Below are 114,311 nucleotides of genomic sequence, written 5' to 3' on the forward strand. Positions count from 1 at the left end.
CCGTCCGCTTGAGGCCTCCGGCTCTGTTGTCCTTCAGTTCCCCAGCCACTTGCCCCTGCCTTAACTTTGGACTCCTGTCTGTTTTGCCTGCTCCCAGCCTGGTTAAGTCTGCTTTCCTATGTTTGCCTGTTTGGTTGGTAAGTAAAAGACCATCTGTAATCTCTACCTCTTGGTCTTCGAGTTCTTCTTTTGTGTCCAAACCTGTGTTCACTAAATCGTTACACACTCTGCTGCTTGTTTTGTGCCACTGTGTGCATTACATGGAATATGGAAAACAGAAGGAAAAGTAGAGTGATCCGAAGAGATTATAAAAAAAAAGTAATAGCCAAGCAACGTAAAGGTTACAAGACCATCTCCAAAGAGAATAATGTTCATGTGACCACTGTTGCCAATATTATTAAGAAAATGCTCCAATGGTCAAGAAAGAACCAAGAATACTTCAAAACAGACCAAAGCTGATCTTCAAGTTCAAGGTACAATAGTTTCAAATGACACCATCCGACACTGTCTGGATGAAAATGGGCTCCATGGTAGAAGACAAAATGAGAGTCTTTTGGCACTTGAATCTTGAATCTGTGGAGACTATCAGAAGACTATCAAGGCATTTTGGAGTGAAACATAGAGCCCAGTGTCAGAGAGTTGTGTCATGGTGTCTTCCAGGAGGATAATAACCCAAAACATCCATCACGACGCACCCAAGAATGGATGAGAAAAAAAGGATTGGACCGTTCTGAAGTGGCCTGCTATGAGTCCTGATCTGAATCCCATTGAACATCTGTGGAAAGAGCTGAATCTTGCAATTTGGAGACGGCACCGATCAAATCTGAGAAATGGAGCAGTTGGGGGAACAGAGCCGTGGAGAAGTGGAGAAACCATAGAAATAGAATAGGAGTAGAGTAAATAAGTATGAATTGCCTTAACAGACATTCATTCGGCTCTGTGACTATACCTCCGCTGCCGGTTTAGCAATGGAGAAACACACTTTACAGCCCCACTGACGTGCGTTATCACCATAACAACAATCGCCATTTTCTTTTTCCCTCATCAAATGACCGCTGCAAACAGTTCAATGTCCGTTCTACTACCGTTGTATTTCGACCGTACATTCATGGCTTGATTGCAGTTATTGCCTCCAAAGGTTGCGCTACAAAATTTAAGTTATGGGTAACAATATTTTCGGCCATACTATTTTGATGTGTTTTATTATTTTAAACAATATATTAAGATGTAAATCAAAAGCAAAGTTTCAGTTATATTCAATGTAAAATAAAGAATGATGGCTACCATTATACACACAGAGATTATTGAGTTTTTTTATAAAAAGGTGGAAAAATATCTAGAAAATCGCTTAACTTAGATAATGATTTGTATTATTATGTCATGCATATTGTACACTCAACATATGCCCAAACTGCATGGCCTTACAAAGCAACACAAATTTACACGTTCAACATTTTTTCACCAGTATCCCAAAAAACTTAAAATGAAACAATGTCTACTTTTGACTCCAAATCACAGGTTGTGGCTTTTATGTGCACACGAGTTGTGAGCAGTTCAAACAAAGAGCAAGTTTACTTTCTTGGACTGTCTCATTTGAAAACATTTTAGATACCAGAGGAAATGAAAATATCCACTATTTCACAAGGAAACGACAATAACAAAATCAGAAAATGGTACCAGAAGATGTTAATATGCATTCGTCTCTATCTTTATTATATAGTTCAGCTTGATGAGGGCTTGGGTCTGACTTGGGCTTGACATTTCTACGGCTCACACTGAATGGGTTTTGATGTGTTTTAGACGTAACAGAAGTAATCTTGACCCGATCTCCAAAGTTAGGGTCCCCTTTTCTTTCTTTGCAGTATTTTCTCATAACATGCACTAAATGATTTCATCTCCAAGCTGGTTAAAGTAACAGATTACCACATAACGTTTAGCCTCTCAGTCTTTATAGTGCGGGAAAACATGGAAAGAAAACAGACACACACTTTCCACCAGGTCACACTCACACACAGACAACCATATGTACATGCAGAGGGCTTTCCCAGAAGGACAACCCCAAAGGAAAGAGATACTGACATACAGTACATAGCGGGACACTAAACCACACACGCATATCTTACTCATATGCACATCCACCAGCATACACACACACACACACACACAATACACTCGCAAACATCTCATTATTCCTGAAGTTCTGACGTCCCAAGTGCGTGTGACTCAGCCTGTGGCAGACATCAGAGTCTGCTGCTCAGTGAGTCAGTGTGATTACTCTGCTCGGCCCTGACTGGGTTTTATGTCTTCAGATCCTCACAGTGGAGTTTGCTGTGCTTGTGGTAAGAGTTGATACCACATATTAAGTGTGTTGAAGGAGTGTAGCCTACTGTATGTGCAGGTGAGGGAGGTTTTAAGTGGTGGTTTGTGCTGTAATGACAATGACCTCTTGTTCTGTAGCGGTCTGGCTGTGTTTGCTGTCTTCTTGTTACTTGCATGGAAGATTGCATCAATATTTTACTGTTCAGTTCATCTCAGCTTTGTGCAGTATTTTTCATATTCTATATAATATTTGTTTGTGTTGTGTGCTTCAGTTCTGTTGAGACAAATTTAAATTGTAGGCTATTCAAAATGACCCATGTTCATCAAACTATAAAGCAAGAAATCTCTGACTGTGTGTCTTTTGCATATCCAGAGAACAGCTCATCTGAGCTACTTCACACTTGGAGGGTGTATTGCTGAGTACCCAAGGATGTGCAGTGTCGAATATGGTGCATTTTGGACATGTTCAATATTAATAAACCTTAAATATACAATTGAACCGCGCTCTGAGCAGTAGCAGGGGCGGGGCTCAGGGCTCTGCGGACTGGGTCGAGCATGTTGTCTGCAGCAGCGGGCCTCTACAAGCCGCGGTTCATTGACTGCTGGATGTACTAGCGTTACGACCAAACACTTTTTAACTTCCCAGGAGTCAACAAGCAATGAGCGGTTCTTGACAATGCTAGAAGCTTAGCAATCGGCCTGTTCCGAACGCTTCAAACGGCAAATCTCAGAACAGGCACTGCACTAGTATCTATAAATGCTCATGGTGAAATCAGTAAATTAGTATTCCTGTGGAAGCCCAGGTGGCCTACTAATGATGTATTAGACCAATAGTGGGAATTCATCATAAATTTAGCCCCCTGATGAGTGACACCATTCTCTAACCCTGACCTAACATACCGGTAAATTATCCTATATTGTATCTGCTTAGGCCAGTGGTTCTCAAACTTTTTCTGTCATTCCCCCCCTTTGGAGGAAGAAATATTGTCACATATAAAGGAAATTTATGGTGCTGCTGTCTTGCTGCTAGACTGCTCCATTACAGGTGCGAGTGGGAGAGAAAATAGTTTTTCACCACAGTGAAACTGTAGTCTTTGAAAGGCTAAGAGACGAAAAATATGGACTGAAGCAGAATATTTCATTAGATAAAAACATGTAGTGAATTTTGGAAATAATTACGATCTCTCTTTTTTTCAATAACTCAGCGGGTTCTGTGAGCGTGCCTGGCCGGGTGTTTCCCTGGTTTTGAACCGCTTTCTCTAAAACTCTCACTTTGTCATTTCTTTGCCCTTTTACATCCCACTTTGCACATTAAAACAGGTTCGATCTCCACTATATGCCACGATTTAAGCACCAGTCTACTTTTATTTCAGCTGTCTCACCTTTGCACCTTTTGTGTCCACTCTGTCAGAGATATCACGCTTTTTTTAACCCTCTGAGACCTGCGGGATTACCGGCAATCCCAGCCCTACATTAATTCAGTCAGGGAGGAGGCTAAATAACGCTCAAAAGTTAGGTTAAATTTTGGCGAGGGAAAACTCGGATGGCCATTTTGAAAGGGGTCCCTTGACCTCTGACCTCAAGATATGTGAATGAAAATGGGTTCTCTGGGCACAAACGAGTCTCCCCTTTACTGACAATCCTGCGCGCCAGTTTGTGGAGCTTCTCAACTCTGCTGCCAACTGCCAATATTCTAAATAAACACAGTTGATTTCAGAAGTTCTCAGAACTGAATTTAATGATGAAACAACCTACCGTTGTTCGGACCGGGTAGCCTACGTTCAGACTGCTGTGGTTGATTCGCTCTCCTCAGTCAGAGGTAGAGTAGGGGCAGGTGATCCTGCAAGGCATTCTGGGTAGGCGCACCCGCACATGCACAGAATGGATCGAGTAGCCGGGACGGATCGGGCACTGACAGGCCTTCTGTGTGAGTGGTGAGCTCACTGCTGCGGTACGGCAGCCGTAATGACTACGGTTAGCAGACGGCTAAGCTAAACTATTAGCAACATTTTCTCTTTCTTCTCTCTGAAACACTTTGCCAATATTGAAGCTCGCTAGAGCCTCAAATCACAGTTTGTCATCTCAAGGTATGCGATAAGGTGGCGATTCATTGCAGGGGCAAAAACACAGCAAGATTACATTTTAAATGCGTAACTTTAGCCTGCCACTCTGAAGTGACTCGTGTTTGCCTCCAGTGACTCATGATGTCGACAGTAAAAGGGTCTATTATGTATTCATAACGCATTAGGATCTGAAAAGCATGTATAACCCTTGTATAAAGGGTGTCTTATTAGAAAGTGGTACCAATCTTTGAGAATTAAGAGTTACTGTTACATCATCATGCGTTGGCTCACAGTCACCTCTTCATTTTGGTCGTGTATACTTTGTGGCCTCTTTTCTTTAAGTGCTTTCTGTGTAACTGATTTGTCTGTCTCAGCTGGTCATAAAAGCCACTCCATATTTGACATGTCTAAATATGGACTCAATTCCATTTAATGAGTAACGTTTTTACTCTACTTTGTCATATGGGAGCCACTTTTATGTGCATGTGTGAGCGCCTTTGAATTTGAGTCAGATGGGTGGGGGAATCAGCATGTATGTTTAAACTTAGCTTAATCATAAGTGTGTGTGTGAAGGAGAACAAAAGACAGACAGTGAGTGCACAGGGACATTTTAGACTTAGTTAAACAATTTACCACTTTAGTGCGTTAACTGGTAACCAGAGAGAAGCTTTTTTAGGAGGCTGTCAGTTGTGTTCTGTTACAGTTGCCCACTCTGCAGGAGTCTCGGCTCCCTGTCTACCCTGTCCTGTCCTGTCCTGTATGGACTTTGGAGGACAGTTATTTGTGATTTACTTTCATTTAGCTGTATAAAGTTTTGGGAAATCCAACACTTAATTTCTGATAGACAAGATAGTAGGTGGTGTAAGTTGTCGTCTTCACTGATTTGTATCGGGATATAGATCTGAGTGTCATCTGCATAACGATGGTTGTGAATGTACACAGTGGTGTGCTAGTATAATGTTGTAATATAACTTTTACTTGTTCTGCTTTGTCTGTCTTCCGCTCAATTACGTAAAAAGTGTGTGTGTGTGTGTGTGTGTGTGTGTGTGTATTTACCCCACAAATAAGCCTCTGGTGATGTAACTTCAAAAAGCTGCATACAGATGATGTCACTGACCGACTGGACGAGCTCACAACCACAGCGGCAAACATCTGGCTCTTATTAACACACACTGATTCACACGAGCACATAGATAGAAATTTCTTCATCCCCTCTCTCTATCTCCTGGCCTCCTCCTCCTCTTCCTCCACTCCTCTGTCTATTTTTCTCCTTCTGTCATCTGTCTTTGCTCCACGCCGCAGCCTCCTCTCTCACACAGAGAACTAATATGGGTACCTGTATGCTACATTTTTAAGGAGACTAAAGAGACTGCAGAAAAATCTAACTTTTTTCCCCAAGTAACCTTGTAGGAACGTTGCATGATACCAAACCACAGGACACCATACTAAAGGAATAGCTCGACAATTTAGGCAATGTTCTTACTGAGAAGATCAATGCGCTCTTATGACTCTGCAGTGAATATAAAGAAGCATAAAGACTGGAAACAGGTGGAAAAAGCTAGCCCGGTTCTGTGTGAGTGTATGAACACAATGATTGGTGGTGGAAACTGGCTGTGATGCAAGGGGCACCATCTTAAATCTTGCTAATAGGGCACCAAATTGGTCAGAGGCGGCTCTGCCTGAAAGTAAAAAAACAAATGGTCAAACTGTAAGGACTTTCGGAAACAGTAATTCCGTTGCTTGGCAACGTTGTGTAACTTTGATTAATATTAGCACCCAGTCGCTAACTTGCCTCGTACCTTAAAGCTGTAGTGGTCAGCTCAGGAGGTAGAGCGGGTCGTCCACTGATTGCAGGGTTGGCGGTTTGATGCTTGGCTCTTCCTGTCTTTCGGCAAGACACTGGACCGCAAATTGCTTGTGTGTGACTGGGTGAATAAGAGGCCAACTAGAATTACTTTATAAATACTATCACAACACTTTTAACATTCTACATCAACACTGGGAGTTATATCCTTGTAGAAAGACAAATATTGAAATGTCAGTAACGCTCATCGGATCACCTAGAAATGAAATTCACAATAAAAAACTAGCCTACACAATTGCAATGGGTCACTTCAATGGTCACTTTATGGCATTTCGGTTTGGACTTGATAAAACATGACAGTGTAATGTAACATGTTTTACAGATCATCTGAGTGACCTTGCGCTCTGTCCACTGAAGCTCCTGTTTGATGACGTGTTCCTGGACCCACCAGATTCTCCTAACAGTATGAGAAACCATCAGAGGAAATTATTGTTATTGTAAGTTTTTCAACTACATAGGACACTTACTTTGTAAGATCATCGATCCCACCTTCAGTTATGTTGACATGGTTCAGGATAAAGTCTATTCCAGCAAGTTACTGCCTCATTACGGTAAGTGCCACTGGTCTGATGTAACTAATGTGTCGACAGGCGCTAACGCTGCTTCAGACAGAGGGTGAATAGAGGTGTTGAAGTAATGTACAGTATGAGAAAACTGATGTTTTATGAAAATTAACGCATGTATTCATTTTATAGTAGACCCCTGAAATAAAAGTATGATCTGGAAAATGAGCAAAATATGTCACCCTTTAAATTCAGATACCAAAATTAAAGATGAAATCATCATCATACAAATCTAGGCTATCCAGGATCTGAATTTTTCTTTCTTGGATCATGTGCCAAACAGACCTGATAGGACAGAGGTTACTCTACTTTGGTTTCTGAATTTAACCAATCCAATGTCATCTACTTGATCGTTTTACCTTGAATTGAATTTTTAGATCTAAAGGTGACAATGGATAAAGTCTAAACAACTAAATATCTTGTTTTTTTGTTTTTTTTTAATACCTACGGCGGGGCTCCCATTAACCCGTTTCGTCAAGCATAAATAAAGCTATGAAGCTCACTAACTCACAGGTTCACCAAATCCTCTAATTAAACAACAAAATGCGTTGTTTGTCCATGCCCTCTAAAATGATACATAGAGGTGTTTTTTAATCTGACGTCTTCCAAATTGTTCCAAATTGTTGTTAAAAAATCTGTTTCATGGCGTGACACTGATGTGGTTAAGGTTTGGTTTAGGCACAAAAGGACTATCGGGAAAGATAAGGGGTTATGGAAACATTGTGGTTTGGGTTCCAATTACTATTTCCCTAAGAGAGGTTGAGGTGAGGGAATGATCGTATCTTATATCTTGTTTGTTTAATCTGTACAAAACTGTGGTTTTATGAGGTGTTATTGCGAGATCATGCAGTGACTCCTCCGAGTCTCCGCTGGTTGCCTGGCTGACATGTTTATTTGAATTAGTTTGAGTTTGATTCAAAATTTTAACAGCCTGAAAGAGACAGCTTTATAAACTTATTTGTCAAGAGTTAGATGAGATACTAGGCTACTCACAATTTTGCCTAAATACGAAACTAAAACTAATAATCTCAGCTAAGCGGGTAACAGGGGAAAGCCTGACTCTGTCCAATGTTAAAACATCTAGCACCTCTAAATTTTACTTTGGAGTCAACAACTGTCATCGAACTCTCGGCAACAAAGTGTGCGCTGTTCTCCAAAATGTCAAATTATTCCTTTGAGGTCATTAGGTTTCTAAAAACCCACAAGCGTGCATGATGTCACATCTGTTGGATTTTTCTCACATCAAAAGCAGTCTACAGGCTGATAGAGGAAACCCAGAAAGGTCTCATTTGTTTTAGGTTAGGTTACAACCTGTTCACACACGGACAATAAAAAAAAGATTTTTATGTGTAAAAACGTACATACAGTCCCTTTAATTGAGAACTATTCTAATGCTTTCAAAAGATCTGAATGTCTTCTTCAATCTGTAATCTCTCTTTAATCTCCTCCACTCTCACTTTAATCTCCACACCCACTCCACCTCCTCCCTCCTCCCTCCATCCTCCCACCAGACTGCTGAACTGTAAGTACAGGGCACAGCAGAGGCCGAACATTCTTGTTTCCTGAGCCAATGCTCAGCTGGAGAGCACTCAAACACACACACACACACACACACACCATCCATCTCTCTCTCTCTGTCTCTCTCTCTCTCACACACACACACACACACACATACACCCTTCACAACCACCGTGTTGAGTGAGAGCAGGGTTTGACAGAGAGAAACTCAGCTCCCCATATTCACTACATTACATTACATTTCATCACTATAGTCTGTCTGAACAGGAACATCTAGATAACAAGAAAGAGAGGACAGAGGGTGCAGCAATATGTGGGGACCTATACCTCTCTGTCTCTCTCTCTCTCTCTCTTTCTCTCTCTCTCACACACACACACACACACACACAGGATAAAATAACAAGAAGATGGGAGAGATATAGGTGCACTGCATGGGCCAGTCACATCAGACCTTTAAAATCTCGAAGGCGCGGTCATGACGTCACCCATGTAAAAAAAAAAAAAAAAAGGAGGAAAAAAGAGGCACAGAGCAGAGAGAGAGAGAGAGAGAGAGAGAGAGAGAGAGAGAGAGAGAGAGAGAGTCACACCCCCCAGCACGTCTTTTGTTTTACCCGTTTACCAATTAAGGCTGTCCCGGTGGAGGACAGAGAGAGAGAGAGACCGAGGAGACGCACAGAGGTAGAAAAGAGCGAAAGAGCGGAGGGACTATCTCTTTTTTCTTTACGCCACCAGCACACAACCAATAATACATCCATTTCCCCCCACTGGACTGGACTGGACTGGGGAGGTTCGGGTCCTCGGTGCAGCAGCACACACACACACACACTAACACACACTAACACACCCTCTCTGTGACCAGCGGGACCAGCAGGAGGCTGCTGCTGAGAGCACTGACTGACTGACTGACTGACTGAACGGACCGGACCGGAGAGACACCACCGGACACACACACACAGTAACATCACTGGAAGAAGATCACCATATACATGTAAGTTTTTTGTCCCGCTGTGGACTCGTTGTTGGTGAGAGTGATGCTGTCACTGTGGTAGATTGTGTCTCTCAGAGGACTAAAAGCTTGTGAATGGGTGAATGGGTGTCTTCAAGTTGTCTGTCTCATGTATGATGATATTGGACACACTGCTAACTTCTCTAACGAAGCTTTTACGCATGGTTTACCGTGTCGGTTTATGGCTCTGATACTGTCACACACACACAAATATATATATATATATATATATATACTATATAATATATATGTATGTATGTATATATAATGAGAGTTTTGACCCAGGGGTGGTCAGTGAGCATGATGTAAACCTGGATGTAAAGCGCTTTGGAGCTCATCCATCCATCTCACTTCATTCCTACACATGAAGTTTGTTTATGGGATATTACGCACGAGCCTCTGCGCGCTCCTCTGCGCGCACTGCAGCAGCAGCAGCAGCAGCAGCAGCAGAGGACTGGAGCATCTCTGCTGCGGTGTTATTACAATTAGGGGCTCCGCACCAAATAAGGTAAAACACTGGAGCTGTTTGACGGGGGGGGGGGGGATAAGTAGTGGCCGCTTGCGCCCCCCGCTGGCCGGCCATGTGGTCCATGTTCAACAGGTTGGAACATATACAGTGATGTCACTGCTAAGGAGGAGAAGAAGAAGAAGAGAGGTCAGATGCAGGGGTCAGCAACCTTTACTATCAAAAGAGACATTTTTGACAACAAAAAGAAAAATAAATTTAAAAAAAATATCTGTCTGGAGCCCCAAAACATATTTGAGCCTTATAATGAGGTAACACAGCCTATTGGGTGTATTAATGCAGTGAGGACCCCGTTGCAAATGAGAGGCAGGACATTGAAGAAACTTCTCGATTTGCTTGGAAGCTCCTGCTGGTTTTTCAGCAAATGCAGTGTGCTTGTTTTGGAAATATCTTTCAATTACTTTTTTTGTTGTTGTTAAATCTGTCCACGCACTATTACATTCTCTATTTTCCTCCGAGACTTTTATTTTTTGGGGGATTTGGAAAATATTAGCTACCCTATTGAGCTGTTGAAGTTTGGCAAAACTAGAGGAAAGGCGCCAGACCGTATAGACTTTAAACTATAAACTTTAGAGTATAAATATATTTTTTTTTACTCTGTGTGTAGGCTACATATTTTTTTTACAATTGTACAATGTAAGAATCACTTGATGAGGCAATGATAAATGAAAATTCAAATTAAAAAAAATAACCGTTATCATTTTTTTGACAAAGCCACAGGGAGCCACTAGAGAGGGGCTAAAGAGCCACATACCAGCTCCAGGGGTCGCGGGTTGCTGACCCCTGGTTTAGACCCTCCCATCCTCCCATTTATAATATCTTTTCTTTTCACTCGTTGTAGGCCTACTCTAGGACATATTTCTGATGAATCAAACGAGAGGCTAAATGTGTAAATGTTTGTTTTTCCTTTCAGCGAGCAGAGCATATGTGGCGCAGTGCTATACATTGTTTAACACATTTATATTGAGATAGCTTGTCGGAATGTCGAAAGAAGCAATGACGTAAATATATAGATATGTGTATCTCTGTCTCTTTAAATATACACATATAGCCTATATACACATACACAGGTAGCCTACAGTTTATGGTCTAAAGGGGCAAAGGGAACCTGATGGAGTGGTCCAGGTCTTATAGTGAACACTGAGTGTGAGGGCATTCTTGGTCCATGCTAAACATTTTTGATTGATAGGTTATCAGAGGTCTTCAATCTTTCAAAAATGTAGTGAAACTTCAAGTGGAAATATAGTGATGAAATCTGCCTCCGCATTCCTCATAATCTGGCCTCTAATGTTTCTCCTCTCTTTTCATCTTCTTTGGTGACGACTGGAACGTGCATCTTTTATATTCTCAAAGTTCTTTCCAACCTTCTCTGGCATGGTCTCATACTGTTTGGTCGTAACATTCTTGTTCACCCTTCGTCTAAAACACAGATGAGAAAAATGTGGGGTTTTCAGATTGTAGGCTTTGGATGTTACTGACTCTGTAGGCTCGGCCAAAAGATTTTGATGACTCATTGCGGCTTCTTGGCTTCACAACACCTTTTTAATAGAGAGGCGATGAGAAAAGGAAGAAGGTGCTGGCATAGAAAGTGTGAGATGTAAAAGTGTGAGATGTAAACACGTAGACCAAGCCTGTCCTTATTTGACACTTCTTGGCCTACTTTCACCTTACAAGTGCCACCAAAAGACACACACACACACACACACACACACACACACAGGGCATTAAGGGGAATGGCATAACTTTACTGTAATCTGTGCATCTGACTCGCTCTATCTCTCTCTCCACGCCACACTGTGTGTGTGTCATGTGGTTAGTGGTGTGTCGTGCAGCGTGCAGCGTTCATCTAACTTCCTTTGCTAAGTTCTGCTCTGCTCAGTTTGCGGCTGATCGGGTGTGGTGAGTGATGATGAGAAGCTGTCGGCATTGCAGGCTGGTACTGTACTAATAGAGGAGCGGCTGTTAAGCCCACATTCATCTCAACAATGTCTATTTTAATATTTGTTCACCACATGCTCTCAGCATCCTTAATTATTCATTCATCTTTAAAATAAGCTCTTTATCTTTCAGACTGTCATTATTTTCTCATTACTTCATTCTGACCTGACGGAAATATTGAAGGAACACTAGTGTCCTTAACTACTCCACCCTTTTAGTTCTGTCGATCCAGGAAATTAAGTTTATACTGCTTTTGCACTCATAGTAAGCCTCGGCTAAAGGCCTAACATGTAAGCTTAATGTGAAATAACAGTGCAGGATTTCGGTCTGTTATTCAGCTCACCTGTGGATTTTGCTGCCTAAAGCATTAACACTAATACTAATACTGGCATGGCTTATGATTTAAAAACGTTCTTATTTTGCAGGACTGCAGCAAAGCAGGGGCCCTATAAACTCAAAGTCTGTCCCCCTGACTTACTGAGTGAGTAAAGCCGAAGTTATACTTTCCGCGTCCTGCGAGGGTCTGCGTGACGTAAAGAGTGTGTGCGCGTAGGCTGTGTGCGGACATCTTGTATACTGGCAATTTGTTGAGACTGCGCAGACTTATCTGGAATTGTCCATGCAGCCACTACGCTACAAATGGTACTGTAGCAATCTACTGTGCATGCGTGGAACGCATCCACCGATAAGGACACCACAGACGAGTAGTCGGTCCGTTTATACCGTCCACTTGGAGGACGTTTTCCACACATGCGCAGCAGATTGCTACGCTACTTCTTGCTGCGGAATGGATGCGAGGACAGGTAGAGGTACGCATAAACCCTCTAATGACGAAAATTACATCACTGGGCATCCCTCGCATACTCGCGGACGCACAAAGTATAACTTTGGCTTTTAAAATGAACAGGCGCGACAGTATTTCCGATGGTAACGTTTTGCCATTTTACGTTACTTACCTCAATTGAGGGTACCAGGCCTTTATTCGAAGCAGGCTTCTATTAGAGACATCACTCTGCATTTTTAGTTGGAAGCTTCCTTCTTTTCTGATCGGCTCCCATTTGCCCTGTCAACATTTTGTTACAGCGTTTTGCTGGTATACTGTAATACAAACTCCATACTTCCTGTATCCATTTCAAATTAAAAGATATGTTTTATCACCGAAATGTACTTAAAGTTTCAAAAGTAAAAGTATTTTATTATCTATAATGACTCCTTTCAGAGAGCTATATTATGTGGTATTATTGGATATTATTACTGGATGTTGTAATTTGTCTATGTGCAGACAGTTCTAGGAACTTTATTCGATACTGTGTAGTTTAATTGCACCATAAAATATAAGCATCATATTTCATAAGCTACTAATATGTTTTGCATCTAATCACAACTAATCAATCGGGAAATTTAATGTCATGCAAAAGTAAAAGTGTAAAGAAGAGTAAACGAAACGGTTATACTCAAGTAAAGTACTACAAATTTGTACTTAAATATAGTACTTAGTACATATGTATATATAGATATATATATATATATATATTATTGGCAGTATGACATGCAACAAACAAAGGTCCCCAGCTGTAATCGAACTGGGGACGTTTGATATTATATGGTATGTGCCTTAACCACCAGCCCACTCGGACACCCCACTATGAAATGAAATGACCTTCTCGGTCAGTGTGAAGCTCCTCTAAACTGAACCAAATATGAGCATCTACACATCAGCTGTTATTTGACAAAGACACATGAAAACATGCCAGTGATGATTCGCAAATAAAACGCCAAATAATGATTTAATTAGTCCAGGGAAAGCTGCAAAGTTGTCCAGAATGAGCCCAGATTACAGAGAAATGTGAGAAGACTGAGGGAGAGACAAATAACAAAAAGTGAATGCATTTAGAAAAACAAAAGGTGCCAAAAAGACATGAGAAGAGTGAGGAGAGAAGAGGCAGCAGAGGAGTCAATTCAAAGATCAAAACTGGAAAATGTAGTACCATAATTATTCACTAGAGGGAGCCAGATGACAAGAGAGAGCGAGATCGGTTTGCTCCTCACCTCCTGAGACATTTTAATGTGTCTTGGTCAGCTCTTTCTGTCCCCGCCCCGTGTTTTGTCTCTTGTTTATTTGGCAAATTCCATTGAAACAATAGGCCACTCCGCAGTGAATATCTCACCAGTTTTCTCAGCTCTCACTTACTTCCAGGCAGCACTTTCTTGTGCTTTAACCCATGGATGATCTCTCAAAACATTTCTGTTTCAATGTACCCATTGACATGCAGCTTTTTGCTGTCTGTGTTTTGGTGCCTCGCTTCTCCTTTTCAATAAACTGTGCTGTGCTCTTAATCTGCCCTGCTTCTCTGCCATACACTGTTGTCATAACTTTTCTATTTTAATTAAGCATGTAAACTGTTGTGTGTGTATATGTAATGAATAGAAATTACGCACCTACAGGGACCAGAGCTGAATTGCTTGAAACTATTTAAATCTATTGTTCTATTGTCTTAAATGTAGAAGCATGCTGGTGCCGGATTGTGTGTGTGTGTGTGTGTGTGTGTGTGTATGATAGTTTTTTTTTATTTGGGGTGTTATTAAGGCTGGAGGCTCCAGGGTTGTTATGGGGGTGAGGGGAATTCTTAAGATTCTCCCTTGACCAGACACATGCAAACACTCGCACACACAAAGGCAAAGCATTCCTGATGGCTCCTGGCCACACTGTGGCTCCTGGCGCTGAGCTCCTTGTTTAGTCAAAAACGCTGCAGTCACGTCTCTCCCTCTGTCAGAACAGCCACTGTTGTTGTGTAACTCCCAGAAGAGTTGAGATTTGCACATTTAATAAAAAACAATAAATAAATTTAATGAGTAAGTCATGTTAAAGGGGCGCTCCAACGATTTGCACTTTCACAAAGTTGGGGGACATGATCAAAATGAAAGCAGCGAAGTCAAGATATCCTGACTTTTAGCCCCTAGAATGAGCCAAGCTTCAAAAATGCTGGATCCTACAATACTCCCATAATGCAGCTCCATGCCACCCAGTTTATAACACAGGTTTTCTTTCAAATTTTTTAAATCTCAAGACTGCGATTGGTTCCATGTCGTTGTCTGAAGGCCAAAATGAATGCAAAGCAGATTTTAGAGGCAATGAAAATGTTTCAACTTGAGCGAAAAAAGTTTGTGTTTATCCCGGGTCTTTATGAATCTGCTGTATTAAACATATACAGAGACGGGAAGAAAAGGGAGACAGACTGAAGGGAAAGAACAGAAAGAACTGGAGCTCCTGATGAGTTCTGAGATCAGACGGTGTAAAATTGGCCCCTTTAATTATTTTACTACCATATGTTTCCCAGTGGCTTTCTGTTGTATGAAAGCAGAACAGAAATGACAGTGGGACAATGTGCGAGACATCTGGGTTCTAATATTTGCCATCTCATCCCCTCTTTATCGCCTCTCTAAACAATCAAAATATCTGTAATGCCCTGAGGAAAACCTTTTAACACAAATGATAAAACTAGCCTCAAAGAGCTTTTAATGAAAATGAAAGAAAATGAACCTGTCCACCATTACCCTTGTTACATTCTGAGAAATGCCTGCTGCTATAAAACACTCAACCTGTCATTAGTACGTCATGTAGTGCATAGCTTGGTGTGTGATCTCATCTGGCTGTTTGGTCATGTAAAGCGAAGACAAACAGAGGAGGTGGGTTAAAGCCGGTGTCTAGACACTCCCCGTCTGGCTGATCCGCACCACTGTAACCTCTTCAAAGATAAGGCTGCGCACACTGTTACGTCACACAAACGCACAGATGAAGGCAGGTATTTAGGCTGCATATACTGAAAATATATGCACAAAGAAGCACGCTGTCCATTCTCGCAGACACGAACAACAGCACAGAAAAGGAACGTTGAACAAAGCTGCTTGCAGACACAAACAAACATAATTCTTTGACCATATTGGGGAGTCTGGATATTTCAAATATACTATATTTCTCTGCCCCCTGGGACGCATTAGATGAGCTCATATTCTCACAGGGACCCTGAACATGGCTCCTTCATGTCTGTCACCAGCATTACTGTGATAAATGATGGGATGAAAGAGGAAGAGGGATAGGACTGTCCCCAAACAATCAGGGATACATCAGAGCTGAGAATGAGGGAGAGTCTCGTGTTTTTCGAAAGTAATGTTGATCAAGTCTTTTCAATGCAGCTTTCTATGGAAGAGGATTAGTGCCACATGTGAAAAATGTATTCGAGTTCTGACATTAATGTCAGAATACAGACTTTAAACAGAGACGGCTCAGAAAGGAGACGGCGCACTGAAAGTCACTTTTCTGTATCTGTGTCACATGGGTTTCGCCACTGCCTCACCTCTTTAGGAGACTAGCGGCACAACGCTACTGCGCATGTTCCATGTGCCCAAGATCCGGGTACTTTTCCAGACGGAAGTCGAGCCATTTAGGCTTCATGCGCCACTGAGCAACTTTCATAGGGACGAACGGCGCCCTGCCTCCAACGCTGTATCAAGTTCTCTTTATACATCCATGCCCAGACCGGACAATGCCGTGTTAGTCACCTGTCAATCACAAGGTAGCCACGCCCTAAAGCATCCCCTGCTTTATGGTCTATTTGACTCTAAATGGGACCATAATTTACTAATTGAACATCATGCTGTATTGAATGAGACTTGAAACTAGCGATTGAGACCATAAACTCATGTTTACAATGTTTACTGAGGTAATAAATCAAGTGAGGAGTAGGCTCATTTTCAATACAATCAGACTTCTTTTTGCAACAAGAGGAGTCGCCGCCCCCTGATGGCTGTTATAAAGAATGCAGGTTTAAGGCACTTCTGCATTGGCTTCACTTTTCAGACCTCGGAGTTGCCCTGTGCCCTCCGTCATCTTTTATTTCATTCTTTTACAGAACATCTTTGCTTAAAGTATAAACTCAAAATGTTTTCATGTGGCCTCAATCCTCTTCCTATAGCTTCCTTATCTAGTAGACAAATACAGAAAATCTTAAAACACACTTTAACTAGCCTATTGTCAGTCATGAGCAAGTAGGCTAAAATCCATTTATATCTCTATACCTGGGCATATTTCTATTCCAAATGGCTGCAAAGTTGGACTTCACGAGACCAAAATACAGTTTTACTGTTATGTTTTTATTGGAAAATGTGTTTGTATTTTTCCCCTCTGTCGTCTTACATTAATGACTGCCACTTTTTTTAAGATTTAGGTCGAATGTTGAGTCTGTTTTTTTCCTAAATTGGGAATGCTCGACATGAAAAAAGTGTCATCATTTCCTTGGAGGAACGGCCTCCTTGTGCGCGCACGTCACGTGTGCCCTCGGTTTCATACAAAATGACTCCCTTTTCTGCTTTCCGCCTACTTTTCTTTGCAAAAATATCTATCTCCAGGCTATAAGTCACTCTCCCCTGTTCTTTCTTTCTTTTTCTTTTCTCTCAGACGCAGACGAGCGAGAGAAAGTGAGAGAGAGAGAGAGAGAGAGAGAGAGAGAGAGAGAGAGAGAGAGAGAGAGAAAGAGGGAGCGGCCAGGCAAAAGTTGAGCAGACTCCACCCAGAGGAAAAACAGCCAGCGAACCAAGAGACAGCCGAGGCCATAAAAATGAGTGGTTCACACCCCCGGCTCCACCAGAGCGCCGCGCCCGCTCCCAACGCTCTCTCCCCGGACAAGGACGCAGAAATGCCCGCCACGGAGAAGGACCTGGCCGAGGATGCGCCGTGGAAGAAGATCCAGCAGAACACCTTCACGCGATGGTGCAACGAGCACCTGAAATGCGTCAACAAGAGGCTCGGCAACTTGCAGACGGACCTCGGCGACGGGCTGCGGCTCATCGGGCTCCTGGAGGTCCTGTCCCAGAAGAAGATGTTCAGAAAGTACAACCAGAGGCCCACCTTCCGCCAGATGCAGCTGGAGAACGTGTCGGTGGCTCTGGAGTTCCTGGACAAGGAGAACATCAAGCTGGTGTCCATAGGTGAGTCACAGAATGAGTGGAATGAATGAGTGCCAGTAGAAGTAGATGTGCGTTTGGGTTTGGTTGGGTCCTCAGACGCATCTCCACATTCATCCAGGTGGCCTCTGCTCTGTTAGTGCAGATGCTGTGTGTTTGGTTTTCTTGATGAATTCGAATATCGAATGGTGCTAAGCTGCAGCGAACTTCGAATGCAAAGTCAAATATAGATGATGATGATAATGGAAAGAACAGTGTGCATGTATGTATGTATGTATGTATGCATGCCAGCAGGGTCGAATAAAGTTGTTGCTGCCCAGTAAAAAAAAAAAAAAAAGTGTCAGCTTGTAAAAAAGAGTGGTGAAAACACACTTTTTAAAGTGTTAAATAAGTTCTGGAGGAGAGTTGCCGGTGTTGCTTAACATTACAGAGTGTGTTTTCAGGCGTTTCCCTGCAGTGTCCAGGGGAGCACTAGTGCTTTTGTCTCTGGGGCTGTCCAGATTTGAGGTGGCTTGTTTTGAGGAGGAGGAGGGAGGTCTGACTGTGCAGAGAGAGGGGGCCCCAGCCAGGCTTTCTGGGTTCCCCTGCCGCCTGAGCTGAGCTGAGCTGAGCTGAGCTGGGCTGGGCCGGTCCGAGCCAAACCTTGTGGGCCTAGGATGTTATTCGGGCCTAGTAGGATAGGAGAGCTGATCCTGCACACACACACACACACACACAGAGAGAGAGAGAGAGACACACACACACAGGGCTATTGTCTGTGCCCATGTCGTGCAGTGGGCTGTGGCTGGGTCTCCACAGCATTAGACCAGGACTTGGCTCACGCTTGGTGCGGTTTCATGGGCTTTGCCTAACATGCAGCTCCTTATACCTGCTCACAACACTGGTGATTTTGCAGTTACTTTAAGTGAATTAAAGTATTTTTTTTACATACAAAACTAGGAGAATACAGCCTTCATCTCTCCCCATACAGAATACCTCACTGTCAGTTCAATTCCTAGTTGAGATTGCATAGGAGAGACTATCAGATGTTTCACCCTCTCCACACCTGAAGTAAAGACAGACAACAAGTCTTCTCTCTCTGAGAAAACACCTTTATCAACAGATCGTCTGTGGTTGGAAGGAAAGAAAGGAAGAGCTTTGTGGTGTGAATCAGACATGAGTAAATGTCTGGCTCACGACACGGTTTCCACCACACGCATGTTGGTACTTTCTGCTGCAGCCAACAGGTGTTGTGATGGCACTGTTTGAACCAACCTCATGTCAAATACAATAGTGGCCCTAAAACTTTATCTGAGCAGACAGGGAAGAGGTGGAGCTGCTGTCGACAGATCACATGAGTGGAGATTGTGTTTATTAAAGTAAATACTATTCAGGGCGCAGTACCAGGCACCGATGAGCCATCCTACTCAGCTGCTCTGTCTGTCCGTCTGTTCCTCCAGCTGACTCACCCTCAGCCTAGCTGCTCCTCCTGAGTCATTGAATCGGACGAGGAGCCCGCTCTCCTGTTTTACTTCCTCCTTTTCATTGCAGAAAATGGGCACACCCAGCCAGCAACCCTTACCACAAATTGCCAAATGCCATCGCTGCTCAGCATTGATGCACATTCAGGGTCCCTCCCTCTGTCTTCGGCCTTTCTGCTTTCTTTCACCAGTTCTCTTTTAGACTTTCCTGCCCTTTTTTTGATCTCGATGTCCACACCTCTTTCATTTCTCTTTTCACTTATCTTTTGCTTGCTTGCTAAAAATGGACTCGTACTGATACGCAACAGTACCCGCTAGTGTAACACTGTCATCAAGAGTTACTTAAGACAAGTCAGTCCAAGGCCACAGTGGTGGAGCGTGGAACTGGACTAGGGGTGCAATCATAAATGAATAATGGATTAGTCATTTATACTCTAAAATGTCTGGAAAGAGTAAAAAAGTAGCCAGTCAAAAATTCCCAGAGCCTGAGGTGACATCTTCAACGGTCCAAGACCCCAAAGTTATTCAGTTTGCATGATAAAGAACGGATTTGAGAAGCTGGAACCAGCAAATCTTTGGCGTTTGTGCTCGATAAATAACTTATAAAGCAAAAGTTAAACATTTTGGGAAACACACTTATTCCCTTTCTTGCTGAGAGTTTGATGAGAGAATCAATAGTCTACCGCTCTCATGTATGTAGGGTTACTATGAAGCTGGAGCCAGCAGCTGATTAGCTTAACATAAAGACAAGAAGAAGGGGGAATCATCCAGCCTGGATCTGTCCCAAAGGTTAAAAAGAAATCACTAATTACCATGTTCCATGTTACCATTTGTTTAATCCATATAAAACCCCCAAGTGTAAAAAACAACAAGTTGTGGTTTCTCGAGCAGTAATATGCCAGGCTCAGTGACTTCCTGGAAAGGTACTGCCCCCCCGCCCAAGAAATAGACCCCTTACCGTTGGCTAACTCTTTTTTTTAACTGATTAATTGAACATCAAAATAGTAGGCAATTAATTTTCTCTTGATTAACCAGTCAATTAACAAACTAATTGTTTCAGCCCAACTGGACTACAAAGTTACTGTAACAGGATTGCCACATAACCTTACACTTGCCCAACTCATGTTTATCAGTATCTGTGGTCTGCTCATAGATTGTATATAAGAAATGGTCGAAGTCACCGTGACGTCACCCATTGGTTTGTGTAGTATGGTTTTGAAGCCTTGGGTTCCGTATTTTGGCCGTCGACATCTTGTTTTTTTGGAACCACGAGAGGGTGGAGCTAAGTACAACTGAACGCTGGATAAGACAAGGGAGAGAGAGAGAGATAGAGAGCAGCGGTGGTAGAGCCAGCTATAGAGTGACTGAAGAGAGATATTTTCTGATTGTTTGTAGTATCATTTTCTCATAGACCTCTATACAATCTTCTTTTTGCAACCAGAGGAGTTGCCCCCTGCTGGCTATTAGTAAGATTGCAACTATAAGGCACTTCAGCACTGGCTTCACTTTTCAGACCCAGAGGTTGCTGCTCAACGAGCTTTAAAGTTGAAGTAGGCGAGATTGGAGCAAATATGATTAAAACGGTCGCTATATCCTGACAGTAGTGCAGGAAACAGGTAACCTGAAAAAAAAAATCATGTGTCTCTTTGTCCTCCGGTGCTTTTAACGGCATCTGCAAGATTTCACAGACCGGAGGAAAACAAGCAGTCAGAGCTGATCTGGGATCTGCCGTCCAGCTGCCATCTATGAGAGCCGGCTGTCAATTACTCGCAAACTCCGATCAAACGGTCAAACTAAGCCTCGCTGATCAAATATGAATCAATATTCTGTTACATTAATGCTATTAGCATCAGTGAGATGAGGGTTAATACTTGAAATGGATCCACAGATCTTTTAGCAGGCTGTGAGACGTTATAGAGTCTCAACAGTTAACAAATTCAGCTCTACCCTGCAGTATACACTCCCAGCATTCACTGTTATGAGGTCTCAACTCAATCAGTAATCTCTCTCTGCAGTTTTAACAAAACCCCACATGATCTGGCACCGGCAGCAGACTCATGATTGCTGATAAATCCAGGGGAGAACTTGCATGTTGTCGGCCAGGAAGAGTGACAGGGCCGCCATCATGTACTGTAGTTGGCAGTGGAGTGAATGAGGGGAGAGACACCGATGGTAGCACTGGTCAAGCTGAGGCTCTCCATTATGTTCATAACGTCACTCTCCGTGTGATTTGCATGTAGTTTGTTGTAATTATAGTCGTGCATGTATAGAGACAGCTAAATGTGCATATTCTACTGTGCTCATTACACTGACGTTTGGACAAGATAATGATTAATGATTAATAATGATAATGATATGTTCATTCTTTGACAGCTTCTTGTCAGCAGCAGCCCGTCCTCGCTTTAAAAAAAAAAACAAAAAACACTTTATCTGTACTTGACTGAGCCTGTGTGGTGTTTTGTCGAAACAGTAGGACGGCAGCGATTGTGCCAAACTCTTCCCGTCATACTGTACATCCACACACAGGCAGGATGTGAAATACACAGAGCTGTGGTGTAACTGTGCACCCTGTCTTTTGCCTGGGAGCAGAGACATGCAGGTTGAGACAGACCCCTGTGTGGCAACAACCAGGCTGTCTTCTCCTCCTGTTACGTCGTTTAAATCATAATCAAGTGTGTTCTAAGATTACTGATGAAAGAATGAGATATACATGCTTATAGCAGAAGAGAGGAGATAATATAATCTTCGTCTTACAATTGAAAAATTGAATTCCTAAGCAAGCAAACACATCCTTGAAGTACCAATTTCAGTAAACTGTGAGTAGGCTTTTGGGCGGTATCTGTTTTTTCATACCTTCATTCCTTCCTGACATTTCACCAAGGTGTGATATATGACAATATTTGACTCCGAGGAGCAGCTTGTCACTAAAATGAGAATAAGCTGATCCACCTAAGAGCCTGAGCCGATGTTGTGACTAACTTCGAGGCTAACCCCCTTCAATTTAATCAAGCAAGGCACGGTAAATGTGTAGCATTAATTCACCAACAAATAACCTAGACTGTACACACACTGGACCGCTGCGTTCACAGCTATAACATCGTACTCCCTCTGTCTCATCTCTGACGTTATCGACACATCAGTGGGCTGAACGGAGAGGATGTGCCGGTGGTGGAGGTGGCAGACTGGCAGTTGAATTCAATCTTGTGCATAAACTGCTTATGTAGTTTGAAGAAAACGAAACCCAAAACACCAGTCGCCATAGAAAGCGGAGCGGGTTTGTATTTATGACGGCATTGAAAAAATCCAATCCTCAAGCCAAATGGGCCTTTCACAAGGAACGCGGTTTGCGCTGCGCTCACCGCTGGGTTGCGCGCTCCGCTCTGCTCGCGGCTACGACTCTATTTAGTTCTATTTAGCTTTATAGCAGCAGCGGAGGTAGCCGGTAGCCTGCTGCCACCGGTTTAAAATACGGAACGCCAAAACTGCTGGGTGGCGGCCACGAAAGCAACTACTCTCTGTCTGAAAGTGCCTTAAACATCAGCGTCTAAGGCAAATCCCAACTCCATACACACTTCACTGCTTTGCTTGTTCAGCACAATCTATGTCATGATGAAGGAATGAAATACCAGACATCACTTCATCACATTGACACAGAAACCTTGTAAATTAAAGATAGGGTCGACGATGTTGGAAAGCTAGCATAATTTGAAAGTAGCATCGCCTCAGGAGCTCCGTCTAAACATACCGCAGCAGTGCTACTTTTGGCTGAGTTTTCTCTTCCATTCTCCTGTAAACGTGCGGCGGCGACCTGCTTTGAGTTCAGGCTGGTGCACGCCAAGGGTAGAGTACAAGCAGGGAGGCATCTGATTGGTTCTTTCCAAGCGGACCACGAGGCAGTGATTGGTAGACGTTTTTACAGGATTACAGCAGCTACAGATGACGGCTCTTTTCTGGTCCTTTTTCAGAGCTCGTCAGTAATGGATCGCTGTCGGGGTGTAAAGAACATTTCAACCAATATAACAAATAGTGTATACTGGATAACATCGTCACCCCTTCCTTTAAATATTGCTGTACAGAAATCCAGGTTATTATAATATTTTATATATACAGTATATAAAATATCAGCGGAGGCTGAGGCAGAGGAGGTTGCTCCTCCTCTATATTTTTGAGAGGTAAGAAGGAGATCAAAATTAAAAAAGAGCAATTGGTTGAAATTTCTTTAACGCATTAACACAACTTTTTACATTTTTAATTAACCTCTAAAAAAATCCGTCGGGGCCCTGCCGCTATTTGATCTTCCGAATGTTGTAGCGGGCTCAGCGTAGTGTTTTAAAGCTAGAGTGAAGATACTGGCATCATATGAAACTATCCAGTCCGTTGGTACCAACCATGTCATACTTGCTTGACGTGAAGGAGGCTAAATAACGCTCCAAACTTGCGCAAAATTTTGGTGAGGAAAACTGTCATGGCCATTTTCAAAAGGGTCCCTTGACCTCTGACCTCAAGATATGTGAATGAAAATGGGTTCTTTGGGTACCCACGAGTCTCCCCTTTACAGACATGCCCACTTTATGATAATCACATGCAGTTTGGGGCAAGTCATAGTCAAGTCAGCACACTGACACACTGACAGCTGTTGGGCTTGGTTTTGCCATGTTATGATTTGAGTATATTACTAAGACATACATTTGCATAAATCAGCATATTTTCCCACTCACACCATGTTAACAAGAGTATTAAATAATTTACGAATCTCCCTTAAAGGTAAATTTTGAACAGATAAAAAATTTCCGATTAATTTGCCATTAATCGTGATTAACTATGAACAATCATGACTGTAACTGTAACTGACCCATTGGGGAATCGAAATAATCCGTACACAGAGAGCCTGCTTGTGTTCGGGATGTCGTACAAGATCAAATGTAATCTTACGTTTTTCAGAAACGAGATAAAAGCGAGAGAGTGACCACGGGGGCGACGGGCAGAGAGGAATGTTTGCACCCGGGAGTGAGATAACGGAGAGTTTGTAGCCACTCCGTTAGGTCAAAATGGATCACTTCCTGCCAGCTCATTATCATTAGCATAACTTCCTGTCTGCACAGGCGATAGGGGGACTGGTCAAGTGGATACTGAGGATTAGCAGAGTGCGCATTCCCATTCAGTACAGTGGTATTCAGGCTATTGCATTACATCAGAGTTGGAAACATGCCCCAACACCCCATGCCTCATGTTCAGACTGAACAAGCAGAAATAAAGCAACATATTCTGTAACTTTTTCTCACAAAGATCTGCAGTTGTTAAGTGATATATTTCAATAAATTGGCCCCTTGCATATAAACAGCAATGACACCATATCCTGTAATGTGATAACGTTCTGATGATGACAGTGGTTTGTGCTTCACTGTCATTATATTACAAGATTTTACCTACAAACAGACCCAGGCCGGGAGCCTGTGCCAGAAACACGTCTGTTGGGGATCTACTTTTCCAGACCTGAATCATTTTTTGCCGTGCCACGAACTATCAATTACTCAGAAACCCAAACTCTGCTCTTGTGGTTGATCGTAACTCTCTCAGATGTTTCCAGGAAACAAACAGTTGATCAAAGCCGCCTGGTATTTACTAACCCCCCACCCTCATTCATCATTTTATGGGATGCTCATGTCCTCCTCTCACCTCTTAGCCTGTCCTATATACTTGCCGCTCCTGTTTTTTCCTAATTTTTCTTTCTTTGACTATCCCTTCAACATTTTTTGCCGATCTCCCGACTCAAAATGAACATATCTCAGCCCATCCTCAGCGGGTGCTGTTGTCAGTGCGGCCTTTAAAAATGTCCCACACAGCACTTTTCCCTGCCTTTTTTTTCTTCTCCTCTTTTCTTCCTCGGCACTCCACCCCCTTTCCCTTCCCCTCCCCTGTGCTGTCCTCCCTCCGTCTGTAACCAGAGCCCAGGGAATGGGAGGGCTGCCAGGATCCAGTTTGCTTCTGCCCTTTTAAGGCTAAAAAACCAGGAGGAACTTTTTCCAGCGGAGGGAGTTGAAGAGATGGAGCGGGGAGGGAGGGAGAGAGGGAGGTTGACTGGAAGGAGTAGAAAGGAAGAGGAGGAAGTGTAGTAGTTCCAGTGTGGCTTGTTGCATGGAGTTAGAAGGGAGGGAGGAGGGAAAGAACAGAGAGAGAGCTCCAGGTCAATGATTCTGCAGCTTTTTGGATGTTCGAGGCTGAATTCATGTCACAGTAGAACATCAAATGTTTCTGCTTCTTCTTCTTGGGTTATACTTAGGTTTCATGTCTTATAGTACTTATAGTAACATAATAATGTACCATACTCTGTGTGATAAGTGTGGAATGTGTGACATTTCCTCAGAGTGTTCTGTCTGACCGGGGTTTGGTCACTCCAGCCACTCCCTCTTTTCCAGCTATGACTTGTTTTGTGTGTCCGTGTGTGTGTGCATGAGTATAATATATATTATATTGACATATAGAATGGTTATGGTTGGTTGGGTCGGCTCCATCAAAATAAATTCCATCACAATTGCTAGTTAGATCTCCACAGTTTAATCCAACACTTAATGGAATGTAATTTATCTCAGTTACTGAAATGAAAATGTACCAACTTCAAGAAATGTGTAATTATTATGCTTGCTTTTTTTAAATATCAATCATCAATATGTATTTTACTTTAGGTAACATTTCAGGATACAGTTTGCACATTTTTATTAGAATAAATAATATAGCCTGACTGAGTTTTAAAAATCCAATAATGATGTACCAGCCAATAGTATTTTGAATGCAGTAGAATTCATAACATGAACATTTAACACTAAATCTACTCTGATGGACAAACTAATGTTTCTAAATGACATACAGTATTAGCATTTCTGCACCGCAATTTCTTGTTACTTACTGGTAGACATCTACATGGACACAGTGTCTGCGATAATCAAATCTATCTGTCTAGTTCCTGAATACATAGATAGAGTAAAGGCCCAGTGAAGCGTGGGCATGTGTTGGTGGATAGATCTGTCTCCTGACAGTCCTGCGATTATTGTTTTTCTATTGTTATACATCATACATGAATTTAAAAAAAAGGATACTATGAGCACTGGACAGGGAAGGGAGAGACCTCAGGTCTATCTAGACCAGAGGCCTGTACTACGAAGCAAGATTTGGCGTTAGCGAGGTTAACTTCAGGGTTAACTCTGGGTTTTCCATCCTACGAAGGTGGTTCACTTCTTCCCGGGTAGATCTACATGGTAACTTATGCTCCAGAGCAGGTTATGTTCCGGATTAGAGATCAACTCGTATAAAAGCACCGCCTACTGACCAATCAGAGCTGAGTGCGCGGATCATAAGGTAATATTATACACATATGAAGAAATTTAAGTCATAATCCAGGCTAAATGCAACACAGTTTAAACTAACAAATGCACTGTGGGTGTTTACCACTTTAAATTATATTTTTACATTTAATTTTTTTTACTTGGTCTTGAGTCCGTTTCACACCGCCGGAGAAGGGGGCGCAGCTGAAAGAAGGTTGAAATAGTCATACACGCCGCGCCCTTATTAATGGGCATAATGACGTGTAATCCATAACACATCTAAAAGCTATTTATATCTAAACGACTATATCTGACTTTTGAGTGTTCCGTTTAATGAGTAATTCTGTTAATTTACGCATTCACACATCAGGAGTTTTACTAGCTGTTCTTCCTGCATTTGGCAGCTTCAGCTGTGTTACTTTTAGCCTGGATTAAGTGTTTAACTTCTTCGTATTTGTCTAATATAGTTTGCTCTTCCTTTGTAAAATGTGCCGCTCTGCCTGTCTGTCTGCAAGTCAGTAGACTTGTCCATGTCTGTGATTGGTCAGATGCTCCAAACATGTGAACGCGCTCATAACCAGACTGAGAAACCCTGGGTTGATTCACCGAGTTGATAACCAGCGTCGTAGGACCGTTTAGCGAGATCTTGTTTGGTAGGGTTAGTGAAGCCAGATAACGAGAAGATACCCCGGGTATGTTGAACTCGCTCCGTAGTCCAGGCCTCTGCTGTTCTGTTTTGTCCTTCACCTTTACAACATCTCAGGATTAATTTGAACCAGATGTTGCGGTGCAACCTGAATATTGTGTAGAACTTTTTCCTCCTGCTGTCGCTCTTCTTCTCTGCTCTCTTCCCCCCCCTTCCCTCTCCCTCCTCGAGATGCTGGGATCGGGTCAGGCTGCGGGTCAGGGGTTGCGATGATGTCATAGTGATGCCACCGTGGGGGGGGGGACTGCAGCAACGAGCCAAATAGATGAGTCATGGGAGTTTTTGGGGCATGATGGAGCATCAACCACAAACACGCACACTCTTCCATACGGTAGCCTCTGTTGACTCTGCCTCTATCTCTCTCACACACACACTCACTCAACACAAGGGGGGAGCGGGGGTATGGTATGAGTCAGCAGAGGGGGGAGTCTGATCTGCGGCAGTCTGTGTCCGTATATGGGCTCCATCAGGCTTGGTGCGCTGTGGTCTGCCGGGGAATGCTGGCAGATTCCTTGCATGTTTAGTGGCTTTGTGTGTGTGTGAGAGGCATGGATAAAAAAGCAACACACATACACACGCACACGCATTATGAGAAAGTGTGAGTGAATTTATGTCCTAACGATACCCGTGAGGACGACAGGCTTGCCCTGTAACTGACGCCTCCTGCGTAACAATGCTCATCACTTGCTTTAGTTACAGAATGTTGCAGGCTATATGGGCGGAGGCAGGGCATTGCTTCGGCCATGAAAATTTAAGTTTTTTCCACTATTTTTGACTTTTTGTAGACAAATTATTATTCAATTACCTGAGAAAAATCAACATTTAAAATGATCATTAGTTGAACACGCTCTGTGGCCTTTTCTGCTTTCGTTCTGGTGATGTTCCTGCTTTAGTGTGTCTGTGCTGTGGTGTCTGACAGGCCGCTATGTGACACACCCCTCCTTCAGCTGATCTACATACCTGCTGCAAGTGCCAACCTGTGGTACACACCTTCCAATTCTATAAAGCCCCTTGAGGCAAATTAGTGATATGGGGCTCTATAAATAAAACTGACTTGACTTGACTTTTTATCTGTCTTTAGGCAACACTTCTATCTCTTGTTCTCTCTCTTTCTGTCTCTCCTTTACAATCACTCTTTCCTGTCGCCTCTTCTTCTTCTTCTTCTTATTTCCTATCATTCCTGAGCGGACTGAGTTGGCACTCGGTTGCTATAACGATCCGGCTCTCTCAAAGTTCCCATGGTGAGCGGTGTATTTTTTTTTCCACCGGGGTAGCAGCTGACATGTCATGTATCGCAGGGCTGGCAGCTCACGAGCAACATCTCTCTGTCGGAACACGAAATTCAAAATTCAGGCGAACAGGTTGTCTGAGCTGCAGTTCTGCATGTAGGCAACAAAATCATCTAATTTAAAGTCATCCGATGTAAAGCATGCATGTGTCTCTCTCTCTCTGTGTCTCTTTATATTCATGTCTCAACAGCCTTCGTTTTCCTGACCGGCTTGCTGCTCTCATCTTCATCATGCATGAAATTCCAACCCCCCACCCTCCTTTTTGGTTTAGACCCCCATTCATCTCGACCCTGTCCTCAAACTCTTTCAGGCCCTCCTCCTGCAGGCCTGAAGTACTCAGCCTTTTCAGTAGCCCCAGCCCCCAACCGCAGCCCCAGCACTCTTACTTCTGCAAAATCAAATCATTCAGGACCTTATTGTTGTTGAAATTGAGCTGCCATCAATAATTATTCCAGTCTAGACAACAACAAACAAAAACAAAAATGAAGTTGACAGTGGTGTGAGCAGCTCCTGTCCACAGATGTTTGTTGTCCTCTCTGGTTTCATGCTCTCTGGAGCCCCTATCAGAGTGCTGAAATCACAGAGAACCTGCCTGGACACAGCTGCTCTCAGTAGTACACATGTCCTTATTAACAGACCTAAAACTTTAACCTCTCAGAAAGCCCAAGGCAGGCCCCAGCCTACACCCCCGATAGCCATCAGCACCACACATTGCATTTGCTCCACCCTTTCCTCAAGGATGGACCTGAGCAATCAAGCCTCCCTATCTACTGCTTCTTGTGCAACATGTGTGTGCACGATGTATTAGAGTTTATGTTGTGTGTGTGGGTGTTTCTCTTCCTCATGTCCGGGCTAGCTTCTGGTTGCATCACTTTCTCCTTCGCTTGCAGCGGAGCGGAGTGTGTGCTCTGTCTGAACACAGACAAATACCTCAAATGTTCGAAGAACGACCAAACCTGTTATAAGATGTGCTGGTTGTGTCATTCTGTCACAATCATGGAGGAGTTTAAATCTGTAATGAATCATCCAAAAACCTTTTCACGCACAACACAGTATCAAAGGCTGCTCCTGAACTGATGTTTTAGCTGAATCAGTATTCAGATGAATGTCATTTAAAGCTTTATTATCAGGGCTGTGATGCGGCCTGAAGCCTCATTAAAATCTGTACAAAAGGACATACAGTGCCATGTGGGAAGTGAACCTAAACTCACTCTCTCTTTCTCTCTCCAGACATGGTCCATGATTTCTAGGCATGCATTCCACCCCTCCTCGAAGCCGTGGACATACATTAGATAGCAGATAACAGAGGCGTTCCTGAGGGAAATTTGGAATTTGAAGCACAGATCGTTACAGATCCTCACTTCTGAAACACTGAGGTTTTAAGGATCGATAAGAATCGTCAAGTTGTCGTTGCCTTAGAATGAGCCCTTTTATATCTCCATAGGGAGTGGGTCCTCTCTTCACGGAGCTGACCGCCATGTTTCTACAGTAGCCCAGAACGGACAAACCAACCACTGTGTTAACTTTTCCTGCTTGGGCCGGAGTCAATGATGTTACTCGCTCCGGAGTTGACACCCGTCACTCCACTCAGCCGCCGGGAAACAAGACACAGGAAACCACAATTATTTCTGCACAAACTGCAACTTCCACTGAACATTCACTGATATTCTCAGAGCTAATCTAACTCTGTCTTCTGCTCCGCTAGCTCATTACACTTGGCACACGGGAGAGGTTTCCATCTGCAACCTCACTGCTAGATGTCGCTAAATCCTAGAGCAAAGATCAAACTCTATAGTCAACTGTTTCTCGTGCAAGTTCCTTCTATTTTGAAGAAGGGCTGCATCTTAAAATCAGATTTTGGAAATGTTCAAATAACCTTCAGCCGTCGATGAGTCAGCCTCCTTTCTTTTAATTGTACTGAAACACTTCTAAATAACTGCTGTGATTTGGATGCCAGCTTTTCAAGTTTGTATCACTGTTTTAAGCATGATGGTAACATGACATCAAATCTGTCCCCTCCTCCCCCCCTCTCTTCTTCTGGACTCCAGACTCTAAAGCCATCGTGGATGGGAACCTGAAGCTGATCCTGGGTCTGATATGGACCTTGATTCTGCACTACTCCATCTCCATGCCCATGTGGGATGAGGACGAGGAGGGAGATGACGGCAAGCAGCAGAAGACGCCCAAGCAGAGGCTGCTGGGATGGATCCAGAACAAGCTGCCCGAGCTTCCCATCACCAACTTCCACAGAGACTGGCAGACCGGCCGGGCCCTGGGTGCCCTGGTCGACAGCTGTGCTCCAGGTGAGGGAAAGTGTGTGTGTGTGTTTGTGATTGTGAGGTGAAGGACTAGAGCGTGTGTCTGAAAAGAACACCAGCCGAGTACGAAGTGCTAGAAACCTTTATGGCCCTGTTCAGACCTGGTATTAACATGCGTCCTCAGTGATCGGATCGCAAGTGGACAGCTCTAAGTACAGGTGTGTGAGATCGGATCTGTCAGACCACATTCAGAGGTGGTCTGGGCCGCATATGGCCACATTCTTTCAGCAGCGTGTACGCGAATGTGTCCTGGGCTACAGTAAGTACCGCCTACTCTACTGACATCACGCTGGGATCCACAGGATCTCACTGCGCTCCTCAGGTGAATGGACAGTTGCTCGTGTGCCTCGCTGCATGGAAACGGCTTCTGTGCTCTACTGTATCCTGTCGGTACAACTGTTTTTTATTAAAATATATTGTATCTATAAGCTACATATCTACAGACTATCAGACTAGGCACGCAAAGTGCATTTTTATCATATTGTCAGAGATGTGTCTGTGTTTTTGTTCCGCTGCTCTGCACGGAGCTGACGCCCGCCCGCCTCTCTTAATAAGATGTACCCGCATTCGCAAATATGTGATATTACTGCTGACATTCATTTAATATTACATCTAGGGATGTCACGAGAACCGATGCGGTACCAAGTCGATGCCAAAATCCTAAAAACGTGACGGTACGCTTTTTCTGCAGTACCGAAGGTACCATACGATGCCTGTAATGGTTAATAAACTTGTGACAACACCGGTGTTACCGATTACACCGGACGTTTTACAAGAAAGATGACGGTCAATATGTGCAGAGTGCTGACTCTGATCTTTACTGTCGGGTGACGGTGTGTCTGGCCTCTTTGGTAGCGCTTTTGCTGCGGGGCATCGCTGCTGGGATCTACCTGGCGCCGCTGCTCCGTGCACACCGACTGTGACGGCTCCATCCACCTCGCGGCGATTACCTCATTAACGTTATGGTTCCCTTAAAGCATTGGGATTAAACGTGAAATATTGCCAAATAGGTGCGTTTGCTTTTTTCTTCGACAACAAATCCTCCGCCTCCTGCTCCTACTACACTGAGCTGACGGACCAGATGCATTCACGGTCAGTATGTAGCGTCCGTTGTCTGACTATCGATTGATAACATGCCGATGATAAGACAAACTGAATTAAATGGGTCAATTCTTTTTATTTATTACTTAAAGGCTACATGCCACTGTTTTTTTTCATGTTCAAACGTTTTTAATAAAAGAGTGCGTGTTGAATTACATGGGATTTATTGTTGTTTTGTTTTCACCGTGGTATCGAATTAGGTATCGAGAATCGTAGAAATTCACCGGTATTGGTATCGACTTTTAGATTTCTGGTATCGTGACATCCCTAATTACGTCGTAGCGTCTGCTGTATTAGCCACGTGTTTACTGCGTGTTTATTTGCATATAGAGCGGGGAAGTGAGATCGGATCACAAGTGGCCACTCAAGACGCATGTGGAGACGCATTCTAATGCCAGGTGTGAACAAACGCACTTAAAGCTGTCCGCTTGTGTTCGGATCACTCAGGACGCGTGTTAATGCCAGGTCTGAACAGGGCCTATATGTGTGGAGGATCAGAGCTCAGTCAGGGTCACCTGAAACACTGGCCCGCAGCTTTTTGAAGTGATAATATTTGAATACCTCAGTTTTACTTTGCCTCTTAGCATCATAACTGTCTGCACACAACAGTGATTAACAGCTGCAGATCTGAGGTCAGGTCAGGGGAAGCATTAGTGCGCAATCCTCATCTGTGCGAGAGTAAAAAAACTGAGGGCAGGGGTGATGAGTGGAGAGAAGGGGCAGCGCTGAACCTTCCCATTATGGTCCTGTTAAATTAGGAAAGTGGGGGGGCATAGGTGAAGGAGGTGAAAGTGAGGCATAAAGGAGGTTTCTGCTTACATGCTCAGGATGTTTAGCATACCTGTGGATCACCAACAGCCCTGAACCGCAGATAAGGGTTCAACAAAAGCTTTTATTTCCCTGCAGCTAAAGATTTCCAACTTGTGTCCAAAAATAACGAGTCCGTTATGGACAAGTAGAATAAAAAAACAACTGCTGACACACTTTGCCAGGATATGCGTTTGAGATAACTGAAGGAACGTCATAACATCCAGTGGATGAATTCAAGGGCAGACATCTTGAAGAGCCACAGAGACCGTACGATGACCCTTAACATAAATACTGCTGCCTTCAAATGAAGATCAGGCGTGTTTTACATTCTCGCCGTTATCTGCTGGATGGCGTCAAGGCTGCAACTCTGGAGTCAACGTGTTGGCTGTAACACAAGAAGCTCTCAGTATCTCTGTTACTCCAACAGAAATACTACTTAACTATTTTATACTAAGGGAACTTCACTTCCTGACCTCCCTCTCAACTATGAAACATATGAACAGTAATAATCAAAATGTATATTGTGTTTAATTGCGTGGTAATGTTACAAAAACAGCTTTAAATACAATGTTTGGATAGAAAAGCCTGTCCGATTTCCATTATATTGCCATGATATGTTTTCTGTGAATCCAACTCATCTCCTTTATTTCCTGCAGGTCTGTGTCCTGACTGGGATCAGTGGGATCAAACCAAACCAGTGGACAACGCCCGTGAGGCCATGCAGCAAGCCGACGACTGGCTGGGCATCCCACAGGTAAAATGAATACCATTACAATGGACCAATAGGAAATAACATATTCTTTCTCTTACTAACCGTAGGAGCAATTTTGCAGTTTGACATTCTTTATTAGTCCTTATTGTGTAGCTATTTGGTCTATTTGCGTCTTACTTAATGACATTACGTTGTATTTGTATCTACCTATAATGCGCCTCCATCAGGACTGACTGCTGACTCTTTAGGACTCTGTTAGTAGCTGCAGGTGCAGATTGGAGCCACAGCTTTCAGACCAAGTTGTGGACTGTGTGAGTGTGGATAATTTTATGGACTTGGGATCCAACGAGGGATCCCAGAAACTACAATAAAGTCAGTTTTGCTACAGAAAAAGAATCTAAATAAGCTTAAAGCTTCAGTAGGCAACCATTATTTGGCATCATTGGGCAAAAAGTCCATAATAATCATTCACCATATTATAATTCAAGTGTTCTGAGAGAAAACTAGACTTCTGCACCTCCTCATGGCTCTGTTTTCAGGCTTAAAAAAATCCAGCCTGTGATGGGAGACTTTGACCAATCACAGGTCATTGCAGAGAGAGAGAGCGTTCCTATTGGCTGTGCTCCAGCTGGTGGACGGTGCTTGGTATTTCTATTATTATTACACTACAAGATGTTTCTGAAAACATTTGAGGAGAGAAATAGGCATTACAGTAAGAGAATATTGATTCATATTTAGTCAGCACTGCCTAGTTTGACCCTTTCATCGGACTTCCTGAGCGATTGACAGCCGGCTCTCATAGACGGCAGCTGGACGGCAGACTCCAGATGGTTGTTTTCCTCCGGTCTGTGAAATCTTGCCAATGCTATTAGGAGCACCGGAGGACACAGAGGCACAAAATTAATTAAAGGATAAGGCTGGTGATATTCTTTATTGTTAACAAATCTCATGAAAAGACCAAAACCAACAATGTGTTAGTCCCTCTCCCGATACTTTCTGGGCGCTGTAGCTTTTAGTAGATATGTCCCGAGCTGATCCTGAGGATTCAGGCACATTTTAATGGATTGGTCTGGCCTAAAATAATTACAGCGCCCCGCCACATTACCACAACATCCTGGGTTCGATTTCAGCCCCTTCTCTCTACCCCTTTTCTACACTGTCCTCTGTCAAATAAAGGTAAAAAAATGCCCCAAAAATAATCTTTGAAAAAGGCCAGCTCATTCTTTAACAAAATCTGATTAACATACTGAATCAATGTCTCACTTGGACATCATGTAGAGAATCAACACAACCTCAACTCAAACATTTTATCCCTTTTTTGGTTTGTCCAGAATGAAAAGTTCCACATTTAACAGGGAGATTGAAAATGAAAAGTAGTTTTTACTGTGCTGCTGCTCGGGTTGGGTCGCTCTGGTGTTGTGTTGGCATGATTGGCACAGTGCTGGCAGCCAGCACAGCATAGCGTGCTGACAGACGGCTCTGTGGTCGCTGCCGTTTCCGTTTTCGGCTCTGTTTCTACTAAGAAACTGGCTTTGTCCCGTCCCCTGCTGTCTCTGTGGGTTGTAAAATCAGACAATGCAAACTGTCTGTATGAGTGTGTGCCTACTGGTTAGCGTGTGAGTCTGTCTCAGGTACTTTCTGAGCCCAGGAAGAGGTTGGTATGTGGTTTTGATCACTAAATCACAACACTGCTCAGTTGAGTATTGTTGGTAACATAGTCTCCATGGCAACTAATCAAGCACTGCGCCAGGCTGTACAGCTTATCTTCCATCAGCGAATAATATGCTAACAAGGAAAAAACATTTTCCTGCTTGTCCTCTTAGGTGATCACCCCTGAAGAGATCGTTGACCCCAATGTGGACGAACATTCAGTCATGACCTACCTGTCCCAGTTCCCCAAGGCTAAACTGAAGCCTGGTGCACCTCTGCGACCCAAACTCAACCCCAAGAAGGCTCGCGCCTATGGGCCAGGTACACACACACACACACACACACACACACACACACACAGTTGCATTGAGCTGAGCAGCTGGATCTGTTTAGAGCAGGGAGGATTTACATGTTTATTATAGCCATGGACCCAAAAACTGAGAGCGAGTCCAAGACGTTGGACTCAGGCAGTTGGAAGGAATGTAGGGCGTTTTCACATTAGGTAAGATTGATCTGTACCGTGCCCGAGTACGATTAACCCCCACCCCTCTCGGGTCAGCTTTCACATCAGTAAAGTTGTTCCGTACCCGAGTACACTTGCGTCATCATCCACGTGTATTTGTTTATGTTGAGATCAGCTGTTCTAGTGGCGGAGCGTCGTAAAACGCTTCATTCAAACTGGACAGAAACAAAATAAAACTTGCCAATACTGTCGTCGTTAGTCTTTCCAACAATCACCAACTCTGGTTTGGTCGTAATAAACTCTGATTTCACCGAGTTTGATGTGAAAAAAGGCCGTCTCTCGTTCTTCGCAGACGGACCATTGAATTAGCTAAATAAAATAACAAACATCACTCAACCCCATCGGCTATTGTTTATATTTTAAGGAACTTCTCGTCGGCCTTCCTGCTGTATCATCCACGGCCGTGCAGCTCAGAGGATGAGATCGGCGCATGATGCGCGAAGATACAGACATAGATATGAAACAGTTTTATGTGTATACAGATTTTGGAAGGAGACCGGTGGCGTTGAAAAAAGCCTGACCTTTCACAACTACTTGCAAACTGCTAACGTTACTCGCGTTAAATAGCGGTCCACTTCCGTGTTTTGGTATGATTGGCTTTCACACCTGATGTGAACCTTACCCGAGTCCACATGAACCGTACTCCAGACCACCTTTTCAAGTGGACTCGGGGCACGGATCGACGAACCGTGCCCCGAGTACGGTTCTGAGCGTTCACACTAATCAAACGAACTGGACTTTGGGGGACAAGTGTACTCGGATCCGGGCCTGGGTCCCTGATGTGAAAGCACCCTTAATCTCATCCATTTGCTGTAGATTGTTCTGGATAGTGCATTACATGTAACATAGATGTTAGCTAGCATGCATTGAGTATGTATCTACAGCCCTTTCTGTGTCAGTCCAGGATCACACATCTTAATGTACTATACTGTCCCAACTGTCCTCTCTGAAGGTGTCGAACCGGTCGGTAACGTTGTGATGAAGAAGGCTCTGTTCACCGTCGAGACCATCAGTGCAGGAATGGGAGAGGTGCTGGTTTACGTGGAGGACCCTGCGGGACACAGAGAGGAGGTGAGACACTAGTGATTTAGGGGTGTTTGGTATGAAGGCATATTAAGGCCATTGTAGGTTATGAAGGGGAGGGGGGGTAATATTTCAGAATTTCTAAGATTAAAGTCAAGTAAGTTTGTTTTTTTGTCAATGTTTGGATCAACCTCATCACACCACAGACGCCGCCGGTAAACAGGGAATGCTGCACGCACAGTGTGGAGGTGATATCCTCTTTATCCATCTGTCCATTGCGTTGTAGTTCCTGATGCACAAAAGCTCTCACCTCATCCGAATCAGTATCCCCTGAAAGCATATTCCATGACAAGCGGCAGCGTCTGTGGTGAGATGAGGTTGATCTAACCCTGTTTAAGTGAAGCGATGTGGTCCCACTCTTTTCTGAGTTTTTGTCTTGTAAATGTGTGACTTTAATTTCGGAAATTCAGAGCTTCGGCAGCTTCGTAATGATTTTTTTTTTTGACCTACAATGGCCCGGATGTGCCGTTATAGTTTGGTTCTTGTGAGTTCATCATGGCATACTGTTTGTTAACGTTTTTTAACAATTTCCTTCAGGGTAAAGTGACAGCCAACAATGATAAGAACCGCACCTACTCTGTCTACTACATCCCTAAAGTCACAGGCATGCACAAGGTAAGCTAAGAGCTCTTTTTAATGCATAAGATTGATCTTACATGACTGTCATATGACTCTTTCAGGGGCCTTGTGGACTGTTAACAGTGTAGGCCATGGGTGCTAGAAGTTAGTGGTACATAGGTACATAAGTACTTTACTAAGTGCAGTGTTGAGATACTTTTACTTGAGGCCTTAAGGTTGCAACACTTATAAACACACATTCAGATTGTCTTCTCCACACTTTCTCCTCTCTGCTTCGTAGGTGACTGTCCTGTTTGCAGGGCAGCACATCTCTAAGAGCCCCTTCGAGGTGGAGATCGGCAAGTCTCAGGGAGACTCCAGCAAGGCCACGGCCCAGGGACCGGGACTCGAGCCCTCGGGAAACATCGCCAACAAGGCCACCTACTTTGACGTCTACACAGCAGGTAGTAGCATGGACGATGTCAGCCAGGTTTGGTGTCCGATATACACCGATCAGCCATAACATTATGACCACCTGCCTAATATTGAGCAGGTTCCCCCTTTTGCTGCCAAAACAGCCCTGACCCGTCGAGGCATGGACTCCACTAGACCTCTGAAGGTCTGCTGTGGTATCTGGCACCAAGCCGTCAGTAGCAGATCCTTTAAGTCCTGTAAGTTGTGATGTGGGGCCTCCATGGATCGGACTTGTTTGTCCAGCACATCCCACAGATGCTCGATTGAATTGAGATCTGGAGAATTTGGAGGCCAAGCCAACACCTCCAACTCGTTGCCATCCACATGATGAAAAAGAAAACGTGATTCATCAGATCGGGCCACCTTCTTCCATTGCTCTGTGGTCTAGTTCTGATGCTCACGTGCCCATTGTAGGCGCTTTTGGCGGTGGCCACTGGTCGGCACGGGCACCCTGACCGGTCTGCAGCTACGCAGCCCCATACGCAACAAACTGCGATGCACTGTGTGTTCTGACACCTTTCTATCGGAACCAGCATTAACTTTTTCAGCAATTTGAGCTCCAGTAGCTCTTCTATTGGATCGGAGAACACGGGCCAGCCTTCGCTCCCCACGTGCATCAATGAGCCTTGGGTCTGACCCTGTCGCCGGTTCACCGGTTTTCCTTCCTTGGACCACTTTTGGTAGGTCTTGACCACTGCAGACCAGGAACATCCCACAAGAGCTGCAGTTTCGGAGATGCTCTGACCCAGTCGTCTCGTCATCACTATTTGGCCCTTGTCAAAGACGTCACCTCCTTACGCTGGCCCATTTTTTTGTTTCCAAAACAAAGTTCACTTGCTATCTAATATATCCCACCCACTGCCAGGTGCCATTGTAACGAGATAATCAATGTTATTCACTTCCCCTTTCAGTGGTCATAATGTTATGGCTGATCAGTGTATATTGGACATACTGTATAACCGATAAATTACTGAGAATTATTACATTTTGACAGAGCGTTTCTATTTTACCCGGTGCAGCTATTCTAGCCTTTACAGCACTGGTTTAGTGGCCCAAGAAACTCACAGACCAATTGCATGTATTGTAAATCTTGTCACGTGACGTTACTCAACCAATCAAATCTTTGCATTCCGATAAAGCATTGCGACTTGCGTCAGTGAGTGAGATACACAAACATATGTTTTATAGTGTGCTCTAATTTGTTCCTATTCTTGTATCCCTTCTTCCCTCTCCTGTTTCTCTCAGGTGCTGGTGTTGGCGAGGTCGAGGTGATGATCATCGACCCGGCCGGCAAGAAGAGCACGGTGGTCTGCACCATAGAGGACAAGGGCAACAGTAGCTACCGCTGCACCTACAAACCCATCGCGGAGGGCCAGCACACCATCTACGTCACCTTCGCTGGTGGTCAGATCAGCAAGAGCCCCTTCACGGTCGTCGTGGGAGAGGGTACGAGTTTTGCTATGGTTCTATTGCAGTATCACTGTGAAACCTTGTCTAGAAGTAATTCTGCACATGATGTTAGCGAGACATTGTGTGCTTTAATGTTAAGATGTTTTTCCCTGTAAATCACCACATTACATTAATGGAAGTCACAGATCTCAGCCTCTGATGTAAACCTCTGTACTGTAAACTGTTTTTTTCTTCAGTTGTGTCTAATGCTTTCTTGTCTTTTCCTGCCACTCTACTGGATGTCGCGTCCTCTCTTCCCTTTCTTCTCCTCGATAGAGGCCTGGTGGTATCTGTCCTCTCTCTGGAGCGGCCTCTTCCTTCTGCTGTCATTTCCTGTTTCCTGGGATCTCTCTTGGGTACCCACTGTGTGTGTTTGCGTGTGCGATTGCATGCATGAGTGCGTGAAGCCGTGTGTCCGTGTGGATATTTGCCTGCTTTTATGTGTGATGTGTGTCAGTGTCATCTGCCTCTAAAGCTATTATAACTTATATCCATGACGAAATACCGGCTGAGAAATCCACAAACATGCTCTCTTTTGATGGAAGAATCCCACCATGAAGCTGCAGCAAACGAATGCCTCATTTCTTCCAGCTCACTATCAATCAATCAATCTTTATTTATAGAGCACCGTTCAAACAAGTCAAATGCAATTCAAAGTGCTGTACAGACGATTGACAAAATGTAGAATGTTAAAAATGGATTTAGAGACTATAATGCACACCGAAACAACCAATATAAAAGTTCATTGAATAAGAACGCTATAAAAGATGGGTATGTAAAATTATAAAAGATAAATAAAATACAAGGAAATAAAAATAACAATAAAAATAAATAGATAAAAATGATGAAACTACACAAAATAGGCAGATTGTATTAACATAATGAAATATAAATAGAATAAAAGAGATAATAATGATCAGCAATCAAATGTTGATTGAACAAAATAGAGTAAAATAAACATTATAATGATGATGATAAATTAAATAAGTATATACAGTAAAACCATAAAATTATAAAACACTACATAAAAGCCAGACTAGTGGTGTTATGTTCACACAATGACACAATTGACCAGCATTGTTTAAAATTAAGCACAGAATTAAGACATAGGCTTATATTAGGCACCCTCTATAAAGGCCTTATAAGTTGTAACTAATAACTCAGTGAATGGTTAATAAATCATTTACATAGACCATAAATAAGAACACATTTTGGGTTGCCAGCTCATAAACAATTCTCCTTTCTATTTGGTAATGCGTTCTAAATGTTGGTAATCAGGATACAGGATACAGATGTTTCTCTAATTTTAGTGAATTATCATTTGTTCTAGTGGCTCTGCCAGTTATACAAGAGCTGCACAGTCACCTGCTGACATCAAAATAGGTTTTAATATAATGAAATCTAAATGTATTCTTCCTCTTAGAGTGCCAACAAGTAGTCCACTTCCTGGAACATATCTTAATCCCCTTTCGGTAGCCTCCGTTCCTGTGGGGTTTCCTTTGCTTCCTGCAGAGCATCAAACTGTGACTCAGCCGCTCATATTTTATGCACTTTTAATCAGGAGATATGAAGGATACTCCACTTCCTGTGTGAGGATAATGGCTCATTTCCTTTACTGTTGTCTATGAATACACTCTGTGTGATAAGAAAGATGGATTAGGAGGGCTGTGTAGGGTAGGAGGAAGGTGGCAAAAGACAATTGGAAAGCACCGAAAGCTTTCCAGCATCCCTTCCTCCTTCTTGAACATGATGGATGCACCATTCGGATTGGAAATTGTTTTCGTCTTCTCAACCACCGAAACCCATCACTGAATTCACACGTAGTCTTACTGTTGGAGTCAGAAGAGCTAGAGTCTCTGTGTCTGTTTCTCTCTCTCACTCTTTCATTTTTGTGCGTCTCTCCACAGCTTGCAACCCCAGCCTGTGCAGAGCTAAGGGTCGTGGCCTGCAGCCAAAGGGCCTGAGGGTGAAGGAGACTGCCGACTTTCAGGTTTACACCAAAGGAGCCGGCACCGGAGAGCTCAAAGTCACCATCAAGGGGCCCAGTGAGTTGAACTGAAAACACCAGTCTTGTTTTTACTGTTGCAAAATTGATTTATCAACTTCCATCTATGAAAACACATCACTTTAGTAGAGTACTGATATGCTGCAAGTAGATCGTAAAACCCATGGCTCCTAAAGAGAAAGAATGCTATAAAAAGTGATACTAACGTGCATCACTGTGTTCACAGAGAGTCTTGAGGAGCCGTGTAAAAGGAAAGATCTTGGCGATGGTGCGTACGGTTTTGAGTATTACCCCACCACACCTGGAACATATACCATCACCATCACCTGGGGAGGACAGCACATCCCCCGCAGGTACACACACACTCGCACAGAAACCAATAGTACAATGGGACTACGTTGACCCGCCATTGTGACTGATCGCTCTCTCTGCTCCGTTTTAGTCCCATTGAGGTCAAGATTGGCGCCGAGGCCGGCCCGCAGAAGGTGAGGGCTTGGGGTCCAGGGCTGGAGAATGGCATCGTTGGCAAATCTGCTGACTTTGTGGTGGAGGCTGTCGGAGACAACGTCGGTACACTGGGTAAGTAAGCTAAAGGGACAGCAGAGATAATAGTAAAAGGAAAGTATCCAAAGTTTTACCTCACACCTTGACAGCTCTTCTAAGCTTGCTGTGTTTGTTTGTTTTTCCCTGTTCAGGTTTCTCTGTGGAAGGTCCATCTCAGGCCAAGATTGAATGTGACGACAAGGGCGATGGATCCTGTGACGTGCGCTACTGGCCCACAGAGTCTGGGGAGTATGCTGTGCATGTGCTCTGCAACAACGAAGACATCCAACACTCTCCGTTCATGGCGGAGATTGTCAACCCACCAGCCAAAGACTTCTACCCAGACAAGGTACAGTATATACACACCCGGGGATACGTCGTGTATGGAGGACTAAAGCTGCCATAATAAGAAATATAGAAATGTATAAATGAGTTGATAAATAAATAAAATAATAAAGAAAGAAATGTAGAAATAAAAGCCTCAATTATCAAATAAATGTGAAGGTTAATTGGAAAATAAATAAATATGCGCATATATATATATATATATATATATATATATATATATATATATATATATATATATATATATATATATGTATATGTATATGTATATGTATATATATATATATATATATATATATATATGTATATGTATATATATATATATATATATATATATATATATATATATATGTATATGTATATGTATATATATATATATATATATATATATATATATGTATATGTATATATATATATATATATATATATATATATATATATATATATATATGTATATGTATATATATATATATATATATATATATATATATATATATATATATGTATATGTATATATATATATATATATATATATATATATATGTATATATATATATATATATATATATATGTATATATATATATATATATATATATATATATGTATATATATATATATATATATATATATATGTATATATATATATATATATATATGATTTTTTATTGTTGATTTATTGAGTCATTTATATATTTATCTATTATAATGGCAGCTTTAGTCTTCCATACACGCACACTACCATGTTATGCGGCTGCATAGTGGAGCGACCGATCAGTTATTTCTTTTTAATGTTGAAATTATTTTTGTTCCAACCCTTCAAATGTAGAACTATATTCCTAAATCTCCATGAATGTGTTTATTCCAGGTTAAGGCGCATGGTCCAGGCCTTCAAAGCAGTGGTTTGGCTGTTGGAAAGCCCACTGAGTTCACAGTCGATGCCAAGCAAGGAGGAAAAGCTCCTCTGAAGATTGTGGCTCAGGTAAGGCTATGTGTGTTTCAGCACATGCATGTGTAGGATCACCTGATCCTGTCTCAGTCCCTCAAACACCTCTGTCTTCATGTTACAAACACCTTTGATAGATCTATTCCACTTGTCTTATTTAACTCTTTTGGTTTCTACGCAGGATGGTGAAGGAACTCCTGTGGACGTACAGGTCAAGGATAATGGCAACGGCACATACGCCTGTAGTTACACCCCACGTAAACCCGTGAAACACACCGCCATGGTCTCTTGGGGAGGAGTCAACATCCCCGACAGCCCGTTCAGGGTGAGAACACAGACAACACATGTAGGGAGAGGGATTTCATCTCAGAAAAGTCTCTGAAGCTGTTGTGTTTTTGATCGCAGATGAATATCGGAGCAGGCTGTCATCCAAACAAGGTGAAGGTGTCAGGACCTGGGGTGGCCAAGACCGGCCTCAAGGCCTTCGAGCCAACATACTTCACTGTTGACTGCGCAGAGGCTGGTCAAGGTAAAGTCACAAAAAAACTGTTGCATCCTTTCACACAATAAATCACTAGGGGTGGGGGAAAAAAATCGATTCACATATGTATGCCAGAATCCATATATTTGCTCCATTTGAGTCTATGCGGAGGAAGATACCGCTTTTATTGTTTTAGACTGAGTAACGTGACGTCACCAAAACAAACCGCATCGAGCCGAAACGTCAAAGTAAGAGAACGGCGGTGGGTCTGCGTGGATACGACCTGCACCCTCGCATTTTAAATCATTTATCAACAATGGATCAAATGACTGTGTATAACGTGAAAGTGGTCACTCTTAGTTACAATACAAACCACAGATAACCTTATCTCAACTCTGCAGCTCTTTTCAGCTTTACTGAACATTATAGAGTCCTTCAGCCCATTGTGTCGGTTTTCTGGACCGCAAATTCAGCTGTCATTGTTCCAGGCAGCTGTTTTCAGCAACAAAAAAAGAAAAAGCTCTGATAAACCCACTGTACACTCCCTGCTCAGCACCAAATGACAGATAGATAGAGTTAACAACTAGCTAGTGCAGAAAGTGGAGCATTTAGCAGCTAAAGAGCCAGATATTTCCTTTAGGACTTGGTGGGGAACAAAACAGAGCAAGAAGTAGAGTGAATGTTGGGCTTTTATTCATCAGGTGGACAGAAACATGACTCCACATGAATGTAATTGTTGCTCTGTGGATGTGTAAATAGGCGATTTGTTTGGTAATAACACAGTTTGGATTTTTTGATAGTGGGGTTGTACCCAGAGAGGAGTATCAGCACGGCGAGATGGCTGCATTGAATGTCTGTGGAGCACCAGTTGAAATCACTAGTACGTTATGATAACTTTTTTATCTCCTGCTCTCAGGTGACATCAGTATAGGAATCAAGTGTGCCCCCGGAGTGGTGGGACCCGCAGAGGCCGACATCGACTTTGACATCATTAGGAACGACAACGACACATTCACTGTCAAATACACTCCTCCCGGAGCAGGCAGCTACACCATCATGGTCCTATTTGCTGACCAGGTGAGTTAGAATTCATTAGTGAATGAGAGCAGAATGTGCACGTGTTGGATCGAGGATCGAGTGTAATTCTGTATGTTAAAATGTGTGTTTGAACACAGTGTTGCTTCTGTTTGTTACTTAGGCTATTCCAATGACGCCCATCCGGATCAAAGTGGATCCTTCTCATGATGCCAGCAAAGTCAAGGCAGAGGGAGCAGGACTCAGCCGCAGTGGTGAGATCACCTATTCACTAACTAGTCGTCACTAATGTTTCCATTTTTTATTTACCTCCATATTGAAATATCTTACCTTTTTTTCTGTTAAGCTATGTTGGTGATCACCGCTCATACCAACTACCTAGATTTTCTGTTTATTGCAATCAAGCCTAAACAATTTTTTCCTGTGAGACAGAGAATTTTCCAGAATTCTTAACAGGCATTGGTAAATGTAAAAGCTTTTATAAACTGCTGGAGTTTGAGAAATGGAAATGTAATTTTAGTCCTGACTCACTAACTGGGATGACTCCTCTGTCTCTTTCAGGTGTTGAGTTAAACAAACCCACTCATTTCACTGTGAACACTAAAGCAGCAGGAAAGGCAAACCTGGACTGTAACTTCAGTGCCCCGATCAAAGGAGAGGCCGTCAAGGACTTTGAAATCATCAACAACCATGACAACACACACACTGTGAAATACACACCTGTGCAGCAGGTAAGATGGGAGAAGCACTCAAACATACGCAAATGCACATGTTGATACGTAGGCACTTCAGTCTCTTTCAAGTTGTTATAAGTCAAGGCAGTATGATTCTGTCTGCCCTGTCCTACGTAATAGTTAGTGTGAGATCACATCTATGTCCCGCTTCCCCCCTCCTGCCCCAGGGTCCACTGGGAGTTGCTGTGACCTACGGTGGAGATCACATTCCCAAGAGCCCCTTCAATGTTGCCGTGGCACCCACACTGGACCTCAGCAAGATCAACATCACAGGCCTGGGAGACAGTGCGTACTTTCCTGCCGTTGCTCTTGTACCTCTGCTGCTTTTGAGTTCCATCCTCATATTTAACGGCAATAACCGGAGCTGAATGACCTTTCTGTTGCTCAGTCATGTTTTTCATTCTGTATGAAAATGATCTGTTTCTCTTGACCTAAAGCGTTTCTCTTTTTTGCATGAAAGTCCATTTCTGCCAGGAAAAGAAAGAAAAGTTGTGCATGGTAGATAATAATTATGAGATATTAAGACAAAATTATGAGTTTGTAAGTTAAAATTAAAACCTATTGAGATAAAAATTGTGTAATACTCCAAATTATGAGATCATTATTTTGAGATGGTGTATCATGATTTGGTCAACATTTTTCACTCACTATTTCATAATTTTGACTTTATACTTCGTGATTTTATTGATATTTCATTTATGACATTATATTTCAGAATGTTGACTCACTAAGTGAAAAGTTTGACCCAGTACCTCATATCTTTTATTTGTTTTTTAATTGTTAAACCTTAGTATTTTAATCATGTATTTTCGTAATTACTTTTCTTTTTCGTGGTTGCCCATATTAAAAAAAAACATATGGAATATCTGGATTAGTCTTTTTCCAACCAGCTCAGGGTGTCAGTCTGTTAACAGTGATGTCTTTGCTCTGTGTGTCATTGTAGAGATGACTGTAGGCAAAGACCAGGAAGCGACAGTCAAGTCAAAGGGTGCCGGTGGTCAGGGGAAGGTCGCCGCCAAGGTGACCGCACCATCAGGAAAGCCAGTGGCCAGCAAGGTGTGGCATATGATTTGCATTTATTTTCTTTAAAAAACAAAAAAAAATTTTTTAGAAGCTTAATATTGAAAACCATATGTGGTCCTCTCAGAATTGCCTCATATATATATTTTTTGTAATAATGTATTTAAGTTATAAATGTCTTACATTTTGAGCAGCATCTCTAACATATGATGCTGGTAATATGTGGTTATATAATTAGTAAAATCTTGTTCTTATTTGTTGCTCCAGGTTGAGCCGGGGCTGAGTCCAGAGACCAGTCAGGTGAAGTTCATCCCCCGCGAGGCGGGGCCGTACCAGGTTGAGCTGACCTATGATGGAATGCCGATCCCTGGATCACCCTTCAAACCCACAGCTTACCCTGTCTCAGATCCTTCCAAGGTTAGCCACAGTTACTGACGGACAGTAGTGCTGCACATCAATAGAATAAGATATGAATAATGCGTAAAGCACTTGTAGTCATTAATCATGTATCTCTGTCAGGTACGCTGCTCTGGCCCAGGCTTGGAGCGTGCCAAGGTCGGTGAGAAGGGGGAGTTCATCGTGGACTGTACCAACGCCGGCCCGGCCGAGCTGACCATTGAGATCATCTCGGACAGTGGCACCGAGGCTGAGGTTCACATCCAGGACAACGGAGACGGGACCTACACCATCACTTACATCCCTCTGTACCCTGGCTCGTACACGCTCACCATCCGCTACGGTGGCCAGGATGTGCCCAACTTCCCCACTCGGCTCAGCGTGGAGCCTGCGGTCGACGCCAGCGGAGTCCGTGTGTTCGGACCAGGAGTGGAGGGCAAAGGTACGATTACCTTCTGCAGAGGATCGAAATACTCTATGTGGTTTTATGTTCACACATTTGTTATCTTCTGTTTTGGTCGCTGTATATTATGTAGTTATTGTTTAATGTTCTGAGACAAAGATAATGCTTTCTAATATTGAAATTGTTTGCAGTTAAGATTGACGCATCCCTAATTGTAACCTTGTAACCGTGCCGTGTTTTTAGGTGTTTTCCGCGAGGCGACCACAGACTTCACCGTGGATGCTCGTGCTCTCACACAGACCGGAGGTGACCACATCAAAACCCTCATCAGCAACCCGTCTGGCAGCCGTACTGACGCCCTGATCGCCGACCGCGGTGATGGAACCTACAACGTAGAGTACACTCCCTATGAGGAGGGTGAGTTCAAGCAGACCAATGTGTGCAGAATTTGTAGGTTTCTTATTATTGGATTCTCCGATACTGACCTTGTGTGTTTGCCTCAGGCCCACATAATGTGGAGGTCTGCTACGACGGCTCTCCGGTCCCTAAGAGTCCATTCCGTGTTGCCGTCACTGAAGGCTGTGATCCCGCTCGTGTTCGCGTGCACGGTCCTGGCCTGAAAGGTGGCATCACCAACAAGCCCAACAAGTTCACCGTGGAAACCCGGTGAGTGAGAGGAAACAATCACTTGGAAAAGTTCAATGTGGAAAACGCAAATGTCACTGACGTGCTTCCTGCTTGTAGCTTTAATGTCCATCGTCTTCCCTCTGCAGAGGAGCAGGTACTGGTGGTCTTGGTCTGGCAATGGAGGGTCCATCAGAGGCCAAAATGTCCTGCACTGATAACAAGGATGGCAGCTGCAGTGTGGAGTACATCCCATACGAGGCCGGCACATACAACCTCAACGTCACCTATGGAGGACAGCCCATCAAAGGTATGGAACTGTTCCAGCTGGAAGAACTAAATATGAGTGAGTTGGTTTAGCATCCAAATGAAAGGATTGGTTCCTTTTCCTGAGGGGACAGGAATACTGTGAATACACTTCTGTTAGAGGGTCTCTAATGCCGGGTTCAGAATACGTGATATCAGCTCGATAACGGCCCGACCCGAAAGACGTAAGACATCGAGAACGAAAATGGGAGTTCCTGTGTAGGGTGTCATAGTGGACGACAACAATCTGGGACGCCTCGTGGTAAGACGAGCGTGTCAGAATGTTTTGCCTCCTCTCATCTAGTATGACAAATTCTATGACAAGTTCCGTGACATTGACCAATAGGAGCACAGAGCGCTCTTCTACTGTAAACATGGCGAAGAGAAAGAGGGATGATGTTGTTGGTGCTGCTACTGTAGGTGGAACTGTGAGACAGAGGACTGTCGGGGTTGTCCATCCGTCCGTACCGTTCTCGGGAACTCGTAAAGTTATGACTTTATTGTCATTATATTACGACTTTTTTTACTTGTTAAGTTATGACTTTATTCTCGTAATGTTACGACTTTTTTTCTCGTAAAGTTATGACTTTATTCTGGAAATCTCAGATTTTTTTTCCCTCAATGTGGCCTTAATATTACGTAGTACATTTGCACTTTGGCCCTCACTGCATTAGACTTACAGTATATACTGTATACTTAGACTATAAGCTGTTACCTTCATCTCAATGCTCAAATGTTTTGCGGCTCCAGACAGACTTTAGTTTTTTGCCTAAAATGGCTCTTTTGATAGTAAAGGTCGCTCACCCCTGACTTAGACTCAAGGATGAACTGATTAGAATTTGGTGGTCAAAGGTCACTGTGACCTCACAAAACACATTTTTAGCCATAACTCAAAGATGTCTAACAAGATAAAATGGTGAAGTGATGACATTTTGGACAGACAAGGATGTAAACTGCAACTTGGCTGGTTGTCGGAGGAGTACAACCGCGAGGGAGTAATTCTAGTTACTAACTTTTCTGAGGTTTTGTCTGTGCAGGTAGTCCGTTCTCTGTGCCAGTCAGTGACACAGTGGACAGCACCAAGGTGAAGTGCCAGGGCCCAGGCCTGGGTAACAATGTCAGAGCCAACATTCCTCAGGCATTCACAGTGGACGCCTCCAAAGCTGGAGTCGCTCCAATGCAGGTCCGTGTACAAGGACCCAAAGGTAAGTGTTCTAATGTTTCTGTGTATCTCTAATCACGACTAAAGCTTGTATTTTGTGATAGTAGCACACAAAAGCAATCCTTAGTAAGAATTTAATCACTTGTTTGTGTTTAGGTGTGGTGGAGCCTGTGGAAGTGGTGGATAACGGTGATCAGACCCACACAGTCAACTATGTTCCCACCAGAGAGGGACCCTATTCCATTAATGTATTATATAATGACGAGGAGATCCCACGCAGGTAACACACAAGCACTTGAACACACGCATACAGTCAACGTTTTCTAACACCGGAGTATCTTTTAGTTTGTGTTTGTGCTCATGCAGCCTCTCCTCTCTCCCTCTGTTAGCCCCTACAAGGTGAAGGTGCTCCCCACCCACGATGCCAGTAAGGTGCGTGCCAGCGGACCCGGCCTCAACACAACCGGGGTGCCCGCCTCTCTGCCCGTCGAGTTCACCATCGATGCCAAAGATGCAGGCGAGGGATTGCTGGCGGTGCAGATCACTGTGAGTGCTTGCATGTGATGCACATGATGAAAATAAAAATGAATTATTTTGGTAACTGTTTTTTTTTTGTACTTTTGGTCACTTTCACCCCCCTGCAGGACCCAGAGGGGAAACCTAAGAAGGCCAATATCCGTGACAACCATGACGGGACCTATCTGGTATCCTATGTGCCGGACATGACCGGCAGATACACCATCCTCATTAAGTACGGAGGGGATGAGATCCCATACTCACCCTACCGTATCAGGGCCCTGCCCACTGGAGATGCCAGCAAGTGCACGGTCACAGGTGTGTACAGGACGGTTAGACCACTGCTCATATATTTGTTTTCATATGTTTGACAAATGAGCTCATACATTTTGTTTTAACCTTGGAGATGTAGAAACTGTCTGATTTTTGTAGTCTGACTTTAAATCCGTTGTATTTCTCTCCTGCATGTTGATGATTTTTACTGTTACTATATACAATACACCCAGACTTCTCAGAGGCAGATCAGATTTTCTCTGTGGTCTTCTGTCCAAATACATCCAAATGTTGTTGCAAGAGGACCTTGTTTACTGTATAAAAAAAAAGTGGTGAACAGCAGCAGGAAAAGCAACAGCTCCGAAGATGTTTCTTATTTTGTAACCACAACTTGTTATTTTTACACTCTCATAATTACATAGACGTTTATCATGTTCTGTCCCACTCAATAATTCATTTGTGCGCATGAGATAAGTATATAAAGATAGGCAGCACAGCACACCGCTGCAGTCTCTGTAGAGAGTGATGTTGCGCACTGTTAAGCCTCAATTACACAGTTCCTTCTGCACATCATCAACAGGCGTTTCGCTCCTCTTATAACTCCCTCAGAACCGTTTGTTCCTGTCAGTCTTTCACCCGGATGGTGTCTCTATCCTGGACAAACTGTCGTCTGAGCTCCACATTTTTAATTATGATGGCCTGAGGCTGTGGCGAGCAACGTGATGTGATAGAGATTGTTCGGGTTCAAAACTAAAGTTGAAAAATAATTTCTGTAGTCCCAGACAACAATAAGTTTCCTCTGAGGGAAACTCTCTACAGCGTGCATGGATACTCAAGGGTCCTGGTTTGGGGGCTTTGAAAATATGGTCACCCTACTGTAGCTTCACTTTTAGCGTGAGCCATGAGAGTTGAAACACTAAAAGAAAACTGACAACTGTGAGAATGCGAAGGAGGATAAATCAGTTGTGAAAAGTGTCGCCATTTAAGATTTCATCTCTCAGTGTACCTGCTGCTCATATCTCATGTTTTCATGCATTGTTATGTTGTTGTTCCTCACGCTGTGCTCCTCAGTTACACTCCCCGCTGTACACACACACACACACACACACACACACACACACACACACACACTCAAACACACACACACAATACACACACATCTTCCCTGCTTCACACTCCACCATCACCGTTTGTTTTTCATCCAAGTGTTTGGAGCACAGTTATTGCCTCCCACCACCTCACACCCCCACCTGACTGTCTTTTATTTGTCACTTTTGTTTTCTCTCGCTCCCCTGCTTCTCACCGTTCCTATTATCAGTCTCAATCGGCGGTCACGGTTTAGGTAAGCCTACTGAACGACTTTGTAATGCAGAGGAACTGCTCTACCTCTTCTCTTTTCTGTCAGCATGGAGGATAGTGGCACTAGTTTTCAACATGATATCCCGTTGCCTTTTCTACTTATTCTTTCATATTTCTCTCTCCCGTACCTTTTCTTCCTCCCATCTCGTTTTCCATTTTCCTCTGTCATAACTGTTTGCCTACGTTTCCCTCTCTCATGTTTTATTGGACAGACTAATGGACTAACAGTCGAGTCGGTAGGATGGCATGGTGGAATGGCTAATCTAGCTTTCAGTTCTAAATGGGAAACTGTATGATAATAACATGCGAGTCATTGGTAACTACATACAGTAGATGGAAATAACATGACTAGATCTCGTCCAACTTTATCCTGGTCTCATGACTGTGGAATGTGCATGCTGAATGGTGAGTTGTGTGTGTGTGTGTGTCTGTGTGTGTGTTTGTAGTCCCTGTTTATATCTCTATAAGATTAAAAACATTATACATCTCACCACTGACCCTTTTGCTCTCCATTCTTAAGGCGCTGGTGTCGGCCCAACGATCCAGATTGGCGAACAGACAGTCATCACTGTGGACGCCAAGGCCGCCGGGAAAGGCAAAGTGACGTGCAGCGTGTGCACGCCCGAGGGGGCGGAGCTTGACGTGGATGTCGTTGAAAACGAGGACGGCACGTTTGACATCTTCTACACGGCGCCGCAGCCCGGCGAATATGTCATCTGCGTCCGTTTTGGAGGGGAGCACATCCCCAACAGTCCCTTCCAAGTCACGGTGAGTGGTGTGAATAATTAACTTATTTTATAGCGGGTAGGTCGGATGAGCACACAATGCTCCGAAACGTCATGTCAAAGCTTCTTTAGAGGATTTCGAATGAAGCTTTGAATGTCATATTTTATGATGTCATCGCCCTAAAAAAATGAATTTGTGTTATTGTGGTTATATAAATGTAATGTATGGCGTTGATGGATTGCTGCTAGATCGCCCCGTTGATGAAGGTGTGTCCTCTGTGTGCGGGAGAGCAAACCGTTTTTTGACTGCAGTTAAAAGGAAGTTTTTGAAAGGCTAAATGCCAACAAGTATGGATTGAAGCAGAATATCCCGTTAGATACAAATATATGTTTTTTGGAAAAGATTACATCATCTTTTTTCAATAAATAGGACAGGGCCCAGAATGCAGCACGCCATCGATAACCTGCAGGAATTGAGATTTAGCCTTTTCCTACCTTCACTCACTGATGTCGCTCTGATAAATCGCCTGTTACAGGCATCCCTCTCCATGCCCGTAGATGACAACGTCTGTAAGAGTAAAGAATGATCTACTGTATAAAAGGCTTTTGATAAATGTGTAAATATGGAGGCACAGCATTATTGTCTAAACCTAATTTAACAGTAATTACATAATTCAAGACGACGGTAACAGCTGAGATGATTTACCTACAGTCAATGGCAGTTTGGAGAAGCAGTCAGGAGTACCAGCACGGGAGCAAACCAATGTACTGCTGTGGACGGGGGCAGCAGGAAGACGTATTTTAGACACCTAAAAAAGTCAATATCCGTTTAAGTGTACACTATATTTAGACTTAACTGACAGTGAGACAGCTGTGCAGTCAGTTTTCCCGACGGGGACTGCAGCCGTTATCTATGCTCTCGCCAAAGCCACCAGGCTCCTTTGGGGAAAAACCCCAAAAAAACAGTAATTTTACCTCACAGAAGAACACGTGTGTGTTATTGTGCGATTTTGGTTAGTTTGGATTCACTAAAATGAACACAAACTAACCAATCGAGGCAGCGGTAGACCAGCAACTCCCATGTTCAGTGAGGTAAAATTACTGTTCTTTTCAATGGAGTCTGGTTGCTTTAGCTGGAGCACCGATGGATACAACGCCTTCAGTTCTGCCGGAAACGGCGGTTTCGGGGCGAGGTAAAGCGGTGAAGATATTCTAAATATAGCGTACACTTAAACAGATTTTTTAAGGTGGTTAAAACCTGTTTTGCTGCTGCCCCCCGTCCACAGTGGTACATTGCTCTACTCCCGTGCTGGTACTCCTGTCTGGACAACTGGACAAGGCAGGACAACTTGGATATACTAGGATAACAAACAGCGCAACCAACACACACTTAGCTCTGTTTGTGTTTAGTGTAAACGTAAGGGATGCTGCATGGACCAAAGTTCCTTGACTCTGTTTCTCCCTACAGAAGCTCCTTGATTGGATCCTGGTTGCGCCAGACATTTTCTAAATCACTCTTACAACTGTTTTATTCCCCTCCAATCCCTTCTATCTGTTTGTACCCTCTCCATCCCCAAACACAACCCCTACCTCCCCCCCTCAACCACCTCCCACCCCCACCCTCAGGCGCTGGAAGGAGCTCCATCCGACCAGCTCATGCAGCAGAGCCAAATGCCCCAGTACTACGCTCAACAGCCCTGGGTACCTAAAACCTCTGCCTCCAGCCTCTCTCATCCCTCTTAACTCTTTTGTTCAACTTCTTCTTCTTCCTTTCTCTCCTCCACATCATCATACATGGCCTCCTTTTCATCAGCCTGCATCAGTGTCTGCTGTCTCTCATTGCAGGTGTTTTATCTCTGAGGAGACCTTTTATCTCTCGTTTCACTCCCTCCATCTCATAAACAGGATTCCTTAAACACATGGACAGTGCCGACAGGGCTGCACAATATCAAACAAGGCACATTAATATTCTTCTCCTGAGTGTTGCCGTTCCAAAAAACACGTGCACGCAGTTTTTTTAATTCGGCAACATAGGAAATATTTTCCTTGCAATTTTGGAATTTTCCATAAATGATTGTGCAGCCCGTCTGTTCATCTGTGATCCATGTCGACCCGCTTTGGAGACAAAAGCCATTTTGAGACCGATCAATGTGGGTGTGTCAGCTGCTCCACATTTTACAAAATGGCCTAACTGTGCTTTTGTCATTCTCCCTTGACCTACTGGTGTTTTTGTCCTCATCTCAGCCTCTCTCGCAGTTTGTGTCGGTGTCATCATCCTGACCATGATCACCATTGTCATCTCCATTGTCAATCATTTCATGTCATGATTGCCTCATCCCGTTCTGTCTGTTGGCGTTTGGGAACTTGTACCCGTCTGTCCTGCGCTGTGTCCATTTGCTATCTGTGACGTCTACTGCTGCTGTACACCGCAACCTCTTCACAGACAGTGTATTTGACCTCTGCCCCTCTTGTCTCCCAGGCAACAGACAGACCAATGGGAATGAATGGTCTGGATGTGGCAGGGCTGAGGCCGTTTGACCTGGTCATCCCATTCACCATCCAGAAGGGAGAGATCACAGGTAGGTCTGCACTACAATGAGTACACAATCTTTAGTGATGATTTCCGTGTCTCACTATCTTTCTGGTCCTCCTGCTTTAAGGTGAGGTCCGAATGCCATCGGGCAAGGTGGCCAAGCCTGACATCACAGACAACAAGGACGGCACTGTTACCGTCAAGTACGCTCCCACTGAGGCCGGTCTGCACGAGATGGACATCAAGTACGACGGCATCCACATCCCTGGTACGACTTAACCTCAGAAATGTTTGCAAAAAATGCAACAGGAATTTGTAACCTCTAAGGTGTATGAGAAATTCAACTTCTTCTCTCTGTTGTCATTCACAGGAAGTCCCCTACAGTTCTTTGTGGACTACATGAACAGTGGTAATGTCAGTGCTTACGGCCCTGGCCTCATCCATGGGACTGTCAACAAGCCTGCTGTCTTCACTGTTAACACTAAAGATGCTGGGGAGGGTATGTAGCAGTCCTGCGGCAGTGTACATCTGTATGCATCAGTCATGACTGTACCAAAAGAAAAGCAGAAGAGAGAGGCTAAAATGCTGTTCATATCGTGTCCTTGTAGGTGGTCTGTCTCTGGCCATCGAGGGTCCATCCAAGGCAGACATTAGCTGTCTTGACAACCAGGATGGGACCTGCACCGTGTCCTACCTGCCCGTCCTGCCCGGAGACTACAGCATCCTGGTCAAATACAATGACAAGCACATCCCCGGCAGCCCCTTCTCTGCTAGAATTACTGGTAATATCATCTGTTCCTCAAATCCTCAGTTATTAACTGGAAATATGAAGGCCATCACATCACCGACATTTCCACATCGGCCGGATCTTTTTGTAAAAACTTGAAAATAAAAAAAAACTTTAAAGGTTCAATGTGTAATACCTGGCCACCTGCTCCAAACATGTAGGGGGCAGCGCTTCACCTCTACTACTGGGTCCATACGATCTATTTACAGCCATCAGTAAAAAAAAAAAGCTCAATATTTACTAACAGCAGGGCAAGAATAAGCAAAATTCAACCAAACTACTGAAACTCTGAGAGCGGCTCTGGGAGACGGAGCAGGTAACTCGCATTCAGCCAGCACAAATCCTAGTGCCAGGAGTCACAGCGGGCTTTTGCTGATCTGGCTGGGATTTGGGGGAGTCCTGGGGTTTACACTGGCTGAATTTGAGTTGCTACAGCTCTGCTAACTGAAGGTCCATCTCCCGGAGTTGCCGCTCGCTCTCCTCCCGGCAAATTAGTCTCTTGGTGGCGGACAGGATGAAATGAAAATACTAGTTGTTTTCTGACACTTTGGATTTAATCCAATAAACAAACTATGAAAATGTACACGCACCCTGTCCCTTTAACGTGACTGACCAGTCCTCGGTTCAGCTCTACTTTGTGGTCCTCTCGTGTTGGACTGAGAGCAGACTGGACGCTACAGTGACTCACTATCGCCTCTCGAGGTACGAGTGGTATTACAAGACAGGACTGGCCGGGGCTAGCTGGTTAGCGTGTTCATTTCAGTTGATATCTCTGCAACACAATACACTGTGACGTCTTTGACATAACGTGACCTCTTCACACTCTGTGAGCTAAAATTCTTGCCAGATCTTGCAAATCGCACCTTTTTAAACTAATGCCAGAAAGGGTTTGGGAACCACTGTGCTTATCTTCTCTCCTCTGAGTGTGCCTTGTGTCACTGCTGTGTCCTCAGGCGATGACTCCATGAGGATGTCCCATCTGAAGGTGGGCTCAGCCGCAGATATCCCACTTGACATTGGAGACTTCGACCTCAGCCAGCTGACCGCCTCCCTGACCACGCCCTCGGGCCGTGAGGAGCCCTGCCTGCTGAAGATGCTGCGTAACGGACATGTCGGTGAGTGTGTGCGTCTCATGTAAGGTTAAGTTGTCATCTTCTTCATCCTTGTTTTAACCCCCCCTTGCTGTCTTTCCGCATGTGTCTGTCACAGGCATCTCGTTTGTTCCTAAGGAGATTGGAGAGCACTTTGTGAACATCAAGAAGAACGGTCGCCACATTCCCAACAGCCCCATCACTGTTATGATCAACCAATCGGAGATCGGCGATGCCAGCCGCGTGCGTGTGAGTGGACCGGGCCTGAACGAGGCCAGGACCTTTGAGCCTGCCGAGTTCATCATCGACACTCGTGATGCAGGTACACGCTGGATAAAATCTATTTCTACGCTTTGTAGTTTTTTACATTTCATATTCAGCCATCCAGAATGAACAATTATAACCCCTTTCTCATGTTTCTAACATACAGGCTATGGCGGCCTGAGCCTGTCCATTGAGGGTCCCAGTAAAGTGGACATCAACACCGAGGACCAGGAGGACGGCACCTGTAAGGTCACCTACTGTCCCACTGAACCAGGAAATTACATCATCAACATCAAGTTCGCAGACCAACATGTGCCAGGTGCTTAACCTTAAAACAGCCGGGGATTATAGAGCAGAGGAATGTTGTTCTGAATTACTAACCTCAATCAATTATTGTGTGTGTGTGTGTGTGTGTGCAGGGAGTGCATTCACAGTGAAGGTAACAGGGGAGGGCAGGATGAAGGAGAGCATCACCAGGAAGAGGAGAGCAGCATCAGTTGCCAACGTCGGCAGCCAGTGTGACCTCAGCCTCAAGATCCCAGGTAATAATGACATCATAATGCAGCTAAAAAGCGACACTGAATCAGTTCACTGACTTCTTGACTCTTTTCTACTTGTGCTACTGTAACACTACATTTTAGCACGTTACAGATACACATTTAATCTGCATAAAGAAAGCAACAACAATTTGCTTTAAAGGACAAAATCCGCCACCTTCTATGTGGATGTCCAGTCAGTATTGATGGTGAATGTAGTCGTGCTATATTGACCCAGAAAGCTGAGTTCACAGCTGCAAATCCGTTGTTCTTCCTGCATCCAGCGCCATCATTTGACGCGACGGTGACGTAGTCGGAGGCAGGAAGAACTACAGGCTGCTATTTCAGCTCGGATTTCTAGTCTCTGCCTCTGTGTAGCCAGCAGGGGGCGCCATGCTCTAGATGTCGCTCAAAAACAGAGCTTCCTTGTTCTCTTCACTTGTAGCCTATTGCAAACTAGCTACGTTTCCAACAGAGAGAATGTCATCCCAGAGGATGTTATTGCCGAGGAAATATTTCACAGTGTTTTGGCTGTCTCGGATATTCAGACGTATTTATTTGAATCAGAGTACAAGGTCCATTAGACGTGCAAGAGGACATGGCCGGTGGGGAAGAAGCTCACGCGCAATGCATCCTGGCCACAGAGGCTAACAATTTAGCAAAGTAGCAAGTGGGTAACATGATGCAGGAAATGTAAAGGCATAATGACAGGGGAGAAAGATGAGGCCGTTGGATATATCAACATTTTCCTCAGACAAATAATAAAAATAAGGAAGACAAAAAATATACAACTAAAATAACAATATGTTCACTTATTATGCGCCGAAAAATGAATTTCTGTGGCCTCCGCCATTTCTGTCAACGTCAACAAACACGTCGTGAACTCTGAGCTTTCAGAAACTTTCCACCACAAGAGGGGGTTATTCTTATGGACTCTTCAACGAAATTGTTTTGCTACGCATCAGCTTGGGTCCATGTTTACTTCCAGTCAGCTGATGTCATTCATATACACTTCAACAAGAAATAAACTGGGACACATTTGGAATGTTTACATTTACAACTGTGAAATGATCTATACGAGTTAAAAGTTGCTAAATCTTCCTGCGTGTAAGTTTTCAATCACTCAAACATCTGACCGGCTGTCTTTTCAGAGATCAGCATAGCAGACATGGCGGCCCAGGTGACCAGCCCGTCCGGCCAGGTTCACAAGGCTGACATCATGGAGGGAGAGAACAACACCTACTGCATTCGTTTCGTCCCCACCGAGACGGGTGTGCACACCGTGTGTGTGAAATACAACGGCGTGCACGTGCCTGGCAGCCCGTTCCAGTTTACCGTCGGCCCCCTGGGAGAGGGCGGGTCTCACAAGGTTCGTGCCGGAGGGCCGGGCCTGGAGAGAGCAGAAGCTGGAGTACCAGGTTGGTGTGGAGGCTGGATTATTAGTTTGTGTGTGTTATTTTTCACACTGTGCCTGACTCTGTTTTGGCCTCTGTGTTGTGTGTAGCTGAGTTCAGTATCTGGACGAGGGAGGCCGGAGCCGGAGGTCTCAGTATTGCTGTGGAGGGGCCGAGCAAGGCTGAAATCGCCTTCGAGGACCGCAAGGATGGCTCCAGTGGAGTGTCCTACGTCGTGCAGGAGCCTGGTGAGAGACGAGACAGGGAAAGGTTTATGCATGGATGAGGATTAAGCAAAAACAAATGATGCATCCAGTAAATTTCTGCTGTTTTTTTTTACTTTTTCTCTTCTTTTCTTGGCATAAATGTTGTTTTTATGAAAAGTTGTATTTATGCTGTGAAGGCCCATCACTGCTTATGTATCTGTGTGACCATTTTACTGACTTTCTGACTTGAAATCCATCCTCCTGTAGGAGACTACGAGGTGTCGATCCGTTTCAACGAGGAGCACATCCCCGACAGCCCCTTCATCGTCCCCGTGGCCTCGCCGTCGGACGACGCCCGTCGCCTAACTGTTGCCAGTCTTCAGGTGAGGCTCTGAGACACACACACATCCGTGTGCACACACGCCAGGCCTCAGCACACTGCCTACAATGCAGCAGCAGCAGCAGAACGTAGTTTCAGTCTGGGTGTGGACAGAATATCATAAATACTTGTACAATACAAGAGACCGTTCAGCTTTTGTGGTTTTACACACATTTTCTGCTCGTAGGGACTTTGATAGTGTGGAGTTGGTAACAAGTAAAGTGTAATATTTTAATTATATAACAGAGAAGTGGATGTTTTAGCAGTTCAAGGTGGTTATAGTTGCATAAGAGCTGCTGCTTCATTGTTAGGCAGTGTGAGGGCTTCTGGGATACTAGAGGACTGTGTGTGTTTCTCGTGCCTCATTCTAAAGGCTGCCAACAGCCTCCCACCTCTGAAAGTGATACAGGGCGCTAAAGGGTTAAAGAGGTCTGACATGGGCTATTTTTCCTCTCTGTCTCTGTTTTCTCATTTGCACAAATAAATACAATACTGTGGAGGCCCAGTTCTGATAGAAAAATTAAAAATAGAATAAAAATTAAAAAAAAACTCATGAAAAGTCACAATTATGAGATACTAAGTAAACATTTAAATTATAATACTTATTATAATAATCATCTCATCATTATGACTTACCATGAGTATTTCTGTTTTTATCGCGCATAACTTTTCATCTATTTTTTTTCTTTTTCTGTTGGAAATGGGCCACCGACTTTCATACATCAACATGTATCTTCACCTGCATGCAGACCCATCCTCACACCAGCAAGATTATAATAGTTTAGGATTTTCAATTAGTTTTAATTTTATTTTAGTTTTGACTTTTCAATTTTAGTTTAGTTTTAGTTCATTTTCAGAGTTTAGTTTCAGTTTTTCCGAAAGGTTTAGTTTTTATATATTTAGATTTTTGTTAGGGCCATTTACAATGTCTCAGAAGTATGTAACTTTATATACATACAAAATACATGGTTGTAGAACTGCGTAGGAATGGCCATAATGTTTAATGTTTAATCTTCGCTACTTTAGTGTCCGATGTGAAGCAATTGTGTCATAGCGCCACCTCCTGGATCTTTTTTTCTGCAGTGACATATTATAGCTAAAAAACTGAAATGAATTTACGTTTTTTTCGTTTCAGTTTAGTTTTTCTAAAAGGGTATCGGTTTTATTTAGTTTCCCTTTAATAAATTTCCACCGCTTATTTTCTTTTTAATTTCAGTTTTATTTTACTATAATAACCCCGCACACGAGCACAGATGTGCTCACACATATACATAAACTCATTCTCACAAAAAGTATGTCCCTTTTTCCCTCTCTTCATTTTCTGTTTGACAAAAACACCTGCTTCCTCTGCCTTTTCACTGCACAGCCCTCCTCTTTAGCCTTGTTAGCAACCTCCAGGTAAGGTAAATATTAGGATAATAATAATGAATACGATGCTATTAAGTAGACAGTATTGAGTTTGTCGATGTATCGTGTTCAGCAGAGGGAATAGTTATTTGGTCGGCGTTAAATAATGGTGATACAGTGTTGAGTGTGTGAGTATGTGTTGTCGAGCAGGAGTCGGGTTTGAAGGTGAACCAGCCGGCATCATTTGCCGTCAGCCTGAACGGGGCAAAGGGTGTGATCGATGCAAAGGTCCACAGCCCATCTGGAGCTCTGGAGGAATGTTGCGTCACTGAGATTGACCAAGGTAACCACATGGATCTTATCCAAACTCATCTAAACACCTTCAGGCTGCTCACACGGAAGTGATGTCACATTTTTGGGGAAGAATTTTGATAGCGTTGCTGGACACGAGAACACGTTTTCATGTGCCTTGCCCTTCCCCTCCTTTTCCTCCTCCGTTTGTCTAGATAAATACGCAGTCCGGTTCATCCCCAGAGAGAACGGTCTCTATCTAATTGATGTGAAGTTCAATGGAAGTCACATCCCTGGTAGTCCGTTTAAGATCCGAGTAGGAGAAACGGGCGCGGCTGGAGACCCTGGGATGGTGTCGGCCTACGGAGCAGGACTAGAGGGAGGCACCACAGGTAACACGCTGCCCCTCTACACAATACAACAGCACAAAATGTCAGGAATGGAAGAGAATTTCAGCTCAATAGTCTCTGTCTCGGTCGTACTAAACCTTGCATTAAGTCCCCATCGTCAACTCCTCTTCTGTCTCGTTTGCCTACAGGAACCGCATGTGAATTTGTGGTGAACACAAGCAAAGCAGGCCCCGGCGCTTTAGCTGTGACCATCGACGGGCCGTCCAAGGTGAAGATGGACTGTGTGGAGTGCCCCGAGGGCTACAGGGTCACATACACCCCAATGGCTCCCGGCAACTATCTCATTTCCATCAAATACGGTGGTCCTTTCCACATCGGCGGAAGCCCCTTCAAAGCCAAGATCACTGGTGAGGAAGAGATCTTCACACAAGCAAGATAAAAACTGAATGTAAATCCCTCCCCGAGATTCAACTTACACTCTCGTCTCCATCTTCCAGGTTCCAAGCTAGTGACCAGCCACAGTATGCACGAAACCTCTTCTGTCATGGTTGACCCTGTGACCCGTGCCATCAGCTGTTCTCAGCAGAGTGTCCCTACCCAGTCAGATGCCACTAAGGTCATGGCCAAAGGCATGGGCCTGACCAAGGGCTTCATCGGTCAGAAAAACAGCTTCAGTGTTGACTGTAGCAAAGCAGGTGTGTATGATCGGGATGTTAACAAGTGCATTTGTTTTCTGTGCTTTTTCACCTCCCCAAGAAATATGTCTGGGACAAACCCTCTGTAAGTGTATGGAATAATATTTGTGTCTCGATCCTGAGCATGCAACGGGACATTTAGAGCACAGAAAAGAGATTTAGTAGGCTATTGGCTGTTATCCAATCAGATTGCTATCAGTTTCCAGGGAAGTAGAGGAGCCGTGGGAGAATGGTTAGCAGGCACACCATAGCCACATCAAGCAATCAATCACACGTTATTTATATAGCACCTTTCAAACAAGTCAAATGCAATTCAAAGGGCTGTACAGACGACTGACAAAAATGTAGAATGTTAAAAATGGATTTAGAGACTAATGCACACCAAAATTCATTGAATAAGAAAGCAATAAGAGATGGGTATTTAAGATAATAAAACAAAAATAAAATACAAGAAAATAAAAATAACAAGAAAAATAAAAAAAATATGAAAATACACAAAATAAGCAGATTGTATTAAAATAATGACATTTTAATAACATAAAATAGAATAAAAGAGATAATAATGATCAGCAATAAAATGTTAAATAGAGTAAAATAAACACTATAAGGATGATGATAAATAAAATAAGTATAAACAATAAAATTATCAAACACTACATAAAAGCCAAACTAAATAGATGGGTTTTGTAAGTAGTACTTATAAATGCTGAGCCAGATGTTATCATCATAACATAATAGCAAACGTGAATACATTTATTTAGCAACAAGTGCTCAAAATGTTCCATCACATACTAGAATTGGGCCACAAATACAAGTGTACAGTATCACACCAACACGTCTTGTTTATTTATAGTCGGTATACTGAGCTAATAATAATAATGATATACTGATGTAGATACTCATCTGTTTCATTTCCTTCCGCAGGTCGTAACATGCTCCTGGTTGGTGTGGACGGTCCCAAGGTCCCCTGTGAGGAGATCCTAGTGAAACATTTGGGCAACCGCTTGTACAACGTCAGCTACCAGCTCAAAGAGAAGGGAGAGTACATCCTGGTGGTCAAGTGGGGAGAGGATCACATCCCCGGCAGCCCCTACCACATTACTGTCTAAAGAAAACCCCGCTCCACGATCAGAAACCTATACCACTGTTTAATACAACTGATAGTCTATCTAGAGTCTAACCGATCATTGTTTACAACTCCAAGTCCCTCCCTCCCATGTTACAAATTAAGATTTCTGGCTTTTTTTTGTTGTCTCTTATTCTATAACTATTTAACCAACTAGAAAACAAACTCTCCCATCAGTGTTTACCCTCCAGCCAGATGTCTGTGTTTTTCCACAAGTTCATATTTTAAAGTCCAGAATCTCCCAAAGATGAATGCATGGACACATATTCCTCTCTCGTTACGGTCATTCACTCCGTTCCTTGTCTCTTTCACCTGTTAATCAAATCATTTCAGTAAACTTAGGGAGGAATAAAGATGCACCTTTTTTAAGCCGGACAACTGTGCCTTCAGGCTTCTTACATTTTCAGTCATGGACATTAGCAGATATTTGTCTGAACTAGTGTACCGTGATATAGGATAGCTTAGCATAGTGCAGCAGCAGTAGAGTGTGGCCCTGCCGAGCCCAGCATTGGATGGAAGGTTACTGTTTACACTGGAGGAGCTACTCTTTACATACATAAATAATAATTCAGTTTTATATGAACAATCACAGGACTTCAACCAAAGAGTGTCAGAAGTAGTGGGCCTTCCTGACCTGGGTTTATGTGTGTGAGACGACACACTTTGATTTAAGATCTTTAATTGTTCGTATAAAAGTCCGATGAACTGTAACTTATAACTCCAAGTACTCAGCACTGGTCCAGTCCACTTCAGCATGTGGTTTTCATGATGCTCTTTAACTAACCCCAGTTGTTTTACCTGCTGCTAGTGTGATCCAGTTTTTAGGCACTGCTGTTCTTAAAGCCGTATTATGGATTAGAATAAGGAAGTAATAGCAAAGGATGAAAGACGAGGCCACATATGTGAACGGGGAGGAGAAAGACACATTTCACAGTAGCTTAACTCGTGGTTTTTATAACACGTGCGCTCTCTCAACACCGCTGCTGGGAAATGACGCTTTTTGTGTGTTTTAATGGGACACGACATGCGACCTGCATGTTCATTAGGTTGTTAAGCTCTTTTGACACAGAAAGCCTCTGATTCAGAATAACATCAACATGTGACGTGTGATGTGTTTGCGGTGGTTCACCTTTTCAGTATGGAACTGTTTTCCATATAAATTAAAAAAGGTTTAAAAAGGGAAGTTTCTAAAGTTGTGCTGGACAGAAGGGCTGAAGAAGATGATGATGATGATGTTGTTGTTTGTCTCGTCCTGAAAACACGATGACCAAAAAACAAAAGAGAACAGATGTTGCTTTGTTTTCTGCTCAGTGTTTGTATCTCACCCCCGTCAGCCGCCACTCACCCCCCCCTCCCTTTGTCCTTCCAGCTCGCTTTGTGCATAGTCTATCTTTCAGAACAAAAAAAGAATCTTGTCCTAAATAAAAAAAAAAGGCTTTAAAAGTGTTTGTAAGACAGTATTTTGATACACAATAAAGTTGTCTAAGTATTTTTCTGTCAATCAAATGGCTGTTTGTTTTATGTCTTTAAACTTTGTCTGCTTCACACTGAATGAACAACAAGGACTCATAGTGGGCCTTTGTTGTGTACTGAGCCTTAAAAGCCTTACAAACTATGAAATTACTTGTCGCAGTGTTTTTATCTAAATGTGAAGGTTATTCTCGTACACGGAGTAAGCATTAGCAGTAAGTGTATATCCACAGAAGTTTCCAGTGAGTGGAAAATGTGTAGATTACAAAGTACTACATGCAGCCAACGCCCTTCCTGGAAAAGTCCAACTCCTTATTAGGCCTGTCTCACTCTCTACCTCTAGAGGGCGCTGCAGGAGAGGGAATCTTATGGACAGACTTCATTGGGTTGTTTATGCAGAACTTTGAACAACAGGTCGACCTTTTTCATTTGTTTCTTATGAATTGAGACCAGCTTGATGTACAGTGATTTGAGATTTCAAATGAATTGTCAATGAATGAGGATCTTTGTCATCATCCAATTTAGTCGAAGCACTTGTTGGAATAGCAAGCTAGTAGTATTATTATTTCCAACTTTGGTTTGTGGACACACATGCAAAACTATCAAGGATAACACAAGAAGAGCAGAAAATAACAGAAGAGCATAAATATATAAGTCAAAAACAGACATTGTACAGTATATGATTATAGTCCTGATGGCGTTCTTTTATTTTTTGTAGAACTTCAAAGTCTCATCTGATTCTTCAACTGGTGTTTTGTTTTTTTATAAAAGAATATAATAATAAAAAAATCTCAAATACATGTTACACCACGATCCCAAAATGTTTCACGTGAAAACATTTATGAAATAAATACATTTTTATGACAGTATAACCATATCCACAGGATTCAGAAATGTCATTTTCTAAGTATATCATTTTGAAACATACTTTTCTAACATAGGTGGTGACAAAATATCTGTTATTAAACAACCTTAATCATTTCCAATTAGTCTTTTCTAAGTGAGCGTTCCAGTAGAGCCTACCATGAGGATTCGTGTGGTTATGGCACATACTGTAAGTCTGATTAGAGACGACGGGTCATTTGGAGCAAGTGGCAAAGATTCACCTGCTAGCAGCAGGGGGGGAAAAAAGTGTGGTTGTAATGGTACTGAGTAACTTAGAAATGAATATAATTCTGGAAGACTTGGTTGTTGCTGTTATTTATCATTATCCTACAATTTCAAGGTCAGTGGCTGGATAGAATAGTTTCAAAAATGTTGTTTTAATTGTACTTGGCACAAGAGGCCGCTAGTGGGGAATAACTCCACCCTCACAATGTCAATGGCCCGGAGTGTGGGAAGACAACAATACGCATGTCCAAAGCCGCTGGCAATGAAAGTGGATGCCACAAAAATTATGCCAAGTGGGGCTGATTTTCTGGTGCCCCACTGTAATTTGATTGGCCCTTTGCCAAGTAGTCTACTGTTGTCATCATTTGCTCGTAGTTGGCAGAAGTTAGCTGGTAAAGAAGATAGTATCTGTGGTAACCATGAATGATAAACTTGGGATTAAACACCTCGGTGCCTTCCAGCTGCAGGATGTTGTTATAAACCAAACTGCTGGTAAAAATAATCAGATTTAAAAGCGATTGCAGCAGATCTGAAAGCAGCAGGACAACGCGGTAAAACTGGGCTTTTACTCAGCAGAGCAAACATAGCGCACACAAACGGGGAATTGAGCAGTATATAACAGCAAATTGAGGAGAACAGACGTGCTGTTAAACCTTGTGGGAAATGTAATGTAATTTTCTGCTTTTGCTTCTGTCCAGAGTTGTTGTTGCCCCACCATTTGTTGTCTACCTAAAAACGCCACTGAGTCTGATGCAGTGGCGGACTCAGGCTGTGAAGTATTCTTTTTCTACTCAATACTTATAGGCCTACTAATTACTAAACAACTAATATTTTTAACATCAAAATCCATAATAAATCAGGAACAGTTTTTGAGGTAGGTCTATACATTAAACAATTTAAATGATTAAGACACACTTTTAATGTAACTGGGTGCCAGAGTGCATAAAAAACATGAAAATAGAGTTTATCTAAAAAATATCCTGGGAGAGGATCCCTCCTAGGTCCGGGTTAATGCTCCAGATAACTCAGAAGTCGGAATTTTCCTGGTTGAAATTTCCAACTTCCAACCTCCAAACGTTGCCCGATGCCAAACATACACAAAAACCATGGCTTTTTCTGGCATTTTGAACATTTTAGGCTAAGATAACTCTCAGAGATGTTTACCTTAACCAGCTACCTAATAACATGAAGACATATTTTGACATCAACTTACAGGCAGAACAGGTTTTACTATATGATAGTATTATTTTACTTAAATACATGCAAATACACTTTATGTTGCCCTTTAGTTGATGGTTTAGGCCTACCACTTACAATGTGCACTTCTAGACAAGTAGGGTAGATGGATTAGCTGCTCAAACTCTGACTTTGAGTGCACTTTTTCTAGCGGGAGTTCAGAAATGTTTGAGTTGTTTCAAACGCAGCATTTGCCCCCAATGTCCTCAGGTCCTAGAAACGCCCCTAGGGCAGGAAGGGCACTGTAGAGGGCACATCATGTTTACCTGCACTTTAGGCCATGCACAATAAAGGGCATTCATGGCATTTATCATGTTTTATCTACGGGCATCCAAAGGCGGATTTTCTTCGTACATGCGGGACTTCATAGCGGTACCATTAACTTTACAGATGCTGTCCTGAAGGCCTTTCTCACTTGTCACAGTAGGGAAAGTGTGCCACCAATTGCATTGGCTATGGTTCTATCTATCTGGCATGGAGAGGAGGTCGTGTTGCTCTGGCTCTATCTATCTGGCGTGGAGAGGAGGTCGTGTTGCTCTGGCTCTATCTATCTGGCGTGGAGAGGAGGTCGTGTTGCTCTGGCTCTATCTATCTGGTGTGGAGAGGAGGTCGTGTTGCTCTGGCTCTACATGTTTGGCGTGGAGAGGAGGTTGTGTTGCTCTGGCTCTACCTGTTGGCGTGGAGAGGAGGTCGTGTTGCTCTGGCTCTACCTGTTTGGCATGGAGGAGGTCGTGTTGCTCTGGTTCTATCTATCTGGTGTGGAGAGGAGGTTGTGTCGCTCTGGCTCTACCTGTTTGGCATGGAGAGGAGGTCATGTTGCTCTAGCGCTATCTATCTGGCGTGGAGAGGAGGTTGTGTTGCTCTGGCTCTATCTGTTTGGCATGGAGAGGAGGTTGTGTTGCTCTGGCGCTACCTGTTCGGCGTGGAGATGAGGACGTGTTGCTCTCTCTCTATCTGTTTGGCGACGCCGGGAAGCTGCTCGACATCCTCCTGGATCCACCTTCTCACATATGTTCACATTATATGTATACATTTTTTGTCATATGGATTGTCTATGTTATATTTTCATTATATTGTTACCATGTACACACAACATCTATTGCACATCTGTCCATCCTGGAAGGAGGATCCCTCCTCTGTTGCTCTTCCTGAGGTTTCTTCCATTTCTTTTCCCTGTTAAAAGTGTTTTTTTTGGTTAAGTTTTTCCTTATCTGATGAGAGGGTCGCCCTGTAAAGGGCAGAGGGTGTCCTATCCTGTACAGATTGTAACTGAAGCAGCTAAATGGCATTCATCCATCAGAGCACTATTTAACCTGTGTGAGTAGCGTTGGGCTCCTAGTATCCTACTGGTACTATCAGTAGGTGTTTCTTGAAGGTGTGCCAAGTCGCGTCGCCCGGATGTAGCCAGAGGTTACACCCACTCTGCTGCTCCAGCCCGCTGTGCTCTGCCTCGTCCTGCTTTCAGACCCGGACTCGTGTGTGTCTTTTTCAAAGGTAAATGAAATAATCTTCTTTCAACTTCAGACCAGCTAATCGATCATTTCCTCTTTTCTTTAATCGATTGCGTGTGTTGCTCGCGCGAGATTAAAAAAAAAAAAAGCCGCGAAGTTAGATCGTTACTCTGCTCCCAGTTTACCAGCTGGCTTTATTATGGCTTTATGAATATATAATACATGTGTTGAAACATGTAACATAACATGGGACTTATAGCGTGGAATTATTTGCTTTGACTTTACAGTTTTGCTGAAACTACCAACCAGCTACTGTAGCTACTTCTCTTTGACGTTTTCCTGCTGGATCAGTCTGGCGGGCAGAAGACTTACTAGTCTCCTCCCTTTTCTCCCTCTGCAGGCTGTTAATGTTACCATCTATCTATCTATCTATCTATCTATCTATCTATCTATCTATCTATCTGTTTATCCATCTATCTATCTATCTATCTATCTGTCTATCTATCTATCTGTCTATCTATCTGTTTATCCATCTATCTATCTATCCATGAAAGAAGTTTATTATATTATATTAAATGTTTCAAAAGTCGCTTAAAGGGTCATTTAATTGCTGTTTTGTAATTGCTTTTCTCCATGTATCTGTTTTTATGTTTTTTATTTTTTCCCACTCACAATGTTGTTTGGTTACAATTACCCAGAAGTCTTTATAGATAATTAAATCAATATCCTCTTCACAAACCCTAACCATACACTTCCACGCAACACACACACACACTTGTATTTACTGTATTGTTATTGTTTTTATTACATATATCTTGTCCTAATTGTTTGTTATCACTATTATGTAGTCATATTATTTCTTTATATTAATCTTGTCTCTAGGTGGAGGCTTCAGATAAGCCCAGTGGGGTTTTTTGCCTCTTCCTGCACTGTATATTATTCATTTATTTTTTTATGTTGTGCAGTCTTAAATTGTGCAAAAATAAATAAACATACGAATATCAGGACAGAAACCGAACAGACTACACACAAACTGATAAAAAAAAACACAACCGAAAAACAACAACACAACACAACAAAACAGAAACAAAATAAAACAGAAACAGAAACAAAAATAACAAAACAAAACAGAAACAGAAACAAAAATAAATAAATGAAGATGTCAGTATAATAAAATAATAATAATAATAATAAAAAAGATTTTGTTACAGCATTAGATTGGACACAATCACACAGTCAAGCTGGAGTTATAGTGAAGTGAAGAAACTAAGTAAAGGAGTGAAACAGTGATAGCATGACTGAAAACATAGACGATTTGTTTTAAGGTGAGAAAATAAAACATTTTTAAAAATACAAAATAACAGAGAACGGATATTTATAGGTAACATATTCCAGTCATAGGGAGCCCTAAACATAAAAAGCTTTTTTGCCTACTTCCTTAGATATAAAGGGAACCATAAAGAGAAACTGATCTGAGCTTCTTAAAGAGTCATTTGGTACGTAAGGAACAAAGAATGGTTTAAGGCAAAAAGGATAGTTGAAGTTAACAAATTTAAAAGTAAATTGATACCAATTAAATGTACGTCTTTTATTCAGACGGAGCCACCACAGTGTATCTAACATTCTATCCATCTATCTATCTATCTATCTATTTATCTATGTATCTGATACCTATCTGTTTCTCTTTGTATCTCTCTGCAGATGTCTTTGAGTGAGAGAAGCGATGAGGAGATCAGTAAGCTCCTCACTGAGTACGGCATCAAACATGGACCCATAGTCGGTAAGAAAAGTCAACACATTTATTACTTTGTTAATTTTTGTCGTGACTGGGCTCATAACTCCTCTTCATGTTGAAATAGTTGTAGGTGTCAGACTGAGAACTGTGGAAATTAAGATAATTGTAATGGAGAAAAAAATGCCTCCATGATTTCATTGTACATTGCACAGCCATCATGTTTCAAAGCAATGCTGCTGCATATTTTCCTCTGTTTTATTACCTTAATAATATATAATAAATAAGAGAATAGAATGGGATCAAATGGAACCAAACCCCATACATCAATTCATTTGAGCAGTTATTCATTTTAACATTTTACATGATGATACAAAATGTATAGATTTCTCCAAATTCACCTCCAACACTTGGATGATGCAGACAAGTCATATTTTTTGTTAACTGTGGTCAGGATGTTGATGTGTTTGTGTGAACACAGACTCTACTCGAGGGCTGTATGAGAAGAAGCTTGAAGTGGCCATGGAGAACGCTCCGGTGGAACCCTCGTCTGATAAGACCTACTACAGAGAGGAAGGTAGGAGGCTCTCCACTCAGTCTGCTGGCCTGCAGAGGCTGCGTGTCACTTGGTTCAGTGTTCATGTGGTGGGTCAATAAATGTCCTTGTAGCACCACCACCACCCAGCGGGATGAGTTTTGACACGTATATGCGGGGTGGTAGGGGGGGCATTCAGCTTTAGGTGAAGTAATAGGCTAATGAACTTTTTCACATCAACTTCCTTTCAATCTAAGCCTAGCCTACTGTTTTTGCACAACTAAAATATGGTAAGAAGGACTTCCCACATGTTCTTAGATTAGAAATCAAAGCTGTAGTAGGCGAGATATTATTCAAAAAAAGTTATTTTTATAAAACGGTCGCTATATCCTGACAGTAGTGCATAAAAACAGGTCACCTGAAAAAAATCATGTGCCTCTGTGTTCTCCGGGCCTCCTAACGGCATCTGCAAGATTTCACAGACCGGAGGAAAACAAGCAGTCAGAGCTGATCTGAGGTCTGCTGTCCATCTGCCGTCTATGAGAGCCGGCTGTCAATCACTCACAAACTCAAAGCACAGCCAATAGGAACGCTCTCTCTCTCTGAAATGACCTGTGATTGGTCAAAGTCTCCCGTCACAGGCTAGATTTGTTAAAGCCTGAAACCAGAGCCATGAGGGGGTGCATGAGAAGTCTAGTTTTCTCTCAGACCACTTGAATTACAATATGCTGAAAGGTTATTATGGAATTTTTACCCAATGATGCCAAAAATATACTGCCTGATGCAGGTTTAAGGACAAAGAGGTGCCGACTCAAAAGGAGCGTTGTGGCTCCTGTTGATAGAGATCCGTCATGGTTTTCACTCTGAGAACTGTTACACTGGATAAGGTTGTATAAATATAATAAGGTTTGAAAGAGAATCAAAATTCTTCTTTACAGTCTTTACATGCCCGCTAACATACAAAGAGACAGCACTGCAACAGAGCCAGGTTTAGTCCCCTAGGCTTATATCACTCTCATAACAAAAGTCACCAGTCAGGTCTTTGTAGATGTGCAGGAAAAGCAGGTTGTTAAGCTGTTTCTCTGGATTGGATGGAGGACACTTAGACATTATCACTAACTGGAACCTACCACATGCACAGGTACAGTAAGTTTAGGGTGAGCTGAACAGAGAGCAGGCATCAACACCAAACAAAATAAAAAAACAAAACATTCATGTAAAATACGTTACTGCTGACATCACAACTTACCTAAGAGCAAGCATACACACCAATGAGCGCACCAAATGTAATAGAATGTCATTTACTGCTATCTTACATATCCTCCTACATTTTAACAGACCATGAATTTTGATCCTCTTTCGAACCTAGGAAAAAAAACTAGGGCTGTCAATTGATTCAAATTTTTAATCGCGATCAATTGCATGATTGTCCATGATTAATCACATTTTTTATCTGTTCAAAATGTACTTTAAAAGGAGATTTGTCAAGTATTTAATACTCTTATCAACATGGGAGTGGGCAAAAATGCTGCTTTATGCAAATGTATGTATATATTTATTATTGGAAATCAATTAACAACACAAAACGATGACAAATATTGTCCAGAAACCCTCACAGGTACTGCATTTAGCATAAAACAATATGCTCAAATCATAACATGGCAAACTCAAGCCCAACAGGCAACAACAGCTGTCAGTGTGTCAGTGTGCTGACTTGACTATGACATGCCCGAAACTGCATGTGATTATCATAAAGTGGGCATGTCTGTAAAGGGGAGACTCGTGGGTACCCATAGAACACATTTTCATTCACATATCTTGAGGTCAGAGGTCAAGGGACCCCTTTGAAAAAGGCCATGACAGTTTTTCCTCGCCAAAATTTAGTGTATGTTTGGAGCGTTATTTAACCTCCTTCATGACAAGCTAGTATGACATAGTTGGTACCAATGTGTGTGTAGGTTTGTAGGTGTGTGTGTGTGCATGAGTGTATGTTTGACGCAGAGAGAGAGTGACGGAGAGAGGGGAAGAGAAGGTGGAAGGTGACGAAAATAAAGAGATTTTGGTAAAGTTTTTACTTTTAAACTTCATTTTAGTCTGGTCTTTTTTTTGTCAACGATATTGCATGTTTGATATCGTCACCGTTAGTATTTAATGACGTTGGTGCCGTCTCGTCTTAGTCATAGAAAAAAGGTTGCTGATGAACATATTTCGTCATAGTTTTCGTTAATGAGATTAACGCTGGTTAGCCTATTATTTCATTCAAAGCTCTGCTCCCCAAACAACTTCAAAACTCATTCTGGTGCCTCTGGGTGATGGTGAACGGCAAATAAACTTTATATAGCGCCTTTCTAGTCTTCTGACCACTCTCTCATTCAGCAGCCTTGTAATGTCTGTAAAACGTCACACTACGTTGTCGCTCATCCCTTCACCCACGCATGTGTTATACCCTGTGGTCTTAATGCTCAGGCTGATCGGAATTCTTAAAATAATTCCTGAATCCGGATCATGATCCGAATCAATACCAAAATCTAATGGATTGTTCATTGTGCCACACTCCACCCCTCCAAAGAATTTCATTCAAATCCATCGCAAACTTTTGGAGTAATCCTGCTAACAGACAAACAAACCAACGCTGGTGAAAACATAACCTCCTTGGCCCAAGGCCTTTGACCTTGGCGGAGGTAATAAAGAAATGTTATTTATCAATTCAATCTCATTTCATCATAAACATGTAGGCCTGGCCTACATGAAAGAGCAGTGTGTATGTGGACTTTATCTAATGTTATATTGGTCATACTACAGAATGATTTATTGTATAGTGAATAAAACATAACATAACCTCCGTGGCCCAAGGCCTTTGACCTTGGCGGAGGTAATAAAGAAATGTTATTTATCAATTCAATCTCATTTCATCATAAACATGTAGGCCTGGCCTACATGAAAGAGCAGTGTGTATGTGGACTTTATCTAATGTTATATTGGTCATACTACAGAATGATTTATTGTATAGTGAATAATAAAGAAGATATGGAACTTAAAAAAAAGAAAATGCATACTGAATTGAAATCCCAATACTGGTCTAAAAAAATGCAAATAGATTATGTTTCCCCATCGTTCATTCAGCCTTAGTATTTGATTTGATGCCTGAGTTGGTGCTGTCTGCTGAAATAAGAGTAATATTTACTCCCACGCTGAATACACTCCTCTTCCTTATTGTCGCCCATATTTGTGAACGGTGAAATCTCACCCTGCACTCCTCTGAAGCGTCAAACATCACAAACAATAGAAGAGCTGTTCTTACATAACAGTCGTAAATCAGACTTAATTACAGGCTACTAGTATGTAAATGTGAACCACAAACCTCAACAGCGGAAGCTTTCCCTGTCAGACCTGCCATCTGGTGTTCATTCTCTGTAAACACTTCATTCATATTGTCGTCGGCTTATCATATTCTTAAAAATGAAAGCTGCAGTTCTTAACCTTGAGCAAATATGATAAAAAGTTATTTTTATATTTATCACTATATCCTGACAGTAGTGCATGAGACCGATAATCTGTGAAAAATACGTCTCACTGCCTCCTCCTAGTGCTCCTAATGGCTAAAATGTTATGACCCGCCAGCCATGTTGAAAACAGTTGAGTCAAACGCAAGCACCGTCCACCAGCCGGAGCAAACTTTCTCATTTTATAGCTAAACAGTACACCAAAAATATGTCTCATGCACTACTGTCAGGCTATAAGGACAATTTTATAGAAATAACTTTCTATCACATTTGCTCAAAGTTAGCAACTGCAGCTCTAATAGAATAGAATAGAATATATCTTTATTGTCATTGTACAAGTACAACGAAATTTAAATGCAATCCTTAAAAAGTGCAAGAAACATAAACAATAATGTGCCTCTAAAACTATAAAAAAAATTAATAATAATAATAGAAACACACATACCACACACAAGACATTCACATTCTGCAGGTATTGCACGACTCATATCATTATTGCACAGTGAATATTTACAAGATGTTCAAGTTTTTGCTGTGTTTAGTGCTACTGTTTAGACAGTAGAGTCACTAAATGTTTATGTCAACGAGGTCCAAAATGTGCCAATGTGTCTTTTTTTTCTTTACAGCGGAGGAGATTACCTACATCACATACAGTCCGGTGAGTCTTGATTGGCCTCTGTGTTTCCTGTGTTTCTCTGTGTTTCCTGTGTTTCTCTGTGTTTCCTGTGTCCCTCTGTGTGCTCTGTGACTGCCAATAATCTGACAAACTATCCTGCTTTCATTTCCACAGGTTAGACAAGAGGCGGACATGTGAGTATAATTTTAAAACGCATGGAAAAAGCACAAAGCATATAAACTATGTTGATGCAAGATTATGCTGATTAACCTGTGAGCTGGCAAAAATCTGAAGGTTGGCGGTTCGATCCCTGGTCACCTGTCAAATTGTCCTTGAGCAAAACACTTAACCCCAAATTACTTCATTCGGTGTGTGAATGAGTATCTAGATTAAATTCTGATGAGCAGGTCGGCACCTTGAAGACTAGAAAAGTGCTTTATAAATGCAAGTCCGTTTACCATCTTTCAACTTATTTTTTTAAAAATGGATGCCTTTAGTTCAAAACACAAAAGAATAAGGCAATATACTGTATATATCAAGACTATATGTATCACGACTAAGAAGATATTTACTGAGGACTTGCATCCCTTTTATAAACGTTAAACAGTCAAACTGCGTTTGTCCTAATTTATTAAAGGACCGCGCAGAAGTTTTGTGAAGGTAAAATGGAAGAAAAGAATCACAGCTGAAAATATGGAATATGTTTACTGCACCAAAATAACCTGCAACGTAACTAGTAACTACGCCCCAAATGTCCCTTTGAAATGTAGTGGACTGGCAAGAAGTATAAAATGAAAATACTTAAGTAAAGTACAAGTACCTTAATGTTGTACAGTGCTACTTTCCAACACTGGGGATATACTGCACATTGGTACTCACAGCAGTGTTGGTTACTTTGTGTAAATGCCTCATATTGGTATTTAATTGTAAAGTATTCCTCCATCCAGAGTGAAACGAAGAGGCAACTTTGAGCCAGATGAAGAAGAAGAGTCGGACCAAGAGACAGAGTGAGTGTGTAGTATAAACTAGTGGTGTGTGTGTTTGAGCAAGTGAGTTCATCACCTGGTCTAATTATCATCTTCCCTCCTGTGCTTCAGGCCCCCTGTCCACGTCACTAACAGAACAGCCAATCACAGCGCAGTACGATCCGCGGTACGATCCAGGGAGCCGGCCAGAAAGTCTGGAGGCAGCGTGTGGAAGGCGATCCGGCTGCTGCTGCTGTTAGCTGCGTTTGCAGCTGTCCTCTACTACGCATACTGTCATCTGGTGATCAATGAAGGAGATCCTGCTAAAATTCAATGATCTGATTTATTGTGAGGATGTCAGGGTTTTCTAGTTTGACCACATTCCATAAACTTTTAAAGGCTGGTTATATTCTATATTTCTTATTGTCGCCAAATCAGTGAAATGAACAAAACCAAACAAAATATCCAAAGCCTGATATGTCGTATTCCTCTGTATCATCAGTGTTTCCCCATTTTATATTTTCACCACTTTATCTTGCCGTCAGACAGCACTTTCTAACGGGGAAATTAACTGAAAGTGAAACTTATCTATGCTCTCTTCAAAGCAGCCAGACTCCGTTGACAAAAACAGTAACGATAAGTTTTACTTTCAGTTCAGTTTACCATCGTAAAATATTCTAAATATAACGTACATTTAAATTGATATTGATTCTTTTAGGTGTCTAAAATCTTCTTGCTGCTGCTTTTGCACTATGTTTTCTATCTATGCAGTTTTGTGTGTTTGATCTGTTGTATGCAGCAGTTCTGTCACATATGTGATTTCTTCTTATGTGTGAGATATACATGATGTCATTGTGAACTGAGGCCATCTTTCATATTTCCAAGCTGTCCTCATCACATCTAATCTAAAAGCCAAAGGATGTTGTCTAAATGTTTTGATGAATAAAATCAATCAGGTCCCCAGCTCCTCAGAGACTGAGTGTTTGAACTTTCTGCATGTTGCGATGTTAATGATGCTGAAAGTGAGAGTTACTAACAGAATAGGAGACATGTTTCAAAACATACAATACTGTCAAATACTAAGTAATGAATTCATTTATTTAGGTACAAAACTTAAGCTTAATTCCTTCAATCTAACATTTGAACAGAAACAATATAAAGCACTGTTATAGTTACAAGATGGAAGCTTCGAGTAGTTTGGCAAAAGGAAAGTACACTGAGTCTGTTGGCATCTGTAGAAGGAAGATGAGGCAGTGGTAATGTACAGCAGTGATCCCGAGTGATCTGAGTTGTAATTTGAACAGCTAGCTGATACAGAAGTACTAAAAAGGCCTTTATTAGATTTCAAGGCTTTGACATAACAGGTGAACAAGGAAAGTCTTATTTTGGTCCCGGGAGTGTTAGTCCAGTCGTGTTACTGTCCCAGGGAGGAAAGGAAGGCTTAGGCTCTTTTAACGACATCCCAGGTGCCACGAATGAACTGGGAAGGAAAAACATGAAGAAGGTCACAAGAGTTTACAACAGTGAGTCAGAGAGCCTACTGTATGTTCTGTAGTGGCCTACCTGAGTACATATCCCTGCAATCCAAATGCTGTGATGAAGACGTTGATGAGGACGATGAAGAAGACAAACAGTGTCACTGCATTGTTCATTATGTTCAGCCTTTTGTGTTTCTCCTCCTCGTTCAGATCATACGTCCCTGCGGGCACACAATGGCACAACAGCAGAAACTAAATTAGCTTCATTAAAAAGTTGAAGAGAGGAAAAGGGAAAACCTCAACTCACATCAAATGGTGTAGCGAGCAAACAGCTGAGAGGATGCCATGACTGCCTCTCCTCTCCTCTCTCTTTTTTGCCTCTTGTCTTTACTCATAATTTTCCCCTCATTTATTTTTCCTCCTTTTGACCTCCTCAGTCTTCTCCCACCACCACTTCCACCTCTACCCCTTCCTCCTCCTCTTTTCTTTCTCTCTCTCCATCACTCCGTTGTGCCTGCTGTCACATTCACATGAAAGCTGCTAACCTCCCCTCAGCAACAAGTAGTAAACAGAATAAAATAAAGTAGAGAGAAAATCCTGTTGCAGAAAAAAACTAAGTCAAGCAATTGGGGGATTTGTTTGATTCACAGTCAGACTGACAGTATTTCTACTTAAATGCAAACCATAAACCATTGTTAATATTTCATTATAGTTATATATATATCCTTATCCTTAATCAAGAAACACAAGAGTGCAAAACCAATCAACAAATATGATTTTGTATCTTGCAATGACTTTGATTCATCCCCTGGAGACTTACCCTGACATTAACCTCAACCACCTTTTACACAAGACTCTAAAGCAACAAGGGCACATGTCCTCTGACATTACCTATACCAAAACACTGCTTGTAGATAAATAGATGTCAAATAAGTGTTTATATTACGAGAAAGAATATTCAAATCACAGAAGAGTTTAGTGTTTGATTTGACTACTAAATATACAGTAAGACTGACAAGCTCTTACAAAGGCTTGTATTGAATGTGCAAGAAAGATGGAGGAGGAGGAATGATATCAGTGGAGTTGCAAAATGTCTGAGTGACTTGCCGATAAAGAGGAGCAGCAGCCCCACTATGACCTGCAGCGTGATGGACAGAGACAGCAGGACAACGAGGGGGATGTAGAAACGGTATTGAGGCCCCACATAGAGAACGGTCTTCAGCTGGGACGAGATGGCCATCAGCAAGGCGACGTCCAGCATGCTCTGAGCCACACTCTTCTTAGTGGCGTAGTGATTCATGTTCATGCGCTTTCCCCCGTTTTTAGGCTTTTCCTGAGTGTTGAGAGGATAAGTTAGGTCTGAGAAAAAATCCAGAACAAAGTCACACAGGTGCTATTTTACAGCTACTGTTGCATCTAATCTAATCCAAATGTATTTATAAAGCACATCAGTTGACCAAAATGTCTGTTCAATCAAAATGTAGCAAAACCAAAAAAAACAACACAAAAGACGTGTTTAAAGGACAATAATATAGAATGGCAATTCTTAGCCCATTTCATGATTTGTAGGTAAACAATGAAATCTTAAAATCAATCCTAAAATAAAAAGATCCACCGTTGACAGTAAAGGATAAAATGATTGTCAGTGTTATTCCTTTGTTCTCTCTCTCTATGTTGTTACTCTGTACACACAACATCTATTGCACGTCTGTCCATCCTGGACAGAGGTTCCCTCCTCTGTTGCTCTTCCTGAGGTTTTCTTCCATTTTTTCTTTCTTCCCTGTTGAAAGGTTTTTTTTTTGGTTAAGTTTTTCGTTATCCGATGAGAGGGTCGTACTGTAAAGGACAGGGTGTCGTATATTGGGGGCGGCAGTAGCTTAGTCCCTAGGGACTTGGCTTGGGAACCGGAGGGTTCAAGTCCCCACATGGATCAAGTACTGAGTGTGAACTGGTAGCTGGAGAGATGCCAGTTTGCCTCTTGAGCACTGCCGAGGTGCCCTTGAGCAAGGCACCAAACCCCCAACGCCCCCTCGCTCTGACATCTCTCCATAAATGCATTTATATACTGTAGGTCCTGTTTGTGCATGTGTGTGTATTTCGGACTTGTGTGTACTATGTACTGTGTATAATAACAGAGTGAAAAAATGTAATTTCCCCTCGGGGATCAATAAAGTGCATTTCTTCTTCTTCTTCTTCTTCTTCTTCTTCTTCTTGTTTTTTCTTCTTGTTCTTATTCTTCTTCTTGTATCCTGTACAGATTGTAAAGCCCCCTGAGGCAAATTTGTGATTTGTGAGTTTTTTACTATTCAAATAAAATTGACTTGACCTGACTTGACTCTGTCAAAGGTCAGATTGCTCTCTGTACATGCTTCCAAGTCCATGCGTCACTGTTTCAAACACAGTGGTGTTCTGTGTTTTGTTACTATGCTATTTATGTACTCAGGTTGTTAGAGGAATGGCAGAGCAGGTGATTGATTACTCACCTGGCAGAGAGAGAGAGCGAGAGAGGCAGCAAGACAGGCTGTGGGCGTTCTCTTTCTACAACTCTAGAAACCTGACAATTTGTCACATGAACTGATAGATGCATGTGCAGAGAGAGTGAACTAAAACTGAGGTATTTCAGATTGTGTCAGATACTTAAGGCAGAGGACGGGTAAACTGCTGTTCCGTCTTGTTTATTTAAACCACATCAGGCTGTTTCTCAGGGATGTGCCCGGACCTGGGTGCATCTCTCTCTCAACGCACAGCCGACGGCTATGGAAAGAAACATTGATTTCACCACTAACATTCCTGTAGATAGATTACAGATTATTAATCAACAGCAGTTCCCAGCCTGGGGGTCGCGACACTTTTAATCTTTTCTTTTTTGTTTGAGAATAACTGGATAATTCTAGGTGTTTTTTTATTCAAACAAAACGAGGAATAAATCACTCTTTGGTTCAACTGGTCACTAGTACACACTGTTTTGTTTTAAGGGGTCAGAAGCCAAAAAATCTTTGGGAACCACTGTGGGACCAAATGTGGGGGCCACGGGCCAGTTGACCTGTGATTATCTACACCTACTGCATTATATAAATGTATATATTTTAGTCCAATAAGCGTGATAACTCCAGGCCAAAGAAAATGATGTAAGTGACATCCATCTATTACCGAACACCTCCACCAGCTTTTAGAGGTGTGCATCACATTCACATTTCTACAGGATTCGTCAATCCAGTGCTATGTTCAGTAAGAGGAACACGGGATGATCATCTTCTAAAGTAAACATTCGGACTCCCTGCGAGTGTTGAGAGGATAAGTAAGGTCTGAGAAAAAATCCAGAACAAAGTCACACAGGTGCTATTTTACAGCCACTGTTGCATCTAATCTAATCCAAATGTATTTATAAAGCACATCAGTTGACCAAAATGTCTGTTCAATCAAAATGTAGAAAAACCCCATAAACACAACACAAAAGACGTGTTTAAAAGACAATAATATAGAATGGCAACTCTCATCGTGAGTTAAAAGCCACCCTCACATGAAGAGGACTAGTCAGTCTGTGTTGCTTACCTCCACATCCAGTTTATCCATAAATAAATTCTCTGTCTCCGGCTTTAACTCTATGACCATTGTCTCCTCTTCGACAGCGTCGCAGCAGCTGCAGATGTGGGGCATACTGTATGTGCTGAGATGCTCACTGGAACAAGTCAAGCAGCTCCTCCAGTTATAGGGATGGCTTTCAAAAGATCCTTCCCACTATGTGTCACTCTTTTCAGTTTAACTTGTTGAGAGTTGCTTTAATTTAATTACAGTGCAACCTTTTCACTTCACTCGCAGGGGTGCCAAACTCATTTTAGTTCATGGGCATATATCCCAATTTGATCTGAAGTGGGCTATAAAAACATCCAAATATTTCCCTTTCTTTCTTTCTTACAAAACAGATGATGAACAGTCTGAGATGTCTCGCTGACCTTATGACAATAATCAGACTGCTGTTTCCTCAAACCTACAAACAATTATTTTTTCTTCTCTGTTCTCAGTTGTCCTTGCGAGTTCTTGTATTTTTTGCCATGAGGAGTCTGATAGTGGCGCTGAATATTATATTCTTTGTGGACTGAAAGGTGCTGTGAACACATCAAGCACACTGGCTTCACATTAACCTCTGTGAAGAAATAGGAACTGGTCCATTTCAATTGGAAAACCCGACACTCTGTGTCCACTTTTCATTTTCCACTGGTGGCTCCTGCATGAGCAGTAACCTATACTTGACAGTGTTGTGTCACATAGGCTACGTAAGCAAGTATAGGATCCATAATAGGAATGTTTTTTATATTAATTTTATTGAAAAATTTGAAGTAATTACTTCTCTGCAATTTTTACACTTTGCAAAGTCATCCAGTGGGTCGTATTGGACCCTTTGACAGGCCGGTTCTGGCCCTCGGGACGTATGTTTGACACCCATGTTTTAAGGTTTCAGTTTCTCCCCAGAATATAAACGTTCAAAATCCGGTCTCCGTGACAAAAACACTCACTCAGTAGTATCATAAAAGGTTGTTTGACATAATATTTCAATAACAGACTAATAAGAATACAGTACAAATAATTACAAACACTACTTCTTTCATTACTAATGCCATGGCATAAAACAATAGGTTTTGGGCTATTCCCATGTAGATCTAAAACTGCAGAACTCTTCCTGAATTCTTTGGTCTATGCCATATGTCAAGTTAAAGCACAACTTCATATTAAATGTCATAATTATCTTCACAAAGTTCTACATTCATAGGAATACATTTACTGAAGTAAGTTAAACTTTAACTGGTTAAACTTGTAAATGTATCATTTTACAAGTAGTTATTTACATTGTCCAGTAGAGATCACTGTACTGTAATGATACAGGAAGTGAAATGCAGGAGATGGATCAAATCTACGATTGTGTAAAAGTATTTAGCCTATTGTTTCCCAGTTATTCAACCTTTTAGTCCTGCATAAATATGCCAGAATCAATATTACTATATTGACGGGTTGGAATTTAGCTTTTTGAGCTCAATCATAGTACAGTTTGTTAAAAAAAGAAATATCATTTATTACATGGTTGTATATTTATTGCTTTAAAATGCACCTGTTTTGCTTTTGATGGAATCAAAATCCAGTTTATTGCCAATTAGGTTTTGATAATATAAGGAATTTCACATATAAGATGTAATTGATAACATTTAGGTGAGCTAGTTCCAGGTCTTTAAGGCCTACTGGGACACTTGGAACTGAGCCATCCTGAACGAAATTAATTTCACCAGTGCTTTTCTTGCTATGACTAGTCAAAACGCCTGCTGCAAAAAGAAACTATAACAGATGAATAGACTTTGTAATACAGAAACACGAGAAGGGAATTTCACAATTTGGGAAACTCTCGCAAGATGGTTAAGTTTAGACCTTGACCTCGAATGGTTAAGGTTCGGATAGGTTGTTGGGCATAGAGTCTCACGAGAGTTTTAGCACGTTTTTTGCAATTTGCTGGTTACCTTTGAGCCTTTGATCAAATGAAGCACCTGTTGGTAACAAACAGATCACAGTCAAGAGCGACATTTGGGTTTGACATTGTTTTTTGTCCTCACTTATAAGAATTTGGATTGTGGACCATTAGACTTGACAACCAGGCTTCCTCGTGAAAGGTTAGGTATAAACGCTAAACCTGTGTGTTCTAATACCTATACTACCATACTATTTAGTATGCCAGGAAACAGATTTAGAATGTCCCAATGCATAGCGTGTCAAATGCAGTATGCCAAAAATACCAGGAAGAGGGTCAAAGTTCAAGGTGCAATGTTATGACGAACTAGTATGTCCCAATTGTATGCATACTGCATGCATCAGTGCGTACTTTGTAAGGGCAGCTGCAGTACGTACTGAAAGTAAAAAGAAAAAGTATGCGATTTGGAGGAGGTCCAACTAGGCCCTGAGGAGCCGTACAAGGTTATGAGCCAGAAGCTGGTAATGCATGAGAGGGGCAGTAAGAGAAAGGAGGTGTACAGACAGGAGTGAGGATTACACTGAAGAGGGAAACCAGAGATAGATCTCAGCCTCTGTGAAGAGATAAGAGATGAATGTGGGAGAAATTGTAAGGAATTAATTTCCAAAAGGAATTATGGTTATTTACAGATGATTCGAAAGACCCTAAAACAGGTAGCAGTGGTAATCCCTGAGTTTAATGACGAGTGTGGGAAGAGACTTACCGATGATACATCTGTTTCTACCTTGCGATAGATAGAGAGGGTAAGGCCAGAGATAGTGTGGTAATTGAATCAGATTGTCCAGCATTAATGAGTTTAAGAATAAATGGAATAAAGAAAGTCAAGCAGGATATCCTTTTAAAAATAAGCCATCAGTTGTGGGTACAGGGTCAGGAGGATGGAATAGGGAGAAGGGGAGAGGGTTATAACTAGACTGAGGAATGGTCATACTGGTCTAAACTGTTCTCTCTATGTGACTGGAAAGCATAATATTGGAAAGTGTGAATGAACTAAGAGAGATTGGACAACAAAATATCAGTGAAATCTCCAGATTAGAGACTAATTTAAGAGATATTATTATGATATCTTATGATGATGATGATGGCGATGATTATTATTTATTTATTTATTTTTCTGTCTTATTATTTATTTATTTTTTTGTCTTATTTTTTAATTTTTTTATTTATTTATTTATTTCTATGTCTTGTGTCGGTCCACCCTCCAGACCAGTAGGTGGCGGTAATGCAACATGGATGTATTGTAATGCACCCGAAAGCAATTTGACAACCGCCAATAAAATCAAAAGAAGAAGAAGAAGAAGAAGAAGTAGAAGAAGTGAGCAACAACCGGTTGACGTAGCGCTCCTATACATTCCTGCGTGACTCGTATAGTTCAGTGGTTCTCAAACTTTTCACCAAGTACCACCATAATGACCGATGTTAAAATACAGTAGCGCAGCTCTACCATATTCAGCAATGCACAGTTCACGCAGGAGGCACATTTATTCCTAATAAGAATATTACTTATTGTTGACTTCTGTCAAAGAGGAGCACGAGAACTGGCTCTGAAACTCTTCCACTCAACTCTCACACTACTGGAGGAGCAGCCTCTCACACTGGGCTGCTCCAGATGAGGAACATCTGCCATGTGTGATAACACTGTTCAATATTGCCATGACAATATGACTTGCGAAAATTAATCAAATATTGAAGTGTGCATATTAGCCATACATATACATATACTGTATTTAAAATATAACTGGGCTAAATGTTGTTTCTAGAGCAGCAACAGTAATGTTTACAACAGCAAAGTCACCATATAAACTCCTTAATATCTCACTGGAAACAATCTCAAATAAATCATATTCCTGACATGAAAATACTGAGTGAAGTTTATAAAGACTGAAGAACACAGACATCAGTCAGTATCAGTCCTTCCTCCTGTCCTCTGTCCTCCTGTCTTCTTGTCCTCTGTCCTCTGCCCTCCTGTCATCCTGTCCTCTGTCCTCCTGTCCTCCTGTCCTCTGTTCTCCTGTCCTCCTCCCTCTGCCCTCCTGTCCTGTCCCCCTGTCCTCTGCCCTCCTGTCCTCTGTTCTCCTGTCCTCCTGCCCTCCTGTTCTCCTGTCCTCCTGTCCTCCTCCCTCTGCCCTCCTGTCCTCTGTCCCCCTGTCCTCCTGCCCTCCTGTTCTCCTGTCTTCTTGTCCTCTGTCCTCTGTCCTCTGCCCTCCTGTCCTCCTGTCCTCCTGTCCTCTGCCCTCCTGTCCTCTGTTCTCTGTCCTCTGTCCTCTTGTCCTCTGTCCTCCTCCCTCTATCCTCCTGTCCTCTGCCCTCCTGTCCTCTATCCTCCTGTCCTCTGTCCTCTGTCCTCTGTCCTCTGCTGCAGTAACATTAGGGCTGATATAGTGAAGAGGGTCTGTTTGGTTTCAGCTGATGAGTTTACAAGTAAGATATGTGACAAACTAACCTAAACAGTGAGACTACACAGCCTACTGTCAGCTCTAGTTTTAGCTGGTGTAGTTTATGATACTTTATGAAGGTAATAAATTAATAACTCAGAGGCTCAGTCTGCAGCACATCACCGCTTCACGCCTTCCGTTCCTTCACAATAAACTCCCCGGACATTGAACACTGGATCACTGCTCACTAGAGGGAACTAAAGTCAGTCACAACTCAACTAAATAACTTACACATGTTTACAGTTCGCTGTTAGTCGCCGAGCTAGCTGTGCCTGTCTAAAGCGGCAGTGGATGAGAGACTGCAGACAGAGCAGATTGAAACGTTGCTTTCCTCCATGTTTAACAGTTTCAATGTGTTTATGCTTGTTGAACAGGTGTAATGATAACGTGTCTTGGCTTTACACTTGCAAAGCTTTATTGAACTTACAGTAACGAGTAGTTGTAGCTGTCTCCACCACGGCCTCTCTGATCAGCTGTTCACAGACTGACTGCACTGTGTGTTGATGTGTGTTGTGTTATATGTGTTTACATTAAGTGGAGAGCTCCGACAGCGCAGCAGAGGAGAAGAAGCTTTAGCCCAGCGGCCAGTTTAATACCTAGTTACGTTAACCATACCTAAATTTAATGATTTTTATTATTCATCATGATCCGGATCTCCACCAAAATCTAATGGATTGTTCATTGTGCTACACTCCACCCCTCCAAAAAATTGCATTCAAATCCATCGCAAACTTTTGGAGTAATCCTGCTAACAGACAAACAAACCAGCGCTGGTGAACACATAACCTCCTTGGCCCAAGACCTCTGGCCTTGGCGGAGGTAATAAAGAAATGTTATTCATCAATTCAATCTCATTTCATCATAAACATGTAGGCCTGGCCTACATGAAAGAGCAGTGTATATGTTGACTTTATCTAATGTTATATTGGTCATACTATAGAATGATTTATTGTATAGTGAATAATAAAGGAGATAATAGGAACTTAAACATAAACAATAACGTGCCTCTTAAACTAAATAAAATTGTAAAACCCCACATACCACACACAAGACATTCACATTCTGCAGGTATTGCACGACTCATAACATTATTGCACAGTGAATATTTACAAGATGTTTAAGTTTCTGCTGTGTTTAGTGCTACTGTTTAGACAGTAGAGTCACTAAATGTTTATGTCAACGAGGTCCAAAATGTGCAAATGTGTCTTTTTTTTCTTTACAGTGGAGGAGATTACCTACATCACATACCACAGTCCGGTGAGTCCTGATTGGCCTCTGTGTTTCCTGTGTTCCTCTGTGTTTCCTGTGTGCTCTGTGACTGTCAATAATCTGACAAACGATCCTGCTTTCATTTCCACAGGTTAGACAAGAGGCGGACATGTGAGTACAATTTTAACATCGATGGAAAAAGCACAAAGCATATAAACTATGTTGATGCAAGATTATGCTGATTAACCTGTGAGCTCGCAAAAATCTGAAGGTTGGCGGTTCGATCCTTGGTCACCTGTCAGATTGTCCATGAGCAAGACACTTAACCCCAAATTACTTAATTCGGTGTGTGAATGAGTATTTAGATTAGATCCTGATGAGAAGGTTGACACCTTGAAGACTAGTCAAGGGCTTTATAAATGCAAGTCCGTTTACCATCTTTCAACTTATTTAAAAAAAAAAATGGATGCCTGTAGTTCGAATATTTCCAAGCTGTCCTCATCACATCTAATCTAAAAAACAAAAGCTGTTGTCTAAATGTTTTGATGAATAAAATCAATCAGGTCCCCAGCTCCTCAGAGACTGAGTGTTTGAGCTTTCTGCATGTTGCGATGTTAATGATGCTGAAAGTGAGAGTTACTAACAGAATAGGAGACATGTTTCAAAACATACAATACTGTCAAATACTAAGTAATGAATTCATTTATTTAGGTACAAAACTTAAGCTTAATTCCTTCAATCTAACATTTGAACAGAAACAATATAAAGCACTCTTATATTTACAAGATAGAAGCTTTAAGTAGTTTGGCAAAAGGAAAGTACACTGAGTCTGTTGGCATCTGTAGAAGGAAGATGAGGCAGTGGTAATGTACAGCAGTGATCCCGAGTGGAGGTTGTGGCCGATGGTCACCGAGGATGAGGTTTTTCTTGGTGATCCGAGTTGTAACTTTAACAGTTAGCTGATACAGAAGTACTAAAAAGGCCTTTATTAGATTTCAAGGCTTTGACATAACGGGTGAACAAGGAAAGTCTTATTTTGGTCAAAAGAGTGTTAGTCCAGTCGTGTTAATGTCACCGGGCAGAATGGAAAGATTAGGCTCTTTTATCGACATCCCAGGTGTCTCGAATGAACTGGGAAGGAAAAACAAGAAGAAGGTCACAAGAGTTCACAACAGTGAGTCAGAGAGCCTACTGTATGTTCTGTAGTGGCCTACCTGAGAACATGTCCCTCAAATCCAAGCGCTGTGATGAAGATGTTAATGAGGACGGTGAAGAAGACAAACACTGTCGCTGCATTGTTCATCTTGTTCAGCCTTTTGTGTTTCCTCTCGTCGTTCAGATCTAACGTCACTGCGGGCACACAATGGCACAACAGCAGAAACTAAATTAGCTTCATTAAAAAGTTGAAGAGAGGAAAAGGGAAAACCTCAACTCACATCAAATGATGTAGCGAGCAAACAGCTGAGAGGATGCCATGACTGCCTCTCCTCTCCTCTCCTCTCCTCTCCTCTCCTCCCCTCTCCTCTCCTCTCCTCTCCTCTCCTCTCCTATCTTCTCCTCTCTCTTTTTTGCCTCTTGTCTTTACTCCTCATAATTTCCCCTCATTTATTTTTCCTCCTTTTGACCTCCTCAGTTTTCTCCCACCACCACTTCCACCTCTACCCTTTCCTCTTTCTCCTCCTCCTTTCTTTCTCTCTCTCCATCACTCCGTTGTGCCTGCTGTCACATTCACATGAAAGCTGCTAACCTCTCCTCAGCAACAAGTAGTAAACAGAATCAAATAAAGTAGAGAGAAAATCCTGTTGCAGAAAAAAACTAAGTCAAGCAATTGGGGGATTTGTTTGATTCACAGTCAGACTGACAGTATTTCTACTTAAATGCAAACCATAAACCATTGTTAATATTTCATTATAGTTATATATATCCTTATCCTTAGTCAAGAAACACAAGAGCGCAAAACCAATCAACAAATATGATTTTGTATCTTGCAATGACTTTGATTCATCCCCTGGAGACTTACCCTGACATTAACCTCAACCACCTTTTACACAAGACTCTAAAGCAACAAGGGCAAATGTCCTCTGACATTACCTATACCAAAACACTGCTTGTAGATAAATAGATGTCAAATAAGTGTTTATATTACGAGAAAGAATATTCAAATCACAGAAGAGTTTAGTGTTTGATTTGACTACTAAATATACAGTAAGACTGACAAGCTCTTACAACGGCTTGTATTGAATGTGCAAGAAAGATGGAGGAGGAGGAATGATATCAATGGAGTTGCAAAATGTCTGAGTGACTTGCCGATAAAGACGAGCAGCAGCCCCACTATGACCTGCAGCGTGATGGACAGAGACAGCAGGACAACGAGGGGGATGTAGAAACGGTATTGAGGCCCCACATAGAGAACGGTCTTCAGCTGGGACGAGTTGGCCATCAGCAAGGCGACGTCCAGCATGCTCTGAGCCGCACTCTTCTTAGTGGCGTAGTGATTCATGTCCATGCGCTTTTCCACCTTTTTAGGCTCTTCCTGAGAGTGTTGAGAGGATAAGTTAGGTCTGAGAAAAAATCCAGAACAAAGTCACACAGGTGCTATTTTACAGCCACTGTTGCATCTAATCTAATCCAAATGTATTTATAAAGCACATCAGTTGACCAAAATGTCTGTTCAATCAAAATGTAGCAAAACCCATAAAAACAACACAAAAGACGTGTTTAAAAGACAATAATATAGAATGGCAACTCTCATCGTGAGTTAAAAGCCATGGATCGGGGGCTATAGAGGCCGTTCTCCCCCTGTGCTTCAGCCTTGATCTAGGGACAACAAGGAGCAGCTGGTCAGCTGACTTGAGTGACCTTGATGGGACATGTTGTTGTAAAAGGTAAAGAGATCATTTAGAGTTAGCCCATTTCATGATTTGTAGGTAAACAATGAAATCTTAAAATCAATCCTAAAATAGAAAGATCCACCTTTGACAGTAAAGGATAAAATGATTATCAGTGTTATTCCTTTGTTCTCTCTCTTTATGTTGTTACTCTGTACACACAACATCTATTGCACGTCTGTCCATCCTGGACAGAGGTTCCCTCCTCTGTTGCTCTTCCTGAGGTTTTCTTCCATTTTTTCTTTCTTCCCTGTTAAAAGGTTTTTTTTTTGGTTAAGTTTTTCCTTATCTGATGAGAGGGTCGTACTGTAAAGGACAGAGGGTGTCGTGTATTGGGGGCGGTAGTAGCTCAGTCCATAGGGACTTGGCTTGGGAACCACATGGACCAAGTACTGAGTGTAAACTGGTAGCTGGAGAGATGCCAGTTTACCTCTTGGGTACTGCCCAGGTGCACCAAACGCACATCGCCCCCTCGCTCTCTCCATAAATGCATTTATATACTGTAGGTCCTGTTTGTGCGTATGTGTGTATTTTGGATTTGTAATATCAGAGTGAAAAAATTTAATTTCCCCTCGGGGATCGTTAAAGTGCCTTTCTTCTTCTTCTTCTTGTATCCTGTACAGATTGTAAAGCCCCCTGAGGCAAATTTGTGATTTGTGATTTTTTACTATTCAAATAAAATTGACTTGACTTGACTTGTCAGATCTCTGTACATGCTTCCAAGTCCATGCGTCACTGTTTCAAACACAGTAGTGTTCGGTGTTTTGTTACTATGCTCTCTATTTACTCAGGTTGTCAGGGGAATGGCAGAGCAGGTGATTGATTACTCACCTGGCAGAGAGCGAGAGAGAGAGAGGCAGCAAGACAGGCTGTGGGCGTTCTCTTTCTACAACTCTAGAAACCTGACAATTTGTCACATGAACTGATAGATGCATGTGCAGAGAGAGTGAACTAAAACTGAGGTATTTGAGATTGTGTCAGATACTGAAAGCAGAGGACGGGTAAACTGTTGTTCCGTCTTGTTTATTTAAACCACATCAGGCTGTTTCTCAGGGATGTGCCCGGAACTGGGTGCAACTCTCTCTCTCAACGCACAGCCGACGACTATGGAAAGAAACATTGATTTCACCACTGAAAGATAGATAGATATATTACAGATTATTAATCAACAGCGGTTCTCAACCTGGGGGTCGCGACACTTTTAATCTTTTCTTTTTTGTTTGAGAATTACTGGATAATTCTAAGTGTTTTTTTATTCAAGCAAAACAAGGAATAAATCACTCTTTGGTTCAACTGGTCACTAGTACACACTGTTTTGTTTTAAGGGGTCAGAAGCCAAAAAATCTTTGGGAACCACTGTGGGACCAAATGTGAGGGCCACGGGCCAATTGATCTGTGATTATCTACACCTACTGCATTATATAAATATATATATTTTAGTCCAATAAGCGTGATAACTCCAGGCCAAAGAAAAGGATGTAAGTGACATCCATCTATTACCAAACACCTCCACCAGCTTTTAGAGGTGTGCATCACATTCACATTTCTACAGGATTCGTCAATTCAGTGCTATGTTCAGTAAGAGGAACACGGGATGATCATCTTCTAAAGTAAACATCTGGCTTTCAGCAATTTTTGAATCAGCTGTTTTTGGGGGGAAGGTTGGCACCCCTGCTGTAGAGAACAGAGCCGAATAGAATAGAACAGATACAGAACAACATGTGATAGAACAGAAACCGAATCAAATGGAATAGAGCAGAGGTGAAAATAAAATAGAACAGAAGAGAATAGAATAGTAATGGGAGAGGACTAGTCAATCTGTGTTGCTTACCTTCTTAACAGGTTTCATAGTGTCTTTCTTCTTATTGGGATTCGTGTTCATGAGCTTTTCCACCTCATAAGAGGTAATTCGGCCTTCCTGCGAGTGTTGAGAGGATAAGTTAGGTCTGAGAAAAAATCCAGAACAAAGTCACACAGGTGCTATTTTACAGCCACTGTTGCATCTAATCTAATCCAAATGTATTTATAAAGCACATCAGTTGACCAAAATGTCTGTTCAATCAAAATGTAGAAAAAACAATAAACACAACACAAAAGACGTGTTTAAAAGACAATAATATAGAATGGCAACTCATCGTGAGTTAAAAGCCACCCTCACATGAAGAGGACTAGTCAGTCTGTGTTGCTTACCTCCACATCCAGTTTATCCATAAATAAGTTCTCTCTCTCCGTCTTTAACTCTATGACCATTGTCTCCTCTTCGACAGCGTCGCAGCAGCTGAAGATGTGGGGCATACTGTATATGTGCTGAGATGCTCACTGGAGAGCTCACTGTTGCCACAGAGAAAGTTGAGGGAGCAGACAGGCCAAACAAGTCAGGCAGGTCCTCCAGTTATAGGGATAGCTTTCAAAAGATCCCTCCCACAATGTGTCACTCTTTTCAGTTTAACTTGTTAATTTAATACCTGTGCAACCTTTTCACTTCATTTCTAAATAATATGTTAATGTTTATGCTTGTAGGGCAGGGGTGCCAAACTCATTTTAGTTCATGGGCATATAGCCCAATTTGATCTCAAGTGTGCTATAAAAACATCCAAATATTTCCCTTTCTTTCTTTCTTTCTTACAAAACAGATGATGAACAGTCTGAGATGTCTCGCTGACCTTATGACAATAATCAGACTGCTGTTTCCTCAAACCTCCCAACAATTAATTTATCTTCTCTGTTCTCAGTTGTCCTTGCGAGTTCTTGTATTTTTTGCCATGAGGAGTCTGATAGTGGCGCCGAATATTATATTCTTTGTGGACTGAAAGGTGCTGTGAACACATCAAGCACACAGGCTTTGCATTTTCCACCGGTGGCTCCTGCATGAGCAGTAGCCTATACTTGACAGTGTTGTGTCACATAGGCTACGTAAGCACGTAGGATCATTAATAGGAATGTTTTTTATATTAATTTTATTGAAAAATTTGAAGTAATTACTTCTCTGCAATTTTTACACTTTGCAAAGTCATCCAGTGGGTCGGATTGGACCCTTTGACAGGCCGGTTCTGGCCCTCGGGCCGTATGTTTGACACCCATGTTTTAAGGTTTCAGTTTCTCCCCGGAATATAAACGTTCAAAATCCGGTCTCTTAAAAGGTTGTTTGACATAATATTTCAATAACAGACTAATAAGAATACAGTCCAAAAATGTACAAACACTTCTTTCATTACTAATGTCCTGGCATAAAACAATAGATTTTAAAAACTGCAGAACTCTTCCTGAATTCTTTGGTCTATGTCATACGTCAAATTAAAGCACAACTTCATATTGACAAGTGCTCCCTGATTATGGAAAAACAGTCTTTCCTTGCATTTATGGCAGAGGTTCTATGGGCAGCTATAGAAACCACACCAAAAGGTCAGACATCTTTAAAGTTGTGGTAGGTGCTGCTGAAAGATTTCATGAGAAGGTCCAACTAGGCCCTGAGGAGCCGTACAAGGTTATGAGCCAGAAGCTGGTAATGCATGGGAGGGGCAGTAAGAGAAAGGAGGTGTACAGACAGGAGTGAGGATTACACCAGAGATAGATCTCAGCCTCCGTGAAGAGATAAGAGATGAACGTTGGAGAAATTGTAAGATCTTTAATTCCAGAAGGAATTACTATGGTTATTTACAGATGGTTCTAAGGACCCTAAAACAGGTAGCAGTGGTAATCCCTGAGTTTAATGACGAGTGTGGGAAGAGACTTACCGATGATACATCTGTTTTTACCTTGCAATAGATAGAGAGGGTCAGGCCAGAGAGAGTGTGTTAATTGAATCAGATTGTCCAGCGTTAATGAGTTTAAGAATAAATGGAATAAAGAAAGTAAAGCAGGATATCCTTTTTAAAATAAGCCATCAGTTGTGGGTACAGGGTCAGGAGAATGGAATAGGGAGAAGGGGAGAGGGTTATAACTAGACTGAGGAATGGTCATACTGGTCTAAACCGTTCTCTCTATGTGAATGGAAAGCATAATATTGGAAAGTGTGAATATCGTGGAGTAGTAGAAATGATGGACCATTTTATTGTGTTGCCAGAAATGTGATTCAGAGAGAGAAAGTTTTAAAGAATGCACTAAGAGAGACTGGACAGCAAAATATCAGTAAAATCTCCAGATTAGAGACTAATTTAAGAGGTATTATTATGATCTCTTATGATGATGATGATGATTTTTTTATTTATTATTTATTATTTTTCATTTTTCATTTTTCATTTTTTCATTTTTCTTTTTTCATTTTTTCTTTTTCTTTTTTTCTGTCTTGAGTCGGTCCACCCTCCAGACCAGTAGGTGGCGGTAATGCACCATGGATGTATTGTAACGCACCCGAAAGCAATTTGACAACCGCCAATAAAATCAAAAGAAGAAGAAGAAGAAAGCTTACAGGAGGAGAAGAAGAAGAAAAGCGATTTGTTTGGCAGATGGCGGGTGCTTTGAAAGAAAAACAACTTGTGCGACATGTCTATGCTGCCTTGCAGGTAAAAGAAACCTGCGTGTTCCTTTACAGCATGTCCTACTAAAACGAGAGAGCACAAAGACTCCAGGGAAGAAGCTGTCTCTTGCTGTGTATATTGTTTTGCAGTGAAAGAGTAATGGAGTATATGAAAGTGAATATCCTGTGTGTGTTGTGTCTGTGTTGAGGCTGCGTCCTGTCCCTTGGTGGAGGGTCTGTACCTGCAGGAGGAGGACAACATGCTGCAGCTGCTGTGTGCTCCCTCTCAGCACCGCACAGACATACTGGCCTGGATCTGCAGCAGGTACGAGAAGAAGCTACACAGAACATACTAGATCCACCGTGCTCTCATCTATCAAAGCTAATGTGTATTAAGTGAATCCCTCTGCTCTATCTGGACCTGTCACTTTACAGTATCAACCCAAACTTTGCCAATTCCAAGTCGATGTCAGTGAGATCCAGTGGCCCAGATGTTTTGACTAAAGGTAACAGGTGTTGTCTGTCAAGGGCTCACTGTCCTACACACACAGTACATCAGGGTGATAGTCAACTTGCTTTCCCTGGGGGCCACTTTTGTTGCAAAATGACAGGAAGCCAGGGGCCAGTTAATAAACAAACATTAAATCTCTGCCATCATGCAATTTCTCAGATGTTGGAATGATTCATAAACATAAACCATACATTTTTATAATTTCTACACACTGTGGCACCTTATTTACATTAAAAGTACATAAAAAAACAATTCCAATTGTGAATCAATTAATTTTAATCGTGAATTAGAGAATGGCCAGCGGGCCACCCGGCACCCCATCTAGCCCGCAGGCTGTAAGTTGAGTATCACTGCAGTACATGGTTAACAGTCTTGCATGTCTTTTGATAGACACCTAATGGAAGAGAACACAACAATCTCAGTGAGAGTGCACATGCATAAAGTAGTTTACATATATATTTATATAGTTCTGTTTTTTCCCCTTCAGGCTAAAATAACCTCTTATACTGCTGTGGTCTGTTTTTGTACCAATAGAAATGGCTGTGCTTGGGCAGGAGCTGATGCTGTGTAAAGCAGATGACCTGGACCTGATCAGGGTGAGAGGTTGCATAAAACTAGTGTAGATGTAATTGATTTATATAGATATATAGGGCTGCACAATATATATATTTTTTTTTTTTCATCATCGAATTATCAACTTGTGTAATAAACACATCGCGAAAAACTATGATATTGCACTCTGGGATTTTTTTAGTTGAAAGAGAGTATCAGTGGAAAAAAATGCACTTTATTGTTTTTTTTATTTGTTCAATAAAACAATGTTGGAAATAATTTCCTTTAATACTTTTAATTCAACAAGCAATTTGTTGTATTTTAGTAGAAGGCAGAACTAAGGACACTTTAATATCTGCTTATTTATCGCAAGTAATATCGTTATCGCGATATTCAACAACGTTATCGTATATAGCATATTTTCCTCATATCGTGCAGCCCTAATATGCATTGTCACAATTAGGACTGTCCCGGATACCATTTTTGGGGCTTCGAAGAGTAATATTTGAAGCATTGCTTCGCGGCGCAGCGCAGCAGGCTGACATGTTCTTCTGTCTGTCTCCAACTCTCCCGTTTCAGTGCCGCTGCTGCACTACTGTACACACACGCACCTCTACGCACAACAAACAGCGATATCCATCTGAGATAACTAACAATAATTAATGTTGAATAGGAATAATGTGTGATTATTCCTTATTTCATGAGCTATTTTGGGATTTATACATTATTTTTATGTACTTAAATATAAAAAAATGAAGCATTCATATAGTGATTTGGAGTTTGATTACCATGGCAAGGGTCAAAGCTTCGAAGCATTCGGGTCAGCCCTAGTCACAATAAACTGAAAAAGTCCTGTTTTGTCTGTATAATGTATCAAACCATTTAACCAGGGTGATGCAAGTCCTCACTGCCAGCTTCAGTTCCTGGAGCAGCTTTTAACTTTAATACCTGGCTGCAAGAAGTCTGCTGAGCGCAGAATGGATCAAGAGATGCTACTGAACGAGCTCTACGCTGCTGAGAATCTGCCTCACTTCACACAAATGCTCAGACCCACACTCGACCCCTGGCCTGCACACATCAAGTATGTATGCTGTCTTTGCACACATATATTCCTTCCCTCTGTTTTTATCTGCTGCATGTTGTCATTCTCTATTTTAAATGTGCTTCCAATAAGAGACTGATTCATAAATGCTTGGTGGATCTTGATATATTGCATTGTTTCCTGTTGTTGGCCTGCAGCATCAGTGTCTTTATAGTTGTCTGATCTCTGGTCTTTCTCACTGCTATCCCGTACCCCACAGGGCTTTACGCAAGGGCACCAAGTCATCTCCTAAGCCGAGTAGAGAGGAGGCTGCTGATGCTGCCACCCTTCTACAGCTGACTCAGTCAACGCTGGAGCAGCTACAGTCCGAGGTATGGTATTCATGATGCCTGCAGTATTCTAGAGTCTTCAGTTGAAACAGGGTGTCCATGCTAAATTAACTGCCACCTGAATAAATTTGTCACACATTCAAAGATGTTTTTCTAATGTTGTTCAGATCAGTAACGATTTTTTTTTTTTTTTAAGATTGCCATTCTAAAGCATTTGGCTGGACGTGCCTGAATGTCATGGTAGTGATGAGTGCTAACTTGTTTGTTATCTTCTCTTTCTACACTCTGTTCTCCTTTCAGTGTGAATTCCTGAGCCACGAGGCGCAGAGTCCCGGTGTCTTCTCTCCGAGCTCATTGCGTGTGGCGGCGTGTGACCTCCAGATGTTGATGGCTACTTTCAGCCATGTTTTCGAAACCGACTTCAGAGCTTACTGCAGCAGAGATCCTCCCAGCTTCAGCACAGAGACCGACATCTTCCAGAGAACACACCAACTGTTGCTGGCCTTCATCATGGTACTCCCACATATTATAATAATAATAAACTTTATTTATATAGCACCTTTCATACAGGGGGAGTAGTTCAAAGTGCTTTATGACAAAGTGAAGAAACAAGAGAATAAATAAAAACCGACAGATTAAAACATGCAAACACTGCACGATGAAACCAAGAAGGCATAAGAACAATAAACATGTAAAAGATAAGTATAAAACAAAGGAGGAGAGACCGCTAGCTAAAGGCAATGCTAGGTAAATAACTTTTCAATTGTGGTTTAAAAATGTTCACAGAGCTTGCATCTCTTACAGCCTAGGTGCAGAGTTTAAAAAAAAAGGCTGAGCTGCCAATTTTCTTATTTGTGTGGTAGTTTGTATCTAAAAAAAACAGCAGCAGAGGATCTAAGACGCCATGAAGAATAATACAATTATAAAGTATTAGTAATGTAGGCTGGTCCCAAACCATTCAGAGCCTTGTAAACAAGTAAAAGAACTTTAAAATCAATCCTAAGAGACAGTGGGAGCCAGTTCAGGTTAGCTAAAACTGGGCTTATGATGCTCTCTCACTCTAGTTAGTTAGTTAGTTAGTTAGTTAGTTAGTTAGTTAAAAGCATCTTGTTGGGATATAGGAATGGCCGTACCTTTGCAATATTTCATAAATGACAGAAAGCTGCTTTGGTCACCTTCTTTATGTGGGATTTAAAAATGTAAGTGAATCCAGGATGACGCCTATGCTCGTGACTTCTGATTTAACCTGTGGAGCAGACTAGCTCTCTTTGTTCAATGGCAGAGTTTTTGGTCATCACTTTGGTCCAACGAAATCAGCTATGTTGAAAATGTTAGCTGACAAAATTCTGTCTCAACACAAGCCTGATCTGTAGAAGAAAAAAAAGTCACACTGACACTTTTTCCTCTCTCGTGCATCGTTTCTCAGGAGTTGGAGATGCTAAAGGAAGTAACAGACGCTTCTGTATCCGTGACTGAGGAAGTAAACCAGCTACAAACACAGCCTCGCTGCTGGAGCCGAGGAGAGAAGCGCAAGTTACGTAAGTGAACATTCGCTTTCACATGCACGCTCACACGTACAGTTTGTTGCACGTTGTTGAATCTTTTTTTTTTTTTTCCTCCAGCGGATCAATTGGAGGAACTCACCAGGCGAATTAGAGACTTTTTCTCCTTGCTTCATTCCTGATGGCATCTCTAGACACCAGAAACATCTAACCATCAGGGTGGAAGCAGTCAAAGCACTTAACATGAGGTAGTAATAATGGGAGCGTCTGATCTGTTGTTGTGTTAAAACTTTAAATGTCAAACAGAATTGTGACTAAAAATGGATACGTTGTTTGATTTCACAAAGGTGACGGCCACCGTTTCACATTTCAGCAGAAATGCGCTCACCTTTCTCTGTGTCATAGAGAACTAATACTGTTTGATGGACTCATCCAAACCCTGTTTATTATTCTAATGTCAGTGTGACTGAGAAGTTTTGTGTAATCGTTCACATCATAACACTGGCAACAATGATTTACTCTACACGTGTTAAACTTAAGGCTCGCGGGCCAAATCCGGCCCCTCGCAAAGTTTGATCCGGCCCCCATACCAATTTAGGTTCTCAATAAATTTTGGTCCGCCTAGTTGTGGTCTGCACAACAACATGTGTTCCGTACACCAAACACACAGGCATACCGCCACTGTCAGCAAGCTACATAACACAGAATGACACGAAAAAGGAAAATCTGGTTTTATGTGCAGCCGATTGCATGCCAGAAGGCTGGGCTGTATGTGACATGTAAACTACATGATTGAAAATCTTTTACTTTTATTCTTTTTATCAAATGTCCCACACAACCAATGAGTTGTCATATTCAGGTTTGTGAAACAGGCTGTATGAGACTAACAAAATTAAAGATTCAGTATTTTTCTTTTACATGAGATTTCATTTTGTTTTATTAAATGCCCAACACAACCATCGAGTTGTCATATTCAGGCCTGTGAAGCCGGTTGTTGCGTGTTGGCTGTGTGGTAGCTACTAAAAAATGTAATAAGAATGCATTATTTTGCTTGACTAAATGCTAAGCAACTTTTTTGGTGACTTTTTTAGGGCTTTATGTAGACTAAATGGTATGTGGGACGTGCTACAATATATTCAAAGACTTTTTATTTTTATGTTTTCTATTAAATAAAAGCATGTCAATAAACTATATACTATATATAGCTGGCCCTTGATGTGACTCTCATTTTCCAGTGTGGCCCTTAATGAAATTGAGTTTGACAAATGAGCAGAAGGCTCATTACTGTAGGTGGGTGTCTGTTTTGTTGATAATAGTAATTGTATAATCAGAATTCAACGGTCCTCCTTTTTGTTTTTTCACCCTAACTTGTATTGTCCTTTGTGGTACACAATATAAATGTTCATATTGTATTACTGAATAAATGTAAATGTTTTAAACTTCAATTGGAAACCCAACAGGTTTAATATTGTGCCTTTTGTTTTTTTTCATTTTGTGATTATCTTTTAGGGCTGCAGCAATTAGTTGATCGACAGACAATAGTTCAGGTAGTTTGCTAAAAAAAAGCTAAACATTCACTGGTTTGTGCTTCAACTGTGTGAGGATTTGCATCTTCTCTTCTGTATCATTTCAAATGGAATATCTATGTTTTTATACATTATTACTGTTGTTAAATTTCATCACGACTTTTCTCTGTTGTCTGACTCTCCGTTCACCGTAGTAGGCATGAGAGAAAAAACGTTTTCTTCAAGGATTCAAGGTAACACGGAGAGTAATTGATCTACAAATGGTCATTTTGTGGGTGAAATATTCTTTTAATTCAATAACATTGGGTTTCGCCAGATGGAGACAAACTCACAGGACTGCACGCTGTTGATGACGCAATCTGAACAGCTATCGACAAAAGGTGAAACAAAGCAGGCGTCTTGACATCTTGCCCTGCTTCTCTGGTTCAGTAATAATACACAACAGGAAGTAGGCTATGCTTTTATATTTCATTCATAACACACACACGTGCACCCTGTTCAACAACCTTACACACGTGCACCCTGTTCAACAACCTATGATCCCGTAACTTCAACACCTCTAGTGTCTAAAACAGAGTTCAATAAAGTGGCAGGAATCAAAAAGCTGTCCTTCTGTATGGATTGAAATGGGTTCATGTTCTGTAGGACAATGTTTGACTGGTCCTCTCCGTCTCCACATGGACTGCTCTCTGTCCCCTGAGCATGATGATGATGTCCCAGTCCTGGAGGATCACCACAGATCAGAAGCCTTTGCTGGCCAACCATTCCTTTATCTCACTATCAACGTGACCTTTGACCTTCAAGGTCATGGTGACCTCATTGACCTGTGTGGGCAGCTCTTTGCCCATCACCTCCTTCAGATGTTGCTTCACGTCCTTCTCCAGAGCCCAGATGTCCCCCTCCACTTTCCGTATGAGCGTCGTCCTGCGGCTGCCGTGGGTCAGGTCGGTGTACACCGGGATGTTGTGCATGCGGGAGCGGCGGATCATGTAGGGCAGAGGAGGCGGTGAGTCTGCCGGTGGAGTCCAGCCAGACGGTGTGGGACCGGCGTGTTGAGGCGGAGCGGGGACCCGGGACGGAGGGATCAGCCGCTCTACGAACCGGTACTCCTCCGTAGACTCTGATATCCCCCTCTTTGTTTCTTCTGGAGCAGCATTACAGACGAACCTGGAGCCGACAGCCGCGGCAGGAGGTCGCAGTGACCGGAGGTGGAGGCTGAGAGCTCCTCGCAGAGCCCCGCAGAGCACCGTGGACTGACGGGTGAAGCAGGCTGACATCTTGTGTAGCAGAGTAACACTTCTGCTTCTTCTTCTGTTGGATCTCCGGCAGAGCGGCACATTGCTGCCTCTCACAGGTCGGGGTTATATTGTACGACAGAGGGCCACGTTGAGGGGGAAAATAAATCTGAGATTTCGAGAATAAAGTCATAATATTACAAGAATAAAAACATAAATTTAAGAGAAAAAAAAGTCGTAATATTATGAGAATAAAGTCATAAGTTTAAGAGAAAAAAAGTCATAGTATTATGACAATGAAGTCATAAATTTACGAGAAAAAAGTCATAGTATTATGAGAATAAGGTCATAAGTTTAAGAGAAAAAAAGTCGTAGTATTATGAGAATAAAGACATAAGTTTAAGAGAAAAAAAGTCATAGTATTATAACAATGAAGTCATAAGTTTAAGAGAAAAAAAGTTGTAGTATTATGAGAATAAAGACATAAGTTTAAGAGAAAAAAAGTCAGTATTATAACAATGAAGTCATAAGTTTAAGAGAAAAAAAGTTGTAGTATTATGAGAATAAAGTCATAAGTTTAAGAGGAAAAAAAGTCATAGTATTATGACAATGAAGTCATAAGTTTAAGAGGAAAAAAGTCATAATATTATGAGAATAAAGTCATAAGTTTAAGAGAAAAAAGTCAGAGTATTATGGAAATAAAGTCATAAGTTTACGAGAAAAAAGTCAAAATATTATGAGAATAAAGTCATAAATTTCAGAGAAAAAAGTCGTAGTATTATGAGAATAAAGTCATAAATTTAAGAGAAAAAAAGTCGTAGTATTATGAGAATAAAGTCATAAGTTTACAAGAAAAAAGTCATAGTATTATGAGAAATAGTCATAAATTTAAGAGAAAAAAAGTCGTAGTATTATGAGAATAAAGTCACAAGTTTAAAAGAAAAAAAGTCGTAGTATTATGGGAATAAAGTCATAAGTTTAAAAGAAAAAACTCGTAGTATTATGAGAATAAAGTCATAAGTTTAAGAGGAAAAAAAGTCATAGTATTATGACAATGAAGTCATAAGTTTAAGAGGAAAAAAGTCATAATATTATGAGAATAAAGTCATAAGTTTAAGAGAAAAAAGTCAGAGTATTATGGAAATAAAGTCATAAGTTTACGAGAAAAAAGTCAAAATATTATGAGAATAAAGTCATAAATTTCAGAGAAAAAAGTCGTAGTATTATGAGAATAAAGTCATAAATTTAAGAGAAAAAAAGTCGTAGTATTATGAGAATAAAGTCATAAGTTTACAAGAAAAAAGTCATAGTATTATGAGAAATAGTCATAAATTTAAGAGAAAAAAAGTCGTAGTATTATGAGAATAAAGTCACAAGTTTAAAAGAAAAAAAGTCGTAGTATTATGGGAATAAAGTCATAAGTTTAAAAGAAAAAACTCGTAGTATTATGAGAATAAAGTCATAAGTTTAAGATATAAAAAGTCGTAATATAATGAGAATAAAGTCATAAGGTTAAGAGAAAAAAGTCATAATATTATGAGAATAAAGTCATAAGTTTATGAGAAAAAAGTCGTAGTATTATGAGAATAAAGTCATAAGTTTACAAGAAAAAAGTCGTAGTATTATGAGAAATAGTCATAAATTTAAGAGAAAAAAAGTCGTAGTATTATGAGAAATAGTCATAAATTTAAGAGAAAAAAAGTCGTAGTATTATGAGAATAAAGTCATAAGTTTAAAAGAAAAAAAGTCGTAGTATTATGGGAATAAAGTCATAAGTTTAAAAGAAAAAACTCGTAGTATTATGAGAATAAAGTCATAAGTTTAAAAGAAAAAACTCGTAGTATTATGAGAATAAAGTCATAAGTTTAAGATATAAAAAGTCGTAATATAATGAGAATAAAGTCATAAGGTTAAGAGAAAAAAGTCATAATATTATGAGAATAAAGTCATAAGTTTACGAGAAAAAAGTCGTAGTATTATGAGAATAAAGTCATAAATTTAAGAGAAAAAAAGTCGTAGTATTATGAGAATAAAGTCATAAGTTTACAAGAAAAAAGTCGTAGTATTATGAGAAATAGTCATAAATTTAAGAGAAAAAAAGTCGTAGTATTATGAGAATAAAGTCATAAGTTTACAAGAAAAAAGTCGTAGTATTATGAGAAATAGTCATAAATTTAAAAGAAAAAAAGTCGTAGTATTATGGGAATAAAGTCATAAGTTTAAAAGAAAAAACTCGTAGTATTATGAGAATAAAGTCATAAGTTTAAGATATAAAAAGTCGTAATATAATGAGAATAAAGTCATAAGGTTGAGAAAAAAGTCATAAGTTTACAAAAAAAATCGTAATATTATGAGAATAAAGTCATAAGTTTAAGAGAAAAAAAGTCATGAGAAGGTTTCATAAAAAAAATCGTAATATTATGAGAATAAAGTCATAAATTTAAGAAAAAAAAGTCGTAGTATTATCAGAATAAAGTCACAAGTTTAAAAGAAAAAAAGTCGTAGTATTATGAGAATAAAGTCACAAGTTTAAAAGAAAAAAAGTCGTAGTATTATGAGAATAAAGTCATAAGGTTAAGAGAAAAAAGTCATAAGTTTACAAAAAAAAATCGTAATATTATGAGAATAAAGTCATAAGTTTAAGAGAAAAAAAGTCATGAGTGCTCATTATGTGCTTTACAAGGCGGACATACAAATAATAAAGGATAGAATCCAATGCCAGATACATGCACATTTCCACATAGATTTACAAACTAATATAAATAAATCCCAACGTTGTCTGATGACGACAAGTGGGCTACGAATCGCATCTAACAGAAAGCCTCTTTTTCTTCCCTCCTCTGCTGCTGACATATTTTTCTACCAAGGCCTATGAAAAGGAGGATTGCTCACGCGTCATGTCCGGGGGGGGTACTACACATGCGCAGTAAAACCCTGCCTGCACTCGCTGAAATTGAGCCAATCGCAACGCAGCTTCAGTTACACTGCGCATGCGTGATAGCCCGAAACGCGTGATAGCCCGTAACCCGTGACCAACCTCCTTTCCATAGGCCTTGCTTTCTAGTTTACTAGGTTAGCGGATATCTAAAATCCAAAACAGTACTATTGAATCCAATGCTGGATGAAACTATGTGATAGCTTGTGTTATCATGCTTTCGACATTGGCTTTCTTCGGTAAGTATTTTACACGGAATCTCTTTATATTATGAGAATAAAGGCATAAGTTAATGAGAAAAAAGTCGTAATATTATGAGGATAAAGTCATAAGTTTAAGAGAAAAAAGTCGTAGTATTATGAGAATAAAGTCATAAGTTTAAGAGAAAAAAGTCATAATATTATGAGAATAAAGTCATAAGTTTAAGAGAAAAAAAGTCGTAATATTATGAGAATAAAGTCATAAGTTTTAAGAGAAAAAAGTCATAATATTATGAGAATAAAGTCATAAGTTTAAGAGAAAAAAGTCGTAGTATTATGAAAATAAAGTCATAAGTTTAAGAGAATAAAGTCATAAGTTTACAAAAAAAAATCCTAATATTATGAGAATAAAGTCATAAGTTTAAGAGAAAAAAAGTCATGAGAAGGTTTCATCTGTTAACAAACATATCTTGTGTGGTTGATAACAATAATAATTACTATAATAATGAAGGTTATCTATATATAACACTTATCAAAAGGAGTGCTCATTATGTGCTTTACAAGGCGGACATACAAATAATAAAGGATAGAATCCAATGCCAGACACATGCACATTTCCACATAGATTTACAAACTAATATAAATAAATCCCAACGTTGTCTGATGACGACAAGTGGGCTGCGGATCGGATATAACAGGAAGCCACTTTTTCTTCCCTCCTCTGCTGCACTCGCCGAAATTGAGCCAATCGCAACTCAGCTTCAGTTACACTGCGCATGCGTGATAAACCACACCCCTTGACCAACCTCCTTTCCATAGGCCTTGCTTTCTAGCTTACTAGGTTAGCGGATATCTAAAATCCAAAACAGTACTATTGAATCCAATGCTGGATGAAACTATGTGATAGCTTGTGTTATCATGCTTTCGACATTGGCTGTCTTCGGTAAGTATTTTACACGGAATCTCTTTATATTATGAGAATAAAGGCATAAGTTAATGAGAAAAAAGTCGTAATATTATGAGAATAAAGGCATAAATTAATGAGAAAAAAGTCGTAATATTATGAGGATAAAGTCACAAGTTTAAGAGAAAAAAGTCATAATTTTAGGAGAATAAAGTCATACATTTAAGAGAAAAAAGTCGTAATATTATGAGAATAAAGTCATAAGTTTAAGAGAAAAAAGTCATAAAATGAGAATAAAGGCATAAGATAACGAGAAAAAAATCGTAATATTATGAGAATAAAGGCATAAGTTTAAGAGAAAAAAGTCGTAGTATTATGAAAATAAAGTCATAAGTTTAAGAGAAAAAAGTCATAATATGAGAATAAAGGCATAAGTTAACGAGAAAAAAGTCGTAATATTATGAAAATAAAGTCATAAGTTAACGAGAAAAAAGTCGTAATATTATGAGAATAAAGTCATAAGTTTACGAGAAAAAAGTCGTAATATTATGAGAATAAAGTCATAAATTTAAGAGAAAAAAGTAATAATATTATGAGAATAAAGTCATAAGTTTAAGAGAAAGAAGTCGTAGTATTATGAAAATAAAGTCATAAGTTTATGACAAAAAAGTCGTAGTATTTTGAGAAATAGTCATAAATTTAAGAGAAAAAAAGTCGTATTATGAGAATAAAGTCATAAGTTTAAGAGAAAAAAGTCATAAGTTTACGAAAAAAAGTCGTAATATTATGAGAATAAAGTCATAAGTTTAAGAGAAAAAGTCATAATATTATGAGAATAAAGTCATAAGTTTAAGAGAAAAAAGTCATAAGTTTACGAAAAAAAGTCGGAATATGAGAATAAAGTCATAAGTTTAAGAGAAAAAAGTCATAAGTATATGAAAAAAAGTCGTAATATGAGAATAAAGTCATAAGTTTATGAGAAAAAATCTTAATATTATGAGAATAAAGTCATAAATTTAAGGAAAAAAAGTCATAAGTTACAAAAAAAGTTTTAATATTATGAGAATAAAGTCATAAGTTTAAGAGAAAAAAAGTCATAATATTATGAGAAGATTTCATCTGTTAACAAACATATCTTGTGTGGTTGGTAACAATAATAATTACTATAATAATGAAGGTTAGTCTCTACCATAACAGCTCGTGTGTAGGTGGTATTTTGTTTCTGTCCAGTTTGAATGCAGTATTTTACGATTCTCCACCATTAGAACAGCTGATCTCAACATAAGAACAAACGTGGATGATTACGTCAGTGTACTCGGGTACTGAACAAATTATGTGAGAGCTGACTGGAGGGGGTGGGTGTGGGTTAATTGTACTCGGGCAAAGTACGGATCAATCTTACCTAATGTGAAAACGCTATTAATCTTGTTTGTCTGTTAACTTTACAAGTAAACTTCTGGGCTTTCTAGCTAAATCAATTTTGTGTTTGTGGATTTTTTTAAATCCAAAACAGTACTATTGTATCCAATGCTCGATTAAACTATATGATAGCTTGTGTTATCATGCTTTCGACTTTGGCTGTCTTCAGTAAGTATTTTACACGGAATCTTATCAGCCTCTACCGTAACAGCTCGTGTGTAGGTACTAAATTAAACACTGAAACTAACGTTAATGTTTCTTTAAAAGGGTATATTTATGCACTCATGGCACCAGTGATGTGCTGTCTTCCTGACGAATATGAACCAAGGGACGGGAGATGCTGTTTGTTATGTCTCAAAGGTAAATTATAACTCTAGCCTCGTCTTTCAGGAGTGATCTGCAGTGTGTCTTCAGTTCAGGAAGAGATGGAGTTGTCACCATGGCTGTATTAAGAGAAGAATGATTTTGGTGTTTGTGTTAATAACAGGAACTTGGATTTTTTTTTAACCAGTTTTGAACCATTGAAAGTCACTAAAGCCGTGGACACACATGGAACGTCAGGAGCGCGTGGCGGCTGCGTTACCTGTTGTTTTTTTATTTCGGCGTCCCTGTTAACAGGTTTAGAGCCACACTGCCCACGTGATACTCACGCGCGTCTCAGCTGCGTCTCTTCTAGAGAATAGAGGTCTCGTCTATTTTTGACTCACTCGTCTCAAAGCAACAACAGACAGTGAAAGTGATATATTGACTGTATATTGACATCATACCAGCAAGATTACTACAGTTTACATGTATAGACATCTGTAGAATATGTCACAGACAGTGAAAGTGATCTATTGACTGTATATTGACTTCATGCCAATAATACTTTCCTACAGTTTCGATGTCTATCTGTAGAATATGTTACGGAGAAGGGAAAAGTAAAGACTTATTTTAAAATCAAACACTTCCTGCTTTCATTTCAAAATAAAAGCCTGAAGCGTTTTTTTCTATGGACCAAATTCCTTCATTTGTCAACACAAGGCTTTTATTCTGAAATATGTGCCGGACAGTGTTCGAGAACATGCAGTGACTTGGAGAGCATTATGAATGAATATAGTACGGAGTTTTTAATTGTTGATTATTACTATTATTTACAAATTACCACACGTTTCTTAACCTTTCTCTGTCTAAAATAAATATAAATGATATTTATAATGAAATGAAATGGCCATTAAAAGGCAAACTCTATGTAGAAAGAAAGGGCTGACAGCAGCAGCAGAAACGCAGCAGACACGCAGCTGAAATGCAGCTGGTTTGAATGCGGCTTAAGTCTCTGAGACTTGTGAATTGTCAATTTTACCTAATGTGAAAACGCTATTAATCTTGTTTGTCTGTTAACTTTACAAGTAAACTTCGGGGCTTTCTAACTAAATCAATTTTGTTGTTTGTGGGATTTTTTTTAATCCAAAACAGAACTATTGTATCGAACGCTCGATGAAACTATTTGATAACTTGTGTTATCATGCTTTCGACTTTGGCTGTCTTCGGTAAGTAGCCTATCGTACAAGGAAGTCCTGTAACGCTAAATTTAGCTATTAAGCCAACGTGATACAACATGTTGTATCTCCAGCAGAGCAGACTGGGGGTCTTGCGGCTCATTGCTGCCTCTCACAGGTCGGGATTATATTGTACGACAGAGGGCCACATTGAGGGAAAAAAATTAATCTGAGATTTCAAGAATAAAGTCATACATTTAAGAGAAGAAAGTCGTAATATAATGAGAATAAAGTCGTAATATTATAATAAAGTATTACTTATTCTCGTAATATTACGACTTTTTTTCTCGTAAAGTTATAACTTTATTCTCGTAATAATAAAAACTGTTGTTGTTTGTAAATTTGAGTTTGTCAATAAAAGAAAAAAAGTTAAACCCCCCCCCCGACATTTTTCTTTATATTATATATATATATATATATATGTATATATATATATATATATATATATATATATATATGTATATATATATACATATATATATATATATATATATATATATATGTATATATATATATACATATATATATATATATATATATATATATGTATGTATATATATATATATATATACACACACAAACACAAAACATATAGGCCTATTTATAATTGTTTACCCCTATCAGGAGCTATAGCATCATAATTTATTATATCTTCAACTGTGCAATACTGACTTAACAGTGCAATACTTTAGTGCAATAATTCAGCTGTGCAATAATCTCGTTTACACTGCCATTAACACTGCATGTATTTATACAGAACATTAAAACTAATATTCTTATTTTACACTATTCTTGCATTTTTTATAAATGCATGCATATATATTATTTGCCTATATCTTATTTTTCAGCATTATTATTTGGATCAATAAAGTATTTCTGATTCTGATATTTATTTCCTTGCAGGAGAGAGGGAAGTTCGTCGCAAGTGCCTGCTGCACTTATACCCTCCACCCTAAAGAAGGGTGCTTCATTCAGCTGTGAGTGTGACTACATACAGAGTGAGGGCCCGAGTCTCATGTTGTGCAATGAAGGTTTCATCTGTTAACAAACATTTCTTGTGTGGTTGATAACAATAATAATTACGATAATAATGAAGGTTATCTATATATAACACTTATCAAAAGGAGTGCTCATTATGTGCTTTACAAGGCGGACATAAAATAGAGAGACAGATCTGATCTAACAGGAAGTAACTGTTTCTGTGACTTCCTGTAAATTCAGTGAGGCTGCTGCCGCACCCCTGCTGCAGAAGTTTAGGGGCATTTTAGCAAGGCCTATGAAAAGGAGGATGGGTCACGCGTCATATTCTCGGGGTACTACACATGCGCAGTCAAATCTGGCCTGCACTCGCCGAAATTGAGCCAATCGCAACGCAGCTTTAGTTACACTGCGCATGCCTGATATCCCGCACCCCGTGACCCAGCCTCCTTTCTATAGGCCTTGCTTTCTAGCTAACAAAGTTAGGGGATTTTTAAATTCAAAACAGTACAATTGAATCCAATGCTCCATGAAACTATGTGATAGCTTGTGTTATCATGCTTTCGACATTGGCCGTGCTCGGTAAGTATCGTACACGGAATCTTATCATCCTCTACCGTAACAGCTCGTGTGTAGGTGCTACATTAAAACACTGAAACTAACGGTACTCTCCTTTAACAGGGTATATTGCTGCACTCATGTCACCAGCGATGTGCTGTCTTTCTGACGAATATGAGACAAGGGACGGGGAATGCTGCTCGTTATGTCTCGAAGGTAAATTATAACTCTAGCCTCGTCTTTCAGGAGTGATCTGCAGTGTTAGTGTCTACAGTTCAGGAGGAGATGGAGTTGACACGGGTTGTCACCATGGCTGTATTAACAGAACAATGAGTTTGGTGTTTGTTGTTGAAAAACCAGTTTGAACCATTGGAAGTCACTAAAGCCAGGGACACACATGGAACATCAGGAGCGCGTGGCTGCTGCGTTACCTGTTGTTTTTTATTTCGGCGATCCTGTTAACAGGTTAGAGCATCCACACTGCCCATGTGAGACCCCATGCGCGTCTCAGCTGCGTCTCTTCTAGAGAATAGAGTTCGCGCCTATTTTTGTGTGAAAGTGATCTATTGGACTGTATATTAACATCATACCAGCAAGATTACTACAGTTTACATGTATAGACATCTGTAGAATATGTCACAGACAGTGAAAGTGATCTATTGACTGTATATTGACTTCATGCCAGTAAGACTTTCCTACAGTTTCGATGTCTATCTGTAGAATATGTTACAGAGATGGGAAAAGTAAAGAATTATTTTTAAATCAACACTTTCTGCTTTCATGTCAAAATAAAAGCCCTGAAGCGTTTTTTCTATGGACCGAATTCCTTCATTTATTAACACGAGGCTTTTATTCTGAAATATGTGCCGGACAGTGTTCGAGAACATGCAGTGACTTGGAGAGCATCATGAATGAATATAGTACAGAGCTTTAATTGTTGATTATTACTATTATTTACAAATTACCACACGTTTCTTAACCTTTCTCTGTCTAAAATAGATATAAATGATATTTATAATGAAATGAAATGGCCATTTAAAGGCAAACTATGTAGAAAGAAAGGGCTGACAGCAGCAGCAGACACGCAGCTGAAATGCAGCTGGTTTTGAATGCCCGACCGTGTGTATCACGCAGCCACCGCGCGACGCAGCCGCACCGCGCTCCTGACGGTTCCTGGTGTGTCCACGGCTTAAGTCTCTGAGACTTGTGAAAGACACGAAAGCTTGTTTTACATTACTTGGATATGTTTAAGTTAATTTGCAATAGCCCTGTTTTTATGTATGCATTTTATTTCTGTCATTTTTTGTACTAACCTGAGCAGAACATTTTGATGAATAAGACATGTATATATGCCTTGTTAGTTTGTACTTGTCATGTTCTCAATATAAAAAACTCAGTGGAAGTAACGTTACCCATATTAACCAACAGTAACCTTATACCTATCTCATGATCGACAGGAATTCACACTAATGTGAAGCAAAGACGTTAGAACACAAACCATGGAACCAGGCTGAACACACATTTATGCTAAATCTGGGCTAGAGAGGCGTAGTCCCCTTCCAGTGGACCCCATGGGACCTTATTTTGGAAAAAAGATGTACAGTGGTCAACAGTGAGAGACAAGTATTCATTTTTTAATCCACTTTGAATTGCACCATGAATCACACATATGATATTTGTCAATTTAAAAGACAATTTTTGCAAATCAAGAAAGTCTCAGTTTGTCTTAGTATCGTTTTAGTTTTGTGTGAAACCGTTCAGTGAACTACATCTCTCGTCTCGCACAAAATACGTCATCAACACTAGCTACCTAGCTAACTTAGCTATGCTCCATGCACAAATGAAACGTTAGCCTACCTGATGTGTTTTATCCAGAGACTCCTGCTCTTTTTATCAGCTGGGAAGAAAAAGAAGGATCAGACCCGTTGCTGGTGTGAGTTCATCCCAGTAGGAAACACACAGGCATCATAGCTTCAGCCAGAGAGACGTCACTACGACACTTTTGGGTCTGTCGTTTTTCTGATTACATATTTTCACAGTCTGATACTTCAACAGTTTTACAACAAGGTGTGATTTTATTGACTTGCAAAATTATGTTTTAAATCGACAAACATCATCTGTGTGATTCATGGCGCTATTCAAACGGGATAAAACATTTATTTGTCTCTCGCTGTTGACTACCGTACATATTTGTTCCAAAATAAGGTCCCATGGTGGTCCACTGGAAGGGGCGTGACTTCTCCTCTCCTTTTGGTAGCATTTCTATTGCCTCTCAACGGCTCTCAAACATGGCGACAGCAAGACGCAGCTAACAGTGCTAACAACGCTAACAACGCTAAACAGTGCAAACAATGGCGAAAGTGCTGACAGTGACAGAGTTTTCGCCAGTGAAGACCGGCGGCCCGCCGAACCTAGGTTGACTCCCTGCCGGGCCTAAGCATCGGGGAATTATTTATTTTTAAAATGTCTTTTAAACAAAAATGTATTATACACATAGCAAACTCGTTTAAGGAATAATTCGGTGCGTGGGTTGTGTAATTAATGTTAGCGAGTGTGTGTATGCGGTCGAGAGAGAGAGCGAACAGACAGAGAGAGCGAGGAGCGTGTGACGGACTGACGGCGAGTACGGCAGTAATGTTATAGTTGTGAGCGTAGCAGTGCATTTCATACACTGGCCCAATAAAGACCTGAAACAAGATTGTTACTGACTCCTATCAGATACAGTTTTGTTATCATCTGCTTTTGTAATTGTTACTTCCCATCATGGTCTTGGTGATCATGAGACGATGACGGTGTGTTTTTGTCTTGAACAGGTTCAGTTGTTCAAAGAGACTGCACAGAGCAGTCAGGCACAGGGTGCATCCCCTGTGTGAATGGGACTTATATGAACCAACCCAATGGCCTGACTAAGTGTTTCCTCTGCACCTCCTGTGATCAAGGTATGTCCACAATGAACTGATTAACATTTTCTGTCTTTCAACCTCCAAATTCAGTTTGATTCTGACAAATGCGGTAACGTGGAAAGGTTTTGATCGAATTAGGATACTGGGCAAAAATTAAATCATATAAAACAAATTGCAATAAATAAAAATACATTGCAGCCCTGCTAATGGATGCAGTTTGATACAAAATAAATAATGTGATAATGTACTGCTATGTTGGCAGCGTGTTTGCTGAAAAGTGAGCCCTAATAATTCAGGAAATGTCCTTACAGGTTGTATTGTAACAGGTATGTGCTTTATATGGAGCCTTGAGTGCACCACAGCGAAATAATAGATTTTCACAGTGTTAATTATAAATAATATAATATACCTTATTGACCAATAAAAAAGCGATACAAATAAATAAATTAAAACTGAATTTAAATAGCATGTTCTGAAGCTCCAAGTAGAAAATTACACAATGTATCATTATATTTCTCTCTTCATGATCAATAATTGAATTTCATAAAGTAATTGCAATTGAAGTGTACATTTTTTGATTGATTTCATTTGAAAGTTGCACTCTTTAATTTTAAGATGTGTAAGTGAGCGAACAACCTAAAAACCCACAGAGCAGCTACAGGAGCTCTGATTGGCCAGCTCCTATGTGTTGGTCAGGAGTTGGCCAATCAGAGCTCAGCTCTGTGGGTTGGATTTCATTCAATTTGTCCTTGGTTGCAGTCGACTAAGTAGCACATAATCACAGTAGTTCTCCTACATGCTCGACACAGGGAAGAAGATTCAGTAGGTTGCAATCTGCAACCTCACCGCTAGATGTCGCCAAATCCTACACACCGCCCCTTTTAAGCTTGCATAAAATGTATAAATGTATGTTTAACAACAATATAATGACTATTTTTTTCTGTTTGCTTTTAGGTCATGGTCTCTTTGTCCAACAGGAGTGCACAATCACAACTGACACATTTTGTGAAGTTTTAAGTGGTTATTTCTGCAAACATTTGACGGACGGTGCAGGATGTAGTTTTAGCAAAAAAACATTCTCCATGTCCACCTGGTCACAGGATTAAAGAACCTGGTAAGAAAAATTCAAGTCAGACTAGTCTGACAGTGAGTATGTTTACATGCACACTACTATGGTATTTGGTACAACTCATATCATAACTGGGATACTAGTGTGCATGTAAAACCACTCAATGAAGACACTGATTTGAGTCTGATAAATGATGGCTCTTCACCAGATGTTGGGTTCCCGTGTTATTAATCTCACTTTTTGTCTGTTTCTCTAAGGAACCAGCAGAACTGATACAGTGTGTGAACTTTGTCAGCCAGGCTATTTTTCACACGATGGCTGGAATTGCACGGCTTGGACTAGGTAAGACATTGTTTGTACAGTAATTACTCAAAAGTAGGGTTTTTTCCTGCCCTGTAGCACAAAATGTTGATTGTTGATCATTTCCATCCACAGGAGATTCAAACATTGCCAATCCCCCAGTCTTATTTCATCTGAACTTTCAATAGACTTTTTTTGAAAGTGTTACTTTAAATATTGATTTGTTTTTAATTAGTGTGACATTACCCACTTCGTACTTTTAACATTATGATGACACTTCAAATGAGTTTTCATTTGAAACACACAAAGTATTAAAGATGTCTTTCATTTCTCTTTTCCGACAGTCTGCTCAGAAACCCAAGTAAAGGTCGAAGGAAGCAGCAGCAGTGATGTTGTCTGTGGAGCTGCTTCAAGAGAGCGTTTCTACTATATACCTTTTATTATGGCCACGCTATTATCATTAGAACTTGTGATCGCAGGTTAGTGCTTGTTCTGAATCTCTAATTTGACCTAATATACAGTATAACATCTGTAGCGAGATTGCGTGCGTGCTACTCTGGGAAGCAATCTTTTCTCGTCTTGCATCTACTGAAAAGAGAAAAACACATTCTTGTGTCCAGGAAGATTTGGTCACTGACAGATATTTGAGTTTGAAAGAAGGAACAATTTGTTGTGCTAGGGGGCCATAAACTCTGCTACTCGACCATCGAGTGTCGATTTTGACATTATCCAGGGAAGATAATTGTATTACTCTGGGAGAATTCTCGCCCCTCCTCAACTATGAAATCTGCGATGGAGCAACATAGACACCTAGTTTTCATCTGTGGTAATGTGCACATTGTATGTTGACCAATAATTAACTTGTGTAAAAGTCATCATGTGTTAGACTAAGTATTGACCTCTTTGTTGTATAATCATTGATGGTATTGGAATACATTTGTAATGCTTTTATCAGTGATGATCACTAGATGTAATATCTTAAGTTTAAAGTTATTGAAAATGAGTAATAACTTGAACTGAGAATTCAATTTTGACAATTTTATACTAATGTTTGATCAGAATATTAATGGTTAGATAGCTTTTTGATATGTGTCTGTTTTGTGCAAGGTAAGGAACTTTGATTGTACGCGTGTA

At 41.3% G+C, this 114,311-nt stretch overlaps 6 protein-coding genes across 13 annotated transcripts in view; 4 read left to right on the forward strand and 2 right to left on the reverse strand.

Moving 5' to 3' along the window:
• Positions 1-9,257: 9,257 nt before the first annotated feature.
• On the forward strand, positions 9,258-67,333 carry flna (filamin A, alpha (actin binding protein 280)). Of its 5 annotated transcripts, XM_037773699.1 has the most exons (50): positions 9,258-9,315; positions 17,253-17,274; positions 17,307-17,782; positions 30,581-30,835; positions 33,418-33,515; positions 35,297-35,444; positions 36,599-36,717; positions 37,267-37,344; positions 37,589-37,751; positions 39,007-39,207; positions 41,118-41,255; positions 41,442-41,568; positions 41,658-41,794; positions 41,911-42,107; positions 42,970-43,083; positions 43,229-43,372; positions 43,453-43,576; positions 44,445-44,605; positions 44,727-44,817; positions 45,125-45,294; positions 45,465-45,582; positions 46,241-46,353; positions 46,585-46,734; positions 46,837-47,155; positions 47,360-47,533; positions 47,620-47,782; positions 47,890-48,050; positions 49,084-49,251; positions 49,365-49,488; positions 49,598-49,754; positions 49,853-50,042; positions 51,316-51,339; positions 51,877-52,124; positions 53,708-53,782; positions 54,561-54,660; positions 54,742-54,882; positions 54,985-55,113; positions 55,223-55,396; positions 56,355-56,516; positions 56,611-56,814; positions 56,923-57,075; positions 57,176-57,298; positions 58,444-58,710; positions 58,797-58,934; positions 59,160-59,275; positions 60,829-60,961; positions 61,125-61,301; positions 61,448-61,666; positions 61,757-61,954; positions 62,879-63,063. In XM_037773699.1, exons 3-50 carry the CDS (start codon positions 17,413-17,415, stop codon positions 63,061-63,063), a joined length of 7,638 nt encoding a protein of 2,545 aa, XP_037629627.1. In that variant the 5' UTR covers positions 9,258-9,315; positions 17,253-17,274; positions 17,307-17,412. The 5 variants fall into 5 exon arrangements, with proteins under 5 accessions (XP_037629627.1, XP_037629624.1, XP_037629625.1 ...); XM_037773696.1 differs by lacking the exons at positions 9,258-9,315; positions 17,253-17,274 and adding an exon at positions 67,321-67,333 and having other exon boundaries at positions 17,305-17,782; positions 62,879-63,006; XM_037773694.1 differs by lacking the exons at positions 9,258-9,315; positions 17,253-17,274 and having other exon boundaries at positions 17,413-17,782; positions 62,879-64,586.
• Positions 67,334-68,235: 902 nt separating this feature from the next.
• Positions 68,236-76,666, forward strand: emd (emerin (Emery-Dreifuss muscular dystrophy)). Its single transcript, XM_037773767.1, has 7 exons — positions 68,236-68,390; positions 70,049-70,127; positions 70,561-70,656; positions 74,744-74,775; positions 74,908-74,927; positions 75,681-75,740; positions 75,831-76,666. Exons 2-7 carry the CDS (start codon positions 70,049-70,051, stop codon positions 76,033-76,035), a joined length of 492 nt encoding a protein of 163 aa, XP_037629695.1. The 5' UTR covers positions 68,236-68,390; the 3' UTR covers positions 76,036-76,666.
• A 300-nt stretch (positions 76,667-76,966) lies between these two features.
• On the reverse strand, positions 76,967-91,637 carry si:dkey-93l1.9 (uncharacterized protein LOC562339 homolog). 3 transcript variants are annotated; one of them, XM_037773764.1, is made up of 5 exons: positions 91,411-91,637; positions 91,052-91,138; positions 88,640-88,865; positions 87,547-87,682; positions 87,007-87,463 (listed from the first exon to the last, which is right to left on the reverse strand). In XM_037773764.1, exons 1-5 carry the CDS (start codon positions 91,513-91,515, stop codon positions 87,373-87,375), a joined length of 645 nt encoding a protein of 214 aa, XP_037629692.1. In that variant the 5' UTR covers positions 91,516-91,637; the 3' UTR covers positions 87,007-87,372. The 3 variants fall into 3 exon arrangements, 2 of the variants coding, with proteins under 2 accessions (XP_037629692.1, XP_037629693.1); XM_037773765.1 differs by having other exon boundaries at positions 91,052-91,166; positions 91,411-91,551; XR_005207385.1 differs by lacking the exons at positions 87,007-87,463; positions 87,547-87,682; positions 88,640-88,865 and adding exons at positions 76,967-77,178; positions 77,262-78,509.
• A 1,918-nt stretch (positions 91,638-93,555) lies between these two features.
• On the forward strand, positions 93,556-99,183 carry haus7 (HAUS augmin-like complex, subunit 7). 2 transcript variants are annotated; one of them, XR_005207384.1, is made up of 10 exons: positions 93,556-93,722; positions 93,886-94,001; positions 94,112-94,182; positions 94,722-94,783; positions 95,630-95,820; positions 96,041-96,152; positions 96,411-96,623; positions 97,537-97,648; positions 97,733-97,860; positions 98,704-99,183. XR_005207384.1 is itself a non-coding variant. In XM_037773743.1 (9 exons), the coding sequence occupies exons 1-9, from the start codon at positions 93,666-93,668 to the stop codon at positions 97,792-97,794; spliced, it is 996 nt and encodes a 331-aa protein (XP_037629671.1). In that variant the 5' UTR covers positions 93,556-93,665; the 3' UTR covers positions 97,795-99,057. The 2 variants fall into 2 exon arrangements, 1 of the variants encoding a protein (XP_037629671.1); XM_037773743.1 differs by having other exon boundaries at positions 97,733-99,057.
• Positions 99,184-99,405: 222 nt separating this feature from the next.
• mrpl49 (mitochondrial ribosomal protein L49) lies at positions 99,406-100,496 on the reverse strand (the record flags this gene model as incomplete). The annotated part of the gene is made up of 1 exon (XM_037773772.1): positions 99,406-100,496. A coding segment is annotated over one exon (618 nt), but the record flags the coding sequence as incomplete, so codon positions are not given.
• Positions 100,497-108,774: 8,278 nt separating this feature from the next.
• LOC119490583 overlaps positions 108,775-114,311 on the forward strand; it is a 51,204-nt gene continuing 45,667 nt past the window's right edge. Inside the window, exons 1-2 of the mRNA XM_037774087.1 lie at positions 108,775-108,929; positions 109,029-109,121. Of these exons, the coding sequence (XP_037630015.1) occupies positions 108,905-108,929; positions 109,029-109,121 (118 nt within the window). The 5' untranslated portion in view covers positions 108,775-108,904. The remainder of the gene's footprint in view (positions 108,930-109,028; positions 109,122-114,311) is intronic.

This window comes from Sebastes umbrosus, chromosome 6 (assembly GCF_015220745.1).
Source record: "Sebastes umbrosus isolate fSebUmb1 chromosome 6, fSebUmb1.pri, whole genome shotgun sequence".
In the NCBI taxonomy this organism is placed as follows: domain Eukaryota; kingdom Metazoa; phylum Chordata; class Actinopteri; order Perciformes; family Sebastidae; genus Sebastes; species Sebastes umbrosus.

Coding starts and splice junctions, on each gene's coding strand:
- flna (XM_037773699.1), top strand. CDS start 17,413: ATGAGTGGTTCACACCCCCGGCTCCACCAGAGCGCCGCGCCCGCTCCC. Junction 35,445..36,598: donor GGCTCGCGCCTATGGGCCAG/GTACACACACAC, acceptor TCCTCTCTGAAG/GTGTCGAACCGGTCGGTAAC. Junction 45,295..45,464: donor AATACACACCTGTGCAGCAG/GTAAGATGGGAG, acceptor CTCCTGCCCCAG/GGTCCACTGGGAGTTGCTGT.
- haus7 (XM_037773743.1), top strand. CDS start 93,666: ATGGCGGGTGCTTTGAAAGAAAAACAACTTGTGCGACATGTCTATGCT. Junction 95,821..96,040: donor CCCTGGCCTGCACACATCAA/GTATGTATGCTG, acceptor CGTACCCCACAG/GGCTTTACGCAAGGGCACCA. Junction 97,649..97,732: donor AGGAGAGAAGCGCAAGTTAC/GTAAGTGAACAT, acceptor TTTTTCCTCCAG/CGGATCAATTGGAGGAACTC.
- si:dkey-93l1.9 (XM_037773764.1), bottom strand. CDS start 91,515: ATGCCCCACATCTTCAGCTGCTGCGACGCTGTCGAAGAGGAGACAATG. Junction 91,139..91,410: donor TGGATAAACTGGATGTGGAG/GTAAGCAACACA, acceptor CAACACTCGCAG/GAAGGCCGAATTACCTCTTA. Junction 87,683..88,639: donor GCTGCTGCTCGTCTTTATCG/GCAAGTCACTCA, acceptor GTGTGCCCGCAG/TGACGTTAGATCTGAACGAC.
- emd (XM_037773767.1), top strand. CDS start 70,049: ATGTCTTTGAGTGAGAGAAGCGATGAGGAGATCAGTAAGCTCCTCACT. Junction 70,657..74,743: donor GACCTACTACAGAGAGGAAG/GTAGGAGGCTCT, acceptor TTTTCTTTACAG/CGGAGGAGATTACCTACATC. Junction 74,776..74,907: donor CCTACATCACATACAGTCCG/GTGAGTCTTGAT, acceptor TCATTTCCACAG/GTTAGACAAGAGGCGGACAT.